This window comes from Phyllostomus discolor, chromosome X, assembly GCF_004126475.2.
Source record: "Phyllostomus discolor isolate MPI-MPIP mPhyDis1 chromosome X, mPhyDis1.pri.v3, whole genome shotgun sequence".
Classification (NCBI taxonomy): domain Eukaryota; kingdom Metazoa; phylum Chordata; class Mammalia; order Chiroptera; family Phyllostomidae; genus Phyllostomus; species Phyllostomus discolor.
Genome location: NC_050198.1, coordinates 99,300,606 through 99,444,784, shown reverse-complemented (window position 1 = coordinate 99,444,784; position 144,179 = coordinate 99,300,606). Strand labels below are relative to the sequence as shown.

The 144,179-nt window shown below is 44.1% G+C and overlaps 3 protein-coding genes and 1 non-coding gene across 7 annotated transcripts; 1 reads left to right on the top strand and 3 right to left on the bottom strand.

Moving 5' to 3' along the window:
- Positions 1-26,965: 26,965 nt before the first annotated feature.
- On the top strand, positions 26,966-27,102 carry LOC114505860. The gene has a single exon (XR_003685319.1). It is a non-coding gene; the product is annotated as a small nucleolar RNA SNORA2/SNORA34 family (small nucleolar RNA).
- Positions 27,103-41,441: 14,339 nt separating this feature from the next.
- On the bottom strand, positions 41,442-70,277 carry AMER1 (APC membrane recruitment protein 1). Of its 4 annotated transcripts, none has more exons than XM_036017064.1 (2): positions 70,178-70,277; positions 41,442-49,755 (listed from the first exon to the last, which is right to left on the bottom strand). In XM_036017064.1, the coding sequence occupies exon 2, from the start codon at positions 49,655-49,657 to the stop codon at positions 46,187-46,189; it is 3,471 nt and encodes a 1,156-aa protein (XP_035872957.1). In that variant the 5' UTR covers positions 49,658-49,755; positions 70,178-70,277; the 3' UTR covers positions 41,442-46,186. The 4 variants fall into 4 exon arrangements, with proteins under 4 accessions (XP_035872957.1, XP_035872956.1, XP_028378413.1 ...); XM_036017063.1 differs by lacking the exon at positions 70,178-70,277 and adding an exon at positions 62,539-62,917; XM_028522612.2 differs by lacking the exon at positions 70,178-70,277 and adding an exon at positions 61,674-61,989.
- Positions 70,278-72,050: 1,773 nt separating this feature from the next.
- Positions 72,051-78,369, bottom strand: ASB12 (ankyrin repeat and SOCS box containing 12). Its single transcript, XM_028523327.2, has 3 exons — positions 78,211-78,369; positions 72,760-73,609; positions 72,051-72,323 (listed from the first exon to the last, which is right to left on the bottom strand). The coding sequence occupies exons 2-3, from the start codon at positions 73,553-73,555 to the stop codon at positions 72,190-72,192; spliced, it is 930 nt and encodes a 309-aa protein (XP_028379128.2). The 5' UTR covers positions 73,556-73,609; positions 78,211-78,369; the 3' UTR covers positions 72,051-72,189.
- Positions 78,370-80,472: 2,103 nt separating this feature from the next.
- On the bottom strand, positions 80,473-142,036 carry MTMR8 (myotubularin related protein 8). Its single transcript, XM_028522983.2, has 14 exons — positions 141,941-142,036; positions 123,934-124,056; positions 120,304-120,466; positions 116,429-116,586; positions 113,788-113,916; positions 112,124-112,258; positions 109,014-109,146; positions 107,309-107,418; positions 101,426-101,551; positions 100,512-100,561; positions 96,621-96,821; positions 94,731-94,859; positions 84,342-84,441; positions 80,473-81,380 (listed from the first exon to the last, which is right to left on the bottom strand). Exons 1-14 carry the CDS (start codon positions 141,962-141,964, stop codon positions 81,027-81,029), a joined length of 1,935 nt encoding a protein of 644 aa, XP_028378784.1. The 5' UTR covers positions 141,965-142,036; the 3' UTR covers positions 80,473-81,026.
- Between the last annotated feature and the right edge of the window lie 2,143 nt (positions 142,037-144,179).

Sequence of the window (144,179 nt, the reverse complement as noted above, 5' to 3'; positions counted from 1 at the left end):
TGCAAATGCATACACTGGAAATAACTGCAACAAGTGACATAGAGCATTTACTCTCTCACAGGCATTGTTCCAAGTGCTGTAGCTCTATTAATTCATGCAACCATCATAACAACTCTATTATATAGGTATGTTATTATCTCTGTCCCCCCCCCATTGCATCCATGGGGAAACAGTGGCCCAGACAGGTTAGGTAATTTGTCCAAGTCTACAAGCTACAGCACTGAGATTTGAAGCCAGGCGGACTGGCCCGAGAGTCCATCTCTTAACCACTAGGGTTATACTGCTCCCTTACCTAGTTTACGTCATCTCCGGAAGTGACACAAATATCAGTCTTGTTACACAAAAATCCCAAACCCAGGAGTAATTCTTTTAAAAAATATTTGTATTGAATGTATTGGGGCAACATTGGGTACTAAAATTATACAGGTTTCAGGTGTACGGTTCTATAACACATCATCTGTCTGTTGCATTGTGTGCTTACCGTCCCAAGTCAAGTCTCCTCCCATCACCATTTGTCCCCATTTACCGTCTCCTACCTCTCCCACCCCCTTTCCTGCTGGTCATCACCATGTTGCTGTCCCTATGAGGCTTTTTTGGTTTGTTTCTTTGTTTAATCCCTTGTTTTATCTCTTTCTCTTAGCTCTTCCTCCACTTCTAAGCCATGAATGAATCCTGGGGATTCTACCTCCAGAGCACATCCCCAATCCAACCATGTGGCTCGTCTCCACTGATATGCCAATTACAGCTCACAGGGATTACTGCATGGATTACTGCAATAGCCTTATCACTGGTCTCGCGCTCAGTTACAAGCGTTTGCCACACTACAACCGGAGGAATTATGTTTAAAACCCTGCATCGGATTATGTCATGCTTTTACTTAAAATCCTCTAAGCTTTTTCCTATCTCATTTAGAATTAATCGAAATTCCTTTCTGTGGCTTACAAAGCCACATGTGGTCTGGCCCTTGTCCCCTGCCCCCTTTGAGTCCACTTTATAGTCACTTCCTACATACCTAGCTACATACCAGCCCCACTGGCCTTCTTCCTGTCCTTTATTTTTCATTTTTAAAAGATTTTATTTATTTTTAGAGAATGGGGAAGAGAGGGAGAAAGAGGGAGAGAAACATCCATGGGTGGTTGCCTCTCGCACACCCGCAACTGGAGACCTGGCCCACAACCCAGACATTGCCAGGACTGGGAATCAAACCAGTGACCCTTTGGTTTGCAGGCTGGCACTCAATCCACTGAGCTACACCAGCCAGGGCTCCCTCCTATCCTTTACACAGTCAAGACTAGGGCGTGTGCATTTGCTATGTTCACTGCCTGGGAAATCTCTTCCTTACTCTGTGCTAGTGGATTTTCTCATCTTTCAGGTCTTAGCTGAAAAATGCTACCTCTTCATAGAAGCCCTCCCTGATCATTCTACTAATAGTGCATCCTTTGCCCAGTTACTCTGTATTACATCACCCTATTTTGCTTTCTTTATGGTTCCCATCATCATCTAAGATCACCATTTCTTTATCGGCTCTCACCACTAGAATGTTAGCCCCATGACTGCAGGGATTTATTTAGCTCTCTTATTCACCATTATACCTACAGCACCCAGAACAGCCTGTAGGGCATAGTTGGTGCTCTGTAAATACTTCTTTAAAAAAATTATTTATCCTTAGAGGGGAAGGGAGGGAGACAGAGAGAAGATTGATGTGTGTGAGAGAGAAATGTCCATCTCTCGCAGGCCCCCAACTGGGGACTGGCTCTACAACCTAGGCATGTGCCCTGACTGGGAATCAAACCGGGGATCTTTAGGTTTGTAGGCCTGCGCTCCATCCATTCAGCCACACGAGCCAGGGTGGTAGACACTTCTTAAAAGAATGAATACCTCCTCTTTTAGGTCACAAGTGTGGGGGGTGAGGCCTGGAGAGTGAGGGTATGCGCCCAAGTGAGCGACAGAAGTGAGACTACAGAGCATGCTCTCTGACCCACAGGGGAGGCGTTCATGACAGCCAGGTGCTTGCACTCGAGCCTGGAGCAAGCACGGAGGTTTCAGCTGGACCAGGCAGGGGCCCCTCTATATCTGATCCCAGCATGATCTTGACCCTATCAGACTCTTTCACAGTGGATGCCCAGAGATAAGTGAAGTTTCTGTGTTTGCTGGTACTGGCCTTGGCCTGCACTTAAGGGTTGTGAATATACAGGAGGCTCCAAAATGGACCACATCTTGGCTTCTGCAATACCTAACTGCTGTGTGTTTCAGATGCGAGTCTGCAAAATGGAGCTAGTATTTCATTCTACCCACCTCATTGGGTACTTGTAGAGATTAAATGGGATAATAACAGATATATATATATATATAGATATATATAGATATAGATATAGATATAATAGCACGACTGCTGACATATAATAATTGCTCAATAAATACTTTATTATTATTATTATTATTATCCATTCATTTTCTTGCTTAAAACTTTCCTTCAGCCTCAAGTGCCCCAAACTAGATTTAAAATGTCTCCACATTCAAAAAATCCTCACCCAAGGATCTTTGTGATGTGGCCCTTATCGACTTCCACAGTCATGTCTTTTCTCAGTCCCTTGCGCAGGCTTTCATCAGAGAGCCTAACCACTCTGCATACCTCTAGTCTCCAAACACCTGTGTGCCTTCACATACGTAGGGCCCGCTTCATGCTGTCTTCTACCAATACACTCCTGGCCTGCCCCCATCTCTACTGTGTGTCCCGTCACATACTACTCATCTTTTAGGATTTCTCTCAAACAACCCCTCCTATGAGAAGCCACCTTACTAGGGATTTCTGGATCAATGTCTATTTTTTTTTTTCAGGGATATCAGAGCACTTGGCTCATCTTTTGTAGAACGACGCATCACTGTGTCTTATTATTTTACTGTTGAAGTGTATACTGAGTTGCTGAAGGGCAAAGACTGTGCCATCCACATTTCTGAAGCCCAAAGTTTGTCACAGAGCAGATGCTCGGAAAACATCTCTTTTTTTTTCACAGACAGAATTAGATCCTGCTTCTGTTCCCCAAAATTCCTCTGTTAAATGTAATCTCCAATGTGATGGCATTTAGAGGTGGGGCCTTTGGTAGGTGATTAGGGCTTGAGGGTGACACCCACATGAAAGGGATTGTTTCCCTTATAAAGGATACCCAGAGCCCTGGCTGGTGTGGCTCAATGGATTGAGCACTGGCCTGTGAACCAAAGTTTTGCTGGTTCAGTTCCCAGTCGGGGCGCATACCTGGGTAGCAGGCCAGGTCTCCAGTAAGAGGCATGCGAGAGGCAACCACACATTGATGTTTCTTTCCATCTCTTTCTCCCTCCCTTCCCCTCTCTTTAAATATATATGTGTATTTTTTTTTACAAAAAAGATATCCAGACGCTCCCTGTTCCCTTCTTCCATGTGAGGACAACCAGAGAAAATGGCAATATATGAACCACAAAGTGGGCAGAAGTGGGCTCTCACCAGACACCAAACCTGCCAGTGCCTTGATCTTGAACTTCCTGGCTCCAGAACTGTGAGAAATAAATATGTACTATTGATGGTCCACCAGTCTACGTATTCTGTTATAGCAGCCTAAACAGACTCAGCGGTCCGCATCCATAGGGTTAACACAGATATTCGCTACAGTAGCCTCAATCAACCCAGCTCCTGGAAGTCTTCCAGCCTGGGACGGAGATAGGACTGGAAGGATTGCATTCTTTAGACTTTACGTTTTTCTTAATCTATGATGTGGGGCACTGGCCTTCCCTAAGTATTTTCTTCCTTGTCTGGATTTTATGCCACCTTCAAGAGTAAAGGCAGACAAACTGAGGCTCATAAGTATATAGGAAATGGCCCCTGGAGAAAATGGTCATTGTTAGGCAGCCAAGGTAGCTAAGAAAGGGCCAGGAGCCAAAGAAGTCCAATGAACTGCAATCAGGTAGGTTGAGCCTGAGAAGACTACAGGCACAAGGGAAAGGACAGAGGGATTTTTTTTAAGATTTTATTTATCTATTTTTAGTGAGGGAAGGGGGGGAAGAGAGAGAGAGAGAGACAGACAGACAGACAGACAGAGATCACTGTGCGGTTGCTGCGGGTTATGGCCTGCAACCCAGGAATGTACCCTGGCTGGGAATCGAACCTGGGACACTTTGGTTCCCAGTCCGCGATCAATCCACTGAGCTACACCAGCCAGGGCAGGACAGAGGGATTTTTAAGGGCCGGTAGCAGACTCCAGGGGAAAGTGGGTCACTCTGCTGATCTTTCCCAGGTGTCCTGGGTACAGGTGTTTGCAACGCAATGTCCTCTGATCAGAGATGGCTGATTTGGGGGCAGAAAGTCCAGGGGATTTATGGGCCTTGCCTCTGGGAAAAGCTTGAGGGAGAGGGGAGCGACAGTGAGGATTCAACTGGTGTCCAGCAGGATGCCCACTGCTAAGTCTCAGTTGCTTCTGACAATAGGGAATCTCGAGGTCAGGTGTTTAGCCAGTGACACATACCTTGTTTTTTTCCAGCATAGGCGGTGGCTTAGGTCCTCCATGTCCCAGTACATTCTAACAGTCATATGTTCTTCAAAGCTAACAAGTTATAGCCATCATCCTCCTTCTGTGATTAAGGGCAAATACCAGAACATCAACATATGCATATCCCTCTTCCCCACTTTTTGCTCCCAGACCCCCGTGATTTCATACCTGGCTCCTCCACTGTAGGGGAAGACCGTGATGCAGTGTGATAGGTGAGAGCAACTACCTCGTGTCACACAATTCCCTCCCCCCCCAAGTCTTTTGTGGTTTACTGGACTCCTAAATGTAGAGAAGAGAGTTAGTTCTGCTTTGGGGCTGTTGGGACCTGAGGTAGACCCAAGCATAGTGACGAAAGAGGGTGGGGAGGGGGTGGAGGGGGGAGAGAGAGAGAGACAGAGAGAGAGAGAGACAGAGAGAGAGAGAGAGACAGAGAGAGAGAGGCTGACACTAAACAAAGCATGTGAAGAAAGGAGGCAGAGTCTCTCCCTGGGTCTTTTCTTTGTGAGCCTTCAATACAATTATTACGCTAGGATTTATGCCTTGCACAAGCTACAGTCCCTTGATTATTAACTTCTTTGTGCCTTAGTTTTTATATCTGTAAAATGGTGATGTTAATAATATTTGCGTCATAGACGCTTTATTACCAATCCTTATAAGCAAGGATTCAATGGATGGATAGACATATACTGAAAGCATTTGTAAGAGTGCTTAGCACAGAGTAAGTGCTTCATGAATGTTAGTTATTTGTATTGTTGCTGTTATTTTTCTCAGTGACTGACCTCTCCTAGGGAATGCAAAGTATGGTCTCCAAGACACCATCTGGCCCCATCCTTTCAGGTTTCAGATGGGGAAACTGAGGCCCAGAGAGGAGAAGGGGTACTACCTGAACTCACTCAGCCTAGTCGTGGGTAAACCAGCATATAACTCCCAGGCTTTCTGCTTCCTACCTGGTAAGAATGGAAGGAAATCATAGTCTTCACATTCTCTCACTCAGAGGGCTCAGGGCTCTTGATCTGACTCTTTTATGTGAAATGAAGACCTAGCCCCCTGATGAAGCATCTGCAGACCTTAGTTCACAAGCGAATGGACTCCTCCTCATGGGAGGAGTGGCATGAATTCGGCCCAATGGGGAAGGGGATGCATATGAGGGAGATGGACCTTTCAGAGCCAGCCGGGGCAGGCAGAAAGTCAAGAGCTCTTCCAGGTCTGGGCAAAGGAGATGCGGAGGACTGAAGCTCCCGGTATTAGTCTGGGGGGGACAATAGGTAGAAGGAGCCTGCAGGGTATGTCAGCGTATCCCAAGATGAAAGGCCTGCTGAGAGGCTCAGGGAGTGCCCCTGGGCTTTCGTCCCTTTCGTCCCCACCACAGGATGTCAGCTCACCTTCCTGGCCAGGCTAGGAAAACATTGCCTGGCAGGGCTCTGACTCACTTCCCCCGAACAACAATGCGTCTCCAAGAAGCCCAGACGGCACTTCACTCCGTCCACAACCCCATACCCTCCCAGGAGCTCCAAGCGACAGAGAGACTGGGAAAAACTGGAAAGAACTCATAGCCTGCCACTGAACCCGAGCCCCAGCTCTTTTGCAGACTTTGCAGACCGCTTGTCCCACTGCTGTATGCGGGGGGCCTGGGCCCTGGAGCCTTAGGCCCTTCCCCTTACTCTTAGAAAGCACCGGCCTCTTTAAGCTGCCTGATGCATCCGCATCCAGTTGAGAGCAAAAGCTGTTTGTCCTCCCATGGGAAGGATCACTGTGAATAAGGGACCTTGAGTGACTAAAAATCCTCATATTTCTGGCACCTTGACAAGTAGGCAAGGGAGATGTACTGGAATAAATTGGTGCGTGACTTTTGGAGTCAGACAACTATGAATTTGATTCTTGTAGCAACTGTGCTGCCTATTTGATCTTGGGTACATTACTTAAGATTTCTGTGCCTCATTTATAAAATGAGAGCAGTATTACTTAGCCCATAGTGATTAAGTGAGAGGCTAATGTAGATAGCCTTTCATGCAGTGCTAGGCAAATGACGGGTGATTAAATGAGAGATTGTGGCCCTGGCTGGTGTAGCTTAGTGGACTGAGTGCCAGCCTGCAAACCAAAGGGTCACTGGTTCAAATCCCAGTTGGGGCACATGCCTGGGTTGCAGGCCAGGTCCCCAGTGGGGGGTACACAAGAGGCAACCACACATGGATGTTTTTCTTCCTTTCTTTCTCCCTCCCTTCACCTCTCTAAAATAAATAGATAAAATCTTTTTTTAAAAAAGAGAAAGGGGGCCAGAAGACCTCTGTTTAAATGAGAGATTGTGTAACAGTGCGGTCAGGAACAAGGACTCTAGCATCAGACTACTTGGGTCAGAATCACGGCTCTGCTCTTGGATGAGGCACTGTTTATTTTCCCACAAGAGGGCTTCACCTTTATATGCTTTAGCTTCCTCCTGTATAAAGTGGAAGTGATAAAAATAGACATACCTCACAAGGTTTTCCTCAGATTTAAATGAGTTAGTCTTTGTAACGTGTTCAGAAAAACTTCTGACATGTGGCAAACTATGATTAAAAATTAGCTGCTGCTGCCCTGGCTGGCGTAGCTCAGTGGACTGAGCGCGGGCTGCGAACCAAAGTATCGCAGGTTCGATTCCCAGCCAGGGCACATGCCTGGGTTGCAGGCCATGGCCCCCAGCAACCGCACATTGATGTTTCTCTCTCTCTCCCTTTCTCCCTCCCTTCCCTCTCTAAAAATAAATATATAAAAATCCTTAAAAAATATTAGCTGCTATTATTATTTCCTCACTACTGTGGTGATTTTTATTCTCTGCGCCAAAGTGGGCAGAACTGCAGAAAGTCAGAAGCAAGTTTCAGCTTCTTTCTACTCAAAATACGATCCACGAATCAGCTAGTGCTGCATTTCTCATGAGCGCCCAAGTAATGTCCATTGCTGATCCGAAATTTTCCTTTAACAAGATTCCCCAGGGATTCTTCCACAAATAACAGCTTGAGAAGCACTGGACTCTAGATAAGAGAAGTCACTGGAGGAAAGGCCAATAATGGGAAAGTTGAGAGAGAAGAAAATGGCAGGTCTGGGCAGTCTGAGGTGAGAGCTGCCGGGCGAGGACAAGATGTGCTCCAGCCAGGGTGTCAAAGCAAGGAAGGACTTTGACAGAATGAGGCAGGCAAATAGGAGTGATATTTGGCCCTCGTATCTCAGATACTGTCCCAATGAGAATTCCAAAAAGGCATATCCTTTGGGTGAATGCGACTCTGCAAGTGTAAGACTTGGTAAGTGAAGCTCGGGCTTTATTTCAGCACCTTCTTTCCCACTTGGCCAGATGCCCCAGTTCAGCGCTCAACATGCACAACTATGTGTTATCACTCGGGATCAAAGGGCACACGGGCGGAACCAGGAAGACACAAATATTCATGAACTCATCAAGGTATGCGTGGTAGCCAGCATCCAAGGCAACCCCTGATGATTCTTACCACTCGGTATTTACGCTTCTGCAGTTCCCTACTTAACAAACAGAATATTGTGGAAAGTGTGACTTCTGAGGCTAGGTCATAAAATACACTGCAGTTTCTACCATAGCTATCTCCTGGGTCACTTGCTCTGTGAAAATCCAGGCATCGTGTCATGAGGACACTCAAGTAGCACAAACATAGGTTGGCAGGATGAAAATCTGCCATTAATTTGCAAGTAACATTAATTTGCTGGTTGTGTGAGGGGAACCATCTTGAACTCAGATCCTCCAGCTTTAGTCAAGATTCAGATGACTGCAGCCCTGGCCACCATCTCGACTGCATCCTCCGCACCATCCCCAAAACAGAACCACCCAGTTAAGTCACTGCGAAATTCCTGCCCCACAGAAATTGTGTGAGATAATAAGTGTATATATCACCTATTCTAGATGAGGGTGGTATAACCTTCCTTTCTTTCCTCTCTCTCTCTCTCTCTCTCTCTCTCTCTCTCTATCTGTCTCTCTCTCCTTTGCACACATACCACGCACATCCTGCCTTTAGTTCTTCAAGTCCCCACATGAGATGATGGTTTTCATCTGATGCAAAAATTATCAATAAAACATTAGCAAACCAAATCCAACAAGCCATTAATAAAAGGACCGTTCACCATGATCAAGTGCTATTCATAACTAGAATGTGAGGATGATTTCACATACACAAATCAATCAATGTGATACAATCATACTAATGGAATGAAAAAAAAATATGATCATCTTAATGCATGCCGGAGAAGCATGTAACGGAATTCAGCATTCATTCATGATAAAAACTCTCAACAAATTATGCAGAAAAAGCATACCTCAACATAAAAAGTCAATATTTTTTAAGCTCATACTTAATATCATATTTAATGGTGAAAGGTTAAAAGTGTTTCCCCTAAGATCAGGAACAACACAAGGGTGCCCCCTCTCATCACTGCTATTCAACATAATACTGGAAATCGTTGTCAAAGCAATCAGTCAAAAAAAGAATAAAAGGTATCAGACTTGGAAATAAAAATATACAATTGTCTCTATTTGCAGATGACATAATTTTATATATACAGTTGGAATAAATTTAACCAACGAGGTAAAAGGTCTCTACTCTGAAAACTATAAGACATTTATGAAAGAAAGAGAAGACACAAATAAATGGAGAGGTATTCATGTTCATGGATTGAAAGGACTAATATTGTTAAAATGTCCATACTTTCAAAAGCCATATATAGATTTAATTCAATTCCTACCAAGATTACAATGGCCCCTTTTAGAGATGTAGAAAAAAAAAACAATTCTAAAATTTGTGTGTAACTACAAAAGATCCCCAATAGTGAAAGCAATCCTGGGAAAGAATAACAAAGCAGGAGGTAATACACTTTCTGATTTCAAGCTATATACCATAAAGCTTTTGTAATCAAAACAGTATGATACTGGCACAAAAACAGACAAATACATCAATGGAATAAAATTGAGAGCACAGAAATAAACACAAGCATATATGGTCACTCAATACTTGACAAGAGAGTCAAAGAATATGCAATGGAGAAAAGACAGTCTGTTTAATAAATGGTTTGGGAGAAGTTGGATATTCACATGTAAAGAACAGAACTTGACCCTTATTTTACACCACTCATAAAAATTAACTCAAATTAACGAGTTAAATGTAAGACATGAAACCATAAAACTTTTAGAAGAAAACATAAAAAAAAAAAAAACTTCCTTGACATGGGTCTTGGCAATATGACAAATAAAGCACAAGCTATGAAATAAAAAATAAACAAGTGGAACTACATCAAACTAAAAATCTTCTGCACAGCAAAAGAAATAATCAACAAAGTGAAAAAATACCCTACAGAATGTGGAAAATATTTGTAAACCATAGACCTGAAAACAGGTTACCATGAAAAATATATAGAATTCATGTAACTCAATAATGAGACAAACTTCAAGTAATCCAACTAGAAATCAGCAGAATACCTGAATATATATTTATTTTTCCAAAGAAGATATATCAAAGGCCAACAGGTGCATGAAAACCACAATGAGTTGCCATCGTGTACCTCTTACAATGGCCACCATCAAAAAGACAAGATGACTAATGCTAGTAAGGATGTAGAGAAAAGGGAACCCAATTACACTTTTGGTGGGATGATAGACTGATGTAGCTTCTATTTTAAAAAAGTACAGAGGATACTCAAAAAGTAGAACTAGAACTACCATATGATTCAGCAATCCTACTTCTAAGAATATACTCAAAGGAAAGCCCTGACTCAAAAAGATATCTGCACCTCTATGTTCAGAGCAGCATTATTTATAATAACCAAGATGTGGAAGCAACCTAAGTGTCTTTCAAACAGACAAATTGATAAAAATGCTTTGCTACACCCTCCCAACGCCCCACACACCCACAGTGAAATATTATTCAGCCCTAAGAATAAGAAGATCCTGCCATTTGTGACACGAATGGGCCCTGTGGGCATTATGCGAAGTGAAATAAGTCAGACAGAAATTCAAATGCCATATGATCTCACTTATACGTGGAATATGAAAACAAACAAACAAAAAACTATGTCATAGAAAAAGCTATCAACATTATGGTTAACAGAGGCAGTAAAGAGGAGGAGAGGAAATACTAGAAAGCTGGTCAAAAGGTGCAAGCTTTAAGTTATAAGATAAATAAGTACTGGGCATACAATGGCCCAGTATGATGATATAGTTGACACTGCTGTATGATGTATACAGAAGTTGTTAGGAGTAAATCCTAACAGTCCTCATCATGATGAAAGAACAATTTTTCTTTCCTTTTTTTTTTTTTTTTGCTTTCTTCTTTTTGTAGCTACATGAGATGATGGATGCTAACTAAACTAAACATTTTACAATAGAAGTCCTTAAGTCAAATCACTGTGCTGTACAGCTTTTCTACAGTGCTGTATGTGAATTATATCTCAATAAAACTAAAAAAAAGATTTATACAAGGCGGCACAAAAGTAGGCTTAGAGTTGTTCGTATGGAAAATAACAATAAATAATTCATAATAATATAAGAGTAAACTCTGTGTTTCATGTACTCACAACTGTAAACCGACTTTTGCCCCACCCTGTATTTTTTGATTTGAAATTGTTAATGTGATGGGGAATAAATACATTAAACTTATATAAAGCTACTCATATTAATATGAGTAAATATTAAACACAGCTTGTTCATCTAACCTGATTTTTCTCTTGGAACTACAGCCTGCATGTTAAAAGTTTTCTTTAGTACACTTCACAGCTCAGCAGTTTCAGTTACTGCGTGAACCCAAGGAGCAGCCTGACCTCCAGCCCTGGCTAACGCTGGCTGCCCAGACACAGGAACGCAGCTGGGGAGAAACCAGATGGCTGATGCAAGGACGCTGCCCATGAAAATTCATATCAGCATCAGCAAGGACACCGCCGGCATGCCCACAGCCCTCCCCCCGATCTCTTTGTTCTGCTTTCCCTCTCCCTCCTTATAAAACTCTCTGCTCGCACTGAGATGTCCAGATGGGCTTCAGGATGAGAGTTCCCCATCTTCTCAGATGGCCAGCACCTGAATAAACCTCTTGCCTTTTCACCAGCTCCTGTCTTAACGAGTTTGGCTGTTGTTGTGACAGGCAGCCAGACCTGGGTTCAGTTACACTAGGAGGGGGAAAAGAGAGAGAAAGGAGGAATACAGAAAATGGGTGGAAAGTGGAGATAAGTGCATAAACAGATTTAGATATTATAAAGAGAAATAACTCTCTTCCATCCAGAATCAACACTAGACAATATCATAAACAGCAGGTGGCTGATTCCGCCTCACTGGCATACTTTTTCTTCAAATGTCTCATCAAATGTTTCTCCAGCTAAGGAATAAACAATTGAGAACAGATTACAGTACATTTGTCTAAAGTCTATTCTGGGTAAAATTCCTTCCATGGAATGCTATGATCCTTTTTAAAAAGTTGCGTAGTCAGATAAGTTTAGAAAAAGATGAGTGCACAAAGATGAGCACGTTGCTGCAGGACTTCTCAGGTTTTGTTTTCATTCTAATTTTTAATGATAATTAATTAATTTTTAAAATGATTTTTTAAATGCATTTTTAGAGAAAGGGGGAAGAAAGAGAGACAGAAACATCCATATGTGGTTACACTTGCACGCCCCTTACTGGGGACCTGGCCCACAACACTGGCATGTGTCCTGACTGGGAATAGAACCAGCTAGGGATAATTAATTGTTTTTTTAATTTTTATTATTCTATTACAGTTTACATTCAAAATTATTTGATTAGTTTTAGTGTACAGCATAGTTGTTAGACAAGGATATACTTCACAAACTATTCCCCCTGATATTTTCCAGTACCCGCTTACAGCTATTGCAATATTATTGACTATTCCCTATGCTGTACTTTACATCCTCATTACTATTTTGTAACTACCAATTTGTACTTGTTAATCCTTTTATCTTTTCCAACCAGTTCCCCAACTCTGGTCCCCTCTGGCAAGCATTCGTCTGTTCTCTTTGTCTGTGAGTCTGTTTCAAGTTTGTTTGTTTATCTTGTTCTTTGATTCCACGTATAAGTAAAATCATATGGTATTTGTCTTCCTCCGACTTAGTTCACTTAGCATAATATCCTGTAGGTCCATCCATGCTGTGGCAAATGGTAAGATTTCATTCTTTGTGAGGATGAGTAATAGTCTATTGTATGTATGCACCGTGACATTTTTATCCACTCGTCTATTGATGGGCACTTGGGCTGTGTCCCTATGTTGCCTATTGTAAATAATACTACAATGAACATATGTTCTTTTGAATTAGTGTTTGTTTTTTCAGATGTATACCCAGAAGTAGAATCACTGGGTCATAAGACAGTTCCATGTTTATTTTTTTGAGAAAACTTTATACTGTTTTCCACAGTGGCTGCCCCAGTCTGCATTCCCATGAACAGTGCACCAGGGTTCCTTTTTCTCCACATCCTCACCAGCACTTTTTGTTTGCTGATTTATTGATGGTAGCCACTCTGGCAGGAGGGAGGTGATATCTCACTGTGGTTTTAACTTGCTGCTTTCTGATGATTAGTGATGTTGAGCATCTTTTCATAAGTCTATTGGCCATCTGTATGTCCTCTTTGCAGAAGTGCCTATTCGGGTCCTCTGCCCATTCTTAAAAGTTATTATTTTTCAATTACAGTTGATGTACAATATTGTATTCATTTCAGGTGTACAACCCAGTGATTAGGCATTTTTGTCTAACTTACAAAGTGATTACCCCAATAAATCTAGCACCCATCTGGCAGCACATATAGTTACTACAGTATTATTGACTATATTCCATCTGCTATATTTTATGTCCACATGACTATTCTGTAAGTACTAATACATACTTTATTTCTTCACCATTTTCACCCATCTCCCCAATCCCCCATCTAACAACTATGAAAATGTTCTTTGTATAGCCCTGGCTGGTGTGGCTCAGTGGATTGAGCACCAGCCTGTGAACCAAACAGTCTCTGGTTCGATTCCTAGTCAGGGCACATGCCTGGGTTGTGGGCCAGGTCCCCAGTAGGGGTGTGTGAGTGGCAACCACACAATGATGTTTCTTTCCCTCTCTTTCTCCCTCCCTTCCTCTCTCTCTAAAAGTAAATAAATAAAATCTTTAAAAAATATTCTTTGTATATATGAGTCTATTTCTGTTCTGCTTATTTATTTTGTATTTTAGATTCCACACATTTGTCTTTCTCTGTCTGACTTATTTCACTCAACATAATACCCTGCAGGTCCATGTACGTTGTGCAGATGGTAAGATCTCATACTTTTTTCCAGCTGAGCCACATTCCATTGTATGTATTCAGTGCTTCTTCACCCATTCGTCTCTTGATGGACACTTAGGTTTCTTCCATGTTTTGGCTATTGGAAATAATACTGGAAAAAACAATGTATTTTTACTTAAGTGTTTTTGGTTTCTTCAGCAACATATATAGAAGTAGAATTGCTAAGTCCTTTTTTGTCTCTTGTTATAGCTTTGTTTTGAAGTCTATTTTGTCTGATGTTAAGTATTGCTCGCAGCTTTTTAATTTCCATTTTCATGAAATATCTTTTTTATCCCTTTACTTTCAGTCTATGTGTGTCTTTCAATGTGAAATAGGTGTCTTGTAGATAGCACAGATCTACAAGGGACCTACTTGTTTTATTTATTTAGTCACTGAATGTGTTTTGATAGCAGCTTTTATTTTATTTTTTTAAAGATTTTGTTTATTGACCTTTAGACAGCAGGGAAGGGAAGGAGAAAGAGAGGGAGAGAAACATCAGTGTGTGGTTGCCTCTCATGTGCCCCTATTGGATACCTGGCCTGCAACCCAGGCATGTGCCCTGACTGGGAATCGAACTGGCAACCCTTCAGTTCACAGGCTGGCACTCAATCCACTGAGCCACACCAGATAGCTTTTTTCTCCATTCATCTACTGATGGGCACTTAGGCTGTTTCCAGTACTTGGCTCTCTCAAATCAATAAACGTATCCTCAGGTGAGGATTTAAAAAAGAAGAATATGATGAATTTAGTGACTGATCATATGTGAGTTAGAAGATAGAGAAAAAAAAAAACCCAAAGAGACAAAAGATGAACCTAGGTTCAGGTGTCAGACTGCCTAGGTGACATTTGTGACTGCTACTTATTAGCTATGCAAACATGGTTAAATCACTTAATCTCTCTGTGCCTCAGGGAGCAATAATAGTACCTACCTCAGAGGATTTCTGTGAGGATTAAATAAGAAGCTACAGGTAGAGAACAATGCTCAGCATATATGGAGCACTCATATATGTGAGGTACTATTTCTAGTTTTACTGGTGAAAAGCATTGTTCCTATTTCCTGTACCGCTCACTCTGCCCAGTGCTTAGACAATTGGTTAAGCACAGTTGTCTGTGACAAGTCCACCAGGCTAGGACTTGTGGGGCCTGATTCAGTAACTATCTCTCAGGTCCCATCTATAAAATAATGAAACATTAGTTGATACACAAAGTCCCATCAAACTCCATATGTATACGCTCCGGAGATTCTGCACCCACTACTTTAAGGCTGGGACGAGATTAATTAAAATACCTGGGGAAAGCATGACCGCATGGAAAAACTATCATTTCTTATAAAGCCCTGCCCGGACGGGGGCTGTATTGGTGAAATGGCGTCGCTAGAGGGCGCTCAAAATACACAAAGAACATGAATAAAGGTTCTCAGAGCTGTGAGAGGAAGAATAAACAGAGTGGACAGTTGTTAAAAAGAAGGTCTCATTGGGGAATGCAGGTCTAGGTAGGTTGGAGCTCTCCCAGAATACAACTGGGGGTGGAGAGAGTCCTCATTGATCAGCCCGTGACTCACAGCTAGCTATAATCATACTCCCAATGGACACATGAGCTGGCACTGCGGTTGTGACATCATAGCTTCCCCATAGCTTTCCAGCTGTGCCCCAGGGTCATATGCTAGGATTTCAGGGACCCTGCTAGGGGTGATCCTTGGGGGAGGTACAGACAAAGGTGTTCACTTCCTAATGAGATTTGGAGGTGAGGGCACGAAGGGGAATGCCACTAGCTTAAGAGAGAGGACATACAGATATTCAAAAGATTACTAGCTCCTGAACTAGGCAAAGTGACTTCGGACCCTTCTGGAAGGAGACCCCAGCTAATAGGGTCAAAATGAGGCCAAATCACACAGAGGTCTTAAGCATTACTCAGACACATGCACATGGAGTGTTTGCAAAGTCTGGTTTCTTTTTAAAAAAGATTTATTAATTTTTAGAGAGTGGGGAAGGGAGGGAGAAAGAGAGGGAGAGAAACATCAATGTGTGGTTGCCTCTTGAGCACCCCCATTGGGGACCTGGCCCACAACCCAGGCATGTGCCCTGACTGGGAATTGAACCAGAGACCCTTTGGTTTGCAGGCTGGCACTCAGTCCCCTGAGCCACACCAGCCAGGGCTAGAGTCTGGTTTCTTTGTAGAAGGCCCTAGATTCCTTACTCACCCCAGGACAGAGCAGGCCCCTTTCCTGCTACAGACACCCCAGGCACTCAAATGAGCCAATTACTGATAAAAAGCCTTCTGCCTTCTGCCTCTTCCCAATTTCTGTGAAACATAAAACCTTAGCACCTCTGGGTTTAATTAGGAACTCGGCCCCATACAATAGCTGGCGTGGCTCCACCCCCAGTGCCCTCCTCCCCTTACAAAATAAAAGCTCTGAAAGGCATAGGGAAAAGGAGCTGTCTCTTTGGCATCCCTCTCCAGGCCTGGTGTCCTGTTTTATTTATTTTTCTCAGACCAGATTCCAGCTGAACATAAATCTCAGTAAAGAAGATCATTATCTCTCTGGGCCTGTTTTCCCACACTGAAAAGGAGAGAGTCTCAGTGGGTCCAGGCCTGTGTTAAACCTCTTCTGGAATGTGAAAGACTGCTAGCTGAGCTTTTCCTGAGAGCCGTTTGAGGGATGCAAAGGAAAGAAGAGAACTTGAGAAGGGCATACAACTTTTAAAGGGATATTACTACTGACAGATTCGGCATTCTGGGGCATTCTCTAGGCTGGAAAGTCAGACCTCCCTCCAGTTTATCCCCGCAACCCATTCCTGGTTCTGACAAGAACCCTCCCTAAGCACAGTAGTGCGCCGAGCTACAAGATTCTGGATCCTACTATATGAACCTAGGGTTGTTTGTGGTATGTTGCAAGGTCACTTGTAGGCCTGGGCTTCAGAAAGCTCTCAGCAAGAATCTGAGCTCATCCACTTCTGTTGAGTGACCCCCCAAGGAACTTACCTAATTACTCTAAGCTCCACTTTCATCATCTGTAAACCAAGGGTAATCGTACTCTGATTCTTGGTGAATCTAAACTATAATGTAGCCAATCAGAGTGTTCAGTTTACATGGATACTCAGAAAAGTGAAGGTTTCTTTCCTCGGGAGTCCCTACTCGTGGAATGGCTCCTGAGAAACTCCGTGCGAGCTTCTCAGGCCAGATTTTCTCCATCTGCAGAGCTGGGCTGGGATGAGGCAGAGACTGCCCCTCAGAGGAGGTGCGGTTCTAAGTAGGATGAAGTCATGGACTGCCAAAGGCATTTATTACATCTCAAGAGCGAATGTAGGAAAAACGTGTAGTTGGAGAAACCAAACACCTGATGATTTTACCAGCTGGTTTAGAGACCAATTTGAATTTCATCCCAGTCAGCTCCTGAGTTTGGTTTGTTCCGGGAAGTTAGGTTTGAAAGAACAGTAGAGCCCCGAACGGTAGAGCCCTAGGTCCTAATAGAGATGGGGGAATAAACGGTTCACTCTGAGTGACTTAACTATTACAAACCTAAATCGCAGGCTGGCGCATGGGCAGGAAGGCTTTGCTGCTTGCTGCCCCTGCTGCGGTTTTATAGAAGGGGATTCCAGTGCTAGCACAGAGCTCAGGACCATTTGAGAGTTTGTACCCAGTGCCGCAGGAATAAAGCAGGGGAAGGGGGCAAACACGCAGTCTCACTGATGGAGTCCAAACCGGCCACTGTAGCCTCATTTTGAGCCTCCCCCAACTCACGCACACATGTGCATACACACATCCACATTCAGGCTGTGGAAGCAGGACCATGGAGCCAGGAGGAAAGAAGACAAGGATTTTCCTGCCAGGACACATTTTCTGGTGGCGCCCTGTTGGAGACAGTGGGATAGGGGATTCAAAGATTTTCAGACTGAAAATGATTCAACTCCACTTACCTAAAATCACCAGGTCTTCACGGGCCGAGGGTGCATCCTCCAATGGCCAGGGCTCCGGCCACCTGAGGGCAGTTTCTCCTTGCTGGGACCGGGGAGCAAGGGCGGGGCAGGGAACATTCACGTATCCAGCTGCCTGAAAAACGTAAAGTACTGTATACATGTCAGAAACAACCATTTCTACTGTGCTGATTAGGTTCCGTTTGCTGGACATAAGGTCAGTCCTGAATTAAATTCTGTTCCAAGTCAAATAAGTGCACCAGTTAACCTTTGTTGGTTTTTTCCTTCTGACTTTATGAAGCTCGTAGGAGAAGGCACTGTTTGCTACAAGTTAGCTCGAGGTATTTTTTCACAGCTCCCAGACTGAACTGCAAATTCTCAGATTTTGTCACTAAAACTGCCCTAAGATATCCTTTAGAAATATGATCATGTTATGGCTAGGGAAACTGAGGCACAGGCAAGGGACACCTGAGGTTAGAAAATAAATCAGGTCTAAGGTCAAGGACTGAGATCCAGGTCTGACAGCAAAAGATTCCTTTCCATACAAGTCAGACCCTTCCCAGGGCTAATCCCGTCCCCAAGGATCTGGAAAGAGGAGAGGATGTTTGGAAAGACAAACCCTCAGGAATTTACTAGGCAAACCAGAAATAAATCTCCCAGCCTCAGGGGCACCATTCGAGGCAGATGGTGGAGAGAGAAAAATGAAAGTGCTGATAACAACAGTCCAAACTGTAACAGGCAATACGGATGCAGTGTAAGTTTTTACTCTGCTAAATGCCTGCCCCACAATCTCTCATTTTATCCTCACATTCACCCTGCAGGGTAGGTTGGGATATCCCCATTCTATAGATGAGGGAACTGAGGTTTCACATGGTTGAATAGCTTGTCTAAGGGCACCTAGCTAAGGAGTGTATGTGCCGGCTTTGGAGCCCAAGTTTGGCGGAAGCCAAGATCTGGGAGCTTCATCATTACAGGGTCCTGCACGGGAACTCAAGATGCAAATGCATCCTCCATTTGAGAGCTACCCGATCCTTCCAATGCGGACCTCTGTCTCCCTCTACTGAATTTCCTCGCCATGGCTTCCTGTCTTGCATTCTCATTACTTGTGCCTATGTCTTATTGACCTCCTAGGCTGTGAGCTTTTGACGAATATTGGATGTGCCTCCGCATGTGTGAGAGGGTGCGATCAGCATCTAGCCCAGGGCCCAGCACATAGAACATACTTGTACTTCATAAATGTTTGTTTTGACTTACCAACTGACTCAAGGATGTGGCTAAAGGTACTTGGGTTTGCAGAGCAGCTGCGAGAAAATGACAAGGCAGGTTCGCATTGCTCGCTTTCTACAGGTTTGGTGCACAAAGGCCATCTTTAGTTTCTACCTGAAGGCAGATCCCTAACATCAGGCCTTTTAGATGCCACCTTCCTCCTCCGTATCCATGGAAACCCCCATCCTACCCTTACCTCTTCCTGGAGGAATGGGGACCTTCATAGAATAGCTGTAGGGCTGGCAGGAGCAGAAGGGCTGGCCTAATTCTAAACAGGAGGATTTGAGTCACCAAACCCTGGTGACAGGTCGGTTACTTCTCTTGTCCTGTTCAAGCCAAGTCACTGCATGTGAGAGCTGAAAATCTCCGTAGAGAAATGAGGATTGGCTCCTCACATGATATAGACAGGGAAATCGAGGCCCAGAGTTGGGAAATGATTGCCCCAGTGTCACATGCTCTTTAAATGGCCAAGCCACAGCTGGATTCCTAGACAGCTTGTCACTCAGCATGGCATTGTTTCCACCCCACCATCAGCTTCCTTCATCAAAAACGCTTGCATCACTCTCATCCTAGAATTTTTGTTTTAGTTCTCCTTAACATCAATTTTTAAATTGATGCCTGGACAGTGACCTCTTTCCCATAACACTCATCTTCAATAAATAGGGCATTATTTTCTGAGGAGGAGGAGCGGGGAAAGGGTTCTATATAAACTTGCCACTCCTCCATGTTTCTTTGTCAGTCCTCCCCAGCCTGGACAAAGGTGGTAGTGGGTCCTTAATCAGTCTAACAAAACACACCTCAAGATTCTACAAATCTCCCTAGCTGATTGCTGCTACCACAGCCTGTATCCTTTATCAATGCTTTGGGGATCTAGGGCACAGGTAGCAAGCACAAGGCCCATGGGCCGCATCCAGCCCTCCACCTTGCTTTATCCGGCCCGGCACCTTGTGTCTACCTGGCAGCAGTGCTGAGCTCTCGCTTAACTGCTCAGGAGTACTTACATTTACACAGTCCTAAAGTTACATCGGCCCTTTGAAGGCAACTGTGAGGCTGATGTGGCCCCAGTGAAAATGAGTTTGACCCCCCTGCTCTACGGCTTGCCTCCAACTCTTCCACAAGGGGGCCATCATAGGATTATAAAAACATTTTTTTTTCTTACTCATCAGAAAAAATGTTGAGGACCTCTGTCGATAGTAGTAAGATCTAATTAGTGATTCTAGGCAGAACCTACATTAAACCATGTGGTGTGAACAGTTTATTTATCCTTTCTAAGCCTCAGTTAGTTACCTCAACTATCCCTTTGAGACTCTGTCTATCCACCCATTTACCTGTCCACTAATCCTCCTTCTGGTTACCTCCCCATCCGTGTATATCAATCTGTCTACCTGTATGCCTACCTGTTGCTCATCTAGGATAGGTTCATGGATTAAAAGTGAACTTTGGAACCGAACTTCTTGGGTTTGATTCCTAGCTTTCTTACTTTCTGGCTGTGGAATGTTAGGCCAGTTACTTAATCTGTCTATGCCTTGGTTTTCTCATCTGGAAATTAGAGCTAATAGTATTTACCTCATATGGCTGACTGGAAAAGTAAACATGTCAGGCTATTTAAACCATTTGGAATGGTGCCTGACGTATAATAAGCACTTGTAAGTAAATGTTGGCTCTTACAGTTGCATACCCACAAGGTTCCAGGCACTTTCTAGGCTTTGGGGATTCAAAGTGCATAAGGCAACTCCCCTGGACTTCCAGAGTTCTATGTACTGAAGAAGAAAGATATAGAAATAAGTAAATAAATTATAATTCAGTGTGAAAAGTATCCTAATATACATTTTTGCAAGGAATGATCCTGGCAAGATAAGTGAGAGACCAAGATTTCGGGGGCTAGGGTTGACAAATGCCTAACAGAGAAGACAACACTGCAGCTGGGTCTTTTTTGGAAAGATTTTATTGATTTCTAGAGAGGAGAAGGGAGAAAGAGAAGGAGAGAAACATCAATGTGTGGTTGCCTCTCACACGCCCCCTACTGGGGACCTGGCCCACAACCCAGCATGTGCTCTGACTGGGAATTGAACTGGCAACCCTTTGGTTCGCAGGCCAGCATTCAATGCACTGAGCCACACCAGCCAGGGCTGCAGCTGGGTCTTAAAGGGCAGAGAACAATGGCTGACTTTAGAGCACAGGGCTGAAAGAGTGTGCAGAAGCCCTAAAAGATGTGGACCATTTGGAAAATTACAGCTCAGTCAGTATGGCTGGGGAGCCAGGCCCAGGCCAGAGTGATAGGTCAGACCAGAAAGGGCCTCATAAGCCCCACTGGCTTTTACCCTGCCGAGGGGGGAGGAAGTATGGAATTGTGTTTTTAGCGAGGTAAGGATGAAGTCAGGCGGTTTCTTGAGGATGGGTGTTTGAGGCATGGGATCTAGAATGTGGAGTGGACGCAGGGGAAGAAGGGTCTAAAGATATAGTGAGGGTCTGAGTAGACGGAGAGCTGGTGGAGGCCCAGGCAAGTGTAGCCAGACTCAGAGCATAAACACATAAAGCAATCCAGAACAGACCTGCCCTGGATGAAGCAGGCATGGAGATCCTGCAGGGCCTCTGCATAAGCTCCAGCAAACTCAAAGAGTTCCAAAGCCCTAAGCCTGGGGATAAGATCTAGCGAAAAGGTGACCTTTCAGCTCAAGTACACATTCTTAGACTTGTCTATTGGGAGCAACATTTTGCATAAGACCATGCACATGGCTCATTCTTGCAGTTCATTTAAGCCTCTGTGCACGCATTCTCTCCTCAGAAAGGCCTTCCCTGGCCATGTTGTCTAAAAGAGTAGGGTTCCATTTATGGGTTAGCACTCAGTGCCCGGCTCAGATGGAGCCATATTCCAGGCAGAGGGCAAACACACAGCTTCTTGTCCTCAAGGTTCCCCTGGTTTGCTCTGTTTCTCTGTCTCTGTCTCTGTTTCTCACCACCCCCCAACTCTCACACACAAACATGCAATGCATTAACAAACACATCAAGCAAAACACAACAGCAGCTTGTTACTACTAGAAGCACTAGAGAAACCAGCCTAGGGGTGTTACAGGACTGACAGAAGAAACAAGAAAAGGGTGTTGGAGGTGGAGCTGGCTAGATTTCTTCAAAGAGACGGTAGACTCTCACAGGTGCACATGAAGATGAGATAGAATTTAAGAGGAGGGAGCAGGTCATACAACAGGGGTGACGAGCTTGGGCCCTGAAATCATTCAGTTTTGGGTTCTAATCTGGATTCTACAGCTCACTAGCTATTGCGTCCCTGGGCAGCTTGCTTTGCCTTCCTAAGCCTCCATTTTCATCCATAAAGTGGAAAGACTAAGATTCCTTACTTCATGGAAGTAAGGACATGGTGAAGCAGTCAGGGAGTCTTAGCTATTTTTGTTTCTGAGATTCAATGCTTTCTAACATGGTTTTTCTGTGACCTCTGCCCTTATCATGGCACCCCCCCCACCCCCGCAGCCACTCCTGGGTCCAAAAAACCCATGTCACTGTGGTATCCCACACAGGTCCGGCTTCTTGGGAAAACCCCCTGTGCTACCAGCGCCCTTATCTGTTCTCCACGCCTCTTCAAATCTGGCCTAGCCTGCGTTCCTTCCACACACGGCTCTGTTGCCTAGCTCTATGATTTGATAAATGAATTCCTAGTAAGAGAGAAATACTTCATAATGATCTTTTCCAGAGATCTTTATTATTTTATAGCACTCTCAGGCACATAATATTGATAGTCAGAGGCATCTAGAGAAACCGGAAGTTTCCTAGACAGGTTACGCCTTGTAGCATTGAGGGTGTGCCCCTGCTCAGGCCCTAGGGACCTAGAATGCTTTCCATTCCAATCACATTCTCTGAAACTAACTAACTTCCACTGCTCTTCTCAGACCTCAGCCTCTTGCCTTGCTTTTCCCCTTTGACCTGTTCTTACTTGATAACTCAGCTTGGAACCATTTACCTTAGCACTTCCGACTGGAAAACTTAGGAAACACTGTTGTTCAGTAAGCTTAAGGTGCCTGGCCCAGTCCCCAGCCCAGACCCACATTCCCCCTTGGCCTAGATTAAGCCCAGGGGATACTGTGCCCTTAAGACAGAGCAGAGGCCTGTGTAGTAACCTCCCACTCATCCCCATCAATTATTCCTTTCAGGCAGGCGCTGCAAGCCGTGGAACTCCCTGGCCAAGCTGTTCTTGCCAGACTCTGCGTCTAAGTGCAGAGGAGTGACAACATCAGGAAGGATGAAAGAGAAAAGGTAGCATAAGGACTGGAACCTGGAAAGGATCTGCAGTACATTTCATCCCATCAACTCAGAGGGTATCCAGTTCCTGCTTGTGCTAGGAGCTGGCATTTTCCAAGAACCATTTTACTGTTCCCTTCCTCCTGGAGTGACAATGACAAGCTACCTGTGGCCCTCCAACAGATGACACATCTATAGCAACCATATATAACAACAACAAAAACAACAACAACAACAACAAATATTTAAATAAATAAATAGTCCTGGCTGGTGTGGCTCAGTGGATTGAGCTCCGGCCTGTGAACCAAATGGTCACCGGTGCAATTCCCAGTCAGGGCACACGCCTGGGCTGTGGGCCAGGCCCCAGTAGGGGGCACATAAGAGGCAACCACACTGGTGTTTCTCTCTCTCTCTCCTTCCCTTTCCTTCTCTCTAAAAAATAAATGAATAAATAAAACCTTTAAAAACAAACAAAGAAACAAACTTACTTACCTGGAAATTATTCTGTGCCAGGCACTGCACTAAGTACTCCACATACATGAATTCATTCAATCCTCATAATAACCCAGGAAGTAGGTGCTATCATCATCACCGTCACTATCTTCCTGTGCCCATGAGGAAACTGAGACACAGAGAGGTTCAGTGACTTGTTCAAGGTTGCACACCTAGCAGTGTGGACAGCTCAGCCATCCTCTTAACCTGACTTGTGTAGTCTCTCCACACTGGGCTCATGTGTCGAGTGAGGCATCCTTAACTGAGTGTCAACATAAATGGACTTTCAGAGTGTGTGAGCAATGTGTTTGTTCAGCAGGTGAACTCTCAAGGCTGAATTGCAAGGAAACTGGTAACTCACAGAAGAAAAAACACAGCAGTGGCCTTGAGTTTTCTATCTATCAGATCTGCATCTATTTGCATGTACTTAATGTGCAAAAAAGAGTCCTTAATGATTAAGGCAAGTCCACACTGTGGTCAGAGATCATTTAGGCTGTTGCACTTACTAACATCACATAATATTGGTTCCCCCAAATTCCACAATTCATATTAGTTTTACTACAAGTTAATCTGAGTTCCTACAGTGTGATGTGTATTGGCTTTGTAAGGTCCCTTTACTTAGCAGGCTCATTAAACAATCACCGCACGCAAGGCAATACATGGGATCTGGAGCCAGAGATCAATGCAATACCCAGCCATGTATTGCATTGATACCCACCCAGTTCTGTGTGGCCACACCCTGTGCTAAGCACCATGGGCCTTAGAAGACACATGATTTGAAAACTCTGGGGGAGCAGGGACTTCTGTGTCTGTCATACTAAGAACATAGTGGGTGCCCAACAAGTATTTTGAATGCATGAGTGAGATTCAAATGAAATTTTTTTAAGTTGTGGTTTCTGCCCACAGAAAACTGATAGTGTAACTGAGGAAATATCGCATGTGAATAATACTTAACATTTACCAAAGGTGATTAACCAACTAACTGACAAGTATCACCCAAGTGAATCTAAGGAATTTTTTAGCTATCTGTTCTCATAGCAACTGTGAGCTGGGGAGGGACAGGAATTTGACTATTCAGGACAAAGGTGGAGATTTGAGACCTACAGCCCGGTAGAGTCAGAAGGGCTTTTGGAGGTTATCTTGTGCAGCCTCTAAACCTGTCTCAAACAATGCTCTTCCTCCACCTCACCCCACAGCTATTGACACATCCTGAGAGGGCAAAGGTGAGGAAATTGAGACCTGGAGACACGTAGAGTCAGAAGGGATTTTGGAGGTTATCTCATGCAACTTCTAACCCTGTCACAAACAATGCCTTTCCTTCACCTCACCCCGCAGCTATTGATACAACCTCTTGTTCCACAATACGGCATTCAGCATTCCCTCCACAGCATCTCTGACAAGTGATCATTCAGCTCCTCATGGGGTACAGACAAGGTTTTATTCACCCCAGCTTGACTGCTGGTCCTTTGTTAGACAGCTTGCCTTAGTACACAAATGCTCATTAGATGAAGCTGAAATTTTCCTCTGTATCACTTGCCCTGAGGTCTGCTCTCTGGAAGTGAGACAAACGTGTCTCCTCCCTCTTCCACATACCAGCCTTTCCTGGAAATAAAGGGACGTGTCCAAGGCCACCATTAATTTTCTCATACTGGGCACCCACCTTGCAATTTTAAGATAAAAGACATCTTCACAGAGGAATCAGTGAGGAGATTCACTCAATGAAACATTCCTTGAGCATTGGATTAAGCAGGGCTCTGCCCACAAAGAGCTGCCAATTTAGTGAGAGAAAAAGAAACATAAAGTGGCCCTGGCTGGTGTGGCTCAGTGGATTGAGTGCTGGCCTGCAAACCAAAGGGTTGCCGGTTCGATCCCCAGTCAAGGCACATGCCTGGGTTGCAGGCCTCATCCCTAGTTGAGGGGGCAAGTGAAAGGCAGCCACACATTGATGTTTCTTTCCATCTCTTCCTCCCTCCCTTCCCCTTTCAATAAATAAATAAATAAATAAAATCTTTTAAAAAAGAAACACAAAGTGGTTGCTGTAATGTAGGGAGATTAATGCAATACCTGAGCTGTGGTACAGAAGAAGGCAAGCTAGCTGTCACAGTTCTCAAGGAACACTTCACGAAAGCGGCACATGAGCTGGCCTTAACAACCGAGAAGGGGTTCCATAGATGGGGAATCTGAAGAGCTTCAGAGAAGAGAACAACGTGTGATAGTTACAACGAACACTGTTTTCCTAGAGACGTAGAAAAAAAAAAAAGGTTAGTGTGGCTGGGAGAATGTCTATAGAGAGAAAACGAAAATAAGGTCAAAGAAGCAGAAGTGGAGCGACCCTCCTTGGTCATGAAAATGTGAATAGACTTTATCTGCTGCTCAAGGCACACTGTAAGTTATACATAGTGTAAAAGCAGGAAAACAAAAGTCCAAGCATACCATAGATTCAATCTGAGAATGGATTTGGGTGACAGCAGCAGCAGAGATTAAGGTTTCACAATATACTACTAACCTACCGTTGTGAGTCCAGATGCCTGTGGGGGCCAGGCAGATGGCATACCTGAATGAAATGGGTCAGGTGCAAGAAAACAGACTGGTGAAGAACTGTGACAACCAAGATGTAAGTTCTGCCAAAAACAAAACAAAACAAAAAAAAAACAGTGGCTGCTGCTCAGTTCCGGTCAATACATGTCACATAGGAATGGGGGAAATCCGATTTGGACATGAAATCTCTCAATTGTGGATGAAAACCAAAGCAGTAATTCTGGGGTAATGGTGGTGCCACATAGGAGAGGAAGGGTTGGTCTACTTGGGATGTGGGGGTGCTGATGGGAAGAATAATGCATTCCATTTTAGACGTTAAGTTACAGGATCTGTGGGAAGCCAGGTGAATAGTCTTTTGGACACGTCATGAGCTTGAGGGAACTGGAGAAAGCAAGTTTAGGTTAGAGGTTTAGGAGACATGGATATCTAGGGAGAAGGCACACAGAAAAGAGTGATCTTGTTGGTGCTTCCCCAAGAGGGAGAGAAATCCAAATCACTGTTCCCGGACCCGCCATTGGATCATAGGCCCAGGGAGTTTTTTAGGTGCATAGGACTGTGCTGAAGGTGAGGCATTGGGCAAATAGGGGTTTGCTCAAAAGAAAGGAAGGGAGGAAGGGAAATTTTACCCCTGCATGGCCGGATTTCACATCAGCCAGCTGCATCTGATTATTTGCGGGACCTTTTAAAATACAGATATATTGGCCTTGAGTCAAGGTCAGCAATCTGCTGAAGCTGCTGGTTTCAAGCAGGAGCCTAAAGCAATGTCTCTCTATGGCCTGTTGGCCATTTCAGAACTTAGGAAATGTAATGGTCAATTCACAAGAAAGAAACATCTGGAAGAAGAAGAAAAAAATAGATATACAGCTCCGCCACATACACATGCCTGAATACTTCCCTTGATCATTCCCACTGCATGCCACCTCCTCACCCATTATTTTAAGGAGAAGCAGTCTCTGAGTCTCACAAGGGCCTTAGAAACCACCTTGTCTCAACCCTTCCATAATTCAGATGGGGATGCTTCCTCTCCTAAAAAAAAAAAAAATAAGAGAGAATTCCAGAAGTTAGTAAATTACAAAGCTAGGACCATAGTCTGTAATCTCATGAATTCGTCAGCCCTTTTTTCTGGGTGGGGGATGCTAGCATGTGCATGCATGTGCGTGTATATGTGTGTGTGTGTGCATATGGAGGTGGGCAGGGGGAGAGAGAGAGGGAGAGACAGAGAGTGTATGAATTTCGCTTGTCTTTCACCAAAACGCTGATCTCCTGCCCTTGGTGAGTGACGTGCAGCAATTCCATCTTCCCTGCTGAGCCAAGGAATGCCCGTGAACATTGCATCCTGACTGATATCTGGCACCTTACTATCATCAATGTAGCAGGGACATGTGCACATAAAAATATATACTGCAGCGGATGCATAGGCCTCGTGAGAAAAGCAACACTGGAAAATCCACAGCAACCAAACACCCAGGAATGCAAAACAGAAAGCCCTGCATCACATTAAGGAACAGCTGGAAAACTCTTTCCATACCTCTCAGAGCCCTAGAGTTTGCTGTCCAGCTGCTTGGCCACGGGAGCGGGGGGAAAGGGTTATCAGAAGCCTTTCCCCTCAGAATAAATGCAAATCATGCTGTGATTTTCAAATTCACCCATCCATCTTTTACCACCTTTCTGGACATCAGGGATTTGGGTCTGAAAACCCTGACTCCCAAACCCAAACCATGCACATGTGGCCGACAGCCAGGAGCTGAGGAGTGCAAGGGGGAGAGAGTGGGTCGCAGCTGACAACAGAAACATCTGCTTGTTTAAGGGTCTCCACGTAGTTCCCTGTACGTAGAGAATGCTGCTGTCTTTGGGGGAAAAGAGACCGGAAACAGAGTAGCCGATGTACAGTGGAGTTACAGACGTGAACACAGTTGCTGGGGAAGCACAAAGGAGGTGCAGTCAAGTAAACTAAAAGGAAGTGTTGGCTCAGCCAAGTGCTGAAGGATGAAACTTCACCAGGTGCGGGGGAATAGACGGGCGCTGCACATGGAAGGAGTAAAACTTCTATTTGATTGTTTTCCATATTGTGTATTGTCCTGCTGAAAATGTTTAATCTTTCCAGTGATTTTAGGAATGTTTGTCCTTATTTCTTATAGGCTAGTTGTACTAGTTGTTTCAAACTTAAAAAAATATATTTTATTTTTTACTAGAGAGAAGGGAAGGGAGGGAGAAAGAGGGGGAGAAACATCGATCAGTTGCCTCTCATACGTGTCCCAACTGGGTACTGAACATGCATGTGTTCATGGGTAGGCATGTGCCATGACTGGAAATTGAGCTAGTGACCTTTCACTTTGCGCAACAATGCCCAAGCACCGGAGCCACATTGGCAAGACCATTGTTTCAAATGTCTTGATAATTCCAACATCCATGTCATCTGAGTACTGGAATCTCTTGACTTTCTTTTTTTAGTGACTTGTGAGGTTTACTTGTTTCTTATGTCAGGTAATTTTGGATTATACCTGAACATTTTCAATATTATCATATGATAGTGTGTGTCTTGGTTAACTTGTATAGTAAATTCTAATTTTTTTCAAAGATTTTATTTATTTATTTTTAGAGAGGGAAGGGAGGGAGAAAGAGAGGGAGAGAGAAACATCAATGTGCTGTTGCTGGGGGTCATGGCCTGCAACCCAGGCATGTGCCCTGACTGGGAATTGAACCTGTGACACTTTGGTTCGCAGCCTGCGCTCAATCCACTGAGCTATGCCAGCCAGGGCTAGTAAATTCTAATTTTTAAAAATTGTATGAGGCAATCTACGACATTAGGTTAAGGCCATAAATTCTAACCTGCTTCTGTAGGCCATGACTCTAATGTTTTCAAAGTGTTTTGCAGGGTTAATCAGGTCAACGATCAAGGCTCAACTACAAGAGGAGGGTGCACACAGCCCACTTGAAGGGTATACCTGGAGTACCCAGCTCAGGTAGTAGGTAAGGCTGTGCCACTGGACCTTATAGGACACCTACTACATTAGGCCACACTACCAAGACATGGAGTCAAAGCAGCTCTACCTAATGCATAGAAACAAACACAGGGAGGCTGCCAAAAGGAGGAGACAAAGAAACATGGCCCAAATGAAAGAATAGAACAGCAGTCCAGAAAAAGAGCTAAATAAAATGGCCCTGTCTGGTGTGGCTCAGTGGATTGAGCACTGGCCTGCGAACCAAAGGGTCGCCGGTTCGATCCCCAGTCAGGGCACATGCCTGGGTTGCGGGCCAGGTCCCCAGTGGGGGCACATGAGAGACAACCACACATTGATGTTTCTCTCCCTCTCTTTCTCCTTCCCTTCCCCTCTCTCTAAAAATAAAATCTTTAAATATAAATATATATATTTATAAATATATATATATATGTAAACAAAATGGAGACAAGCAAGCTATTAGATGTAGAGTTCAAAACACTGGTTATAAGGATGCTCAATTAAGGTAAGAGAAGAGTACATGAACTCAGTGAGAACTTCAACAAAAAGAAAAACATAAAAATAGGGACAGAAAACATAAAAACGAACCAGTCAGAAATAAAGAACACAAGAACTGAAATAAGGACTACATTACATGGAACCAACAACAGAGTACATGAAGCAGAGACTCCAATCAGTGATTTTAAAGATACGGAAGCAGAGAACACCCAATCGGAACAGCGTAAAGATAAAAGAATCCAAAACGGTCAGGGTACTGTAAGGAGCCTCTGGGACAACTTCACGCATACCAACACTCGTCTCATTAGGGTGCCAGAAGGAGAAGAGAGAGAGAGTAAGGAATTGAAAACCTATTTGAGAAATAATGAAAGAAAATTCCCTTAACCTGGTGAAGGATACAGACATGCATGCACAGGAACTGCGGAGCATCCCAAACAAGATGAAACTGAGGAGGCCCACGCTAAGATACATCATGTTTAAAATGCCAACGGTTAAAGACATCTAGGAGCCTAGTTGGCTGCTAATGCCATTAAGTGAAATGTTGACTTCTTCTGGCTTCAGAAAATGGAAAGAACTACTATAGCATCATCTGTATGTACATCAGCCTTTTGAGACTTGAAGACTATTATTCTGTTGACAGGCAAATTTTTTTTTTCTCTCAAGGCAAAAATTCCTTTTACCTTTCCTCATAGATCCTATTTCCAACTGTTATAATCATTTTCTTTTGCTCCCCTCTGAATGTGCTTTAATTTCCGGCACTCTTAAAATGCAAGATGCAGGCAGAGTGGTGAGAGCAGGGTAGAGAGGAGGGGGAGAGGGAGGGAGACAGAAAGCGCGTGTTGGGCCAAAGAGGCTGTGGTGTAAGGATATGGCCTGAGTTCCAACTTTGAACTTAAAGGACACAATGACACAAAACACCTGTGGTTAGCTTACCCCATTAGTACCGAGGTTCTCCCATCGGAGACTCGTCCATGTTGACAAGGAATCAGAGGACGATAAAGAGATGATGGAGCCCTGGCTGGTGTGGCTCAGTGGATTGAGCACCAGCCTGCAGACTTAAGGGTCACTGGTATGATTCCCAGTCAGGGCACATGCCTGGGTTTCAGGTCATCCCTTGCACATTGATGCTTCTGTCCTTCTTCTTCTCCCCCACCCCTCTCTAAAAATAAATAAATAAAACAATAAAAAAATAAAGAGGTGATGAAGCCCTCAGGGTTAAGCAGCAAGGAACCCCAGTGGCTGCTCTGGGGCTGAACTCCAGCTCAGCCTCAGGTCACCTGAGGGGCTTTGGGAAAGCTTCTTTCATTCCTTGTACTCTCCTCTGCTATCGATGACTTTCTATTATATTGAACCGTAGGAGATTGCCAATACTCAGCTAATTTCAACTGGCACAAACAGCCATATCATGTGGTTCAGCTTAGTACTTTCATCTATTGTAGTTTTGTGCCTGTTCACCTGCCATACCACTTTCCCAGAGAATAAATGTGTATGTACGCATGCATACAACACAGTACTGCTAGACTGGCAGCTCCTTTCTGGCTGAAACAGAGCTGGATCTCTGAAAAACAAAGAGGCCTGGCTTTGCTGTGCTTGCTGATTTCCATGGCAGAAATGACTTTCACCATCGCCAGCTACCAATGTGATGTCACACTGACTGTGGAGCTGGGAAGACATGAGTACAGTTGGGTCTTATGAGCTGGTACAAGCTGGCTGTAGGACACCGCTACTGCGCATGCCCTATGGCACTTAGCACATGATCCCAGACTTAGCCTGATGGCAGGTAGCTGTTTGCCAACTTGAAGCTCGAGCCTCGTCATGAAGAATCCAAGCTGCACAGACAATGCCAGGAATAATGACAACTATTTTGGCACCCTGTTTTACAGTTTTCCAAATACTTTTTATATCCATCTCACAAGAGGGAGACGGAGTAGGAGTTCATATTCTTACCTTACGGACAAGGAAGCTGGGGCCCAGATAAATGAGGGGAGTGCTCAAGGTCACACGGTCATGGGCAAGCCACAACCAGGCAGGTCTCTGATATAATCATTCCCAGAGCAAGCAGACACTCTTCCTGCTGTTGAACTCTATGCACTGGAGCTCGGCTCCATCTTCGGTTATGGAGAAGATATTGCCCTGATTCATGGCACAGGAGCTGGGATGCCGGAGACTGTTTCTACCAGCTGCCCGCAATTACCCCAAATAGTGGCTGCCGTGAACATAACCAGCTGTGGAGGAGGCCACATGAGGCCAGATGTACTTTGTCTGTTCCTCTGCTCAAGCCAGGAACATGTTCAACTTTGGTATTAAAAATGAGAGAGAGAGAGAGAGACAGAGAGAGAGAGAGAGACAGAGAGAGAGAGAGACAGAGAGACAGAGAGAGAGAGAGAGAGAATAATTGAGAGACTGAGACAGAGAAATTCGGACTGAGGAATTGGGGTTATGACCAAAGGAGGGGGCCCTGGCTGGCGTGGCTCAGTAGATTGAGCACAGGCCTGCCAACCAAAGTGTTGCCAGTTCGATTCCCAGTCAGGGCATATGCCTGGGTTGCGGGCCAGGTCCCCAGTGCAGGGCAGGCGAGAGGCAACCACACTCTGATGTTTCTCTCCCTCTCTTCCCCTCTCTAAAAATAAATAAATAATTAGTTGACTAAAACAATAAAACTCTAAAGTCACTGTGTCTAATGACTGAACTGTCGCAGTGTAGGATCTGACTGCTGACAGTGAAACTAGAAAAGACACCGGTGTTCGGGCTGCGTGTCACTACCAAACCCAATAAGCAGAGACAGATTGAATCTTTATCGGCGCTTTATTCAGATAGCCGGTGATCTGATCAGAGAAGAAGGCAGGGTTCACACCCTAACAGACCATGTTACATTTTCTTTCCAAGCCAGGGGTTTTAGAACAGAGAACAAAGTGAAAGGTTTTGAAATTCAGGGAGAATTAGATAAAGAGACTGCAGCATTCTTATCCTGGGCAGTTAGCTATTCCCAGGGGCAGGTGGTCATCTGTCTCTCCCTGGAACACAATGGCCCAGATGTCTCCACTCCTCCCCAGGCGGTGATCTTTAGTGGTGCCCCAGGAGGTTGGCAGTTTCTCCTAGGAGCCAGGGTGGGGCTTATCTGTAGTTTCTGAAACAAAAGCTTTAACATATGCATTACTTACTGGGATTATAACTATTTACCTTCGAGTAAAATTTTCCAACTCTTGAGTCCCCTGTCAGCAGGAGCCAATGGCTTTTCACAGGGCCCTGGCCTTGTGACTGAGGGGAGCTCACACGGGCAGACATTCCTGAGGGGAAGCATTTGGCCTTGCATTTCTATAGGCTTTTAGTATTTTGAAAAAGTACTTTGACATCTCTCATATACTTCACTTAACGGTCTGATGGTCTGTGCTGGAGCATAGGATTGCTTTGAGGGAAGCTGAGTGGGCATCACTGGCTCCATTTAGCAGGGGACAGAGCATGCTTAGGCCTGGGACAGATCTATTAGGCTCTCAAGGACTTGCCTGGTTTACACTCGGGCAGCTGCCAGCACAGGCCTTCCCCTAGCTATTTAAAATGTTTACCTACAGCTCTTTTAAGATAATAACTTTGTCTTTGACATTGAAATTAAGAACAAACTGACAGTAAGCAGACAGGAGGGAGGAGGGAAATAACATGGGGGGGGAGGGGAAGGGTCATCAATGAACATGTATAAAGGACCCATGGACAAACACCAAAGGGGGGGTAGGATTGAGGGTGGGAGGTGGGGGTGAGTGGGGTGAGGAAAGTGGTGGTGGGAAAATGAAGACAACTGTATTCAAACATTAATAAGAACATACCTTTGCCTTTGATAGCAAAATATGCTATACATAAAAGTGCTCAAATAATAGATTTTTCAAAAAATATAGTCATAAAATGTATAATTGCATGAACTATGAGAACTATAGAAATTCCATTAATACCCAGAGAAACAGTTGTAGTCCTCGACCCAAGCCATTTTTTTTTAAACTTCCAGTTAAGTAGAGTCTCTCTTCAGACTGGCCTACCACTAAGCCCAGCCCCGGAGGTAGCATTATAAATACTCTTCAAATGCCTGGCTTTAAGGCTGGGCTGCTTTGAAAGTAGCCCTCAAGGTAGGGATGGAGAAGAAAGCATTTTGGTGAGTCCTTTGTTTGCACCCTGCATGCAGACCCAGCTCTCTCGCCAGCACAAAAAGCTGTTGTGAACTGATAAAAGCACCAAGTACCAGACACTGTTATTTCCTTCCCACTCTTCTCTTTGGTCTCACTGTTCCTCCTTTTCCTCCTCCCTTTGCACCTGGGCTTCTCCTGCCCACTGTAGACTATCTGGTTGATGGTTTTAATCTTGACAATGGAGCTCAGACCTTAGCCTGCTCTTCCAGGTACAGCTGGCTCAGGGTCTCCTGGTTCCAGGAACTTCCAATTTCTGGTAAAAGAAACCCATTATCCTTCAAGTATCCATCTCTGCCTTCCACTAGGATGGGACATCAGACCCTGAGCCTGGATGCTGACAGCACTTGCCTTTCTGGGACTCTCAGGTCCAGTCAGCGACAGACACTTGAAGTGCTCAGTGGAAGAGGCATGAGGGGCACATGTTTTTACTTGCCGAACTGCTGAGGCCTCCACAGAGGGTGAGTAGGCTGACTGGATTCTCTCCCATGACAGTGTCCACAGCTACCAAGGATCCAAAGCGAGGCTGCCTGTGTGCCAGCGAAGCAAGCCACAATAGCCGCTAAGATTGTGTAGTACCTGGGCAGGTCCTACCCAGGCCAGGCACTTGACAGAGAAACTTTATACACATCATTGCTAACCCCTACAAGTTGCAGATTATAGCTCCCATTTCACAGATGAAGATGTTGAGGCTTAAGAAAAGGTCTCATGTATTCAAGTTCACACAACTGGTAGGTTGTGAAGCCAAGAATAAGATCCAGGTCTGTTTGACTCTAAAACTCATAATCACTGCAGCATTATTTACAATCACCGAGATCTGGAAGCAGCCCAAGTGTCCTTCAGTAGATGAGTGGGTAAAACAACTATGGGACAGTTACACAATGGAATACTGCTCAGCTATATAAAAGAAGAAAATTTTACCCTTTGCCACAGCATGGCTGGACCTGGAGAACATTATGCTGAGTGAAATAAGCCAGTCAGAGAAAGACAAATACCATATGATTTCACTCATATGTGGAATCTAATGAACAAACTGAACTAACAAGCAAAACGGGGACAGATTCATACATGGAGAGCAGGCTGACAGCTGTGGGGGAGGTCGAGGGATGGAGAGCTGAAGCAAAAAGGAAAAAGGACTCATGGACATGGATGGCAGTGTGGTAATTGCTTGGGGGAGGGGTATAAGGGGTCAAAATGTTATTGGAAAAAGTACAATAAATATTCAATCAATCAATCAAAATAAATAAAAAATAAAACTCAGCCCTGGCTGGCATAGCTCAGTGGATTGAGCACAGGCTGCGAACCAAAGTGTCGCAGGTTCGATTCCCAGTCAGGGCACACGCCTGGGTTGCAGACCATGACCCCCAGCAACCGCACATTGATGTGTGTCTCTCTCTCCCTTCCCTCTCTAAAAAAAATAAATAAATAAAGTCTAAAAAATAAAAATAAAAATAAAACTCATAATATCAGTAAACCTCTTATAGGTTTCCAGGAGTAATGACAAAGGGCCTAGGTAAATTTGTCCAAAGTATTCTATCTAGCATATTCAAATGAATGGAACTACTTGCTCTGTGGTGCTGACGTTTTGAACTTTGTTCATTATTTTATCCCTAAACATTCTAATGTTAAAAGGATATTAGAAGACATCAAGCAAAGCAGTGGCCCCACACCCCTCTGCCTAGGTTCTGGGCCACAGACATGACAGTGTGTCCAGGAGGGAGTGAGAAGGCTGGGGAAAGGGATGAGATCAAGGACATATGAGGAAACATTGGGAGGGCCCGGAGCTGTTTATAGCCCAGAAAAGGGACACCTCCGGCTAATGGGAGCCAGGTCACATCATTCTCTGCTCTCATCTAACTCAGAAAAAGAGCCAAGGTCTTTACAATGGGCTACAAGGCCCCTTCCAATGTCCCCCACCTCAGCAATGCTTCTGTGACCTCATCTCCTATTACTGTCCCCTGTCCCCTTACTCAGCCCACTTTAGCCACACTGGACTCCTGGTTTTTCCTGGTACATGTCATCTGTCCTTGCCTCAAGGCTTGAGCTCCTCTCTCAGGTGGGACCTGCTCAGTGAGCCCTTTCCTGGCCACTCTGTTTTATTTTATTTTTTAAAGTTTTATTTATTTATTTTTAGAGAGAGGGGAAGGGAGGGAGAAAGAGGGGGAGAGAAACATCAATGTGTGGTTGCCTCTTGCGCGCCCCCCACTGGGGACCTGGCCTGCAACTCAGGCATGTGCCCTGACTGGTACTCGAACCAGCAGGCAGCCCTTTGGTTCACAGCTCAAGCTCAATCCACTGAGCTACGCCAGCCAGGGCTTGACCACTTTATTTTAAATTGCAGACTTCTGTCTCTCCTTCCCTACTTTATTTTTCCTCATTGTACTATCACTATCTGACATTCTATATCTTTTGTTTATTTATTTGGGTTATTATAAAAAGTAAGCCTAATGAGGACAGGGGTTTTTCCTCTCTCTGGTTCACTGTTGCCCCCTCAGCACCTAGAACAGAACCCAGAATACAAATGTATTTTGTATTTATTGAACCAAAGAACATCTCTGCCTTCCTAACTGTCTACACTCTTTGTGAAAGGACTGTTATAGGGCAAAGAGTGTAGACAGCCGACGAGATCTGTGTACAGGCTCCCAGGGACTAAGCTAGGCCAATTCCAGTTCAGTATAAGAAGGAACATCATAGGCATTACAACTGCTCCAAGAGCCCTGGCGGGTGTGGCTCAGTGGATTGAGTGCTGACCTGAGAACTAAGGGGTCGCTGGTTCCATTCCCAGTCAGGGCACATGCCTGGGTTGTGGGCCAGGTCCCTAGTGGGGGGCATGGGAGAGGCAACCACACATTGGTGTTTCTCTCCCTCTCTATCTCCCTCCCTTCTCCTCTCTAGAAATAAATAAAATCTTGAAAAAAAAACTGCTCCAAGAATCTGTGCCAGTGGAGGTGAGCAGGAACAGGATGGATGGCGTAGGAGTAAAGTAAGCATCAAAGGGGAAGAGTCTAGAAAGGACTTAAGCCTGACATTCTATGTTCTCCAATGCCTCACTTACAGGTGAAAACACTGAGGCTCTGACAAATTACCTGAGTTTCCATCAGTTGCAGGCAAAGCAGGGGCTAAGATCTTGGGATCCTGAAATCTAGAACAGGGAAATCACTTTCTATGCCAATTTTAAAGATTCTATTTATTTATTTTTAGAGAAGGGAGGGAGAGAAACATCAATGTGCAAGAGAAACATGGCTGCCTCTTGCACATTCACAACCAGGGACCTGGCCTGCAACCCAGGCACGTGCCCTGGCCAGGAATCGAACCAGAGACCTTTTGGTTCTCAGGCTAGTGCCCAATCCACTGAGCTATACCAGCCAGGGCTCATTATTTTCTAATAGGCAGTCTTTTTATGGAGGTGGGATTTCTGGACATATTTATGTGTGTTTGCATCTGTTGTCTGTCTATGCCATGCCCCCACCCCCATCCCTGCCATTCTCCGGCTCCATGGAAGTAGCCAGAGCCTTGACAGACCCCTTGCGAGAGGGATTTCACAGTATAGAAACCAGAAGCAGGCTGAAGCCACCGAATTTATCACTCTTTTACAAAAGCCTGAAATCTCCACTGAGAACATCTTGTCAGAAAGGAAAAGAATGAACCTTTGGAAAAGCCGGAGAGAAAAAAAGTAGGGAGATTCCCAACCCTCCCAGCACCCCCTGGAAAGGGAGAGCTCTTGAGTCTGGGGCAGAAGGAATTCAAATACCACTTACCGCTGTGCTTCCTGCTTGAGGTAGCCAGAGAGAGGCAGAACCTAAGTGCCCATGGACCTCCACTTCCCCTCCCATATTGCGGGCACAGAAAATGAGGAAGTCAGCGGTGACTGTAATAGATTAAGATTAGTTGTCCTTGCCATAATTTCTGCGGAGCACAAGCACCCCCTGGATTTCAGTGCCAGTCTTGGGGGGGCGCCAGTCATGCCTAACATGGATTTCTCTGCTTTCCTGTTAGGATGGGGAACTCGGAGTCAGAAGTCAGTCACTTGAAAGCAAACAAACAAGGACTACTTCTTGCACCCCCTCTATATCTGATGGCCCGTGCCATTTTCGGCCCCATGAAGGACGTGGCATTACTTATAATCACAGCTTGTGTGGCCAGTTGGGGATGGCTGCTGCACGGGATCCCTTAGGGAGCCTCACGAGGTGCTCCAGGGGTTGGGAGAACCACGTAGAAAATGCACTCCGGCATCCAAAGGGGGGAAGTGGGAAAGCAAGAGGGAAACTGAAGGACCAGAGGAGAGCAGCCTTCAAGAGCCCATCAGACAGCAATTATTCTCCAAGAGAATGAGACCGTTTCCCACTGTGGCCATTAAGTGATTTACAATTAAGTAACTCTTCATGAGGCGGTGCTCCAATTGACGGTGAAGGTCCGAGTGGCAGGAGACCCGTTCTCCAGGCATTTAAGTGCTCATGTCTATTGACTCACTCTGCTATTCATCATCTTTCCCAGGCCACTTATTAGCAGGTTTAAGTGGGAGAAGGGTAGGGCCCACCTGGCTGGGAACAATGCACCGAGATCCAAGGCTGGAAGTGCAAGTGGGTAACGGCAGTTCCTCCCTGCGCTCACAAAGGCCCTGGAGCTGGGAGGCTCGGCTGGGCGCAGTGGGAAAAGGAAGCAGAGCTTTAAGATGCTTGGCTTTGGGCCTGCTGCTGAGGGCATTGCTGGGATTCCGACCTGAGCACCACTAATTACGGCTAACCAGCAGCCTCACTCAAGTGCAACGGGAAAAGCAGAAGGTTTGGAGCCCAGTGATCCGGCTGTGAACTTTGGCAAGGGTCTTCATCTAACCGAGGCTCAGTTTTCATGTCTGCAAGTGCAGGTAACAGCTATGTGAGCCTCACAGAGTTAAGAATGACAGAAGCTAATGTAGATAAAGCATCTAGGGTCTGGCACATACCAATGGCATTATTCATTCTGCACTTGGAGAATTATTAGCAGTAAGCTTTCTCTCCCACCACATCTTCCACCCCAGCCTGTTCACCCTCTCTCTCACTCAGACTTGCAGCCAATGTTGTCCATTACCGCAAGCAGGTCATTTTACTGCCCCGTGCCTTGTTTCCTCCTTCCTACAGTGGGGATGAAACTATCAGCTTCGTTCCCCTGTTGCAGGGGCCTTTTAGATGACAGTGGAGACTGTCGACTTGAAAGTGACGCCCTCAGGTCACTTGCTTGTATTGACTAGGTCTTGGTTGCAGAAGCCATGCGGCTCTGCCTAAGTGTAGGAACGAAACCGGGAAACAACAAGGGCGCTCGGGCTGCCAGTTACTCCCAAACCCAGTAAGCAATGATAGCGATTGAATCTTTATGGGCGCTGTATTCAGACAGCCGGTGATCTGAGAAGATGGCAGGTTCGTACCCTAACAGACCATCTTGTCTTTTCTTTCCAGGCCAAGATTTTTACAGCAGGGAATAAACAAGGTGTGGGGAGGGGTTTTGAAATTCAGGGAGGGTCAGGTAGAAGAAACTGCAACATTCCTGTCCTGGGCGGTTAGCTGTTCCCAGGGGCAGGTGGTTTGCCCCTCCCTGGAACACAATGGACCGGATGCCTCCCCTTGTCCCCAGGCGGTAATCTCTAGCTGTGTCCCAGGAGGTCAGCTATTTTCCAAGGATCCAGGATGGGCCTTATCTATCTGTAGTCTTTGAATCAAAAGCTTTAACGTAGACATGACTTGCTAGGCTTATAACTTTTTACCTTAAACTAAAATTTTCCAACTCTTGAGTCCCCTATCAGGAATTCTTCAGGGAGAAGAGAACATAGTCAGTAGGGTCTTGGGCCCAGTCAGGATGTGGGCAATGGGAGCCAGCAGCTTGCCCACTGCACCTCCCAAAAGGCTTGCACAGAGGTCTCTTATCTGGCAGCTTTCCATCTGCTCTAACAGACATCGGGAGCCAAGGCAGCCCACTTGCTGGGCACAACCCCAGCCCCCAGGTGATCCAGCAGTGGGGCCTGCCTGCGACAGTTGTCTCTCAGATGGGGCAAGGTCTGAAGAGGTTCCCTCCACCAAGACCCCCTTCCAAGAGGCAGAGGATTCCCCAGGTGACCCCAGCAAGGGTAGCCATCAGTCACAGCACCACAGGAGGGGCTCTTACCCCTCACCTTGCCACGTGGCCCGGTTGTGTGAGGCACTGTAGGAAAGAGCTCCACCCCAGGCCAAGGGAGTTTGAATGAGAGTGGGGAGTGCTGGACTGAAGTAGCTGGAAAAGTTCCCTGGGTCCGAGGAAGCCCATTTCCTGACTTGCTTATGTAAATGGGTCTAGTGAATGCCACCCATATATTATGGATGGAGAAACTGAGACTAGGAAGAAGAATGGATGTGTCCAAGTCCCAACTGATTAATGAGGAGCAACAATTAGAACATTAACCCACACCTCCCAGACTCCACAACCCCTGTGAATTTCCAATGGATGTAATAATACCTCCCAGACGGTGTTGCTCCCAAACCTCCTGGAGAAAAGCTGACCCCCTTCTTCCTTCCTTGAGCCACAGACTGGGGCAGAGAATTCACTTCCCGTACAGTATCAACACCCCTCCGAGAGATTCCCTCATTCCTCTCTTGCTCATTTACTTTATTCTGGCTTTGCTTGACTCAGGAGGTCCTGGGGGCCACAGAGATCCTTTGCTAGTCTGGGAAGGGGGTCCAGGCAGCCCTCCCGTTTTGTCTGCAGTGGCACTGTCACTTTGTGGGGAGACCGCGCTTTCAAGTAGCTGTTCTTTCAGGTCTTCCAGCTTGGACATGGCAATTGGATAGAACTCAAGGAAGCCCCCCCATCTGGTGTCAGACCCCCTTGCTTGTCAGGGGCCGAGGATAAGAGTCTGCATTAGAGAAACCAAAGCCATTAGCACCATCACCTTTTTTAAAAAAAATTAAAGCATTGTTCAAGTATAGTTTTCTGCATTTTACTCCCATCCCGGCCCACCTACCCACCCCTCCCCACTTCCCTCCCATTACCACCCTCCCCCTAGTTTTTGTTCATGTGTCCTTTAAATTTGTTCCTGTAAACTCTTCCCACTCTCCCCTGAAATTCCCTCTCCTCTCCCCTCTGCACCATCACCTTTTCCTCCTCAGTGGCACAGGGAGGACTTTGTGTGGGCAACAGGAAGGGGAAGTGATTGCCGCCTAGGCTAGGTTAAAGGCTAGGATTAACCGGGAAATCAGGACACGCCCCCAAGGTGACTGGGTCATTACTGCGGTACACCTTCGGTGCCTAGCAGATGAGATGCACAATAAGGGGCGAAGCCACGTGCTCCCCACTCAGCCCCATGGCTGAATGGGTGATGCTGGCAGCTGCCTGGACAGCATGTCATCTCTTCCCACAGGCCTGGGAGGAGGATGCCATTCCTGCAGCTGGGCCCGAGAGTCCCACCATTAGACACATCCTTTTGATGGAGCAAGCCATCAGGATGGGGTCCACCTCCTTGCTATCTCCATTTCCCTTTAAGGGCAAACCCAGAAACTATGGCTCACAGGCACGCTGCCCTGGAACAAACCACAAGAATGCACTTTAGTGACTGGGGGTCCCTCTTGAACCCGGTTTATTAGCATTCAGCAAAAGAAACATAGGTTGTTACAAACAGGAAGTGCATCAAGATATCCAGATGTCAGTGAGAATTGGGATCAGAGAGGTCACGATCCGGGCGACTCCGTGATGTCTCAGGAACAGAGAAGGGGAAGTGAGGGTGCATCCAGGGGCCATGCTCCCCTCTCTGTACTGGGAGAGAAAGAACTTTTTATACCTGGGGTTGGGATGTATTGCAGTTCCTAATTTCTTCCCTCTGTCCCCCAGCCATTTTATTGAATAGGACCTAAATATACATTCCTGGTTTCTTCCCTCCCACCCCGAACCCCGTATACAGCAGGGAAAATAAGCACCAATAGTAAACAGGAATAATAATTAAAGTCCTGCCTCTCGGTAAGCCCAACCCTTATACATATACACGCCATGTGGATTTTCTTCTTTGGAGTGACTACAGGATGAAAGCGTGGGGATCAGGCCGGTAAGCCATCGCCCCAACAGTCACCATTTCCCAAAGTACCATCCATGTGTGAGCTGGAGCAGGGCCGGGGAGCGGGAATGGTGGTGGGGGGGAGAGATTCCCCCAAAGCAGCATGAGGGGGCAAGGAGGTCCCCAGTATCTCTTCTGGGTGAATGTCCCAGTCAACTGAGCTTCTGGTTAAGTCCCATGCAAGGGTTTCCTCGATAAGATGGCTAATTCCTGATGGTTCAAGCATCCCTGCCGTCTGTCTCCCCCAACTTCGTGGGGAGACAGGGCATGGTTGAAACCCTCTGCTGTCCCCAATGGGTGGAGAACGTCCCTGTCCCCACAATGTTCCTTTGGAGAAACTTGACACAACAAGTAGCACAATATGGGCACTCTGGTTTCAAAACAAAAGCACAGAACATAAAGGAGAGACAGAGAGAGAGGGAGAGAGAACTTCCAGAGGTCTACAAACAGGGAAGGGTCCAGAAGAAACAAAATAAAGCCATAACACGACACGCTGTCTACCAGGTTCCACATGCCTGAGTCACCTGGCATTTGTCTAAGTACCTGGGCACCTTCTGCTGTCCCTAGCATGGAGCGGGGGATGGACAGGGCGACACATCAGGGCTGGGGAGAGGGGCAAGAGTGAGGGCCCTGGGCAGCTGAGATGCCAGCCCTCTGCACAAGCAGCAGCAATTTTTGTGTCATCTTTGTTTTGTTTAAAACTGTAAACAGCACCGCTTAAAAATAAAATATATCAGAAAAGAACAATTGATAAACATTGTTTTCCATGAATATAAAATGCAAACAATACAAAAATAGATAATTGACTTTTGATATATATATATATATTAAAAACAACTTGGATGCAACATACACATGGGTAAACTTGAAGTCTCCCTGCTAACCCCCCATGCCTCCCTCTAGCAATTGGGCCCGGGGGCCAAGGGCAGGTAGGATGGTGGCCCTGGCAAGGGTGGGAAAGTCACTGGCAGCAGGATAAGGGAAATGCACCCTGGGTTTGAGAAGCTACTTCCCTCCTTGGTACAGCACAGAGGAGGGAGACTAGTGTCGACTGAGGCCTTTGGCCCAGGGGGCTCATGAACTCGTGCCCAGGCTGAGTCCAAATGGGCAGAGCAGGCCCTATCTGGGCCCCAAGGCGCGGCTTCCTCGGAGGCGCTAAAGCACCGAGAAACTGGCAACCCTGGGAGACAGGTCTCCTAGGTGGCCTGTTCTATCCAGTCACTGGGCCCCCAAGGACCAGTCTCATTTGGGAATTCTTGGGATCAGAGCTGTCTGGCACTAGATAAGCCTGCTGGGTAGAGAGATGAGGGCAGCCACCTCGTCTCAAGTCACATCTTGCCTTGAAGTCACGTCCAAAGGCAGTATCCCAAGACCTTGCAATGCAGACATAGTGTTCACCTGGTCACAGCCTCGGAGGTATGGACTTGACGTCAACACCTTTATCCGGGGCATACTTGGCATCAGCCACGCAAGCACTGGCCCACGTTTGGGAAGAGGCCCAGAACTTGGCTGGCTGTTCCAGTGTGACCCTGTATCACCACATGTCCCTAGGCAGGTCTTTCTTCCTCTTCCAGGCTGCAGCTGGGATTCGGCCAGCAGCTGCTTGGATCCCGAGAGAGACTCTAAAGGAGTCTCCTTTTGCAGCCATGCACCCTGACTGCCCCGCTTGTGGTGGTGAGGATCCTGTCCCTGGGCTGGCCAGGGACAGTGAAAGGATTTGCAGGCAGCAGCGTCGTCCAAACCATAAGCTGCTCATCGGTCCTAGGCCCTACGCTGTGGTGCGCAGCCTTCCCGAAGGCCAGCAAACTCCGTCAGGGCTATGACTTCTCCCTTCAGAGGCAGCGCCTCCTGCTGCCCTCCTGTCATGGAGGGCAGCTCTCAGCCCTTGGCCAAAGGCTGACCACCTACTTTTTTTTCTCTTCCCAGATAGGCCAGTGGCCCAGTGAGCTCTGGAGGCTGGTGATGGCTCTATGACCTGCTGTGGCTGCCACAGTCCACATCCAGACAGGAGCTTGAGCTGCCCTAAAGGACAAGCAGAGACAGAGGAGGCAAGTAGTGGGTTTTCCCGTGGTAAAGGCATTTGGTGAGTGTTTACTTCCTGCCAAACAGCCAGGCCAATGGTCAGCCCCACCCTCCCGGGGCAACTTTGGTGAGAGGACAGAAGGTTGGCATTAGGGCACTTCCCTCCTGGAATGCTGTGCTTGGTGTGAGGAGGGCCTTCCTCACCCTATTTCATTCTCCAGCGCCAGGGCTGATGCATCTCTTCATGATACACACAATGTCAGCCCAGGGAGCTGGTCTGGGTCCCTTGAGTGGTGGTGTCGGTGCCGTGCAAACTGATGTGATGTTCCCAGGGTTACAGCTTCTGCCAGCTGAGCCTGATGTTGCGGGGGAAGGGCCCTGGGCCAATCCCAATCTGAGAAAGGGTGACAAACACCAGTACAAACATATCCCCAGTCAAGGGGCACCTTGCCCACAAAGTCACCTCTGCGAACTTGGGAGGCCAACGGCATCCATTCCCAAGCCAATCCGCAGTATCTCAGGAATGGCAGGAGCCCTGTTGACCTCTTAACAGGCAAGAAGATGGGTGGGGCAGGCCAAGGACAGGAGCGGCTGTGGGGGGCGGGTGAGCAAGGGTCATCATTTGCCTGGGTCAACACATCCCGGTAAAAAATATCCCATTTGCTATTTCCAATCAAGAAATTTAAAAGAAACCCTCTCGTATTGCTGATTAATGAGAGGCCAAGCCTGGGGGGAAGATGAGCCTGTGGCAATGTCTTCCCGACAGCAAATTCTCCCCACCAGTATTTCCAAGCTAGTTTACCGTTAGAACTGTGCGGATACAGGACAAAGGAGGGTGCCGTTCATTCCATAAGGGCTACAGCTGCCATGTGAATCGGCATCCCGAAGCTTGGCAGCGTGAGGGCAGGTCACAGTCTTCCCTCTCAAGAAGCCTGGTCTTTTGATGATCCTAAGGGCTCAGCTAATTGCAAAATGAAAGTTCTTTAGAGTCCTGAACAGCAGCCTAGGTGCCTTTGGTATCCTGTCTCTTGGGAGTGCTGGCCTGGAGCTTCTTGCCAGCATCCAAATGAAGGGGTACACAAGGTATAAGGAATTACTTTTAAGGGGGGAAGCTATTTTCCCTTCTCAGAAGCTGGGTTGCCTCAGGCTTGGCAAACTCTGAAATCCTCTCTCCTGTTGCCTCAGACAAATGGCCCTCCGTTTCCCATCTTTCCCCCAAGGAACCTGCAAAAACCCCAACCCCTAGAGCCAAGCCTAATTTAGGCTGCTTCTCTTCTTGTATCTCAATGAAAAGAATGTATTCTTTGTGATGAGATTATGTCCATTTCCTTTGGAGGAAAAAAAAAAAAAAAGAACCGACATTCAAAAGCACCTGTAACTCCGGAAGTCACAAGCTTAAGAGAGGAAAAGGGAGAAACAAAAATCCTATCATTCCAGAGCTCAAGACTTATGGCAGTGTCTGTGAGAGAAGCCTATTTTGTCTTCTGTTTGCAACTGCAACTGGATTAATTTGATCACTCCATTAAGGGGATTAGCATTTTTGTCTTCAACCCAAGCTATGGCGGGCCAGGTTAAAAGGCCCCCATCTGGTTACGATGCCAAAGTCCACAGCAGTAGGCGGTGAGATACATGCTACTTGATCCTCTCTAAGGACAGCTAGCTGGGACAAATAGATTATAGTCATCTGATGTAATGGTGGCAGCTATGCCAAGACAGAATGGAGTGGGGGTGGGGAGCATCTGTACCATAATTTCACATTGCTAACAGCAAGCAGGCCCCCTGCCCCCACGGGGGAGGCAGTGCAGACCTGGCTGTTCATTGGGGGTTCATCATTCACTGGGTGGTGAGGTGGCAGGGGGTGCTAAGGGTTCAGCCTGTGTCAAGGATGCATGCTCTCTATATATTCACTAACTTGGCAACTGGAATAGGCACAAAATTACAGCATCCCGAACCCTGCACGGGTCACAAGAAGAAACCCCGAAAGCAAAAACTGGAGCACAGCAGCAGCAGCCTCCCGGGGCAGATATACTTGAGCTGAACGTGGCCACAGATGGCAGAAGACGGAAGTGGGAAAGCAAAGGCGAAAACTCATAGGAGCTTTCCTTGGCCCAAAAGATTTTCAAGTGAAACAGCAACCCCCACCCCCCAATCCCTCTGCCCAACCCCAGATCCCCATTCACATGCTCAGGCCCCATGCCCCCGCTCCAGCATTGGTGATGACTACTCAGCTAGATTCCCTTTCACGGCAGTGGAGGAGTAGCTGGTGGGGAGACAGGCACCTTGCCCAGCCCTCTCCTTCGCCAGGTCGAGGCTGGAAGCCCCGTAGTGAATGGGCTGAGGCTGTGGGAGCTCAGGCCGGACCCTGGGCAGCTGAGGGATGCCGTGGGTGATGCCCACAGGCTTGGCCTGGGGAAGAGGACTGGGGCTGAAGCCTCCAGAACTGGAGGAGCAACTGGGCTCATCGGTAGGCAGCAGCACATCTCGAGGCCTGGCCCTCGCACTCTGGGAGGCCTGTGGCTGAAGGCTATAACAAGGGCCTATGGGAAGGGGTAGGTGCGAAGGCCGAGCTAGCTGAGGCCCAGATTCCCCAGGTGCCCTTGACTCTGGCCCTGGTCCTGACAGCAATACTGACATAGCTGCAGGAGGTACGCAGCAGGCTGCCTGCCCATACGGAGACTGGCTAGAAGGCCCATCCGGCTGGTTGCTATTTATCCAGGCAGGGCCTGTCCCCACTGGGAAAGGACAGGGAGCCCAGGCAGGCCAGTCATAGGCCCCTGGAGGTTCAGTATAGAGGGACAAGGGACTGTCTCGGCCCCATTCTTCCTCTTCTTCTTCATCCGAATCTTCCTGCTGAGGCTGAAGCTCATCAGACTCCATGTAGCCCGGGGCCAGGTGGGAATCGGACATCTCCAGGTCCAGGGTCTCTGCCGTGTCAAGGGAGCGGCTCCTCCTGTTGAGGGCCATGGCGGCGGGTGGAGGCCGTGGGTGCATGCCAGGCAGCCCCAAGTATCGAGGAAGACTGCTCACCCCCCAGGGCAGGCCTTGGTAGAATCGGCTGCGGTAGTTGTTCAAGGCGTGTTTCTGGTAGTAGCCCAGCTCAAAAGCTTCCAAGGAGGCCGCGAGGTCCTCATCATTGTGGAATTCCGGATTCTCTTCACATTTGCCTTCCCCATCCCGTTCCACATCAGCAATGTCGAAGGTCACCATGGGAGGCAGCTCAGGGAGGTTTTGAGTGAAGGAGGAGTCGGAGTCGGAGCTACAGGACATGCTGGAGAAGAGGTTGCCATTGCTGGTGAACTCCACAAGGGCTTGCGAGAAGCTCACGGTGGCATTGCCTTCCTTCTCGACCTCCTCTTCCTCTGGCTCTTCAGGGGGTGAGTAAGTAGGGTAGGCCCTCCTGGGAGACCCTCCAAAATTTGCTTCTTGCATGTCTGGCTCAAACATAGCATCGCTCTGGAAGAGCTGCATCAAGCAGGTACTTTGATCTTTCTTGGAGCAGGTTCCCTCGAAACGCTTCTCCAGAGGACGGAAGTCCCTCCAGTCTGGCTCACTGCCCGCTGTGGCAGGGAAAGCCGACGTGGTTCCTCGGTGTGAAGTCTGAGAGCTCCCTGATTTTCCTGTCACCAGGCCCATCACCGATGGGCCTAAGGGTCTCCTCTGATACTCTATGATGGGCTTCTCCGGCCACACCTGGGCCTCTCGGATTTGAGCCTCTCGAGCACGAGCCTCTCTGGCCTGGGCCTCCCTGGCACAGGCCTCTCGGGTGCAGACCTCCCTGGCACAAGCCTCCCTGGCATAGGCCTCTCGGCCTCGGGCCTCTCTGACGTGAGCTTCCTGGGGGTGGGCCTCTCGGGCATGAGCTTCCCTGGCATGAGCTTCCCTGGCATGAGCTTCTTTTGTATAGGCCTCCCTGGTGTGAGCCTCTCGGGCACGTGCCTCCCGGGCCTCCCGGGCCTCCAGCTGCTCCCGCCGAAGTTCCCAATACAACAACTGCTTCTGGATGGTCACCAGGCGTTCTTCTTCTGTCTCCATGGCCCCAGGTGGCCGGGAGGAAGAAAAGGGCTGAAGGTTCAAGAAAGGGTCAAATATCTCAGAGCTTCGACCGTGGAGGTCATAAAGGCAGTCATCCCCGGGTGGGGACTCCTCAAGACTGTCATCTGGCTCATAGAATTCGTACAGGGCGTCGCCACTGTAGCTATCTCGGGGCAGGCAATCCCTGCGGACAAGCCCCAGGGCCTCCCCGGAGTCATCCTCAAATCCAGGTGTGGTTGAGTCATAATAGCCCTCATCGCTGTTGGGGGCAGACTCCTGCTGGTCACTCTGAGGAGTCAAAAGGTCTCCAGGAGCCAGGCCAGGGTAAGACCGGACTGGGTCAAAGAGTACATAGCCCTGGTGGCCTGGCGAAGTGGTGGGCTGGTAGCCCATGTTCACATTGGGTCTTGGGTACATCTGACCACTTGCCCACAGATATTCTAAGTCCTCATCTTCTTCCACCTTGGCTTCCTCTTCTTCCTCCTCTAATTCCACCTCCTCGTCCTCTTCTTCTTCCTCTTCCTCATCATCATCGTCTGGCAAGGCCATCTCCTCCCCACCTCCTTGGTAGGTGACCATGCAGGAACTTCGCTTGGTCCCATCTCGGTTGGCCCTCTGGCCTCCAGAGGCCATGCTGTCTGTCATACTGTCCATGTCCTGCTCGGCTATGATGTCACCACATCCTGTCAGTGAGTCAAAGCTTTTCAGGGAGGTGACATCTCCAAACAGGAGGCTCAGTTGGTCCCCCACAGGGCCATTGGGTGGATTCGCCTCTCCTGCCACCACCTTCTCCCCTGTTTCTGGGCTCTGGGGCTCTTCTGGGCCACCGGCTTCGGGGGCAGGACTGGGCTGCAGGAGTGCTGAGGCACAGCCGCCCACGGGTTTTTCTGGATCTTGACAGGCTGTCTTCTCAGCGGCTGCTCCAGAAGGCTCTGAGGCGGAAGAAACATTTGGCCCAGGGGCATCTTGGGGTTTGGCATTTTCCTTTCTCGGGTCTGGAAGGGTTTCCTCAGTGTGGGACGGGAGGACAGAGCTCACGTGCTCACGAGGCCTAGCTCTGGCCTCTTCAGGCCCCTTGGCTCCTGGCTCCCTTTGCTCAGCACCAGAAATCTTATTCTTCCGGTGACGGCGAATACTGCTGAAAAAACCTTTCAGGCCTTTCTTTGGCTTGGGCACAGAGGAAACCTTCTCGGCCCCAGCTTTGTCTACGGCTGCAACCACAGACGTCTTGTGCTTGGAGCCTGTCTCCAAAGCCCCGTGGGCGCTCTGGGAACTGGGAAGCTGGCAGGGTGACTCAGGCAAAGGTGAAGAGAGGCCGGGTCCTTCGCTGACAATGTCTTCGGGGCTACGGGCCGCTTCGCTCAGGCCATCGTGGGTCTTGCTCTTGCTAAGCCCCTTCTTGGAGCTGCCTTTCCCAGAACCTTTGCTCCGTCCCCCTCCAAAGAAACTAGGCAGGGTACAGATGCCCTTCTTGCCACCAAAGAGTTTCATGGCAGTTTTCTTCAGCCTACCTGGGCCAGACGAGGGTGGCTCTGATGCTGGGCCTTCTGTCGTCTCAGCGGCCTTGCTCTGGGCTCCTTTCTCTGCCCCTTGGTCCTGGGTATCCACAGACGCTGTTGCTCCCTTGGCCTGAGCAGCTTCATCTTTTTGGGTCTCCATGGTGATGGGGACAACTCAGGTGTGTTCAGCTGGAAATGCAGTGCTCAGGCTTCTGGGCACTATTATGACGTCATCAGTCAGGAAGCATCACAGTGGGTCTGGAGGAGATGAGAGAGAGAGAGAGGCAGAGAGAGAGCACTGGTGAGCGAGCAGCCAGGCAGGGTTTGTTTTCACAGGTGTCTGTGGTTTCAGGCTTCAGTGGAACCAGAGAGAAAGAGAAAATGTAGGGAAAACCTTAATGGAGTCCATATGCTTGGCTTGCTGGGCCGGCCTCCTCTGGGCCCCAAGACAGCGAAACCCTACACTGAGCAACAGGCGGCCATCACCCCTACCCCCGTGCACTGGGCAGGGTGAACTGCAGATGTGAGAAAGGCCCAATGGTGCTATTGGCTGTGGGAGGGGTTACCAGAGGAGGGGGAGGTTCGGGAGAGGCAGGAAAGGCAGAAGGGAGGTCAACTCTGATGACAGACAAGTTTTCAAAAGCATCGAGTGAAACAGCCCCTGGAGTCCTCACTCAGCTCTGCAGGATTCAGGCCTTGAGTTCACTTCAGCCTGGGCTCTCCCTGACACTTTGCCTGGGGAAGGAAAGAGCTCCCCAAAAGAGAGACCCAAAATTTGGCCTCCTCTCCACAGGCTCCCTAAGCTGCTGGCAGGCCCATGCTGCAGGACCTTCTGAAACCCAGAGTAGCGGCCTCACAGACCCACATTCCAGAGCTGCAATCCAGGATCTGCTGCGAGTGCGTGATGGCCTTGCAGCAAGGAATTCTCTGGGTTTCATATCCTCCGTCCAGGAGGCCTAGCAATGCCTCCCCCACAGTGGTTATGTCGGGGGGGGGACATCTAGATCAGACTCTTGAGTGTCCTGCTGGGAAGAGATCTGAAAGTGGCCCTTGGCCACTGGAACCCCCAAGTTCTACTTCAGAACTGTGGGGAAGACTGTTCCTTCGCCACTCCCCTCATTATTTTGGCCCCCATCTGGCTCCCCATCTATACAGGGAACTCCTCAAAGGCACATCTCCTCGTGATTCATGTTCTTGGCCTGGGAGTGAGGCTCTGGCCATGTATTCAAATCAATAAACCTGGTGTGAGGCACACCCTTCTGGTCCAGGCTCACAATCCTCCAAACATCCAAATGCCACAGACATGCAATAAAAAGCAACAAAAAAAAAGCTACCACTCACCCCTAGCTATAATGCAGGCCTCCCATCTCCCAGGGCTGATGTATTTATTCCAGTTAGTACAGCTGGGCTGTGGCTGGATCGGTGTACATCCTGCTAAAACCTAGTGACCTGCCCCTGGCAAGTCCCTACCTCTATGTCCTTTCCCTGTAGAGTAGCCACTAGCAGGCAGGGAGCTAGCATAAGGGAAGGGAGGCAGAGCAGCTGCTGGGGGCCAGAGACAGAGAGGTAGGATCGCTGTAGTCCCGGCAGCAGCTGGCCAGCACATCAGCCCTGGGATTGCTTGCCACCACAATAAAAGTCATGCATTCACCTCCAGTGACAGACAATGGAGCAGCGAGGGGGGTGGGGAGAGGCTGTAAGCGACACTCTGGCCTCTGACCTTATTAGAGGAACCCTCCTGGAGCCCTGGTGCTGTTTGGCAAACATTAATTTTGCGCATTGAGCCTTGCTTAGCTTGATATTGGAAGCATCAGTGTGGTGCAGGCTTCCATCAGGAGCACTCTGTGGAACAGAATATTCAACTTGGAGCAGATAATGGCTGGTTATCCAGAAAATAAAAGTGGGGGGAACAAACCTCATCTGATCCCTTGTCTGCAGAGATTTGTATTGCCATCTGCTCAGGTTAGGGTATTTTCCCCGTGTGACGTGTTTTTACGTGACCTTGTTCCAGCTTAGCCCTGCAAATGCTAGCCTCAATTAATAGTGCCTCCCACACCCCACAAATACACAATCGTACACACACACACACACACACCACTCTGAGTCCTGCCCCCGGGGTCTGATGGGAATAGAGGCCCTATCATGTATTTGAACATCCCCCCACCCCACTTTGCAAGGCACAGATGTCTCTGTCTCAGCCCTGAAATTACTGACAGTATTGTCATCACGGTGTGTGCATGACAGAGATGGGGTGGCAGCAGTGCCGTTCGTTGTTTGTGAAACTGCATTCCCCTCTGTGGAATTCCTGAGACAAACGTCTCCTAACGTTTAGTAAGTGACAGACACTGAGCACAGTGATGTGAGGGAGGGACAAGAAGGGAGAACCCCTAACAGCCCTTGCTTTTGGGAAGCTCCTAGGCTAAGTGGGAGAGATATGTAACAATCGGAAAGCACGTGATGCAGGCCTCAAAGAAGCCCCTCCCCCCATTACTGCTTTAGCTTTGGTGGAGGGTCGTCATTCTTCATACCTTGTTATCATATCCCGGGAAAAATCTAAAAGGCAAAAGACATCCCCTCGGGCTCAGAAAAGCCACCTTGACAAGGAAGCATTCAATCTGACTCTTGTCAGACAGCAGTGAGCAGCAATGGCAGTGATTTAGGGACAGGGACGGGTGACACTAGCAGCTATGCATTGGCATCAAGGAAGACGGAGGGCGAAGTGAAAAGTCCTATGGGCTTAGATTTCCTCGTGAATCGAAGGCTGCACCCCTGCTGGGCTTAGGGCTATGGGGTGGTCCCTTTGGGCCTTCTGGTGCCCTTACCTCTGTGGTCCCCTGGGATAGAAGCCTGCCCACTGTTCTCTCTATTGTCCCCTTCCCTGCCACAGGCATGTGCAGTCTGTTGTGGAAGGAGCCACAGGCCACACACAGGGGTCCAGGCCATGGCTGGGGACCCAGAACTGGCAAAGCACTCCTCTGTGGAGATCAAAACAGCTGTTTTATCTATCCCTGTCTACCCAGTCCACTGCAGCGGTGCGCAGTTTCAATGGGATAACGCATACCAAAGCACTTTGTAAACTGCAGAGCATGGTGCAAATGAGAAAGATTGGCCTTCCTGTTGTTATTACTGCCTTCCTGGGCAGGTCCCAGTTACTTGGGAAGTAGCAGACCGTGTGTACAAGGCCACTCGTTTGGAAGCGCCACTTCCTGTGGGGAGCCTGAGGGACCAGCTGTCTTGGCCCACACCGAGGAGGAGCCAGGTGCGAGGGGATTTTAAAGACACGTGTGTGCATTTATACAGAGTCCTCTCCCGAGGGCAGTTTAGATCGGCCTCTGATTGTGTGGGGGCAGTGGATGAATGAGGCAGGGTTGTGTCCTGGGACTGCAATTCTCCCCCTCTAGCTTCAGGCTTTCTTCCTAACGAGGTGCTGGGTCATCTTGGCTGGTCAGAACCACCCAGGAAATGGGTGCCAGTCCCACCTCCCTGCCTAGCTCTGCCCAGAACCATGTACGCCCCAGAGCAATTCACAGCATCTCTGTGGGCTTTCCCCCAAGATAACAGCATAGTAAAGGGTAGTGATGACATGTACCTGGTAGCCCCTAACCCAGCCAACCCCACCGAGCCACTGTTGGCCCAGGCCCCTTGTCTCCTTCCCTCGCTACCCCTCCCGGTCCCAGCGCTGCCCTTCTCCAATGGGCTATGCCACCTTTACTTGAGGCCACAGAGTTCACTGGCCAGGAGAGCCAAGTGTGGCAGAAGGCAAAGGGGACAAGAAGGGGGAGACTTTGAGGTCCCCCGGCTTGGGACTGCCTCCCATCACACTTCCTGCCAAGAAAGCGGTCCTGCCAAACACAGGACCCTGCAGCCCTTTGGAGTCTCAACCTGGGTGCTGTCCAAGCGTCAGGTGGACCTGATGCATTAAGCAGGGTCATCAAACTCATTTTCACCGGGCAGGGGGGGGCCGCATCAGCCTCGAGGTTGCCTTCAAAGGGCTGGATGTAACTTTAGGACTGGATAAATGTAACCACTCCTTAACTAGGGGGCAAGGAGTTCAGCCGTGCCTGGCCCATAAAACAGGGTGGAGGGTGGGGTTCCACCCGCAGGCCTGGTGTTTGTCACCTGTGCTCTAGGGCCAGTTTGTGGCCCCAGGCGAGGGCGGCTTGCAGCAGCCACCGCGGCAGGATGTGGGCTGTGGCCATCCCTGCCCCCAGGGCCAGCTTCAATACATTCTGGGACCAGTGGAACGCTGGCTACTAGGACATAGGACAGAGCTCGTTCCTTCCCCCTGCTCTCAAAACACAGGCAGGAGCCCAGCCACGAACCTGCCTCAGGGACCCTTCTTGGAGACAATGAAACAGCTACAGCCTGAGCCTTGCATGGCCCACCTTCCTGGGGCCAGCTCAGCCAACGCAGAGAAAGCTGAGTTGAGGGAAGGAGTGTGTGAATTTATGAGGTAGCTCCAGAGGCATGGCCTCCATCAGCCACGGCTCCTCAGAACTCCTCCAAGCAGTTTTCCTGAGGGCAGCTGACTCTGGGTCCATCCTGCCGTTGTGTATGGAGTGGGCTGAGGAAGGAATGGTAAAGATAGGGAGCCCCCTCACTGCCCCCCACCCCTGAGAGTCCGCCAGCTCTGCGCTGCAAACAGCTCTGCCCACCTGAGGGAAATCAGCAAGTTCTTTCAGTTTGCTCAACTGAAAAACGACGCTATTGAGATGCCTACCTCTTAAACCTATTGTAAAGAACAAAACCAATGCACATAAAGTACCAAATACAATGCATTAGATAGCAGAGCCTCAAAAACACAGCCAATGACTTTTTAAATATTTCATTCAAATTATAGTTGAACAATTTCTAGCAGTGCAACTACTTCAGTCAGGGTTGAGTAGGGTGCTTTCTGGAGCTCTGTGGATAAGTTATCAAAGCACTTTGGACCTCAGTTTCCCCAAATGGTGAAGGAGGGCAGCTGTGTAGGTATCTCACAGGAGGCCTTCGTTTCTGTTTTAGCTGAACTTGGATATTCAGGGACCAACAAGTTGCCTTGAGTCAGCTACTGGCTAACAGCAGCTGGATTATCTGGGAATTTCAACCATCCAGATTCTCTAGCCCAGGCCAGAAAGGTCAACAATTCAACCTCAACCAGAAGGACTAATATCAAAAGACAGTGAAAATGAACAGACATCCTTCACCCAACCCAGGGGACTTACTAGTTTATAAAGTGCTCCCCGCCCCCTCCCCCACCATTTGCCCTTCTCAGAAATTGCCCCAGGTGGGGGGATGGTCGCTCCCGGTCCCAGAGAAGGAAACTGCAGAGGCTTGGGAAAAGATCTGCGTAATGTCACACAGTGGGATAGTGACAGAGCCACAGCAGCCCCCAGGCTTCCTGAGTCCCAAGTCCATGGCATTCCGCTGCACTGCGCCAGCCCCCCAGTCACATGAGGAAAACTGAGAGCCAGGACCGTGCGGGTGCACGGCACACGCGGGCCTTCATCTCCGCCCCCCATCTCACCCCTGCCCTAGCCCAGCTGAACCTTCTCTGAAGTACTTCCAGTCGTCATCGGCTGCCACTGTTTTGGCCCCATCTAGCACATTCCAAAAAGCCTGCTGACCAGAATCCAAGGGCTGCCAACCTAGGCTGTGGCTGCTGTCCTCATCAGCAACGCCCGCCCCCACTCCCAAGGCATGGAACGTGTTGCTGCTCTCCTCTCATTTCCCTTGGGAGGTAAGTTGGAGGGGCCAAAAAAAAAAAAAAAAAAGAAAGAGAAGAAAAGGTTCAAACAGAAGCCTGCCAACTTGGGCAAAGATGCAAAATTGGAGCTATTGTTTCAAGAAAATGACCCATGACAATGCCAGAAACTGAACCAACCACTCCTGAAGCCCACAGCAAGGTCCGATCTCAAAGCCATTTGTTCAGGGCCTAAAGGGCTGCCCAGCTCGGTACCTTTTGGTGGTCACAAGTTATCCCTGCAACCACCCCTCACTAATTCTTATCCTTTCTGTTGAGGGCCACCTCCTCTCAAGAGGGCATCCTACCACCTCTAGAGGCAACAGAGACCCCCACGGGGCCCTCTCTCCCCTGCTCCCTGCCCCCGCCCCCCCACCCCGATGCATATCAACTGACTTAATGACATACTCAGCCTTCGGTAATACATTCTGACAAGGCTTAGTCTGTCCATTCGTCTCGTTGGGATGGACCCTCCTTTATCTTACACTCACTACACCTAGCACAGAACAGGAGCTCCAATGACGTTGGTTCCACTGAATTCCAAAGCAGCTGAAGCTCGTCAGGCCAGAACTAAAATGCCAGATTTATCCCTCACAGGCTGTGGGGTTTGACAAGGTGGCCTAACCTCTCTGACACTCAAAATGCCTTCTCTGTAAAATGAAGAAAATGGTACCTGCCATGTAGAGTTGCGGTATGGATTCTAGATGATAAATATGAAAGGAGCCCTGGCTGGTGTGGCTCAGTGGATTGAGCGCTGGCCTGTGAACCAAAGGGTTGTGGGTTTGATTCCCAGTCACGGCACATGCCTGGGTTGTGGGCCAGGTCCCCAGTAGGAGGTATGCAAGAGGCAACCACACATTGATGTTTCTCTTCCTCACTTTCTCCCTGCCTTGCCCTCTCTCTAAAAATACATAAATAAAATCTTTAAAAAAAAGGAAAGGGCAACTTGCTGACTGGGTCCAGAGCAGATGTTCAGGAAAGGACCCTTGTGATGGGCCTCTTGCAGCCACTTCTCCACCCCAGCTCCTCAGCTGCTACCCCGTGTCCTCTAAAGACGACACAAACCTCCTAGCTGAGCTCCCTCCAGTCCCCCCTTACCATGCTGCAAAGCTGACATCCCACCCCCCTGCCCAGCTCCTTCCATCTCAACCATCCTGCATACCCTTGCCAGATTTTTTCACGACCCTGATTTCAGCGCACCACTCTCCCGCTTACCAAAGTATTCCACGTTGGGAGGGCCAATCCCCTTTGCCTGACCTTCAGCACTTGCTCTCCCTGCAGGTCCCGCTCCAGGACTTGTAGCTTCACTCCTCCTCCTTAGCCCCGGCCCCCAGTACACAGGGGCTTCTCCAGTTTGCGAAAATGTGGTCATCCACAAGCCACCTCTCCCAAGAAATGGGCTTTCCCTGGGGACTCTTCTGGCTGCCCCAGCCTTCTCCTCAGGCTGCTGAGGTTCCCTGCCCAGCTGGCCTGGAACAACAGGGACTCTTAGGGCCACTGACTTGCCACTCCCCTCTCAGGCTCCGGAGCCTCCTTAGAGAGGAATGTATCTGAGATGGATGCCATGCCTGTATAGTAAGGCTTCCGGTATGTCTGTCGGTATTAACACAGCAAGGGCGAGATCGCCGCCAGGAGACAGGCGTTAACCCCCACCGCCCACCCCAGCTCAGATGAAGAACGAGAGGGCAGTTAACCTCAGGGAAACAGATGTGATGAGGCAGCCGAGGGAAGCCTGCAGAGGGAAAAATCCGCCGAGTGAACAACGCAGATCCCTGACTTTCCTATGTATCGGCTCCCATATACAAACCATAACCTATGGGAGGGGCCAGCGAAGGAAACCGAGGCTTAGGAGGGGATCAGGTCTGGTGTGCTTAGATGAAGAAGCCTTGAATTGGGGGCCAGGAGCTTTATGCTTTTCTGTAAATTGGGCAAATCCCTTCTTTGTTCTGGGCCTCAGTTTCCCTATCTACAAATGAGAGATTGTATCCGGGGGCCCACTTGTGGCACGTTTAGTGAGAAGCTGCAGGAAGGGTAGTCCTGTGCCCACATTTCTAGTGCCTGCTGAGTCATGAGGCATGGCGGGGGCATGTGATTTGGGAGGTTCTAGGCTTCTCTGGGAGGCCTGGATCCCTGGCTCATTGAGCCTGGTCCCCCACTGCAGGACCGACATGCACTGCGGCCCGACCTCACTCCTCATACCTGCACCCCACGACTCTGCCCAACATTTTACTCTTTGAAAATGTCCTAGGCATAGCCTGTGAGTATCTTTCCTTTGACCAGAGAGGAGGGGTACCACAACAGGCCCACTGCAGCCCTCTTTCCCGGGGAAAAGCTGCAGCCCCAGGAGTGCTAGCTGGAGACGGGGGTGAGTATCTGCTTGGAAGGCAAGCAGGGGGAAAAAACCCTGCAGGCGATGAAAGCAATAGAGACTCTACAACAAGAAATGCAGATCGAATGGTCGCAAAGACCCCCCACAGCACCAACATGTCTGCCTCTAACTCTCCCAAGACCCCTTGAGCCACTTTCTCCATTGTCCGTGTTGTCTCCTAACCCCAGATGGGAGGTGCGGGGAGCGGTAGCCCCTCGTTCAGCTGGCACCTGCACCTCTGCAGTGGTTCCGGTTTCCCTCCCTGCCTTACCCGAGACACACTTACACGTGCACAGGTTTGCAAAATAAGACCGAGGGCAGGAGAGGTAAGGCTCTGTGATTATTTAATGCAGAGGACAGAAGTTGGAGGTTGGAGAGGTCGTTTAACACCCAGGGAATCTCCAATGGGTTGTTAAGGAGAAGAGCAATGGCAGCCAGCTGCTCTCAACTCCACCCCAACACACACACACACACACACACACACACACACACACACACAGTTTAACTACAGCATGAGAGACTCGCATTAGCTCTGAGAAAGAACTTCCTGGCAGCGACGTGGGTGAAAGTGATACAGAAAGGCTAAGAAATGCCACCTTTGGGAGCTTTACCTTTATCACCTATTTCATCTGCGTGGACAGGATTCGAAGCAGAGGAACTTACGGAATAATGCTGGGAACGCCCTCTTCTAGCCTGGAGGAGCCTGTCTGCAGGTGAGGGGGTTGGAGGCCCCTTCCTCCTCTTTGGTTTCGTAAGAAAGTCAGTGACCTGCCAGGCTTGCCGCTACTCCTCTCATCCCCCTGGACGAGCGGAGCAGAACTGTGTTCCTGTCCACCCCCACCCCCACACTTTCCAAGAATGTAAATGAAATCGTTCTTGAGGAGTTTTTCACAGCTCCACTGTGCTAGGAGACAGTCAGTGGACTACCGGCATGTTCCAACTACCTCCCTTCCTCCTCAAACTCGCAGCCCCTGACAGGCTGCAGACCAAGATCAAGAAGCATGAAAGAGTCATATTAGGGGAGGAGGGGCTCCCGGATTGGGGGGAGGAAATTCACCCAGCACCCCTTCACTCTTGAGGAATGGGTGAGGTGACACGAAGGGTTGGTTAATGAGATGCATGTCGAATGAAGGCCATTGGACCCAGTGGGATACAGTGGAAAAAGCCACTGCACAGGAGGCAGCAGCCTGTCCCCCTATTCCTCAATGCTGTGCGACCTTAAGCAAGTCCCTGTTGCTTTCCAGGGCTCAGGATTCCTGTACCTAAGCACAGAAGTCCAAACTGGTGCTCCCTGCAGGTCTGTGCAGCTGGGAGGAAGGGGATCAGCAGAGGCCTGGAGGGCAGCTAGCTTCCACCATGGCGGTATGCAGGCTCCACGTTCTCCCTTCCCCCTCCCCAACCCTGACAAAGGCAGAAGGGAGGCTGACATGGTACAGCTTTCCTCTAGAGATAGCCTACACCCTGGTTCTACTTCCAGGTCCAAAGGTGGCTTCTTACCGGCCGGACTTACGGCGTGCTTCTAACCCTCTCCTAAGACTCCCCTCTAACACCCTTGTTTAAAAAGCCAAGTTCTTGTGGCTTATTTACGCACATGCACGTACACAAATCAAAACCTCCTCATTCCCATTCTTCAAAGGCCCCTTCCCTATGATCTTATCCCCATCCCGCAGCCTGGCATTTGGGGGCCCCCTCCACTGGGCACCCACCACCTCAGAGCCACACAATCTCAACCAGAAAATATTCACCTCACTCAACCAGCTTGCCTGCCACTCCCTCCCATTCCTAATTTCGCTTCCACCTTCGCCCTTTCTTTGCCTACCAAACCCCTCTACTTTCTGAAAGCTTCGCAGGATGAGCCCCCCCTGGCAGAGACAAATCTGCCATTTCTCTGGTTTGCCTCTAGGCTCACAAATCAGCAACCAAAGGTATGTGTATTCTGGGGTCCGGGCAGTTCAGGTACTGAACTTGCTTTTGAAGGGAGATACCATGATTGATTTTTTTTCTTCTAGTTTCAACACACCCCCCTCCCTCCATCCTCATTAGACATTGTCCATAAATACCTGGGGCCTTGAGTACCATTTCTCTAATCACTTTCGCATGGATCCGGACAAGTGCAAGTTGGAGAGGTAAAGGTCTTTTTGAAAGCTCTGCAAAGAAAGCCAGTCCTTCTGCAGCATTCCTTAACTGCTATGCATTGCTTTGAGGGGGTTGGGCCTGAGTTTCAGGGTTTGTTTACCCTTCTGAGGGGCTCTGAGAGAACTCAGACATCCGTGATGTCAGGGAGACAATGTGGCAGGGAAACTTAAGTACAGTTGGCCTCCTATTATACTATAAGCCCCCAAATACCCAAGGGACTCAGTCAGCCTGGAAGAGTTCTGAGAAACAAGAGGTCATCAGGGGTTGCAAGAGACAGGCAGGAAAGGCATTGAGAAGAGCCCAGGGCAGGGGGCCAGAGAGGAAAGAGAACCTGGACATGTAGGGTGAGTGGGTTTGGGTGTGGGGAGTTACATAGGGTAGGTATGTTAGATGGCTGTTGGTCTGAGGCAGGGCAGAGGGCTGGTCCAGCCCTGGGCTGGAGATGCCCAGCTGCCAAGTTAGGGGGTTTGCATTGGCACTGGTCAAGGTGGGAGGCAGTGAGTGTAGTATGAGACCTGCAGTACTTGCCGGTGTCACAAAAGTCCCCTGCTTGCCTTCCTGGCAAGTGAGGGATTTACTGGGTCTCACTGTCTCCTCTCAAATGGTTCTCCACCCTCAGAGGTTGGTCAAAGGTCCATGAAGGGCCTGCCAAGCTCCTGGGTTACTCCCTCTGTCCTGATCCTCAGAAAGGCCTAGAGTCCATTGCCAGAGGCACACCACCCTGCAGCCACTGAGCGGTGGGCGGGGCCGAATGAGGGGAGCCGCACTGGGGGAGGGGGCTCTGCTGGAATCCCCAGGTGTGGGGTGGGCATTCCAACGACGCAGTGCCCTTCACCCTGCCCATACCCACGCGGAGGTAGCAGGAGGGCAGAGCCGCAGAGGGAGGTATTTGTGTGCGGGACAAAGCTCGCTTTGACCTCGAGGCCCAGGCCAAGAAGAGCCTGGCCAAAAAGGAGGCCGCCGACTGTGCGGGGCCAGTCCAGGTGCCTAGCGGGCGCCTGGTCTGTGGCGTGGCTGGTGGGCACAGTCCCTCACAGCCAGGGAGGCTAGTCAAAGTCGGGCGGTCACCAGTGTCAGAAATGTCTGCAGCAGACAATGACAGTGGCCCGGCGGGCTGGGTATTTTAAGTAACTGCGAACTTGGAGGGTTTGTCTGCTTCTCTAGCTCTCTCACAATACTCAGACGGTGCTTCCCCTACTACAGTAATTGCTCCCTCGGCTTCTGACACAGAAACCCTCTCCTAGCGTCGTGCTTATCACTATTTTTAAACGCGAGGCTGGACAGAAAAACGCGGCCAGTGCACTACCAGGGGAGAGGCGCGGCCAGGGGGGGGGACGACAAAGCGGCCTTGCAGTTCAAACCCAAAGACTAGCTGGAGCTGCAGCTGTAAGCCCAAGGTCCAGCAAGAGAGACACCCCTGCCAGTCCGCGGGGGCGGGAGCCAGATGAGCCGGGAGGCCCAGGAATAGGGGGCGCGGCTGGTTGGAGCCATAAGGCCGAGGTTCTGAAGGGAAGTGGGCAGCTTACAGGCCCAAGTGTGCTCCCCCTGGAAGGGGGCAAACAGTGTAGATAGATACCCCAATCCCCCGGACCTAGGCCACTGCATTGGCTTCGTCCGCAGAGGAGAGAGGCAGGAGATGCGCAGAGGAGGGGAGGGGAGGGGCAGCTGCCGGGCCGCTGGGTGAGCGATACCCGCGTAACATAGCTGTTCCAGCTAATGTGCTACAACAAAGCTGCAGAGCTCCTGGCCTACAAATGCACCGCTGGGGCTGCTGGCTGGCGGCTCCCCTCTTGGGACCGCGCAGCAGCACGTGCGGGCCTCATCCCCGCCTCCCCGAGAGCCCGGAGGCATGGCCCAGGGTAGCCCGCCCGCCCGCCCGCCTGCCCGCCCTCTTCCCCCACCCCCCAGCCTCGGTGGCCCGCGACCAGAGGACTCTGCTCTGGCCCTCACCGGACAGTCCTCGAAGCAGGTTCCAAAGGGGAGCGGAGAGCGGCCTGGACCCCGACCGGCCCAGCCCTAGAGCTCCTCTCCAGGCGGCCAGAGCTGAGCACGCGGGGCTGCACCGGACCGCGGGCAGGCGGAGCCTCCAGGCTGCCCCCAAAGCTTACCCGGCCCGGTTCGTTTTCCAGCCCAGTTATTGTCTGCTGCGCCGCCCTGGCCGAGGCTGGAGCCTCGGCTGCCGCGGCTGAGGGAACCGCCACCGCTGCCTCTGCCGCCGCTGCGGCTCCAGTCACCTCCTGCACTGGCTCCCCTTCCCCAGGCTCTGGGCAGCTCCCCCATACCCCCGCAACCCCCCCCTCAAAACTCCACAACCACAGGGTGGGGCGTCCGCGCCCTGATTGGCAGGCGTGTGGCCCAATCGCCACGGCGGGAAGGCGTGCCCGAACCGCCCTCTGTTTTCCTCCGAGTGTATCTCTTTAAATGCAAATAAGCCTGAGAGTGGTGTTGGCAGGGGGCGGAGAGGGTGCCGAACCCCTCGCAGGAACTCCCTACTCCCGCCCCCAAGCCGGGCGGGCGGCTGTATGGGGACTCTGCGAGCTTTCGGGGCCAGACCCGCCCCGGTGGGACTCGCAGGAGCCCTGGTTTCGGTTTTGCATTCGTCCCATTTCCGTGGTCGCCTTGCAATCGCGCTGTGGCGCCCTGGCCGCCACCTGGCAGTTTATTCCAAAGCGCCAGACAGGCGGAGAGAGGCGGGGCGGAGTGGTTGGGGAGCGGGGGTGACTGCAGAGCCCTTTGGAACCTCGCCGGGCCCGATCTTAGGCGTAGGAAAGGCCCCGCAGCGCGCTCCCCCAGGCCTCTCAGAGGAAGGAGTCACCTGCCAGGAAAGCCCAATTGCAGCGCTCGCGCCCCAGCTTCGTCCTTCTCTTGGGCACACCAGGGCTTTTAGGGACCATCTAGGCCAACCGCCACCCGTTACCAAGGGGTCCGCTGCTGCCTAGAGAAGGGGAGGCGCATCCCCAAGGTCACCCAGCCTGCCAGCGACAGGGGGCAGATTTGGAATTCCAAACCCGGGGCTCCCGGTCCAGGGCTTTCACTTTTCTTCTCTGGAGAGACTTGTTTCCGTAGTTTGACCCACATCCAAATTTCCCAGCTTTCACGGAATTCGACGGATTCCGAAAGTCTGCAGAGGCCCCTTCAAACTTTTAATGGTGAGCCAGGCTTTGTGAAAAGTAGATACTGAGAAAAAATATCTTGTCTGAGGCCAGACTGGAGGTTTCAAGGCTGAGGGCGGGCTTAGGAGGCCTGTATTAGTCTTGCCAGCTGCAGTGTCTGGGATGGGGGCAGGGGCAGCCTGAACCTGGGTCTCTAACTAGGCTGAGGGCATTAAATGGCATTCGTGGCTGCCAGGGCCAGGTGAGCTGAGGCAACAAAGAATCTAGTTCTATCACTAACTAGTTCAAGAATATCCAGAAGGCCCAGCCATAAAACCCTGTGAATGTCTAAAAACAAAGATTGAGGGGAGATGCGGGGGAGGGGGGGCGGTGCAGGGGAGATTAGAGCACAATGCCTGCTATTTTTTGGTTGCAGGAGGAGTATTCCCTGCTCCTGCACTAGGTCCTTTCTGATTTGAAAAGATCCAGCTGCTAAACTGGCAAGAGGAAGACTGCTGTGTCTGCATGGAGGGAGCACAGGAACTGACATGGCTGCTAGGGCTGGGATCTGGCCCCAGTTCTGCCTTGGACTTGAAGTATGACCTTGACCAGTTCATTTTCCTCCCTGTGCCAGTCCCTCACTCCGTCTCTATAAGGACGGGGTAAGACTGGTCAAGCTCCTTGATCTCATCCAGCTCTGACAGTTCGACTCAATTCTTCCTATAACATCCATGATGTTCTATGACCTTCCATGACATTCTATACATCTCCAAAAATCAGCCATTTGAATGGCAGACCTCCTGTTCCAGTCCTTGTTCTATTCTACGTAAATGGCAGGGAGAAAGGAGCTGCCACCGGCTGGCTCATTGTAGGACTTTGTTGGGCAAGTACATTCTCCTTCCTTGCCTCAGTTTCCCCCATTTGATTGGCTGGGCTGTACTATTTCCCTGGAGCTGTGGTTTTGTGCTTTGCAAAGTCCTGATTCTCAATTGTTGCACCTGATTTGGAGGTGTCTTTGTTTTCCAGTGCCTGCTCTGTAGGCCTCCTCACTGCCTCGTGCCTCTGGTTGCTTCCCACCTATTCACATCCCCCCAGAACCGTTGATTCACTGAAGTAGACCCAACATTACAACTTGGAGAAGATGGTTTCCAAATCTGGAGCCCAGGGAAACACAGGTGCCGGACAGTGCCAGGAAGAGAGCAGGTGGGCAAGTAGTTAAGTGGTGGGCCTGAAATAACCCTGAGGTGAGGGGGCGCTGTTGCACACTCTTGTCACAGGAGCTACTAGACCTCTGTGTTCTCTGCTGAGCTGCCAAATAGTCGGTCACACCAGTCAGCTTTTGGACTAACAGATACTGGACATTGGGTTGGGTCCAAAAGCAATAGGGCTTTGGGGGAAATGAAAGTGGTCTTTGCCATACTAACAAGGTCTCCCAACTGGATGGATGTCTTCTTGGTCCCAATAGTTTTCAGTCTCAGAAAATTGTGTACGTGTGATAGGACGTAGGAGGGTGGGCAGGATGAGTGTAAGGGAAAGTGGTAGGAGAGGGAGGTCAGAGAGGACATGGGAGGCAGATGGTGTGTGGCTTTGTAACTAATTTTAAAGACTTTAGACTTTGCAGGATTTTAAGCTGAGAACTGACATGCTCTTAGTGAAATGTCACAGGGGTGTCCACCCTTTCGGTGTCTCTGAGACACACTGGAAGAAGAAGAGTTGTCTTGGGCCACACATGAAATACACAAACACTTACAAACACTGAGGAGCAAAAAAAGGTTTTAAGTAAATTCATAATTTTGTGCTGGGCTGCATTCACAGCCATCCTGGGCTGCATGCGGCCTACAGGTGGCGGGTTGGACATCCCTGGAGGGGGCTGTAGCAGCCAGGGAGGAAGAAGTGAGACCAGGAAGGAAGCTCCTATAGTTATCCAGGTAACAGATGATGGTAGCACAGCCCAGGGTGGAGGCAGTGGAGGTGGCGATAAGCAGTTGAATTCTGGATATATTTGGCAGATAGAACTGATTCATTGCTGATGACACCTGGTGCCCACAAAAGCATAAGAGTGAGGGATTAGCAAAGCGAGACTAGAGCCAGGGGAGCTGTCCCCCCAAAAGCTGTGGAAGACACGGGGTTTTCTGAAAGACGGTTTTAGCAAGAGCATATGTGAAAGATGTTGCCCAGAAGTCCAACAAGCTAGAAAAGCTTCCACTGGACATGGATCTGGGAAATCACTGGGGATGTGGCCAAGGCTAGTAGGAGGATGGCTCAGGGTGTCCATCAGATGGCAGTAGCGGGGTCAAGAGAATGGTCTGTGAGAAAAAAAGAGACTATAAGTAGCCTCCTTGTTCCAGAAGTTTGACTACAAAGAGATGGTAGTGAGAGGTGGCCCTGGCCCTGGGGTTTGGGTTTGTTTTTATTTCTTTATGAAAAGATTTTATTTATTTATTTATTTTGAGAGAGGGGAAGGGAAAGAGAAAGAAAGGGAGAGAAACATCAATGTGTGGTTGCCTCTTGCACACCCTCTACTGGGGACCCAGTCCACAACCCAGGAGTGTGCCCTGACTGGGAATCGAACCCGTGACCCTTTGGTTCGAAGCTGGAACTCAATCCACTGAGACACAACAGCCAGGGCTTGGGTTTGTTTTTAGAAGATGGAAGGATGTGAGCTTGTTTATGTGCCAAGGGGGAAAAAAATCCATCAAGTTGAAGATACAGGAAGCGAGATAACTAATGGGTGGGAGGCCCTGGATAGGTGTGGGGGACAGGATCCAGAGCCCCTAGAGATGAGTTAGCCTTGGCTGGTAGGAGGAACCAAGACGAGAGGGAAGGATGGATAGGTGCTCTGGAGTTTGTGGTTATGGGAAGTTAAAAGATGTTTTATCTGAAGAGCTCTGCCTGCTCTGGGAGGTCGACAGCAAAGTCCCCAAAGCAGAGGCAGAGAGGTAGTGGGGGAGGTTCGAGGAAGCTTGCTTATATTGGACACAATTTGAAATAGTTCCTGCACAGAATGTGCAAGCTGATAAAGGCCTGGCTGGGGTGCCTCCGCAGGAATGTACAGCATTCCTATTCGGTTACATGAGATCCTAACTCCTAGCTATGTGACCTTGAGCAAGTTACATAACCTCCGTGACTCCGTTTTCTTCATCTGAAAATCGTGCACGAGTAAAAGAAGGCTACTGAATGAAATGAGTTAGCCCCTGCTTGTTGATTACTGTGCACAATGCCTAGCCTGTAGTAAATGTTCAATGCACATTAACTCTTCAGATTTCTATCATAATTAGGTATTTCAATTTCTTCTATGGTGTTCATTAGCCCAGGTCTGGGAGAGGATGATAGCTTGGTGCAAAGTTACTGTGTTACCAGGTGAAAGATGGAAGTGACTGAATGAACAGGGAAGGAAGTGAAGACAGGGGAGGGGGGCAAACGGATAGAAAGCAGAGAATCACGGGGTACCTGAAACACAGAGCGTGGCACGGAGCAGGCCTGTGGACTGAAAGAATGGAAGAGCCTGCAGGGTCAAACTACAGGGTTCTAGGAATGGCACTTCTAGGCAGTAGGCAGTTCTGGCTGGGAAGGGGGATGGACCTGCATTTTTAGGCAGGGACAAGGGAGTGGTGATCAAATGGAAGGTAGATGGTGTTGTGAGAGTCAGGGATGTGAAGGAACTACTGGTGAAGGTACTGGGGGGGGGCGGGGCGGGGGGCCCGGCCTCTGCTTTTCTACTGGGAAGAGGCAGGCTGTGGTGCGAAGAGGCAGGCAAAGAAGGAGCCAGCAAGTAGACAAGTGTCTGGAAGCCAATGTCTTCTGTGGCTGTGGGCGAACAGAGGTCAGAAGGTAACAGGATGAAGCAGAGCGGTAGTGGGAGAGGTTGTTTACCTGCGTCTTGGTCAAGCAGATGGAAGAACAGAGCTGTCTGGGGCTAGAGAAACAACGAAGCCCTTGTAGATTCTGGAAATAACCAGAAAAGGTAGGGAAAGGGAGAGCTACCTCACATGCCCTGCCCCTCACTCTACACTTGCCCCAGCCTTTTTAGCCCAAGCCTGGGACTGCCGCCTCTACCTGACTTGCCATATCATTCAGTAGTGTCAGTTCTCCCACGGGGGCCAGAGCTATGGCCTCCGACAGCTGATGGGACACCACCTCTCTCAGCGAGAGACAGCCCTGCCCACGCACTGCTCAGGCCTGTGAAAAGAAGTCGGGGCTTGCCCCTCCCCCTTCCCCAGTGCTCCTACTCATACATGAGGCAGAACATGGCATGCTGGGAAAAGTCCAGGCCTGATGAACAAGGAGCCCTGTGTGTTCTAGTCCTGCCTCTACTATCGCCTTACTGTGTGATCTTGGATAAATTCCTTTCCTTCTCTGGACCCTCATTTCCACATCAGCACACAAACTGTTCCATTTACCTTATAAAGTTGTTCTATAAGTCAATGAAATGACGGATGCACAAATAATTCGTAAACAGTCAAATGCTCTCTGCTTGCAAGAGAGTGGTTAGATTAATGCTGCCAGAATAAACCTATGCATGTATGGCCTCTTAACCTCTGACAGAGGAGCTAAGATCCACAATGGAAGAAGGAAAATCTCTTTAATAAATAGTGTTGGGCCCTGGCTGGTTTAGCTCAGTGGATTGAGCTCGGGCTGTAAACCAAAGGGTCGCCAGTTTGATTCCCAGTCAGGGCACATGCCTGGGTTGCAGGCCAGGTCCCTAGTGGGGGGCCATGTGAGAAGCAACCACATATGATGTTTCTCTTCCTCTCTTTCTCCTTCCTCTCTTTCTAAAATTAAAAAAAAAATCCAAAATTAAAAATTAAAAATATTTTAATTTTAATATATTACAATTAAAACCACACATTGATGCTTCTCTCCCTTTCTCTCTCCTTTCCCCTCTCTCAAAATATATAAATAAAATCTTTTTTAAAAGTTTGTGAGTTCAGTCCCCTGTTGGGGCGCGTATGGGAGATAACTGATCAAAGTTTGTCTCTCACATTGGTGTTCCCTGCTCTCTCTCTCAATTCAATAAATAGATATCAATAAGTAAGTATCCTTGGGTGAAGATTAAAACAATGGGCAGAGGATCTGAATAGACATTTTTCCCCCAAAAAACCCCCACAGTTGGCTAACAGGTATATGAGAAGGTGTTCAATGTCATTAATCATCAGGGAAATGTAAGTCAAAAGCACAATGAGACATCACCTCACATCTGTTAAAATGGCTATTATCCAAAAGACAAGAAATAACACGTGCTGGTGAGGATTCCACATCCCCGTGGGGAAACCCCGTTCACTGCTGGTGGGAATGGACACTGGTGTGGCCAGCAGGGAAAATAGTATGCAGATGCCTTGAAAAATTAAAAATAGAACTGCCATCTGATACAGCAATTCCACTTCCAGGTACTCACCTGAAGAAAACGAAAACACCAACTCGAAAACATATATACACCCCCACTTTCAGTGAAGCAAGCATTCTTTATAGTAACCAAGACACGGAAGCAACCTAAGTGTCCATCTGTGGATGGATGAAGAAAACGTGCTGTCTATATACTGTATGTGTAGTCAGCCATAAAAAAAAAAATGAAATCTTGCCATTTGCAACAACATGGATGGACCTTGAGGGCATTGGGCTAAGTGAAGTAAGTCAGAGAAAGAAAAATGAGGTCTAATCTCACTAACGTGGAATCTACAATTTTACCAAACGACTGCATAGGTACAGAGAACAGACTGGTGGTTGCCAGAGGCATGGTGAGAGGGGTGGGTGAAACAGTGAAGAGGGTCAAAAGTTACAAACGTCCTTTTATCAAATGAGTAAGTGGTGGGGGTGCAATTTTCAGCACGGTGACTGTAATTAATACTGTACCGCCTATTTGAAAGTTGCTAAGAGTGTAGATATTAAAAGTTTTCATCCCAGAAAAAAGTTCATAACCATGTATGGTGACAGATGCTAACTAGACTTATTGTGATCATGTAACAATATGCACAAATATCAAATGGTTATGTTGTACACCTGAACCTAATAAAATGCTGTACGCCAAGTATATCTCATCAGAAAAAAATGTAATGCTGGCAGATTTGCCCCGGGAAATCAGAGGACATATTCTCCGTACATTCAGCAAGCCATTCTGATGACTGTGCATACTTCATTGCAAGAACTTAAATCTTCAAGTCCAAAAGACCACAGTATGTAGGGCCTTCCCCAGACTAGTCCCTGGCCTAGTTCTTGTTCAGATACATTGAACTCAAACCAAACTTAACTGGTAATCCAAACTGCCCTGCTTCCCCACCCCCACTTCTATGTCTTTGCTCTCCGAGTTCCCTCCACTAATACTTTTTCTTTCCTCTGTACTAATTAAAACCCTTTCCATCATTCCACGCCAGATCAAATACCACCTTTTCCATCATACTTTCCCTTCAAGATAGCAGCTGAAGGGGAGCCCTCTGGTTTCTGAAATGCAACAGACCATTTTGCACTTTCAATCTAGCCTTTGGGGGCCACCTTTCTGAGTAAAGGAACATAATTTTTCCTTTAAAGGAAAGAATGCAGACTGATCAGTGGCATGTGAAGAGCAGAGCTAGCTCCGGGCTGAAGGCAATGACAGGAAGGAAGGGATTAAGGGAAGGAGGGAGGGAGGGAGGGAAGTCAAGAGGAGGAATGGGAGGTGAGGAGGAGACAGAGAGAAGGAGGGACAGCAGGGGGGGCCTAGTTTACCTGCAAGGGTTAAGATTTGACTGTCTTGGAAGCTGGTGGCTGTATTTGGGGTTGGGGGGAGACTAGGTTATCATCTGGGACCAACGCCAAAAGGAGAGTAAAGACTGAGGGAGGGATTACACTCCAGGAACAGCGATGTTACCTCTGCCTCATCCTCACGCCTCCTAAGGGAAGGTTGCCTCAGAAGATTCATCATCAGAATTTGAGAGGATCCTTTCCAACCCCTGGCCTGTTGTCTGGATGGGAATGCTTAGGCCGGGGGAGTGGAAGGGACTAAGGCACAAGGCCTTGAAGTTGTCTCTGCCCACCAGCAACACAGGCGGAAACAGAATAGCCAATAACCTGGGCGCTTAATTTGGGGTTTTATTCCGCTCATCTGGGAAATGGAGTTAAGAGTTTCAGCCCTTCCTCTGTGTCTAGAATTTGGTATGTTCCTACATCCTCCTCAAGCACACGTCCTTTGAAATTCTCAGAGTAGCCACATGCTTTCATGGGTCACCCAGAGAATCTGTGTCCCAGATGCCACGGGGGGGGGGGCCACCCTGGCCAGGCCCCATTCAAAGGGTGCACTTTCCTGGGGGCCTATAGCAAATGGGGTTGAGTCCTAATCCTCAAGGGACTTCAATAAAGGGCTGGGGGTCGGGAGGAAGAGCCAGAACTCACCTGTAAGGAGACGTGGGGCTGCCTGCCCTGAAGCCCTCTGGCTGTGCTTCCAGCCCAGTCCTTCAGCTCTCTTTGCTCCCTGCAGATAAACAGTTGCACAGCTCTCCAAAATGCATCAGAATGAAAGTCTGGAAGCTGAGAGGGGCAGGCCACAGAGCTAGATGTCCAGTTCAGTCACTAGGAGCTAGGGCGAGTGGAGGAGGGAAGAGGTAGGAGAGGCAAATCAGCTCGTGACACCACTGCATGCCTCCCCTCCCTCGTGATAGATTATGCTGTAGGGGGGCTGTCAAGGCAGCTCCCAGAAAGATATAGTGCTTCCCAGGTACAGATGATCTGGGCTCTCCTCCCTCATTCCTTCACCTGGTGCCTCTTTTGCTGCACTTCCACATCCCCACACAGATGTCTTGCGGGAGAAATATGAGAAGGTATTGTGGAAAGTTAAAGAGTTAGCAAAATGAAAGTGCTTGGCTCCGAACTGGTGTAGTTACCTCTGCAGGTCCTGTTTTCTTCCTTCCCCCGCTTTCCTCCACAGCAGAGGACACTGACCGATCACTGCAAGTCGTGATTTCTAGGATCCCTCCTCAGTCCTCTTCTGGCTGGGTTCCACCAGGGAGAGGCACCGGTGGGAGGGCAGGAAACGTGGAGAAGCCAGAGTATTTCGCCTCCATCTTTTGTGCTTCTGGCGGTGTCTGCTGTGTATATTCATGGCTCCCACTGTTATTACACCTCCCATTCTGCTGTGTGATCCGTTTCTGACCCAGTTCACACAGCGTCCTCCCACTGTTCCTCCATTGCGCACCTCCCCATGATCTGCCTTATATTTCAAGGGGACTGACCCCCCCCTCTTACGCTGTGTGTCCCAGGCTCTCAAAATTAGTTCACTTCCAGTTTTCCCTAATGAGAGAGACATTGGAGGCAGATTGAAGGGCAAGAATGAGGGAAAGGAGCCCTGGCTGGTGTGGCTCAGTGGACTGAGCACCGACCTGCAAGCCAAAAGGTCGCTGGTTTGATTTTCAGTCAGGGCACATGCCTGGGTTGCGGGCCAGGTCCCCAGGAGGGGGTGTGTGAGAAGCAATCAACTGATATTTCCTCACATATCAATGTTTCTCTCCATCTCTTCCCCTCTCTCCGAAAATACATAAATATAATCTTTAAAAAAAAGAACGAGGGAAAGGTAAGGGTATTTTTTTTTTCATTTCCTCTGGTTTGGGCAGGATTTCTCTTCTATGGTTCCCGCACCTGTGGACAGACCTGTGATCCCATTTTCCATCAGGTGACCCCTGTCCCTGCACTCTGGACATTCTTTCTCCCTCACTCCTTTAGCCAGGGGTAGTCTAGGACTCCCACTACAACTCACATCTTGGTTACTTTCCTGTCTGGCTCAGAATCTCTGCCTATCACCCATGTAACCAATTTCTTTTCTGCATTAAGTTCGGTCATAAATATTTGGTAGTTTGTTTTCCCAGTTTGGTCTTTGATCACTAAAAGGAATGCAGCCTGTGATTGAAGGTGAGTGAATGGGAGGCTTGCTGGTCACTCAACTCAGAATAATAGGGGGCTGGGTGACAGGCCCTGAAAAGGTGCGTGGAGGCAGCCAGAGAAATGGAGGGAGGGACAGGGCTGAGCCGGCTGTTGCTATCCTTCCCTGCACTTGAATTCTTTAAGGCCTTGCTTCTAGAACAACCCAGCTCCAAATGCTCTCGAGGATTTGGGTAAGCAGGTGTGGACCCTTGAGTTAGTTTTCCTATTTTCTCTTTCAATGGCCAGAACTCCCATATCTGTCAAATGCCAGGCCATCACCATCCTTCCTCACGGCCAACCACACCACTACCCAGCCCCCGCGCCACACCAGACACAGCAGCCACCAGGGTTCATTTTGTTGATGATTTTATTGTAGAGGATAATACAAGAAAGCAGCTCCGAGTGAGTGGGAGGAGCTCTAGTACCCTCTACCTACCTGGGTCCCCAAGAGGTTTTTGGGCATGTTGTGGATGTCAGGGTACACTGCAAGATTACAATTTGTGTTGGAGGTAGCTAATCAAAGCAGGGGGGATATCCAGGTGGTCAATGGCTTGTAGCTTTCTGGCCTGGTGCAGAGCTCTGCGGATAACTAAGCGGGCCTGTGACAGTAGTGTTCGTGGAGTGGCTACGGCAAGGAGAAACAGGTTATGAGAAGCGATCGTCAGGGCAATTCTCCCACCCAAGGCCACATTCACCCCCCCCTCACTGCTGCAGCCCTAAATGTCCTCTTCCTTCTAAGAAATGCCCTCCCCCACATTTCAATGTATGGTACCAATAGGGACACACTGGGGCCTAGAGAGCGCATGCTCAAGGCCACAAGGCAGTCACTGGCAGAGCCAGAACAAGATATCGGGCTACTGCTACCCCTCTACCTCGTATTAGTGACCTTGTCCCTAATAAGGAATGTGTAACCTCTTCTCCACGGGGCCTCCAGTAGTGGGAGGATGACGGTGCTTTCTGCAATTCATCCCAGAAGGACTGGCTTGGGGGATGATCTGGGGACCGGGGACCTGAGGCTTTCACACCGGGAAGTGTATAGGACTGGCCCACTTGACACTCACCTCGGGCTCGAAGCAACAACAGGGCGCCTTTATTATTTTTCCAGTTCAGGTCCAGGAGAACAGATGGAAGGTAGATGTTAGCACCAAAATCAATTAAGAGCTGGATGTACTCTGGATCGCAATGGTGGTGGAGGCAGGTTTCGAGGACGGTGCGGGGCTGTGGAACACGAGCTAGTAGGTACTGGTCAGTGCAGTTGTAGTCAGGGTCTGCCCCATAGATCAAAAGCAGGCGGAAACAGTCAAGGTGCCCGTAGACTGCAGCCAAAAACAGGGGGCCAGAAAGTGAACTCATGTTCAACACCCAGACTGGTAGTTTAGCCTTGACATTTGGATCTGCACCATGACCTAGGAGCTCCTGCAGGATGGCAACAGCACCATCACGTGCGGCTGTGAGCACGGGAGAGCAGTTGTTGTAGATGCTTCCACTGGGACAGGCGCCAGCTGCCAAAAGCGTGCCCACACAATCCAGATGGCCATGGCTGACGGCGGTAAAAAGCGGTGTCTGTGCCTTGATGTCCAAGCTGTCGACGTCAGCGCCGTGTGCCAGGAGGACCTGCAAACAACTCAGGTGGCCAGAAGAAGCAGCCAAGTGCAAGGGCGTCCCAGGAACGCCCCAGCCACTCTTCCTGTTGATGGAACGTTTATAGTGCTCCTGGCGCAAAAGCTGGTCCAAGGTGTGGGAGTCGTTTCTGTGCACTGCTTCACTGAGAGCCTGCTTCTGCTCCATGTCGGTGTCATCCTCCTCCTTGTTGGGCTGCAGGAGGGAGAACATTTTGCTGATGTCCATGAAGTTCATGTTGCCTTATGGGAGCAGAACTATCCTCATCATGAGGAGGAGAAGATGTCAGGTCTGTGGATGACAAAAGAAGGGGAGAGAGACTGAGGGTCCTACATCAAAAGCCTGGATACCAGCCCTTGCCCTTCCCCGCCCCCATCCTTCACCATCAGGCTCTTCACTCATGGGTCCCCAGCTTGTAACTCCTACTCCATGTTATTTTAAGCCACAGAGACCGCTGCCAAAACAGATCAGGCCTTTTCACAGCTTGGTGCCTTTGAATATGCTGTTCTGTCTGCCCTGCAAACTGCTACATCTGGGAAGCCCTGCCTAATCTCCTCTTCCCCCTGCTCAGGGATTCCCGAAGATCACAAGTCGACTTTAGCTATGAACTTTCACACCACAATTCCACTTGTCTGTGCTTCATTACTGTGTAAAAGCCATAATGAGGACCCCCGCGTTCATCTTGTATTCCTCCACTCCCCGCAGGACTTATATCATGGCTGGGGATTTGGTAGATGCATCTTCCTTAGTTCAGAATGTGTAAGCTAATGAGAGGGCCCTGGCCTGGCAGTTTCTAGGCCAACAGAATGGTGCTTTGTGATGTTAAGCTCCCATCCCTGAGCATTCTGACCCCACCTCTTAGCCTTTGAGATGAAGTGCAACCTCTTCACAGCCCCTCATACGTGACCTCCCCTCAGACTCATGCCTCATGCTTCAGGCAACAGAATGGATGGGAGTGACGTTTACTGATTAAATAAAGAGGTGGCATTACAGAGAACCCACTTCAAGTAAAATGGAGTCAAAGAGAAGGCAGGAAATAGTGAAGGTGTCCGGGGCAAGTCCTCTTCTCTGGTGACAACTACATTCTGCCCCAAGACCGTTTCAATCCAGGACTCCGTTTGATTAGTGGCACGTCCTTGAAACCCGTGGCTTCCCCATCCCTCTGGGTCAAGCCTTTTCGCATCCTCTCTGCCCCACCTGGCCTATAACCTTGCCTGAACCCTCACCTCACCTCTTCCCACCATCCCCAGACCCTGTGAAATCACCCATGACACAATGACTGACTCAAGATAACTCTGACCTTAACAGTCCTATTTCTAGTGTTTGAAGTCAGTCACTCACCTCAGTTTGTAGTGTCAGCAGGGTAAGCTGGTAGATTTTCCAGAGCCCGACTCTCCCCACTCTCCCATTACCTGCAACTGTGCTCTCAGGGCCACACACCGCCTTTTATTTACTGTCCACCCCCCTCTTTGTTAGCCTGGTACCTCAAGCACACACCTCAAAAACTTTCTGAGTCTCCCTCACCATTAGACCCCTCCCCACCCGCAAGCATCAACTTCATATATGGTCTTAATATTTACCATAGTTTGGACTATAAGACGCATCCTCCCACCCCCACCCAATTTGGGAGGAATAATGGTTGTTAATGCTGCTGCTGAGTTCTGTTTATATTTTATTATGTTATTTATGTTATTAAATATTTTACCACATTTTTAGCTTCAAAATTTTTTTCCTACTCTAAAACCTAGGTGCGTCTTATGGTCCAAAAAATATGTTACTTATTTTGGGGTGCAATTATAAGAAGAGGATTTTAGAAATAAGGCAGACCTAAGGTGGCAACTTAGCAACCCCAGAGCCTAGCTGAGTAACCTTGGGCAGGACTCTTCCCTTCTTTGGACTCAGTTTCCTTATCTACAAGATGGAAATAATAGCCCCTTACCTCACGAGCCTGTTAAGGGGAAGAGAGCCACCATATATTAGATCTGTTGCCTGAAGGTGAGCTTCCTCTCTTTGCACCTTCAATCTCCTCACTGGATACTCCCCCTCAACCATCTTAGGAAAGAAAACAAAACACTTCTATGGTCCTTTGTCCCACCTCTCGATACCTTTTCCTTCCTCTCTTTCTTCTCTATAAAACATACCCAAAGGGTTGCCTACTGCCTACTTTCCCACCTCTCATTCCTTCCTCCCCCCGACGTTACTTACTCTCAATCACACACTGACATACCTCTTTTAAAGAGTCATCCTTGTGGCTGAATCTACTGGCTGCTTCTCAGAACTTTCCTTCTCAGACTTTCCTGGGACTTCTGTTCTCATTGATCGCTTCCTCTGATATGGTCCTTCCTTGGATTCCTGGTCAGCATGCTCCCCTGATTTTTCTCCCCTCTGTTCTCCCTTGAAAGTTATTTCCCTAGTTCTCTCCTTGATCCTCTTCTTTCCAGTCCCATGGCTGTAGCTCTCATATTTATCAATGCTCTCTTTAGCAAAAAAGTATATATTCACGGAGTTTCTTCAGGCACTTCAAAGTCAGCCGATCACACCGCCAACAGCAGCAGTATCACAAAACTTGATCCGTATCTCCGTTTCTTACCTTCCACCTGGTCAACCAAACCGAAAGCTCAAGACTTATTTCTCAGTCCTTTTATCTCATCATCATACTCCCATCCAATTGGTCAAGTTCTGTGGATTTTACTCCCCAGAGATCTCTGTAATAGGCTGCTGTCCTCAAGCCCATCCAATTGCCAGTGCTATATCTAGGCCCCCATCATCTTCTGCCTCAATTGCTATAGTGGTCTCCTAGCTAGTTTCTCATTTCAATATTTTGTCCACATTGTGCTTGAAATGATTCTTTAAAAATACAAACCTTATCCGTGCCAATCGCATCTTAAATCCCATAATGGCTTCTCTTTCTTTCAGAGTATAGCCCCGATGCCTTAGCCTGGCTCAGAGGTCTTTCATAAGCAAATCTTGGCCAACATCTCCAACCTTACTTTCTACTAATCCTGTGCTTACACCCCAACATTCAGCGTAAGAGAAATGATGATCCTCCTTGAATATACCTTCTTCCGTCACATGCATTTTCTTCTGAGGGGTTACTTCCTTCAGGGTCTGTGCTTTTCTAGCACTATAGGAGTCATCACACTGTATTAAGTGCTTCTATATGGGTCTGTTTTGCTCCAGCGAAGACAAAAGGCCATATGAGGTAGTGGCCAAACATGCTCTGGCGTTCTGCTTCAATCCCAGATCCACCACTTAGTAGCTGTGTGACCTAGGGCAGATCGCTTAATCTCCCTGTGCCCATTTTTTCATCTGTACAGAGAAGATGATAGTAGTACCTGCCTCAGAGGGTGATTGTTAGGATTAAGTGAGTTAATACACATTAAGTGTTTAGAATGGCACCTGAATGGAGTACTCAGTAACTATTTTTAATGTGATGTTATCCACATTTACTCCCCATCCCGTTTTTCTATTGTGACCTGAACAAATGAACACATAACCCTCCCGCCCCTTGTCTCTAGATTTACATTGCAGCTCCCAGAAGCCTCAGCTGTGAGGGCCATGCTGAATTCCATGGGCTTCATTCATGGAAGGTTTCTTTACAAATCATTTCTTCGGACAGAAAGCAAGGACTCCCTATTTAATATTTGTGTGTGTGTGGGGGGGGGCAGAAGTTGTGTCCAGGGAGATAAAAGCAGGGGGTGTGCAGGGAAATGCCAGAGGTCTCACCAAGATCATACCGGGAACCCACAGCAGGGTCCATCTAATGAGCCTCCAGAGGGAAATCAAGCCCTGGTCCCCAGTTGGCTTGGGCACTTTAGTGGATTATGCCTTATTAGATAAGAAAATCTACTCTACTTGTCTAACTTCACCTCGTTGTGGTTTACTAATCAATAGTTATTATGTGACCATGGTATATACAAGGATCCCCTTCCTGATTCTCAAACTGCTGGGGTTTTAAGTGTGTGTGTGTGTGTGTGTGTGTGTGTGTGTGTGTAAAAGAGAGACATTGGCCCCTGTGGCAATCTTTGGTCCCAGTTGAGAATTGTTTTTAACACATAAAATAAAATTAAATTAAATAAGGTAAATACATAGGTTTAAAGCAAATAAGTTATATTGAGAGACAGCTATTAAATACTTAAAAGATTATATGATATAGTAACAAATGCTCCTCATTAACACATTACGTAACAAGATCTAGTAATTTCCACATTGATGATGAGCATAAATGGCAATTCCAGAAATCTGTCATGACCGTAATATGATATGAAATGTCTGTTACTTCTTCTGGTGACCAAGTTACATAAACTAGTAATACTGTCATCACTTGCTGCCTGCATTCATCCTTGCAAGAAATGGTGAATTTCTACTTACAAATTAGGGGGATAAAAGGTCCCATCTATATTTTTGTATCCTTGGAAGTCTATCTAAAGCCCTCTCGAGGGTCTATGAATCTAGGTTAAGAGCTCCTAGTGGAGAGTGGCTAGTTTCTGTGGGCCCCAGGAGAGTCCCCAGGCATTAGTAGACAATTTCTTAGACTTGCCTTTCCCAAATCCTGAGGACCTCTGTCTGCCCTTCTGCCCTGAGACCACCCTGTTTCACCTCCACACACACACACACACACACACACACCCCACAAGGACATAAAGACAAATCTCAACACTCTGTGAATTGTATAAGGTTCATTTATATCAAGAAGTAGGTCCATTTGGACCCCAAAGCCTAGGCAGACACAGCAGGAAGCTGTCATTGTATTCCTCTTTCCCCCTGTGGGTAGACTTACCTACAAACCTCCCAAGTGCCCCCAGAAATCTGATGCAATGGGAACAACCCATGGGCCTGAAGGCTCACTACTCCATGGCAGTGTTGTGGGGTCCTAGGCTGCAGGTACTCACCAGGCTTCTGCCTTAGGCTGCACTGCCCAGGGTTGCCACTGTTCCCACCTCTCTGTGAAGCACTGGGCCCTGCTGGTTTGTCCTTGGGGAGCCCCTGCTGCCCCAAGGCAGGATCAGGAGAGACTCTCAGTTCCCACTGTTAGCACTGCCTGAAGGCTAGGCGTCAGCCCCTGGGCTGAATAGGTCCATAGGGCTAATTTTAGGTTGCCCTCCACCCCCCTCCCAGGGCCGTGTTATCTTACTAGTGCCATTCTGGGAGTGATCTCAGCCAGAGGAGGGGGGCCATCTATGGGGAAGTTCTGGAAGGACTGACTGACAAATAGACAGGTGCCTGGTGAGGTCAGGGCTCATGCTCCCAATGGGTCCCTATGTACCCCTGTCCACCATTCCAATGGACTACACAGCTAGACCTCTGAGCTTCCTTCTTCTAGACCACAGCTTCCTTTGGTCAGGGGCCTCTTTTTTCCTCCCTAACGTAGCCTCTCTGGATTTCCTTTTCCTTTCTTGAAGGTCCATCAAGACATCGCCCCCTCTCCTTTCCCTGCCTCCACTCCCAAGACTGAGGAGGGTAGTGGGAAGCAGAGACCTCCATACTGGAATGTGTACCACCAAGGTTTTCTGAAGTTTAGTAAGGTCCTGATCATGTATAAAGGCCTCCTGAGTCCACTCGCCCACCAGGCTCAGCCTTGAGAAAATGCCCATAGCCTCCCCACTCTTCTTACACCTAAGGCATCAAACCAGATCAAAATGATTTGTGCAAATGACACTTTTTTTCCAGAAGTAAGAAGTCAAATTATAACGAAAAACATCCAATGATATAAGCTATATAAGCCAAGGACCAAATCGTGGAAAGAGAAGGATCAGAGAAGATACAGTGGAAAATCACTTTACTGCTTTAAAATGAAAAGAATAAGGCAACTATAAAAAAAAAAGGTAAATTAAGAAATGGTTCCTGCCTGGATGGTGTAGCTCAGTGGATTGAGCATGGGCTGTGAACCAAAGTGTCGCAGGTTCGATTCCCAGTCAGGGCACATGCCTGGGTTGCAGGCCATGGCCCCCAGCAACCACACATTGATGTTTCTCTCTCTCTCTCTCTCTCCCTCCCTTCCCTCTCTAAAAATAAATAAAATCTTAAAAAAAAAAGAAAAAAGAAATGGTTCTGACTTATAAATGGGAAAAACTCAAAATAAGCTAGTTCTTTAAAAATACAGAATTTAATAAGTTACTAACAAGAGATAAGTAAAAAGGACATATTTACATATAAAAAAAGGAAAGGACAGCCAAAATGATTTACTGTTTTTCCTCTAAAGAGGAAGACTGTTTTGTATCCATAGTTTAGCTATGTCTGGGTAAGAAATCAAGGAGCTATACTGGCTCTTCTGCACTACTTCTGACCGTTAAGTTAAAAGGCACCTCTTTTGCACAGAGAAAAGTAACTAATGAGGCGAGCCTTTAGAAGGGTGTTTACAACTGGATGTGGAAGTACAGAGATGGCTCTTTCACTAAGACATCTCATTTTTTTAATGTAAACCAGACACAGAGTATTTGAATAGACACCTTGGGCGAGAACCCGGATTCTGTTGGTAACGGGATTCTGAAAATGCTGACGATATATACTGCATGACCCAAACTGCCGGAGGCCTACCCTCCTTCAGCATGTGAAAGTGGATAAACCATGACTGAATATCCACTAGGAAAATGTACAGCGAGTGTCTTCAATCCCAAGGGGAAAATCTGGAGTTTAAACAAAAAGAAACTCATTCCGTACCCAAGGAGTACTTAGGTTTGCTAGAAGAATGGACTTCATTTTGAAAAGTGCACATTGGCACAAAGTGATATACCAGCCAAATTATAAAAGTTGTGCCAACTGTATCTAAAAATCCACAAACTTGATGTGATGTCTAGAGAAGCAAAACCACTGGTTTTCATGAAAAACCTAAGAGCAGGCCTGTTTCAGGACAACTCGCATGGGCGCACAGGCCATGTGTAAGCCAGGATCTAAAGCACTGACATTTTCAATTGTCTCCTGAACTGATGTTGAGAATGCTAATGATCTGTGTTACTCGTTCAGACCCCACAAATTTGGAATCGATCATTTTAGAATGTAGCGGATTCAAGTTTACCTATGGACTATATGAAAAGAGGAGTTGGCTAAGTGAATATTACAAAACCCAGCTGGAGTGTGGGTTGGACAAAGCAAGTGTAATTTAAGACAACTATTTCCTTGTATGTTCTAAACCATCAAGGACTCATGCACCCATGTTAACAGTTAAGGAACATTCTGATTTATTTCTCAGACAAATGTCAGGGTCTTTATTGGCAATAACAATAGCTTACATCCTATGAGTAAACATACACAAAAGTGAAATTTTCTTTTAAACCACTCTGTAATTCAGTTATCTGTTACACACCATCTCTCCAGCCCCTCCCTCAGCAGGATCTTAATTCGCCACCTATGACAACATTCCCACTTCATTCTAATGTTACAGCAGTGAGGAGGGGGGGAAGTAGGGAAGGAAAATGGAATAATGGAACCAGTCTAATATCTCAGTTCAAAGGCAACATCTCTAAAGTTAAATCCCATTCTAGAACAATAAGATATTCTCTCTTGCCTACATTCCAGGCCAGCTTGACACGCATATATACTGGTTGCTGAATTAGTAAACGCCCTAAATCCCCTTCCAGATTCTTAAGTGGGAGGAGGGGTGCCCAGGCCCTGCCCATGTAAACCAATTATAAAAGCAGCATAACGTTCTTTGGCACAAGGATTATCGTGGGTGCTACAGGTGCACCCAGCACAGAAGCAGATAAGTAGCTTACTGTTGCTGGGAGCAGCTTGCCTCCTCACTGCTAGCCTTGGAGATGCCTATGGCCTCAGAGGCACCCATGGCCTCAGAAATGCCTGGATCTCCAGAGAAGCCCACATTCTCAGAAATGCTTATGGCCCTAAAGCTGCCTATAATCTCAAATCGTTCATACGGGCAGTCGCCACACTGGCATTTTGCTTGGTCCTTCTGAGCTTGGAGGCCTCCTTCCCTGGACAAAGCATGCAGGTCTCCCATAAAATCAAGAGGATTGGTCAAAGGACTTTCCGGATGCTGAGATAATAAATCCCCAAAGTGACAGCTGGTAAAGAGTTCTTCTGGTGGCTCATCGAGAGCTTTCAATTTCTGTTATGGGAGCAAGGAATGGTTGAAAAGAATTATAAACAGGAGAAAAACTAGGAAAATATCACATAGACCTGCAGGGATCCTGCCTACTGTTACTTATATGTTATCAAATGACCTTTTGTCCCCCCACATTACCCTTAATCATTTTTCTTCATCATTTGACATAGTGCTTTAAAAGCTCAACCATTAAAAGATCCTCAAGGGTCTTATATCTTTATAAAAGTACTTTTTTCTAATAAGTGCGATTTTATTACCGGGAGCAAGAGGGCAAGGGGGAGGCTCCTTAACATTTGTTGAATGATTTTATGTGCCGGAAACTTTACATAAAGTATTTCCTTTTATACTCATAAGAATCCTACTAATTAGGTATTAGCTGTATGTTACAGATGAGAAAACTGAAGCTCAGAAAATACAAGTTAGTCACCCAAAGTCACACATTTAAGAAGTGGTAGGGCTGGGATATCACTATTATTTCTTTTTTAATGCCAAAATCTATAATCTGTCTATAACCTGTCAACTATTTCATGCTACCTCCCATGGATATTTTCACTTTCAAGGACAACACAATGATTCAATGATACTTAACTTTCTGGCGGTCATAGACCCTTTTGAAAATCTGAAGAAAATAATGGACCTACCTTCTTCTCAGAAAACTGCATGCACGCACATATGTGAGCATGAGACAGCAATATATACAGATACATACACAGATTTTAGATATAATTTCAGGGGTGTCACAGATGCCCCAAAGGCGTCTGTGGACACTTGTGGGTTCATGGACTCCAGTTAAGAGCTCCTGCCTTAGAGAACAGGCATTTTCATTTTTTTCCAGATAGCATGAAATCAGTCAATCGATCAATATGTCTCTGTCTCTGTCTTCTGTCTTGTACATGCACACACACACACACACACACACACACACACAGTGGTAACCACTGGAGGGTAGATAGCTGGGGAAGTTTTTAAAATATTTCTTCATCTTGTATACTTTTGTATTCTGCATATTCTAACTTTGCACATTAATTACCTTTAAAAATTTCCCACAGGGAAAATTGCCCTGACCAGTGTGGCTCACTTGGCTGGGTGTTGTCCTACAAAATGAAAGGTCACTGGTTTAATTCCCGGTTGGGTTACATGCCTGGGTTTCAGGTTCAATCCCAGGTCAGGGTGCCTTCAAAAGGCAACCGACTGATGTCTCTCTCTTATGTTGATGTTTCTCTCCCTCTGTTTCTCCCTCCCTCCGTCTCTCTAAAAATGAATAAATAAAATTTTTCAAAAACTAAAAAATAAAATTTGGACAGGTTTATTTGGGTAATAATATTAGAGGCCACTTTTTTCTTCTGTAAATTAAAACATGATGTTTACAATTATGTGTATATTTTTTAAAGCCTTACTTAATTTTTTACTTTATAATCAGAGAATGATCTGATTCTATCTAGAATGAATAATCTGATTCTCTCAGAAATCAGGTAGCAATAAGTTACATGGCTGAGTCTAGAAATTACCTACCTGCTCTGGAGGCCTTGTTGCTAACAGCTAAATGACAAGGCAGGAGACCCTAGAAAAGTTTTCCTACTTCTCAGTTCTGCCTAGGACTTGGTATTCCCAGCACTTGCTTGCTTCCCTTGTTTCCTATAATTTTAAGGCATGTTTCAATTTTCCTTATCTTTTTTTTATTTTTATAGTTTATTTAGTGATTTTAGACAAAGGGGGGGAGAGAGAGACAGAGATAGAGATAGATAGATATCTGTTGTTCCACGTAGTTATGCATTCATTTGTTGACTCTTATATGTGCCCTGACTGGGAATTGAACCTGCAACCTTGGCATAGCAGGACAATGCTCTAATTAACCGAGCTAACTGACCAGGGCCTCCTCTTCTCATTTTAAAAATCCTCACCCAAGGACATATATATTGATTTTAGTGAGAAAGGAAGGGAGAGAGAGAGGGAGAAATAGACACACACACAGAAAGAGAAACATTGATCAGTTTCCTCCTATACATGTCCTGACTGGAGACTGAACCCACAACCTAGGTATGAACCCTGACCAGGGATTGAACCTGCAACCATTTGGTATACAGGATGATGTTCCAACCAATTGAGCCACCCAGCCAGGGTATCTCTATTTAAAAAAAAATGGAAAAAAGTAACTAACTATTGCTTCCCAAGAGGACATTCAAAAGTTTGAGATCTGATGTAATCACAATACATTTATTTTCCAATATAAGGTATTTGTTTACTTAAGGGAGAGGAAAAGCTATGCCTTAATCTGGCTTAAAGTGGGTTCACTCCCAGTTCCTAAATAGCACACCCTTTCTAAGAATTCTTTTCTAAGAAGTACTCCTCCCCCTCCTTCAAACACACTGTTAAGGACCACTAGATTCTAGAAGCAGCTCAACATTTTTCATATTTTGAAAGAAAATCTTAACTTGTTTAATCCATAATTAAAAACAAGTGTCTGATTTTGGTTTTGCTGGTATTATAGTGCAAAATGAACACACATAGCATGAGCACTCAATGAACAATTTGCAATCTATGTGGGGAGAAAATGAGAATTTTTACAAGGTTTTCCTAATTTAAAATAGAACAATTCCATTGTTCTTACCAGGATATTCAAGATGTTATACTTATTCTCTTGATAGATAATAAACAACAGTATGACTTCCCTGTTGTTCCTTCTTGTTTCTCCTAGTAATTACATCCAAATTAAAAAGGGAACCAATCCATTGTTTAACTAGCTAAGTGTGATATCTACCACATTGGATGGGAAGTAAGAAAAAGAGTTGTGCCTCAGACTCTGTATACCCAGGACATCTGGAAGCCAGAAAGTATAACAAGCCAGCCAGGCACCTTCTCACAAGTACCAATTCAACTCCAAGTGGCCTGGGCCTACATAGAATGGGAAAGAGGGGCTCATTTTAAGGCTTTTTCCAGAACCATTTCTAGCTTGTGGACATCTACCTGCAGCATTTTCTGCTTCTCAATTTCCAGGAGGCTCTCTATCATACTTTGCTGGGGATGTAGCGCTTTGTCAAAGCGATTATACATTCCACACCAGAACCTTGAATAAATAAAAAGAAAAAAGTGCATTAGTTTAGCTGGAGGAATAGATTACTATTTTTCCTTATGTCAAGAAAATATAACCCTGGTAGGTGGGCAGGTCTCAAAAATAAGGTAAATTTAATAACATTGAAAAGACTGGACATGCTCATAACTGAAGAGTAAAGTTCAAAGCAGAAAGAACTCTGCTGAAAGAGACACTTTGGATGTGAACAACTTTGAGCTTCTTTTTAAAAATTAAGTGGAACTTTAAAAAATATTTTACTTATGCTATTTTTAGAGAGGGGAAGGGCGGGAGAAAGAGAAGGAGAGAAACATCAGTGTGTGGTTGCCTCTCGTGCACCACCTACTGGGGACCTGGCCTGCAACGCAGGCATGTGTCCTGACTGGAAATAGAACTGGCGACTCTTTGGTTTGCAGGCAGGCACTCAATCCACTGAGCCACACCAGCTAGGGCAGGTGAAACTTTTTATTTTGAAAAAAATATAGATTCATATGCAGTTTTAATAGTTACTAGGGAATGACATGAGTAAGATGACAAATTTGGAAGTTACAGGTCCTAGTCCTCCCCTGGAAACAATAAGTAAATAAAATAAAATAGATGGACCAAAGTAACTTTGTGAGAACTCTAGAAAAAATGTAAGAAGCTAGAGCAATCAAGTGAACGCCTAACCAAAAAAACTGTATTGAGAATTTTATTTTATTTTTTGAAGATTTTATTTATTTATTTTTAGAGAGAGGGGCGGGAGGGAGAAAGAGAGGGAGAGAAACATCAATGTGTGGTTGCCTCTCATGTGTCCCCAACCACCAGGGACCCGGCTTGCAACCCAGGCATGAGCCCTGACTGGGAATCGAACCAGTGACCCTTTGGTCTACAGGCACTCAATCCACTGAGCCACACCAGCCAGGGCTGTACCTAGAATTTTAGAAAAATTCATAGTGCTTTTGCTCATCCTTGCCTGCCATCTCCTCAGTGTAGCACAGTGTAAATGGGAGGACTGGGCTCAGTTCCCACTTCTTCCATCAGGATGGAAGGAAAAGACTGAAAGTTGCTTGCAATGTTCTGGCTTGTCTACGGGCTGCCCAAAGGATTAATTTCTGCCTCACCTGCCATGAAACACTAACTGGAATGGTCAAAGCAGTGGCAGGTGAGAGGTGCAGGGGTTCTGCAGACACTTGGTGCCTTGGGGCAAGAGATTATGGACAGAGGAATATAAGAGAACTCCCAAGGCTTATGAGAAGCAGTAGTGAAGCTCTTCAGAAAACTAGTGCATGTAAAAGTACTTGAGTATATGGGGAATGGGAATAAAAGCATATGCACAAGCCCAGGGAAGATACATGTCCAGAAAAGGTTTGGATGGATCCTGAACTTTTAAACTGGGTTGATTAGTATAGACCTTCCCTTGGATGGAGACAAGTTCTCAAAGACTGGGAGAAGTATCTAATTTTTAAATGCCCCAATTTCAAGAAAAGATGATGAATCATATAGAGAAACAGAGACACATAGTCCATTCAAAGGAATGAAATAAATATCCAGAAACCTTAAAAAGTAGCAGGCCTTTGGTTTACTTGACAAAACATTTAAAACTGCTTTAAATAGGTTTATTGAGCTCAAAGAGGATGAAGATGAATAAACAAAATAAGGAAAATGATTTGGAATCAAAATAAGAATATCATTAAAGAAGTAAATACATTAAAAAAAGAACCAAACAGGAATTCGAGAGTTGAAAAACAAAAACACTAAATTGAAATATTCACTAGCTAGGCCCAACACAAATTTAATTAGACAGAGGAAAGAATCGGCAAATGTGAATACAGGTCACTTGAAATTAATGAGTCTGAGGACCCAAAAGAAAAAAAAATGAAGAAAAGTAAACAGAACCTAAGGGAATCATGGAACAACATTAATTATACTAATACAGGCATAATAGGAGTCTCAGAAGGGGAAGAGAAATGGGAAAGGGTGTAGGGGTTATCTGAAGAAATAATGGCTGAAAACTTCCCAAATTTGAGGACAAAAATTAATATAGACTATAGGAAGCTCAGCAATTTTCAAGTAAGATAAATCCAAATAGATTCACACTAAAACACATTAAAATAAAACAGAGTTTCTCAAAGACAAAGAGAGAATCTTGACAGTAGCAAAAGAAAAGTGACTCCTTAAATATAAGAGAGCCATTAAAAGATTAACAGTGAGACTTCCAGAAAGATGGCAGCATAGGTAAACATGGCTTGCCTCCTCGCACAACCACATCAAAATTACAACTAAAGTATGGAACAACCATCACTCAGAACTAGCAGAAAACGAGTTGAATGGGAGTCCAACAACTATGGAAATAAACAAACCATATCCATCCAGACTGGTGAGAGGGGCAGAATGCAAAACTGGCTGGTCCCACACCCATATGCACTGGATAAAAATTCAGGAGGGATACCTTGGGAGCAAGGAGTCCAAGCCCCATACCAGGCCCCACAGCCCAGGGTTCCAGTGCCAGGAAGGTGAGTCCCCACAACTTTTGTCTGTCAAAACCAGCAGGGATTGAGTCAGTGGAAAAACTTCTTGAGTCCCAAGCAGCTCCTCTTAAAGAACCCACACATGAACTTACTCAGACTTACTCCCTCTGAGCCCCATCACTGGGGAAGCAACTTGAAAGATACCAGTGGCATACATGGAGAAACTGAACTGAAATGTCTGGCAACAAGATGCAAGCTAGGGACAGCTTTCTCCCTACAGAAAAGTGGGCAGAGGCCATTGTTCCTTTTCTAAACCCTTTCCCCACAAAGCCACAGAGCTGGCAGGTGGGCGCCATATCTGAGGCTCCATCAACCTGGCTAATACTGTTTGCCCACCCAAATTATGGGTCCATCCAAGCTGTGAACAGTTGCTTTTCCATATGAATGGCTGGTCTTGGCTCATACTTCACAACTTCCTAAATTGTCTCAAATAAGGTACAGCCGGCCTCAATGAACCCCCAGCCCCCATCCCTCTTGCTAAATGGCCCCAGCCCCGGTACTAGCAGCAGCCAGCCTAGGTTCACAGCTTGATATCGCCTGGGAACCTCCAAGCCCAGAAAAAGTAGCAGTCATCTGTAGATTGCTTTGTAACTCAAGCAGGATGCACCCACAAAGAGCACAGGTGGAACTCCACCACCTTGCCCCTGCACAGCTGATTCTCCATGGTGGTTGGAGGTTGGTGGTCAGTGGTCACAGCCAAATCTTGCCTCTGACTGGCCTGGGTAAATCCCTCCCGTTGATCTACCAATAGCAACCAAGGATCAACTATAAGAGGGAGATGTACTCAGTCCACACAAAGGGCACGTCTCAAGTACCCAGCTTGGGTGATAGGGGAGGCTGTGCCACTGGGCCCTGCAAGACACACCTACTATATTAGGACATACTACCAAGACATGGAGTCATAGCAGTTCCACCTAATACACAGAAAAAACACAGGGAGGCCACCAAAACGAGGAGACAAAGAAACATGACCCAAATGAAAGAACAGATCAAAACTCCAGAAAAAGAGCTAAATAAGATGGAGATAAGTAATCTATCAGGCGTGAAGCACAAAACACTGGTTATAAGGATGCTCAGGGAACTTAGTGAGGATATCAACAGCATAAAAAAGATCCAGTCAGAAATGAAGGATACAATATTTGGAATACAAAACAATTTACGGGGAAACAACAGTACAGTGGATGAAGCTAAGAATCAAATCAATGATTTGAAATGTAAGGAAGCAAAAAACAGCCAATTAGAACAACAAAAAGAAAAAAGAATCCCCCAAAATGAGGGTCCTGGCTGTTGTGGCTCAGTGGATTGAATGCTGGCCTGCAAACCAAAAGGTCACAGGTTTGATTCCCAATCTAGGGCACATGCTGGGGTTGCAGGCCAGGTCCCCAGTGTGGAGTGTGTGAGAGGCAACCACACATTGACGTTTCTCTCTCTCTCTTTTCCCCTCTCTAAAAATAAAGAAACAAAATCTAAAAAAACCTGAAAAAACTACAATAGTATTAAGCAGCCTCTGGGACAACTTCAAGAGTTCCAACATTTGCCTTGGCTGGTGTGGCTCAGTGTTTGAGTGCTGGCCTGCAAATCAAAGGGCCACCAGTTTGATTTCCAGGCTATAGCACATGCCTGGATTGCCGGCCAGGTCCCCAGTTTGGGGCGCACGAGAGGCAACCACACATTGATCTTTCTCTCCCTCTCTTTCCCTCTCCCTTCCCCTCTCTAAAAAATAAATAAAATAGCTAAAATTTTTAAAGTTGAAAGAGTCCCAACATTTACATCATAGGGGTGCCAGAATGAGAGAGAAACAGCAAGAAATTAGAAATCTATTTGAAAAAATAATGAAAGAAAACTTCTCTGTTTTGATGAAGGAAATAGACGTGCACATGCAGGAAACACAGAGAGTCCCAGACAAGATGAATGCAAAGAGACCCACTCTAAGACACACCATAATTAAAATGCCAAAGTTTAAAGATAAAGAGAGAATCTTAAAAGCAGTAAGAGAAAAGCCATTAGCTACCTACAAACTGTCAGCTGATTTCTCAAAAGAAACTTTGCAGTCTAGAAAGGATTGGCAAGAAATATTCAAAGTCATGAAAAGCAGGGACCTACAGCCAAGATTGCTCTACCTAGAAAAGCTATCCTTTAGAATTGAAGGGCAGATAAAGATCTCCCCAGACAAGAAAAAAACTAAAGGAATTCATCATCACCAAACCATTATTATATGAAATGTTAAAGGGACTTATTTAAGAAAATGAAGATTAAAACTATGAACAATAAAATGGCAATAAATACATGCCTATCAACAATTGAATCTAAACAAACAAACTAAGCAAACAAGAAGAACAGAGACAGAATCATGGATACAGAGTGTTTTGATGGTTGCCAGATGGGAGGACTATATGGAGGAACAGGTGAAGAGGTGGGGAAGAGGGTTAAGAAGTATAAATTGGTAGCTACAGAATAGCCATGGGAATGTAAAGCACAGTATAGGAAATGGAGGAGCCAAAGAACTTATACACATGACCCATGGACAAGAACAAAGGTGGGGAATTGCCTGAGGAAGTTAGGCATGCTGGCTGGAGGGGGCCCAAGAAGGAAAAATTAGGAGAAGTGTAACAGCATAAATCAATAAATATAATTTTAAAAAATAAATAAAAAGAAAAGAAAAATAAAGAATATAAACTATACCCAAGTGGGATTTATTTCCTAGAATGCAGGTATGATTTAACATATGCAAAACCAATCAATGTAATATACTGCATTAACAATGACTGGGGAAAAATACATGATAATCAGAAAAAACATGACAAAATTCAACACCCTTTCATGATAAAAAAATACTCAATGTATATACTAGAATAGAGGGAGAGTATATCAATGTAATAAAGGTCATTTATGAAAGATAAAAGACTGAAAGCATTTCTTTTAAGATAAAGGACAAGACAAGGGTACTTATTCTTGCCACTTTGTTTTATACAGGACTGGCGGTCCTATCCAAAACAATTAGGCAAATAAATAAATAAATAAATAAATAAATAAAGGCTTCCAAATTGGAAAGGGATAAGTAAAATCATCTTTGCCTGCATATAACATAATCTTTCTTTAAAGAGTATGTATTTTTTTTCAAAGATTTTATTTATTTATTTTTAGAGAGGGAAGGGAGGGAGATAGGGAGAGAGAAAGAGAGAAACATCAATGTGCAGTTGCGGGGGGTCATGGCCTGAAACCCAGGCACGTACCCTGACTGGGAATCGAACCTGCGACACTTTGGTTCGCAGCCCACGCTCAATCCACTGAGCTACGCCAGCCAGGTGCATATAACATAATTTTATGTGTGGAAAACCCTGAGTCCAAACACAAAAAAGTTTAAATTCAGCAAAGTTTCAGTATTCAAAACAACACAAAAATCTGTGTTTCTATGTATTAACAATTATCTATCTAAAATGAATTTAAGAAAATGCTTCTATTTATAATCCCATCAAAAAGAATAAAATACTTACCACAATAATCAAAATAGTGTAGATGCTAACATAAAGAGAGACTAACTGACCAATGAGATAGAAATAGGAAGCTTAGAAGTAAACAATCACATATATGGTTAAATAATTGTTGATAAGTATACCAAGATCATTCAGAGGGGCAAGGACAGTCTTTTTAACAAATGGTACTGAAAAATGAGATATCCATATGCAAAAGAATGAAGTTGGACACTTACAGCACACTATATACAAATATTGAGTCTGAATGCATCAAATACCTAGAAGTAAAAGCTAAAACAGTATAATCCAAACTTGTTTGAAAGTTCAGAATCTAATTAAAACTTTGTAACAACCAGGAGAATGTGTAATGCAAACTAAAGCTGACACATTTCGGTAAGAATGTGTTACAACATTTTGACTCACCTGCCCGCTGGCTTTCACTCCCTAACCCAATAGTGGCTTTGTGGATGGCAGTTTACATTAACAATGTGGCTTTCTGGTGCCAGAGGGGACAATACAGACCTTTTAATCAAAATATTGTGGTTGTGTATTTTGACTTCTGTAGTATCCCCTCAATGCACGGGCTCAGGAGCTTGTTTTCCCCTACTCAGAACTTTATCAGGACTGGGGTGGCCTTCCAGACAAGGTCAAAAGAATTTAAAGGCAAATGTACTGAAAAAAGTCAGCTGAGGCAAGGGATAATAGATGGGGCAAGCAGCAGACATATTGAAAAGTCCTGGAAGAAAGAGGTTTAGGAAGACAATACCTGTACATGGGAAAATAAGGGCACTGAAATACTCCTGTATATAACAAGGTATGCAGAAAGCCAGGTATATGACTAGGGCTGCACACATGCTCAGAAAAGACCAGAAAAGACTCTAAGGTTTCACCTGTTGCTGACTTTTAGGCTCTCCACCACAGGAAGTGAAGCCTATGGGAGAGTTATAAATGGCCTGGCTAAGCACTGAAGGTGCACACCAACACAGAGCCAATCTGCAAAGACTGAAAATTACTTTTATTTTATTACTTTTAAGGATATGTCTGTCAAATCACTAGCTGACCACTTAGGTCATGGAAGGAAAATTCAGTCACTACACGTCAAAGAATACAGTCTTGACGAAAATAGTTTTGAAAAGTCACTAATCAAATAACTATTATACAACCCATGACAGATAGCAACAAACCTTAAAGGGAGGGGTCTGGTTTCCAGAATATCATATTATAATATTCTAACTGTCCAGTTTTGAACAGAAAAGAATAAGAGGCATGGAGGAAAACAAGAAAATATGACCCATTCACGGGAAAAAAATTAACAGAAATTGTTCGTAAGCCCAGACATTAGTCTTATTAGGCAAATTCTTTAAACCAATTGTCTTAAATATGCTCACAGAACTAAAGAAAACCAGGAAAATGATATTTTACCAAGTGACAAGTATCAATAAAGAAATAAATTATTAAAAGAAACCAAATAGAAAATGTGGAGATAAAAAGTACAATAAGTGAAATAAAAAAGTTAACTAGAGGGATTCAACAACCTATTTGAGCAGGCAGAAGAATGAATTAAGTGGAAGAGAGGTCTATTCAGATTGCCTACTCTAAGGGGTAGAAAGAAAAAAAACAATGATGAAAAGTGAACAGTCTGAGGGCCTTGTGGGAAACTATCAAGCACACCAACACACACATAATGGTAGCCCCATAAGGATAGAAGAGATAGAAAGGGGTGGAAAGAATATTCAAAGATATAATGGTCTGTGAATATTTGATGAAAGATATGCACCTAAGCATCTAAAAACCTTAAGAAATTCTAAGTAGGGTGAATCAAACATCAAAAGACAGGATCTTGAAAGCAACAAGAGAGAATCTACCCATCACACATGAGGGATCCTCAATCAGATTAACAGCTGATTTCTCACTGGAAATCACTGTAGCCAGAAGGCAGTGGGATGACATATTTAAAGGACTAAAAGAAAAAGCAACCTGTCAACCAAGAATTATGTCTGGCAGAACTATCCTTCAATAATAAAGGAGAAATTAAGATATTGCCAAATAAACAGGGACCAAAGGAGCTAATCATTAGTACACGTGCTCTGCAAGAAAAAATGAAAAAATGATCTTTAGGCTGAAATTAAAAGACACTATACAGTAATTGTAAGCCATACAAAGAAATAAAGAATACCAATAGAAATGACTAATTACATAAATATACAAGCCAGAAATATTTTATTTTTGATTTGTAATTCCTCTTTAAAAAATTTTGAAAACAGTAATTATAGGTATATGTTAATAGGCATACAATGTATAAGATGTAATTTGTGAAAACAATAGTATAAATAGGGGAATGGAGCTGTATGGGAATATAAGATTTTGCATACAATTGAAGCAAAGTTGGTATTAATAGATAGTTATGAATGTAAGATGTTAATTATAATTACTGGGATGACAAATAATAACTAATAAATATACAGAAAAGGAAAGAGAAGGGAATTATAATGATATACTTAAATATTAATTTAATACATTTTCCAATAGTAATGGAAAAATTAAGGAACAGAAAAGATATGATACATTCCCTGGCTGGTGTGGCTCAGCTGGTAGGGTATTGTCCCACAAAGCAAAAGGTTGCTGGTTTGATTCCCGGTCAGCACACATGCCTGGGTTGCATTCCGTCCCAGGTCAGGGTGTGTGCAAGAAGCCAGCACGCATGTGAGGTGCTACCGATTGATATTTCTCCCTCACGTTGATGTTTCTCTCCCTTTCTCCCTCCCTTCCCCTCTCTCTAAAAATAAATAGATAAACTCTTTTTTAAAAAGATATAAAATACATAGAAAATAAGAAACTAAGTGGCAGAAGTTGTTTCTTCTCAGGAATTATTTTAAATATAAATACACTAAATTGTCTAATTAAAAGGCAAAGCTTGCAAAATGGGTTAACAAAAACATGATCTAAAGCATGATCTAACTCCATGCTACCTTCAAGAAACTCACTTTCAATTCAAAGTGAAAAAGGTTAATGGACAGAAAAAGATAGTCCATGCAACAGTAACCAAAAGAGAGCTGGTGTGGCTATGTTAATGAAGATAAAGTAGACTTTAAGTCAAATTGTTACAAGAGAAAAATAAAGATATTACATATTCATAAAAGGGCCAATGCATCAAGAATATATCATTATAAACACATATGCACCTAACAATAAATCCCAAAATATATATGAAGCAAAAATTGATGGAATCAAAGGGAGAAATAGACAGCTGATGGAACTGAAGGGAAAAATATAGTTTTATAGTAATAGCTGGAGACTTCAATATTCCACTTTCCATAATGAACAGAAAAAAGAGGTGGAAGATCAGTAAGAAAATAGAGGACTTGAACAACATTTATATATCAATTTGAACTAACAGACATAATAAAACAGTATACCTAACAACAAAAGAATACACATTCTTTTCAAATACTACACATCATTTAAAAAATAGGTTTTATTTATATTCTCCAGGATATAACTTGTGTTAGGTCTTAAAACAAGACTTAATAAATTTAAAACGATTGAAATCATGCAAAGTATGTTTTCTGACAACAGTAGAATAAAATTAGAAATAAATTAGAATTACAAAAGGAAATTAGGAGAACTCACAAATATGTGGAAATTAAGTAACACACTCTTAAATAACCAATTGATCAAAGAAACCATAGTAGGAATCTTTAAAAAAAACACTCTGAGAAGATATAATGAAGGCAATTTGGCAATTAAAAGCATCCATATTGGAAAGGACTAAGTAAAACAATATTTATTCAGAAATGACAAAATCTTATATATACAAAATCCTAAGGAATACACAGAATAAACTATTAGAGTTAGTAATAAACATATTCAGCTCTGTCTTATACTCCATTCGGTTGTGGTCAGTGAACACAACAGCCTGTATTTATACTCTTGGATAAGTATCGGAAACAATACCAACCCTTTTTATTTCTCTATTTTTCCTTCTTTATGTTGGGGGAAAGGATGGGAAAAAAGAGGAAGATAACAAGGAAAGACTAAGGATTGAAGCAACATCTTGACTGGTTGTATTACTACAAATGAACTATTATTTCTTATTTATTTCCCTACATGAGTAACAGTAAAACCCTGAAAACCAAAAGGAGGGTGACTTTGTTTTATGGCAGGAAGGAATGGGTGTTGTGGAGAGAGTGTCTACTCCACACCCAGACTTGTGGAGATGATGGCAGCTACACGAGGAGAGTCAAAGAATCGCTGAGACTCTGAGGTCCGCTGTTAAAAAGGAGGGGACAGCTCAGGAACTTACTGAATGTTGCAGGGCAAAGTGCTAGGATCAAGCACCTCATACATATTTAAGCCTTTGTAGAGAGGGTTCTTGAAGTCTGGTTTCTTCTGAGCCAAGAAAGGCCACACACAATGTGTTTTCTCATAGACTCTGTAAAAAAAAAAAAAAAAGCCCCACAATTAAAAGCAGCAAGTCAGTAGACTCAATAGTCCTGTCGAACAAGATAATCAGCCAAGTGTTACTAATAAGTAACCCAACTCAAGGGAGAGGGATAGGATATGACAGAAGGAAAATGGTAGTAAGGGGCTAATGAGCATTGATTGAATAATAAACTTTCTGGACTTCAATTTACCCATTTTTAAATGAGCAAGAAGTTAGAGTTCCATATTGGAGAGTCTCTGCTGTGGAGTAGCTATGCGATCTTAGAAATGACCCTGGCTTTCTCTGGGCCTGTCTTCTCATTCACATAATGTGACCTCTCAGGTCTCCTCTAAATCCAGGACTCTATGAACTGGTCACTTTTCCAGTTTTAAAAAACTTGGAATAATTTTTAAAATTCTGGTAAGTTAACAGATAGCTTAGAGGGTGCATTTCTGGTTCTTCTATATTTTATTTCATTTCAAGCCAGCTTCTCTTCCTCTCTGAAGGTATAAAATGGTGAAAGACAGTTGGTAATTTATATTAGCAAATAGTTGTAAGTTATCCTATGCGAGCACCTAAAGACTGTGATATTTATACTGTAAGACTAACTCTTACACCTTAGTTGAGATCATGGGACCTTGCTTTTCAAGCAAGGAAGCCCCTTAGTTAACACCTGAGAAAGCATGGGATCCACTGGTCCCCCATGAGAGCTGCTGCATGACCATGCATGCAAAGGTCATTTGCACACATCATCTCAAGGAAGAGAACAAAGAGGAGTGGTAGGGGTGGTAGGACCTAAAATTGTAGTCTTGTAACTTTTACAGACCATTCCAGGGAGGCCAAAGGCCCTGTATATCTTTCTCATTTGTTATTGGGTAAAAACAGAACAAAATCTTGCAGAGGTAAGGCAGCTAATATTTATTATTTACCATGTGTCAAATACTGTTTCAGACTGTATGTAAAATCCCTCATTAATTTTTTGTGGTATTTTATCTCCAAATTGGTAATGAGAAAATGAGACCAAAAATTAATTTGTTAAAGTTAACATAGCAGAGGCTAACAGAGCCAAAATATGAACCCAGGTCTCTCTGATTCTAGAGCCCTTGCTTTTCCTTTTATGAATGAATGATACTTCTGTCTGTTTTAAGTAATCACTATTTTAATATGTGTTAAAATGTTCAACTTCTATACTTTTACATGGAGATTCACATTTGTGTGGGGAATGGGTCTAGGATATATTAGCTTCATTTTAAGAGGGTGGAAAAAGAATATGGAATAGATCTTGAGTTTTAATGCCTAGACAGAACTAATGTGTCTAAAAGCATCTTGGGAGAGGGTTTAAGAAAGGTCTGGTTGCAGAAGAATATCTTGGCAAAATGGCTTTTCTAGTTAGGACAAAATCCTAAACTACCTGGATTTTCATGTGAAATATCCTGATATTTAAATGTTGGCAACTAATTCACAGTTTAACAAATACTCCACACACTAAACAAAACACACCTATTGAGCTAGAATTGGCTAATGGGCTGCCATTACATGATCTCTGACACAAGTGATTTCTCTGAAAGGTAGGTATTATCTCTAACAGACAAGGAATCTGAGGTTCTGAGGAATCCCCATGCAAACACTGAGTGCTTTATGCTTCAAAAGTTCTTTTTATCATGCTATCTCCCCTTTCCTGAACTTCTGTCTCAAATTTAGGGTGTTGGCATATTCCTTTTGTACTCACCCCAGCTCCCTATTCAGTGTTTTCTCACAAGCTGAATTTACCTCATATCTTCCCGATCCTTCTGGCAGTTTCCAAGGAAGTTCCCAAACTGGCAGGAAAAAACATGGTCATGGATCTCCAGCAGGAAGATTTCATTAAACTCAAAGGCACAAGGAAATTGTTCCATTAATTGCCAGATACAGTCTAGGAACTGGGTGAAGACAGGGGAGACTTCTTTAGAGTCCCCATGCAGATGGCCACACCTGAGAGATGCAAATAAAGGTAAAAAAAAAACAGTGGTTAACATCAGGTATTAGACTATTGGAATAGGCTACAACGAGGGCACCTTTTGTCTCTGTTGCCATTGGGAAAGAAACATCTCAGGCCAAATGTTATGTGGAATCTCAAAGCTTGTTAAACCCAACAGACCTCTTAACTACTGGCATTCCTTTACTGTCATAGACTGTAAGCCCTTTGGTCATCTATTCAATTTCCTCTTACACCATCTTTAAAACTGAACTTTTCTGCAATGATAGAAATATCCCATATCTGGGTTGTCCAAGATGGTAGTCACTAACTCATTAAACACTTGAAATGTGGCTGGTGTGATTGAGGAACAGAATTTTTAAAAATATTTTGTTTATTTATTTTTAGAAAGAGGAGGGAGAAGGAAAGGGAGAGAAACATTAATGTGTGGCTGCCTCTTGTGCACTCCCTACTTGGGGATCTGGTCTGCAACCCAGGCATGTGCCCTGACTGGGAATTGAACCAGTGGCTCTCTGGTTCACAGGCCAGCGCTCAATCCACTGAGCTATGCCAGCCATGGCAGGAACTGAAATTTTTATTGTAGTATTTAATTTTAATTAATTTGATGTTAAACAGCCACATTTAGCTCCATGTGAACAACGACCATAACTATGTTGTTTCTAGCACAGTTCTTGGCATGAAATAGATATTTAAAAAACACTTATATGAATGAACAAACCCCACCCTAGAACTGTTTAATATTTCCTCTCCCATGATGCCCTCTTTACCAACTCTACTATCCACTGAAAGCAAATATGGCATCCTCATATTTTACACTGTATGTTCCACCTTCTTATTTAACTTAAATGTGTCTCACCAAGGACACCATCTCTTCCTGGGGCCCAAATCAAATGGAGAATGTTCATCATTCCCCTTTCAGAAAGCATAATCCAGAAACAGGGCAGAAGTGGGATCACCTTTCTCCTTGCTTCTACCATTGCTTTCTACTATTGTTTTCACTCTCTAAAAAATACTTCCATTATGGGTCATGCTATTGAGTTTACACTACCTTCCCCTTCCTTACTATTGTCTTATACCAATCTCTGGGTCACTTTCCCATATTTTCTAAAGAATCTGACTCCTGTCTTAAGTCTTATCTTTGGAGTCCATGCAGATGACCATGCACTGACTTAACAGGTTCCTTAACTAACTCAAATCCAATTATCTTCACCAAAGTCTTCCTCTACCCCACTATCAACCTTCCATATCCATGGCCATAGGCTGGTTCTTGAAGTTATCTAGAGGTTTGCATTCCACTTTGCAATTTTAATCTCAATATCCTACTCTGACCGCCATATTTCCAATATGGTATATATATGTATACTATATGGAAATATAGTATATTTCTAAAGGTAGAAATGAGTATATTTCTACTCATATTACCTCCTCCAGTCCTCATCTCTGGACCTCTCAACTTGCCAGATTCCTGCTGGCTTCCCTGTCTTCCTTATCCAGCCTATGCTCTACATTCTGCTCCATCAACTATTCTCTCCCCATTTTCTTCAACTTTCTGGTCTTTCTTGGCATTATTCTCATTCAAAATCAAACTATAGATGAACCTAAAAAACTATGTTCTCTGCTCCCAAACCCTGACTGATGAATGCTGCTTGAGAATATTATAAAACCATGCAAACTGATGCCATTTAAAATAAAGTCTCCATACTCAGCTACAATGTAATTGCTCCCCAATAATCTTTATGTATGTTCTTAAAACACTCTTTTACCATCAACCTTACAGCTCTTGGAAATTTTAAGCTCTCTTATCAAACACCTAACCTATTTCACATTGGTGTCTACAGTGTCACTGAAAAAAATCAAGGCCATCAAGAAAAAATATTCAACTTTTGTTTCTGACACTCACACAGTTAGTTCCTTCACTGACTGTCCTTCCATCCAATCTCCATAGAAGAGGTGTTCTTAGTTATAGCTTTAACTAATCTTTTCTTTTTTTTATCCTCACCAGAGGACATGCTTATTGATTTTCGAGAGAGAAGGGAAAGGAATGAGAAAGAAAGGGAGAGAAACATCGATGTGAGAGAGAAACATCAACTGAATGCCTTTCATACATGCCCTGACCAGGGACCAAACCTGCAGCCTAGGCATGTGCCCTGACCAAGAATCGAACCCACAATCTTTTGGTTGTGAGATGATGCCCAACCAACAGAGCCACACTGGCCAGGGCTCACTAAACTTTTCATGTGAAGGGAAGTGTTCACTCTGTCTTGTTTCTTTAGGAATCTTACTCTACAAAACACCCACTGTCTCTTTCAAATCCTCAACCTTATATTCTTGAATGTTCTAAAATGACACCAATTTTAGGAAAATTTCTTTGCCCCAGAATGGGTTAGGTTCTTTTATTCATTTAGTTTTATGTTTTTTCATAGCATTTATCAAACTATAAAGTCATCACTGATTTTCTTTTGTGTAAAAGAAGAGACAAACACCATATTTGATTCAACATAGTCTCCTCAAAACCTGGCATATTTCCTGCCCCAACGTTTGCTGATGAAGGAAGAGTGAATGGGTGGGTTTAAATGACTAGGAATGGTAATCAAATGAAATTATTTAAAAATTATTTTAAAAAATTATTTTATTGTTGTTCAAGTACAGTTGTCTGCATTTATCCCCTCACCCTCCCCCAACCCCAGCCATCCCCACCTCCCTCCCGGGCTTCCACCCCACCTTGGTTTTGTCCATGTGTCCTTTATAGGTGTTCCTGAAAATACTTCCCCTGGTAATCAAATAAAATTATATGGATACACACCAATGGAGGACCTGAATTTTAACTCCCTTGAGGGTAAAACATTTTATATGCATTTGAAACCAGCTCAGTGTCTAATACAGTTTACAGCACATTGTTAGGTATTTGGTAAATATTTGTTGACTGTTCTGGTAACATAGGTAAATTTTCAGTGAGGCTATCTTCCTTCTAGTGACACTAGACACATGTAAGCCCTTACACCACTTCTTACTAGAGAATGGAAATCTGCACCTTTCTTTGTTCTATAAATGTTAAAAGGTGCATTGTCTTACACATTATTCCCTCTGTCTGGATGCCCTCCTCAGCTCACTGTTCTGTCTAGCAAACTCTTATTCATCCCCCAAAATTCATCTTCAAATACTGCCTATTCCTGGATGCCTATCCCGGCTTCTTCAGGCACAGTGAAGCACTTTTTTCCTCTGCGGTCTGTGATGCCTTGTTCTTCCCTAACATATTTAAAAATTTGATAAAATTATTTGCACGCTTTTAAGGAACAGATAATATTCTAGTCACCTTTGTAGCCCTAGTCCCCTAGCATAGTGCCTGAAATACTTCTTGATGAAAAGAGATTTCCGCCATGTTTAACTTATTGCTCCTTCATACAAGAACATATTGGGTTTTGATAAACCTTACCCTAATGATATCTCCTTAGCCTCCTCCTTTATTTTTTAAAGATTTACTTATTTATTTTTAGAGAGGGAAGGGAGGGAGAAAGAGAAAGAGAGAGAACATCAATGTGTGGTTGCTGGGGGCTGTGGCTTGTAACCGAAGCATGTGCCCTGGCTGGGAATCGAACCTGCGATACTTTGGTTCACAGCCCACACTCAATCCACTGAGCTACTCCAGCCAGGGGAAGCCTCCTCCTTTAAAATGAGGATCTTTTTACCTTTGGGAGAACTTGTGGCCCATGGATATCCATTCCTTCTCAATCAGGATCTTCATTGTTATACAAAAAAAAAAAGTTTGCGTTAGGAAAAATAATAAAATGAATTAACCATATATATAAAATATCCAAACACTTTGCTGAAATGGACTTTGTACAAGTTTGGGTTGAACTGATAGTAAAAAAGTTAATTTCCCAAATGATTACTAAGTAAGTAACTTGTATTTCCTTTAAGGACCTATATAGGCTTCCTTCAAATTTCAAATGCTCTCAGGAGAAATTATTCTGGATATGTACCCAGTGTCATACTTCTTTTGGCCTTTATAAGATGTGTGGCAAGGCACTGAGACATAACTAAATGCAATCCTGATCAACATAATCTTAAATTCAACCTATGAAAAAACATGACTCCAAAGTTAGTACCTGGGCTTGTACCAAGCACAAATCTTGGTACAACCCTATTTGCACCTGTTTGATTTTTTTAAAAGCATTTCTAAAAAATGAGGATAAACTCCTTTGTGAGTTCTGTTTCTTAGGCCAACTAAGAAACTTTGGATTCACTGCCAGAGAATAATCATAAGTGTGATACCCAAACAGCTGACATGTTGAAGGTGAAACCATCTGATAGCCTATTGAATAGTCATCCACTTCAGTTTTGCACACTTTTGAGTCTCTCCTACCCCTTACAGCAGTCTATTACATTCCACTTATCTTCTGATAGGTAAACTATGCTCAGTGTGCAATACAAATTGTATAGACTATGAATGCCTAATTTAGTAGAAAGAAGCTAAATTGAAAAACAGAAGTATTTTTATAGATTTGGAACTCCTTGTAGAAAAGAAATTGGTTGAAAGTTCTTTTTGATTTATCCAGTCTTTCACTCATGCAAAGTAAAATACAATTGTTTGCTATCTTACCATGAGACCATTGAATGTCCTATAAAATGGATCTAGGAGGATGCTGGCCAAAGAGCAGACTTGTGCTGTGCGGTCCCACCCATCAGAACAGTGGACTAAGACACTGGCTTTTTCTACCTTTACAGCCTGTGAAGATAAGAGACAAAAAGCAGCATCAACAACTTTTACATAGTATGCTTGGTGAATAAATAGGATTGCCAAACACCATCTCTACAGCACAGAAAACCTGCACTTACTGGACTACATTCATTTCTTATCATAATATTGGTATACTTTATGGAGAATGAAAAAAATGGAGTGCAAAAAAAAAAAAGAGGAGAACTTACCTAACAGGAAAAGAAAATGAAAACCAATACATGATTCAGCATTAAAAAAATAAGGGAGTTCTAAATTCACAAAACTTCTGAAGAATCAACTATCTGAGAGAGGAGCAGGCGAGAGGAAGAAGTCATGCCCCCAAAATACAGAACAGTTCTGCATTCCAGTCCTAGATCTGACAATAATTTTCTCTGGAATCTTCAGACATTTAGTCTCACTAACAAATTCTTCCAACTTAACATGGAGAGGTTTACCTGTCTTAGGTCAGTTTCTGTACAATCAGAATGATGTAAAGATCTGGGTAGTGACCCAGCTTGGGCAGTTTTGACAATGATGGATATTGAGCATTCACTTTTTCATTCAAATAGTTAATTATGTATCTTTCTATGCCAGTCACGTGCTAGATATTAGAGATACAAAGAGGAGACTCAGTTCTACTTTCAAGGAGCTCACAAGCTAGGGGGACTGAAGGTAAATATCTCATAAATAATTACAATACAGTGAAAAATATCACTGCTATCTAGTAATGTGTAGTAACTATGTCCTTTTGTAGGAGCCCAGGAAGCTTGAGCCTTGAAGAAAGAGTAGGATTTCCTCAAGGGAGAAAAGAGAAGGAAATTAATGTATTCACGCATTCATTCATCCACCCACCTTGCCAATAATTACTGAGTGACTATTCAAGAAACATTACAGTGTGTAATGGGGATACAAAGCAGACAAACAAATGAATGAGTACAAACCAATGATAACTAAAATAATAAAAGTCCATACAGGTACAACAAAGGCACAGAATAACCAAAGAACAGGAGGCAGTTTAAATGGCCTTTTCAGATGAGTAGGCATTTGTCAGATTGATGAGAAAAGGACATTCTAGGCAGGGGGCACAACATGACAGCATGTAGAAAGGCAAGGAGGTATGACATAGGTGAACTCTTAAGTACCTTGATTGAAGCTAAGCTTGGAATGAGGGAATGAGGGAATGAGAGAAAGGCCTGCCTGGAAGGGCAAGGGCTAGCCTGACAAATGTGCATTTCATCTGGTAACAAGAGAGAGCCGCTGAAGTGTTAAAAGCAGAGGAGTACTATGATAAGAGGTGCTCACTGTGGTGGCAATGAGGAGAACAGATTGGGTGGACATGAGTTTGGATTTAGGAAGACCAGTTACAGAGCCACTAAAATTGTGAAAGGCAAAGAAGGCCTGAACTAAGGTAGTAGTATCAGGGCTGAAAATGAGAAGATGGATGGTAAGAATGAAAATGGATATGGGACGAAGGAGAAGAGTCAAGGAGGATTCTGAAATGTATAAACAGTGAACACAGAAGAAGAGACGAGTTTTACTTGGTGTGGAGAGTAAATAAGGAGGTATCAGTTTGGGGGCTTCTGGCCAAGATGGAGGCATAGGTAGATACCCTGTGCCTCCTTGCACAACCAAAAGAAGGATAACAACAGACTTGAAAACAAAAAACAACCAGAACTGCCAGAAAATTGAACTGTATGAAGTCCGACAACCAAGGAGTTCAAGAAGAAACCTTCATCCAGACCAGTAGGAGAGGTGGAGGCAGGAAGCAGAGTGGTGGCTGGAGGACCAGGCAAGGTGGCGACTGGCAGAGTGGGCAGTCCCACATTCGCATAAGGATGAAACGAGAGGGACAACCGGGGTGTGAGACAGACTGCACATCCCAAAGTTCCAGAGCAGGAAAATAAAGCCTCAAAACCTCTGACTGAAAAAAACCTGTGGGTGTTGGGCAGCAGAAGAAGAAACTCCCAGCCTCACAGGAGAATTCATTAGAGAGACCCACAGGGTCCTAGAGCATACACAAACCCACCCACCTGGGAATCAGCACCAGAAAGGCCCAATTTGCTTGTGGGTAGCAAGGGAAGTTACTGAAACCCTGCAGAGAGCAGAGCAGGCAGCACTGTTCCCTCCCAGACCCCTTCCCGACCCCTCCCCAACATACAGCACCACAACACAGCAATGTGGGTTGCCCTGCCCTGGCGAATACCTAAGGCTCCACCCCTTACTATATAACAGGCACACTGAGACCCCCCCCCAAAAAAAAAGGCCTAAACGAGAGAACAGATCAAAGCTCCAGAAAAAATACAACTAAGCAATGAAGAGATAGCCAACCTATCAGATGCACAGTTCAAAACACTGGTAATCAGGCTGCTCACAGAAATGGTTGAGTAAGGTTGCAAAACAGAGGAAAAAGTGAAGGCTGTGAAAAGTGAAAATAAGGAAAATGTACAGGGAACCAACACTGACGGGAAGGAAACTGGGATTCAAATCAACAGTTTGGACCAGAAGGAAGAAAGAAACATTCAACCAGAACAGAATGAAGAAACAAGAATTCAAAAAGATGCAGAGAGGCTTAGGAACCTCCAGGACAACTTTGAACGTCCCAACATCCAAATCATAGGGGTTCCAGAAGGAGAAAAGGAGGAGCAAGAAATTAAAAACTTATTTGAAAACATAATGAAGGAGAACTTTCCCAACCTGGCAAAGGAAACAGACTTCCAGGAAGTCCAGCAAGCTCAGAGAGTCCCAAAGAAGTTGGACCCAAGGAAGCACACACCAAGGCACATCATAAGTACATTACCCAAGATTAAAGATAAGGAGAGAATCTTAAAAGCAGCAAGAGAAAAGGAGACAGTTACCTACAAAGGAGTTCCCACAAGACTATCAACTGATTTCTCCAAAGAAACCTTACAGGAAAGAAGGGGCTGGAAAGAAGTATTCCAAGTCATGAAAGGCAAGGACCTACATCCAAGATGACTCTATTCAGAACAGCTATCATTTAGAATGGAAGGGCAGATAAAGTGATTCCCAGATAAGGTCAAGTTAAAGGAGTCCATCATCACCAAGCCCTTATTATATGGAATATTAAAGGGACTTAGATAAGAAAAAGAAGGTAAAAAATATGAACAGTAAAATGACAACAAACTCACAACTACAGACAACTAAACCTAGAAGCAAAAACAAACTAAGCGAACAACTAGAACAGGAACAGGGTCACAGAAATGGAGATTACATGGAGGGTTATCAGTGGAGAGGGGGGGAATGGGAGAAAAGGTACAGGGAATAAGAAGCATAAATGGTAGGTACAAAATAGACAGGGGGAGGTTAAGAATAGTATAGGAAATGGAGAAGCCGAAGAACTTATATGTATGACGCATGGACATGAACTAAGGGGGCTGGGAATGTGGGTGGGAGTCGGTGTACAGGGCAGAGGGGAATAAAGGAGGGAAAATGGGACAGCTATAATAGCAGAGTTAATAAAATATATTTTAAAAAGCAAAAAAAAAAAAAAGAAGATTTCAGTTTGGGCTGTGGTAAGTCTGAAGTAGTTAAGGGACATCCAATGGTGAGCCCAGTGGATAATTGAATATATGTGTCTAAAGTCCAAGAGAGGGCTGGAAACTCTAAAGTCCAGAGTGCAGATCTGCCCACTCACTATGTAAATAGAGATGGTAGTGGAAACTGTGGGCATGGCTGCTGCTGTTCAGGCAGAGACCAAAGTAAAAAAAGGAAAGACCTGGAAAAGCAGTGACTTTTAAAGGGAAAGTAGAGGAAGGGGGATATTATGAGAGTTAGCCTGTGAAAAAGCAGCCTAAAGGTAGAAAGAAAACCATGAAAGAGTAGTTGGATTAAAACCAGAACTACAAAAATAGTTCAAAGAGAAAGGGATTAATAGTACCAAATGCAGCAAAGAGGCGAAAATACAACAAAGATCAGCCTAGGCTGGTGTGGCTCAGTGGAGTGCTGGCCTGCAAACCAAAGAGTCGCTGGTTTGATTCCCAGTCACGGTGCATGCCTGGGTTGCAGACCAGGTCCCAGTAGGGGGGTATGTGTGAGGCAACCACACATTGATGTTTCTCTCCCTCTCTTTCTCCCTCCCTCCCCCTCTCTCTAAAAATAAATACATAAAATATTTTTTAAAAAAGAAAAATTAAAAATGTGACAAATAATAAAAAAGTAAGTAAGTTGTGTAGTTATTACTGTAAGCAAGGGATGAGCAGTGTCTTAACTAGGAAAATAGCATTCGAGGCTGGGAAGAATGAATAGATTTGAGAAATACTTGTGAAGTAGCAGTGATAGAAGTAGGCAATTGCAAGATGGATGGGAAGGGAGAGAATTCAAGGCTGACCGAGTTTTCAAACTTGTGATAAGGTATGCGTGGTGCTGGAGATGGGGAGCACAATATAACCGTGCAATCCCAAGCTTATCATTTCCACCCACTCAAGGTCATCAAGGAACATGTATAAAGGACCCATGGACAAAGCCAAAGGGGGTAAGGATTGAGGGTAGGAGGTGGGGGTGGGTGGGGCAGGGCAAAGAGGGGGCGAGAAAATGGAGACAACTGTGCTTGAACAACAATAAAAAAGAATAAAAAACATTCAACCAATATTTATAAGGTTGTACTGTCTACCAAATTGATCCCTCTTTTCTACCCTCACTCTCTTTGGCCTAATCAAGTCAGCTTCAGAAAGGGAATACAGATGTATGGGTATAGGGCATGTGAAAAAGGAACAGTATGAAGAAAAGTTAGAACAGTTCTTCTAACCGTGGACTTCACATAATGAAGTGGGTCACATAGTAAACATTAGTAGCACATTATAATAAAAAGTGTAGACAACAGGATTAGGAAGCAAAAAGCATTAGGGCTAGATATTTAAGGCAATTAATGACATATACTCTTCAAACATTTTAAGCCAGAGGCTATATATCTCATTAGTTTCAACTGAGAAAATGACAGCAGAGTGGTGAAAAGTCATTCTCTCCTTTTACTTCTACAAATAACACGTGGGAGGGGGGAGGTACGGCCAAGAGGGAGAGTTCTCATGTAGGAACACATATAGACAAAACTTCAAAATGAGAAAATGTACACTCCCATTTTCTTCTTCTTCTTCTTCTTTTTTTTTTTTTTTTACATCACTTAACCAGTGATACCAAAGGCTAAGGTTCTAGGGGTCAGAAAATAAATGTCAGCATGAATGAGTGATGAAGCCTGTATGGACTCCATTCAGAGGCAGACCTACAGAAAGAAGTCATAAAAGGTCTGCTTTATACTCAAAGGTCTGACTAGCATAGATATACAAGCTCTACATTTATTTTACACCCACTCTTACTTATACTTGATACCTTAAAATCAACACCAAAATACAACAAAGAGTATCTGAGCTGGAAGGACCAATAGACATCATCTAGGAGTTCTTAACCTGAGGCCAGGGGTCTGTGAAGCCTCTGAAATTAAGGCCCATTTTCTGTATGCATAGCTATATGTATACTTTTCCAGAAGGAGAGGGTCAATACTATTCCCAAATAGTTCTCTGGACCCCACAAACTTTATCTCATTAGATTCTAACCCAGCCACTTTGTTCCACAGATGAAGAAACGGACACCCAGAAAAGGGATAAGATTTGCCAAGGGCACACAGTGAATTAGTAGCCAAGGGGAATCTAGAAACTAAGATGTTTTTTCAATATTTTTTTCCACCATGATACACTGTTACCTCAAGAGATCCCATAATTAAGGTCAGTGCAAGTTCTTAAAAGTCCTAATTATTACCTTTGCAATGAAAGTTCCAACATCCATAATAGCTTTAATGTGTGTCAACCACCCTGAGCTGTCCAGGCCGCTAAGAAATTCAGTCACTGTTGGAGTTTTCGATTCACAAACTAAGGTAGAAAGGAAAGCAGATATTGAAATTCACAATAACCTCAGTTTATTCACCAAGAAAGAGGAAAAAGTGGATTGTAATTTTGTAAACATGAAAGCTGAGGCACAGAAAGGTTAAATAATTAGATAGAAACCACACAGTGAGTCAGGGACAGGATTAGGGCTTAGAGAATACCATATCTTCCACCGCTGGTCTCTTCTTTCTTGAGCTGTAGAACCCACCCCAAGCCCACAGAAATCTCTTAAGAGCCAGAAGAATGGGTCAGTAACCACAGGAAAACACTCACATGCCCTCTGATTAGAAAACACATTTGCCCTGGCTAGTGTGGCTCAGTGGACTAAGTGCCAGCCTGTGAATTGAAAGGTTGCTAGTTTGATTCCCATTCAGGGTGCATGCCTGGGTTGTGGGTCAGGTTCCCAGTAGGGGGATGTGAGAGGCAACTGATTAATGTTTCTCTCACACATCAATGTTTTTCTCTTTCTCCCTCCTTTCCTCTCTCTCTTTAAAAATACATACAATCTTTTAAAGAATTCTTTAAAAAACACATTTAATCCTAATTGTACCCACTCATCCTAACTCTTCAGGCCCTTAATATCTGGCTGTATTCCCACATCCTCACCTATTCCCTGCATTCCTGTGCAGTCTCAATGGGTTAGGGGAAAAAAAGTTAATTTTCATGTACTTTGCACTGGTTATCCAGCAGAGGGCAATCTTTTGCCTCAAAAATCTGTAAAAAGTCCTGTTCTCCTCTACACCTGTAGAATATTCTGGGACAAAAAAGAAAGGAAGAAGAAATCCAAGGAAGAGGAACACTAATTAATACTCTAAAAAGGATGCAGACTGCGGAAACAGGATTTAATAAGGACCATGTAAGGGAGAGGTCTTGGCCTATAACCTGAGAACAAAATTGAAGAAAAGAGGGGAGGAACAGGGAGTTCACTAAAGAAGGCAGGTTTTCACCGTCTCTTCCTGAGTTGTCATACCGCATCATGGAATCCTGGGTCGTGGCTTTGAGAGAAATGTTTGAGAATCAAGGGTCCTGTCAAGCCCCAATCTCACTTTGCCCCTACTCTGACCCCAATTATTTTGCAGTGATGACAGATGACCCATATTGTCTGACATCAGCTTCATTCCTCTGAAGTCTAAATTTACCCCCTTCATCAGCACAGTGATAAAATCCTACTGACTCCTTACAGTAGATTAAATGAGGTGATTTCTTACCTTGAGGATGATGCAATGAATCCCAAATTCATTTATACTTATGTTGACATGTCCACCCCTAAACACCTGCCTCTGTAATTCTATAGGGAGAAATGATTTCCACAGCAACTAAACCCAAATGGACTTAACTGGGTTGTGAAACTGAACATCTTAGTCCCTATGCCGGACTAAGACTGCTATAATTCAGTACTATGCAAGCTGGGTTCATACTATAGTTTAAAAACCTTATCACCTATTGATCCTGCTCACCTAGTTGTTTTTATGGTCTACACCAAACCAAGCATGTTGTGTGTGTGTGTGTGTGTGTACATATATATGTATATGTATGCAAAGCTAGGGGCTCTGGCCTATCCAAGGTGAAATCCTTCTAACCTTCCACGAGTTTCTGCAGGCTGCTCCGCATCACATGGATGTTCTCAATGCCCATGAACCTGAAGCGAGTGTTGGCATAGTAGTCTTCGTTTTCATACCCCTTCCCAGCTATTCGGTTGGCCAAGGCATTCAACTGCAATATTTGAGGAATAATAGAGCAGATTGGGCAGGTGATAAAATAACAGGATTCACCAATCTCAATGCCTTATTCTATACAGTTTTAAATCTTATCCATTGAAAAAGAAGTTAAATCAGGGCACATTCTGGAATGCAGAGAATTTCACTGGTTTTTATGTAAGGTTATCTTAAGTAACAGAGTAGTATAGAGGAAGATTTAGTGTTTTTGTTTTATTACTAAAACTCTGCTTAAGAGATTCAAGGATATGGCAACTATGAGGATAGCTGGTCTGAAGAACTGAAATAATTTTGAGCTTTATCACAAACAAATGTTTTCTCAGCTGAAATGGCTTTACTCTGGGAAACATGTGAAAGTTCAAAAATCTTTTCAACTGAGAAGTTCTAGAAAGAAGTCTAAGAACTTCAGGGACAAATAATTTTAAATAGCTATTCTAGAAAAGTATCTAAAACATGCAAAAGCTAAATGACTTTCACTCACTGATAAAATGAAATGGAGATACCCAGACCTGTTTTTAATGCTATGTTTAGCTTGTGGTAATCGGAATATTTCTAGGTCGTAAGAAGAATATTGGGCAGGATAGAGAGTAAATGAGATGTAGTCAGGAGATATTAATACAATACTAGGAAAAAAAGGCCAAAATAACTTCTATGATGATAACCATCTTACTAATCAAATGGTTTTGTTGTCTGGGCCTGTTTTCTCATCTCCCAGTATTATGCATTTTAAAAGACAGGAGGAGCATATATGTGGACAGGGTATCGTTTTTGTATTAATAGAAAAGAATGCCATTAAACCCTTGGAAGCAGAAACCTTTCATGTTAACACATTCAGGGAATAGTCTTTGTGTCAACATACTCTGTTTAGAATGCCAGATACTTTTAGAGGGAGAAATGTAATGGTAATTTTGATTACTTATCACACAGACAATGCCACTGAGATTCCATGATATTAATGACAAATGTCAAAGGTACACCTGTGGAGGTACAAGCAACAGCCACCTCATAGCAAGGAAGTTTGCTATGACTGATGAATGTTTAAGCAAACAAAGCAAGAATTAAAGCAGCCCCTCTCCAGGTCAGGGCAGCACTAAAAGGCCAGCTACTGCAGATAGCTAGCTACATGGTATTACTATACAATCTTTGGGAATATGTCTGGCAGATTTGAGTACCAGCTCCATGTTAGCAGGCTGATGTTCAAGTAGGTAAGAAATATATTATTTATTGAGCTCCTAGCATGTACCAGACCCTGTACTAGGTCCTTTACCTATATTATTTCATTTAATCTACAACCCTTCAAGATAGGTATTTTTATTATTCCCATAAGAAAACAATCTCAGAGAGCTGAACCAACTTCAACCAGAATTATATGGATACGGGCTGAGGGGAAGATCTGACCCCAGGTTTGTCTGACCCCTAAAATGTAGTATTTTACAACTACAGTACAGTTTCTACTAAAAGTATAGATCTAGCCATCCTGAAGGGGAAGGCTGCTATATATTTCTAAGCCTTCTGAGAGGAAAAGGAGACCTCTTAAAGGGGCTTTTTGGTCTTGGGTTTGGACAAAAAGCACCAATCCTTCAGTTTTTCAAAAGCATGGTATGTTTCCCTTTACCATGTTAAGATGATTTAATCTTGACAGATACACATTTGATTAAACTTTTTCCAATCTGGAATGGCAGATGCAGTTATGACTGAGGCAAAACAGCAAACTCAGGAGAAATTCAAAGATAGTGCCTGAGCAGAAAGGGAAAAGATTTCCTCTCTTGAGCCCAGTCAGCCCTAGGTAGTAGCCCTGGAGAATGGCCAGTGAGTGATCCCCAAAATGGGGCAGGTAGCTGTCTAAGGCCACAATCTGATTTCATGCACAGCCAGTTGCTTAACTATGATGCCACAACCACCTGGCTTAGGCTTATATCTGAATCACTGACTTAGCAATCACTAGTGAACAATGAAACCTCCTAGTCAGCCACACTCCGCACATCAAATCACAAACATATTTCTTTCTGGAGCTGTCTCTATAAAGGACATCCTTTAAGAAAAGGGAGTCTGTCCTTTACTTGCCTCATGGGACACAATTAATTCTTCGACAATCCCTTACAGAGCTAGACAAAATGAGGAAGGTCAACGAATTAATGAAGACGAGTTTGGGCTGATACTTAGGTTGATCTAAGGACCCTCCTTTCTGTCACACTCACATTTGAAAGGGACAGAGCCTGGAAAAACACACTGTAACAGACCACACAGTATCTGGCCCTTGACATGATCAAACAATTTCACTAGGGCCATGTCCACTGCCAAAATCCATGGCAACCTTATGTTCTTGCTCTTTTCTTTTTTTTTTTTTTCTGGGACCAAGATTTAAACTTCACTTCATTGAGTTGGGAAATGCTTAATCAGTGAATAGTGCTGGGTGCTAAAATAATTACCACCACATAAACTAAAGAATTTCTGTTAATCATATAGTAGTGACATTTGTGAACCCGATTCCTTGAGGAGATGTCAAAATAATCATTCACCCACTGTGGTTTAGTACATTACTTACAAAAAGATATGTTGGTATTAAGGTTGCCAGTGTTAAGTTGAAGTGCTTTATCTGATAGTAAATTTATACCACAGAAGGAAAATACTGAAAATTCTAACTGATGAATAGATTTAGTGATAAAGAGGAGGGAATATCAAAGAGCCTCTGGGCGTTCAATTCAGATGTGACAAATTCAGGAGGTGGTAAGGCCAGGTTGTTCAAAGTACCCTTGAAAGCATCAAGGATCTCTCCCAGTCTTGCTTGACCGTGAGTGACAGGCGACAAAAATGGGCTCCCAATGGCTTGCGAAAATGATTTTACACAATGTATGACACAATAAGCCCACATACACAAACATAACTTTCCCAATAACACCGCAAAGCTCAACATGTAGGAATGGGGATTACAAAATGAGTGAAGTAAGAATATCAAAGAGGTCACTGATAAATACCCTCGGTCTTGTGTCTATAATATACATAAACTGGCTCCCTGGGTTTGTTTGTCCAATAGCCTCTAGCAAGCGCTCGTCATCTTCGCAGCGAGTGTAAAACCCACACAGAGGCTGGCTACAGCGGCAAATGGAAGCCTGTAAGGAAAAAATGTGTCATTTGAGGGATCATATGCACAGGTGGTCAAAAAGCCTCCTTGATCCCAGGTTTGGTGAGCAGAGAAAGAAGATGAACCAACTCAGGACAGTGAAGCAGAGAAAGAAGATGAACCAACTCAGGACAGTGAAGCAAAGAAAGATGTAGCTTTGAAGCCCAGCTGTTCCATTGACATTGAGCTCAGTCTCCTGCCTTCCCCAGGCATGTGAGCTGTGTTACCACAAACTGATGCTCAGAATAGCGATCCCTCACCTATCGCGGGAGTTACATTCCAGAGACCCCTGCGATAGGTGAAAATCAGCAAAGTAGCAGCGTTCTATTTATTTTATTATTTATATCTATTTTAAGGCTTTATAAACTCTTCCCACACTCCTATAAACCCTTCCCACTCTCTTATTAACCTTTCCCACACTCTTATAAACACTTCATATACTCTTAAACACTTTCTACACTCTTAAACCTACATAATTTTAACAACATATAATATTCTATATGGTTACTCACCAGTGAGGGCTTTAAAAACCGTGATACAGTGAAGCTGCAATAAATGAACCATGATATAGCAAGGGACGACTGTAGTCTTTTTTCCCCTTATACACGGTGAGGATTCTCAACCTAGTCTTAGCAAATCCAGACTATAGGAAAACCACATCTTGAGTGCTTCCTCAATAAAATTGTATTCTCAATATGTATTAGGTTAGTATTTTTCTGCAACTGCCCTGCTCTTTTAGAGTCCCAGTCATATCACTCATATAAACCAGAGGCTTGAAATGGCAGCAGATTTCAAGATAGGGCAGGGATTTAGTCTTAAGAGAGCAGGGTTCACGCATTAATGTCAAATCAGAGGGGCTAGTTTGCTTAAAGCCGTGTCAATATAAAACAGCTATTTAGCAAGTATGCTTGGTAATGAGTAGTTAATGGACTGCACTGCACTATAGTGTGGTTTTTAAGGGGCTACTCACTTTGATAGTTTGACACAAAAACACCCACTCATTTCACTATACTCTTTTAGTACCTGAATAGTTTACCTACTTGAGAAAATGACTATTTCCCTAACTCTAGATCTCAGAACGACCACAAGAGGCAAGAACTATTATCCCTTCCTATGGAAGGGGACTCAAATGAAGGAGTTAAGTGCTTTTTCCCACTACCTTAAATCATATTAAAAGTAGTGAGAAAGAATCAAGGACATCTGTGTTCCAGTAAAAGGCCAGAGTCCTCAAACATCCTTTCATTCAACAACTTCCCCTCAAGCTGGAGACCACAGAGGAGGAAAGAAACAAGTGAGCACACTAAAAATGCCACTTAACATTTGCACAACACTTTACAATTTACAAAGTACACATATATTTTTCCCTCTTGTGAGCCACTTAAAAACCCTCAGAGTACTAAAAGTTCAGGGAAGTAGCCTGCTTGAGGTCACACAGCCATGAAGTGGCAGTGGTGGGACTGAAACCCAGGTCTTCTAGAGCCAAGTTTAGTTCTCATGAGAGAAGTTTGCTCAACTCACATTATTCTCTTTGTAGAGGTAGCAGAGCACAGGTAACCGTTCTTTACTTCTGAACTTCGAACTTCCAACCAACGTTCCCAAGGTTACAGACTTAGGAACCACTATTTCAGGAGGGTAAGTACTGCATATCTAAAAGAAAACTCAAATTTTTTTAACTCAAGATATTTATTTTTTACATTTTTCATTTGCTATCAGCAGGTTGGAATAGCAATTACTCAAACACTAGCTGTCTGCTATTTATCACCCAGAATCATCCATTCCTTAGAAATAGGAATATAAATATCCTTGGTGTAATAGCTTTGCCAAGTATGCCATTATTTTCTAGAAAGGAAGGTATTAAGTCACATGAGAACAAAACATACCAACAATATAGGTAGAAATGCACATTATGGGTAGAAACACACATATAACCCTATCCTGGAACTTGTACACTTGTTTATCAAAGCAACCAATGTCTATTGTAAGTAAGTATATTAAAACAAATATACTCAAATATAAAGCAGACAGGTATAAAAGAAGAGAACATGATTAACTCTTTCTTAAAATGCATACTGGGCTCCTAGTATAAACATCTTGAGGGCCTTTAACACACTAATCTGGGGGTGGAAGTGTTGATGTTTTAGGTGTGACATTTGCTCTACAAAAAGACTGATAAATATTCTCAAATTCACCAGCTTTTAGTGGTTACCAAATATATCTTTCTAAAGAGACAGTGATAAAATATTATAATAGCACAGACTTGACATTGCCAAGTTAGCTCTAATCACTACTCTAAGTAAAGAACACCCATAAACATTTGACAATGGATCAAATAAAAATATAAACATGTGGAAAGTTTGAGGTAGATCAGATTCAATGTTCTATGTAACTAATTAAAGTTAATGTCCTCACAATGCAGAACTCTGACAGAGAAAAAGTTCTATAACCATCCTCTTACCTGGACTTAAATTTTGGAGGAGTGAGTCATATAAAGAGAAATAAATGGAGCTTCCCTTTCAACTCAGAGAGCCACATGCATCCAAGGTGCCAACACAGACATTTCAGAGCTCATCTGGGAGACTTAGACACATATTGGAACCAAAAAGAATTCACCCTACCTCTACTCATTTCTGTCAAGTATGACCTTAACAAGCCACCTCGCAAATGGCCCTGCTAGCAGATATTCAAAATGGTTATCAGAAAGCCATTATGATTTTTCTTTCAATGACAGTAAAAAAACTGTAAGTAAAGATCCAACAATTCAGAGATACCACTTAAACACCAATTACTCCCTGTGCAGGAAAGTTTTCACAGCAAGCAGTCAAGGACTGCTATCCTTAGAACGGCCTGCTTGCAAGTCTGGCCTTCAGCTGGTGCCCAAGAACTTGAATTTGGAAGGGTCCCCACCATCCCTTGACTGATAACAGTGACTAATTGTGCCTAAACTGTTTGTACAATGTGGTTTGTGCCAAGCACTTTTTTTTCCTCCTGGGCATCTGAAACTTTGGTATATACTAGGCAGAGAGTGCCTATGTGACCAGCTGCCCCACCCACCCAAAATTCTGGGCACTGATTATCCAATAAGCTTCCCTATAGGCAACATTTTCCACATGTTGTCACAGTTTGTACTAGAGGAATTAAGGGTGTCCTATGTGACTCCACTGGGAGAGAACTCTGAAACTTGTGCCTGGTTTTCTCTGGATTTTGCCCCTTTTCCTTTTGCTAACTTTGTCTTATATCTTTTCACTTTAATAAATCACAACCACAACTATGACTATATGCTTAGTGCCGTGAGTCCTCCTAATGAATTGCTCAACTTGAGGGTTGGTCCCGCTAACTACCAACAAATTCCCAGACCTCTCTCTTAAGATCCAGACTTAAATATATACTTGACATCTTTTGAATCACTTGGAACTCAGTCTAAAACTGAAGACACTGCCCTCTTCTCATGCTCCTTATCTTGGTTAACATATCCATCACCTACCTGGTCACCTAAGCCAGAAACCAGGAAACCTGGGATGCATACTAAAATTCTCTCTCCTTCCAGCCACATGACTCTGTCACCAGGTTCTTTTGATTGTACCAATTGAATATCTCTTCAAACCATCTCCTCCTTTCCGTCCATACTCATTGCCCTAGTTCATGTTCTCATATCATTCTTCCGCATTCTTAACAAACCAACTCTCCACATTACTACTGAAGTTATCTTTCTAAAATACAAATATATTCACATTACCTTCCAGCTTAAAATACTCTACTGACTCCTAACTGCCTGCAGGATGATAATGTTCAAATTCCTTAATTTGGCTATGAAGCCCTTCATGATCTCACTTCACTTCCTGACCTCTTTCCTTCTCTCCCTGTATAAATGAAGACAGATTTCCTCCTCTGTGCTTTTCCCCAAATCATCAGACTGTTTCTGGCTTCCCAGTCTGAACTCCATATCCTTCATCTATGCTCTCACAGCACTCTCTGCTTTAGACTATGAGAACTCTTACTTAGTGTCTTGAGTGCAATAGATACTTAAGAAATGTTTGTTGCATGACTACATGCTAAATGAAAAGGAGAGATTATGATTTTTTCTTTTTTCAAAACCTTGTTTGCTAACATTCTTCTGTTTTAATTAAATGGACCTAAAAGAAAAAAACAATGACAAAATTACCTCATAGTTTCTGTTGGCATCTGTTATGGTCCAGTACCTGTTGGGTATTCCCATACGCCCAAAATCTGATATTGGGTCAATCAGCTTCCATCCATTTTCCCTCATCTCTTTTGTAGATTTGGGATTATAAAAAAAAGCATACAGATCTTCAAATAATACTGGATAATGGAGATAAACACAAAAACAAGAAATAATGATTGAAATTTTACACCAAATAATGCTTACAAAGGATAGACTTCCTTTCTTCCAAAGGAAATGTTTGTCAAACAGCCCCAGAAAAGGACAATGGCTTGTATACAAGGTTGCCTTGATGTAAGGAATAAGAACTGGAACATTGTTTTTGAGTTTTCTTTTAAAAATGACTTGAATTTTTCTGATATCAACACAAAGCAGGAACATTCTATCTGGCTTGCTGTGAATTGTTGGATAATATACTGAGATGAAGCTTCAGGGATTCACATGTTGGGGAAGTGGTCCTTACAAAAGTTGTTGGGTTTTTTTTTTTTTTTAACTGAGCTCCAATATCCTGAGAGTACTATTTGTTGTAACATGTTGCAAAACATTAACACTGTTTTCCAATCTGTTTATCAAGCCAATTCCTACTTCTGGCTGATAAATGGTCATTTCTTCTCTTCCAGTCAACCCCACTTCTCCCTTCACAGGATGCAACATGCAACCAATAACTCATCTGCCTAATTTATGTGGCAACAACTTTTCCAGAGATGGATGGAATCTGCCAAGGCCTTATAAAGTGTTGGGCCAGCTGACAGGTAACCTCTGTCAAAAAAAAAATACCAGCAAATTCTTGTAAATTATTCTGGGTAAAGGGTGAGAGAAAATTGGAGAGAAAATTAAGAGCATAAAAATCCCACAGATTAAAATCAGATGAAGCTGATGGATCGGCCTTAGAGGTGGGGCTGCAGGATGAGAGGGTAAACTGGAGGAAACAGAGATAACTGCATTATCAAGGACTCTAATAAAAAGCCCTAGTCTTCTAGCTGGAACTGAAGATCGGGGTGGGAAGAGTGGGCCAAACAGAAAGCTTCTGAGACAACAGGAAACAGATTTTACTCCAAAGCAGAATTCCTTCCTGAACTAATGAAAAACATTCACAAGTTAAAACTTTTCAAAAAAGATTTCATTTATTTATTTTTAGAGAGGAAAGGGAGGGAGAAAGAGAGAGAGGGAGGGAGAGAGAGAGAGAGAGAGAGAGAGAGAGAGAGAGAGAGAGAGGGAGAGAGAGAGAGAGAGAGACATCAATGTGCGGTTGCTGGGGGTCATGGCCTGCAACCCAGGCATGTGCCCTGACTGGAAACTGAACCTGCAACACTTTGGTTCGCAGCCCACCCTCAATCCACTGAGCTACGCCAGCCAGGGCTTACAAGTTAAAACTTTTTAAAAATTCATTTCCTATTTATTGAATTTACTGGGATGACACTGGTTAAGAAAATTATGCAGGTTTCAGCCCTGGCTGGTGTTGCAAAATTTCCTTGTGAAGGCATCCAGTCCAGGAGGTTTGTTTGCTGGGAGTTTTTCTTTTTTATTACTGTTTCAATTTCATTAGCTGTATTCAGCCGATTCCATTTTTTTAATTCTTCCTGGTTCAGTTTTGGAAGATTATTGATAGGTACATATTTACTGCCATTTTATTATTTTAACTATGTTCCTCTCCTCCTCCTATTTCTTCTTCTTCAGGTAGGCCCCTTAACATTTCTTGTAATATTGGTTTCATGGTAACAACCCCCCTTAGCTTTTTCTTATTTGGAAAGCTCTTTATTTCTCCTTCAATTTTAAATGATAGCCTTGATAGAAAAAGTAGTCTTCATTGTCAGTCCTTGCTTTTCATCACTTTGAATATTTCATGCCAGTCCCTTCTGGCCTGAAATGTTTTATTGAGAAATCAGATGATGGTCTTATGGGAGCTCCACTGTAGGTAACTGTCTTTCATTTGCTGCATTTAGGATTCTGTTTTTATCTTTAACCTTTCCATTTTCATTATAATGTGTCTTGGTTTGGGCCTCTTTGGTTTCATCTTGTTTGGGACTCTCTTTTTCTTCACCAGGTTAGGAAAAGTTTTTGGTCATTATTTCTCCAAATAGTTTCTTGATCCCTTGTTCTCTTTCAGGTACCCCTACAATGTGAACATTGTTATGGTTGATACTGTCCCATAAGTCCCTTAAACTATCCTAATTTTTTAAATTCGTTTTTTCTTTTTTCTGATCCGGTGTTTTTCTACCTTGTCTTCCAAATCACTAGTTCAACTCTCTGCTTCATTCAACCTACTGTTTATTCCTTCCAGTGCATTCTTTGTTTTAGATATTGTATTCTTCATTTCTGACTGGTCCTTTTATGGTTTCCATGTCCTTTTTCATGCTGTTGTTCATTCTTATAACCATTACTTTGAATTCAATATCTGATAAATTGATAGCCTCTATTTCATTTAGCTCTTTTTCTGGAGATTTCTCCTATTCTTTTATTTTGGGCTGTTTATTTTTCTCCCCATGTTGGCTCCTTGTTTGTGTTTGTTTCTATGTCTTATGTACATCTGCTATGACTCCCAGTCTCCCTGGGGTGGCCTCATGCATTATGTACTAGGGGTCCTGTGGGGTGCAGTGGTACAGTCTCCTAACCGCTTGAGCTGGGTGCTCCAGGAACACCCCTTGTGTAGGTAATGTGGGCCCTCCTGTTGTAAATGAGTATTGATTGCTATTGGCCCATTTGTGTATGGGATCAACCCACAGGCTGGCTGACTGCGAGGCTCAACCCAGACCATGGCATGTGAGCTGCTGTGCTGTTGCTGACCACACTAAGCGGAGTTTGCCTCAGCAGGATTTGGTGCCTGCCAAGATCTCCCTTTGGATATGCTGCCTATGAAGCTTATTAAATCCTGCTCTGATGTTGTCTGAAGCTGGCTACTTGGTGTGTTGTTTCTGGGTCTCTTGTGAGGTACTCTGGTGTTTCCTGTGACTGTCCCTCAGCAACCTGTTTGGACTAGTTTCAATGTGGCTTCTTCTGTAAATCCCTGGTTATAAGACTTCTCTTCAGCTAGCCTTCAGTTGGTTATTCAGGATGATTGTTCTATACTTTAGTTGTAATTTCAGTTTGGTCCTGGGAGGAGGCGAGTGTAGCATCCACCTAGTCTGTCGTCATTTTGCATATCAAGACCTTATAGCTGGGCCTGCTAACTTCTCCCAGGCCAAGACTTACCACCTTTAGAATGGGAACCACCTTTCTTCAGAGGGTTGCTCAACTGACTTGTCTACCTCAAGAGAGCCCTTCCCTCATAAGTGGCTCTAAGAGTCAGAGGAGATTCATAAACAAAAATGTTCAGACCTATAGGAAGTTAGAGCATCATAAATGGAACTGGAACTGGTGATTTATAGGAGGGCTGACTTTGTCATGGAGCCCACCTACATGGAACTGTGTGAAGATCTCTCTTTTTAGATAGCCCAGATGGTGTGCCCACAGGACAGATGATGGATACCAGGTGATCCAGGTGGGGGTGGCAAAGCCTAAGGTGACAGTGTCTGAGGAGACTGAGGTGACTGAGGCCCACAAGTAAATATTATACTTAAAAAGTGGGAGGGAAAGAGAAGGGGATAACATCTATCACATATCTACTCTATATAGCAAGTACAGAGTAAAATGCACAAATGCATTTAAACCTCAAAACAACCCCTGAGGGGAGCTTATACTGTTGCTTTTACAGACAAGGAAGCTGTAATCAGGGGCTATATAACTTGTCCAAATACCATGGAGCAGAACCCAGATGCAAACTCTGCCCTGTTTAACTTCATAGCCCATGATCTTTCTAGTATGCAGTTTTTGGGGAAAAAATCTAAAATGATTTTAGATAAAAATACTATCATAACTACCTGTCTGAGAAAGCTTGAGCAGTGAAATATAAACCTCCTGGCAAATTGTGTCAGAGTCTAAAATAAAGTGGGCCACCAGGAAGTTCTTGCAGCGCACAATCAGGGGACAGCCTTCGCTAGTTAAAGGTAACTTCTCCACAGTGGCAATGTGATGCACTGCAATCTGCAAAACAGAAAAGAACCAAAATAAATTCACAGTCATGCATAAGTTCTATCATTATCAGTGGCCTTGACTCTCAGTAACGGTAACAGAAAACCAGAGTTGTGATCACATATATAGCCATCAACCATCCTTTGTAAGGCACAGCTGGGTTTCTCTCAAATAGAAGTAAATAGTGCTAAAGTAATGAGAAGAAAATTGCAGTGTTATAAAACTTCTCCCTCCTTTGGAATATAAAGTTACCAGGTTTGGGGCAATTGTAAATTGGCTCAGTACAGATGGCTTCTGGCATGCTATGGTAAAGTTTACAATCATGGTAGAATAATTGTCACAGAGAAAAACAGGACTTTCTTTTGTTCTACTAAATTACTAATTAAAATTAATAGCTATATTGTGCTTTATTTCTCATGAGGTTATCCATGACCACTAACTATTTAATCCCCATAATAACCCTTTGAGGTATAATGATCTCATTTCAGGAATGAAGAAACCAAAGATCTGAGAAGTGAATTCCTCATCAGAGGTCACACAACCAAGAAGTGCACAAACAGAACTTGAATCATGGCAATCTAACTCCAAGTCCAGGGTTCTTTCTCTAAGAATTCTAAAAACTCTAGTCCTGGAATTAGGATTTAACTAGAAGTATTGGGGAGAAAATGTCTCTCTCATATTTTACACTCTAGTGACAGTAAAGCAAAAATTAAATGGGGGAAAAGCTGACCTATGTAACTTAGGAAATGAGTAGAGCCTATAAGACTAATTACTAAAGGAACTATACATAAGCACTATACTGTAGTTAATAAAGTTGTGTCCCATGGGAGTACAGGTTAAGGAATATGGTTTTTTAAAGGATGATTAAATCTTTAGTTGCATCATTCTTGTCCATGCTGATGCCAGCAAAAGGAAATGTGTGGAAAGTAAACTGGTAAAAAGGAATTGTGTCCAGATAATACAATTTTTTTCTTTATAGATTCAAAAAACTGTGGAATCATAGTTTTACATTTTAGCCTTTAATGTTCTCCTCCTATCTGTGCCTGTAATGTTTCCTGCAACTAGGACTTGAATGTAATCTTTTCATTCTTTGGATTCCCTGCCCTGTACCTGGAATGGCCTTCTGATCATCACTGTCTTTTCTTTTCCTTCATTCTGCACATGCCATGCCCCAGCCCTAATTTTTTTGGAAAAGCTATCTCTCCCTGGATCTCTTTCAATTGCACCCACCATCTATGAATGGGGTAGGTATGGGGACCACTCATATATTCCTAGCAGGGATTTTCCATTTTAATTTCTGTCTTAATTGCTTTGTCAAACTCAGTTCCTGCCATGGCAGTTCTAGAGGGGTCAAAAAAACTACTGATAATGTAATAGGGATTAATACATCAAATTTCAGGAAAATCAAAAGCCCTGTTGATCAACACATGAATGTGTGTTTGAGTAGTAAAATATTAATCGTCAAGGTCGGGTAACAGGCAAAAAAGTGGTGAATTGGGAAGAGGAGGAAAGTGAAGCTGATGAAGGCTGAGAAGAACTTCAGTAATAATACTAATTGGGTAAATAAGCCTCCTTTGATATATAGAAATGATTAATATAAGTTTTGCCATCTAGATCTAGCCCCCTGGGTTTCAAATAATACCCAATAGGAACATAATTAGGGAAATGAGTGCTGTCTATAAATGCAGGTAGAAAGGGGAAAAGGCTCATGGCACAGTACTAAGGAATGTCTCAAGCCCTGGCTGGCGTAGCTCAGTGGATTGAGTGTGGGCTGTGAACCAAAGCATTCACAGGTTCAATTCCCAGTCAGGGCACATGCCTGGGTTGCAGGCCATGGCCCCCAGAAACCGCACATTGATGTTTCTCTTTCTCTCTCCCTTCCCTCTCTGGAAATAAATAAATTAAATCTTTAAAAAAAAGAAATGTCTCCTGAACTGTTAGAAATGGAAGAACCCCTGATAATTATATAATCTAACCACCTCATTTTAGGGATGAGAAAATGGGAGCCCAGAGAGCAAGAGTCACTTACCTGAGGCCATATAGCCAGGTAGTGCATAGCTGAGTCTAGCTAGAACCAGGTCTCCTGATTCCTCTTTTGGCATTCTTTTCATCACACCAAAGGGAGCACGTACAATATCAAATGGGGAAAGCTCATGTTGTTTTAAAAAAGGAGGTATTAAAATACAGTTGAGTCTTGAACAATGGATTTGAACTGGGTAGGGTCCCTTTATGTGTGGATTTTTTTCAACAAACAGTTGGCCCTGTGTTTCCATAGGTTTTGCATCCACAGATTCAATCACAACAATATTTTTAATCCATTGTTGGAAATCCATGAGTGTAAACAGCAAACTGTATGCTTAAGTCCTTTATATAAAATGGCATGCATTGACAGATTTTGGTATCTGTAGAGGATTCTGGAGCCAATCATCCTCTGATATGAAGGGATGACTGTAGTTAAGTTTTGGGGGAGTCAAAAGTTGTACGAATATTTTCAATTGCATAGGGGTTGGTACCCCCTAACACTGTTCAAGCATCAACTGTACTTATTTCATATGTATATTCGGTTTAACTTATACTTATTCAATAGTATTTATCATGAGCCAGACACTGTTTCAAGCCATTAAAACATTAAAATTTTTATTCCCATAACAAGGTTATTATCAGTATCCTTATTTTATAAATGAGGGAAGTGAAACACAGAAAACTTAAATAAATTTGCCCAAGATTATAAAGGTAGTAAATGTTAATTCTGGGATTGCACCCTGAACAGACTGCCTCTACAGCCTGTGGTCTTAATCACTATACCATGCTATACACCTGAAGCATATTGTACTTCTTATAAAGACTTCTAAGCATCAATCTGGCTAATGAGTAAGTTATGATTAAATGATGCTACTTTAGGATGGGGAAGGCATAAAGCAATGTTAGGGGTACTAAGCTAATTAGGAAACATTGTTGAAAAGTGTAACAGGAAACATACACATGACACACACCCTGTCTTAGGTCAGAGAGATGGTCTAAACCATTGATACCCAAGGTATAAACCATGGGCCACCAGTATCACCTGAGAGCTTTCTAGAAATTTCAAAATCTTAGGCCTGAGATTCTGCATTGTTATAAGCTCCCAGGTGAAACAGATACTGCTAGTTATTGGACCACATTTTATGGGTAGCAGGGCTTTAAATTACTTCTGGTTCATAGGGATGCTTATTGACAAGACTCAGAAAAGGAGCAGAGGCTTCTCTGGCTAAAAGTATTGAGGAAAACTCCCAAGCCATTGAAAATGACTAAGATGACTATAGTTAATAACTTGAGGGGTGAAAAGTCATATAATTCAAACTATGAAAAGACCCCTAGAATAGGTCCTTTGAAGAAAAGGTTTTACAGCAATTTATTGCTTGAAATTTTAAGAAAGTACTGTATTAGAAAGCATATACACCCAACTCTTCAAGACCCTTTGAAACTTCTTATGAACTTACCCATGTTTCTTGCCGTGCTGCATCAGAAGCCTCCACATAGATCAGGTGAGTTGCAGTAAGGTAAAGAATCCCATTAGATAGTGTCTTACCCGCAAAATGATCCAATAATGTCACATTTTCTACCTGTTATGGGGGGGAGGAAACTGATTAATTACATGTGTCGAGTTGATGGCTTAAAGTGAGATAATTCAAAGTCAGACAAATGCTGTTAATGTGCCACAGAACTTCTTTGAGGCCTTCTAGTTCCTGCCAAGGTGTCAAACTAATATGATCTATGTTTCTTTTTCCAAAATCAGCCCTGGAGAAACTATAAAAGAAAGGAGGAAACATGGCTTCTACGAAGGATTAACCTTCTACATCATGTTACCATGATGGGGTAGGTGTGGGTGGAAGATAAGAAACAGAGCCTGTTGAGATACTTATCTCATTGGAGAGAAGTTGCAGTTACTGTATGTGTTTATCAATAGGGGCAAATAACATCAGTTTAGATCTTAAGTTAAAGGGCAAGAAAATATAATATATAACTTTGTATAAAGCAGGAGAAAACTTGATCTATCCAATGGAAAGTGGGAAAGGAAAACACAAACAAAAAAGAGTGCCATAAATGAAAAGTATAAAATGAAATGCCAGAAATAAGTCCCAATGTAAGAGTAATTACAACAAATGTACATGAATTAACTTATCAGTTAAAAGACAGACTTATAGACTGGACTGAAACAAAAGACTCAGCAATATTCAGTCTAGAAGAGATACATTTAAAATTAAGAGACATATGCCCTGGCTGGTGTAGCTCAGTGGATTGAGTACTGGCCTACGAACCAAAGGGTCGCTAGTTCAATTCCCAGTCAGGGCACATGCCTGGGTTGCAGGCCAGGTCTCTAGGAGGAGGCCTACAAGGGGCAACCACACATTGATGTTTCCCTCTCTTTCTCCCTCCCCCTCTGTCTATAAATAAATAAAATCTTTTAAAAAATCACTCTAAATGTCAATGGTCTAAATACACCAAAGAAAAAAGATTGTCAGTGTGTGTCAAAAAAAAAGGACCCAACCTGACATTGTCTATAAGAACCCACTGTATTCTTGTATATGGTGTAAACTGTGGTCTAGTTTCATTTTTTGCATGTACCTGTTTAATGCCCCCCACAGCATTTATTGAAGAGATTGTTTTTACTCCACTGCATGTGCTTGCATCCTCTGTCAAATATTTACCGTAGAGGTGTGGGTTTATTTCTGGGCTCTCTGTTCTGTTCCACTGATCTATATTCCTGTTCCCATGCCAGTAGCAGGCTGTTTTGATTACACCATATACAAGAATGAATTCAAAATAGATAAAAGACTTAAATGTAAGCTGTGAAACCATAAAAATCCTAGAAGAAAACAGAAGCAGTAAAATCTCAGACATCTCTTAAAGCAATATTTTTGCCAATATATTTCCTAGGGCAGGGGAAACAAAGGGAAAAACAAACAAATGGGACTATATCAAATTAAAAAGCTACTGCACAGCAAAAGAAACCATCAATGAAATGAAAAGGGAACCCACTGTATGGGAGAATATATTTGCCAATGATGCATCTGATAAAGGGGTAATATCCAAAATTTATAAAGAACTTAAATAACACTAGGAAGACAAATAATCCAATTAAAATATGTGCAAAGGATCTGAATAGACATTTCTCTAAAGAGGACATACAGATGGTCCATAGACATATGAAAATTTGCTCAGCATTACCAGCCATCAGAGAGATGCAAATTAAACCACAATGAGATACCACTTCACACCAGTCAGAATGGCCATCATAACCAAATCAACAAACAAGTGCTGGCAAGGTTGTGGAGAAAAGGGAACCCTAGTACACTGTTGGTGGGAATGCAGATTAGTGAAGTGTCTGTGGAAAACAGTATGCAGATGCCCCCAAAATTAAAAAATGGAATTGACTTTTGATCCAGATATCCCACTTCTGGGAATATATCCTAAGAACCCTGAAACACCAACTCAAAAGAACCTGCACACCCCCGTGTTCATAGCAGTGTTATTTGCAATAGGCAAGATTTGGAAGCAACCTAAGTGTCCATCAGTAGATGCATGGATAAAAAAGCTGTAGTACATTTACACAATAGAATACTATGCAGCTATATAAAAAAGAAAATCTTACCCTTTGCAACAGTATGGGCGCACCTGGAGATTAGTATGCTAAGTGAAATAAACCAGTCTGTGAAAGACAAATACCATATGATCTCACTTATTTATGTAATCTAATAAACAAAAACTGAAAAACAAAACAGAAACAGGCTCAGATACATGGAACAGATTGACTGCTGTTCCAGAAGGATGGGGGGAAAGGCAGACTGGATGAAAGAAGGTGAAGGGATTAGCCAAAGAACAGATATGCATAACCAACCCATAGACAGATAACAGGTACAGATAACAGTGTGGTGATGGCTGGGAGGGGGAGAAGGAGAGGGGTGGGAGGGGTGGGTAAAGCAGGGGATAAGGGGACATCTGTAACAGTGTAAATATAAAAATAAAGTTAAAAAATTACTTTAAACTTCAAGACACGTATGCATTAAAAGTAAAGGGATGGAGCTCTGGGTGCTCTGGCTCAGTGGATTAAGCACCAGCCTGCAAACTGAAAGGTTGCCAGATCAATTTCCATCAGGGCACATACCTGTGTTGTGAGCTAGGTCCTCAGTTGGGGGTGTGAGAGAGGCGACCGGTCAATGTTTCTCTCACACATCGATGTTTCTCTCCCTCTCTTTCTCCCTCCCTTCCCCTCTCTCTGAAAATAAATAAATAAAATCTTCTAAAAAACAGTAAAGGGATGGAGACAGATATGCCATGCTAACACTAAAAGTTGTAGCTATATTAAGTAAGATTATCAGGGAGAAAGAGAAGTATCACATAAAATTCTCCAAGATGATACAACAAGCTTTAATGAGGTAAAAATGGATAGAAGTGCAAAGAGAAATAAATGAATCCCCTGTTATAGCTGGAGACTTCAACACCCCTCTATTGACAGATCCAGCAGGCAGGAAATCGTTAAGAACATAGTTGAACTGAACAATACCATCAATCAACTGCATCTAATTGATGTCTATGGAATACTTCATCCTATAACAGCCTAAATACATTTTTCTCAAGTTCTCATATGGAACACTCACCAAGACACACCATATTTTGTGCCATATAATACATCTTAACATATTTAAAAGAATAGAAATCATACAAAGTATGCTCTCAGAATACAATAGACAAACTAGAAATCAACTACAGAAAGACAGCTGGGAAATCTCAAAACACATGAAAACTAAACAACACACTTTTTAGTAACACATGGGTCAAAAAAAAAAAGCTTTCAAAAGAAATTTTAGCCCTGGCTGATGTGGCTCAGTTGATTGAGCACCAGCCTGTGAACCAAAGTCTCACTGGTTCGATTCCAAGTCAGGGCACATGCCTGGGTTGCAGGCTGGGTACCCGGTGGGCAGCGCATGAGAGGCAACCACACAATGTTTCTTTCCCCTTCTCCGTTCCTCTCTCTAAAAATAATAAAACCTTTTAAAAAAAGAAAATTTAATAAAACATTTGAATAAAACCTTTAAAAAAAGAAAATTTAAAAATATTGTGAAATAAGTGAAGATACAAATTTTTGTGAAAACAATGCTTAGAGGGAAATTTACAACATTGAATGCATAAGAAATATCTAAATATCAATAATCTAAGCTTCTACCTTAGGAAACTAGAAAAAGAAGAGCAAATTAAATTCAAATTAAGAAGAAGAAAAGAAATAATAATTAGGGCATAAATCAATCAAATAAAAAATAGGAAAACAACAGAGAAAAATTAATGAAACCAAAAGCTAGTTAGTTTGGTGAAAATCAGTAAAAATTGTTAAATATCTAGCCATGTCAACTAACAACACAAAAAAAGAGAGAAAGAAAACACAAATTACTAATATCAGAAATGAAAGAGGAGCCATCACTATCAGACATTAAAACGATAATAAATATTATAAATAATTGTACACCTACAAATTTGATAACCTAGATAAAATGGACCAATACCTCTATAAAAACTCACACAGGACAAATAGATAACCTGAATAGGGTTATATTTATTAAAGAAATTGAATCAATAATTAATAATATTCCAAAAAAGATAGTACCAGGTCCAGATGAGTTCACTGGTGAATTCTACTGAACACTTAAAAAAGAAACAATCCCAATTATCTACTATCTCCTCTAGAAAACAAGCAAAGGCAATACTTCCTAACTCATTCTGTAAGGCCAGGATTACCTTACTAGAGAAACCAGAAAAGATTTCTGCTGCATGACATTGTACCCATAATTATCAGTACTGTATTGTATACTTTAAAAATTATTAAGAGAATAGGCACTGTGATAAATATTCATAACATAATAATAATAAAAAGGGGGAAACATACAGACCAATATCTCTCATGAAGACAGAGGCAAAATCATCAACAAAAAATTAGTCTATTAGTTTGCTAGGGCTGCTGTAACAAAGTATCACAAACTAGGTAGCTTAAACAACAGCAATGTATTGCCTTACAGTCCGGGAGGATAAACTACTAAATCAAGGTGTCAACAGGGTTGGTTCCTTCTGGGGCTGTGAGGGAAGAATCTGTCCCAGGCTCTCTCCTTCACTTGTGGATGGCCATCTTTCTATGTCTCTTCACCTTGTCTTCCCTCTACTGCATGCATATGTGCAAATTTCACACTAGGGGGCGCACGAGAGACAACCACATATTGATGTTTCTCTCCCTCTCTTTCTCCCTCCCCCTATAATCTTGAAGAAAATTGAGGAAGAAAATAGTCTAACAATAAAATGGCACTACATACACATCTATCAATAATCACCTTAAATATAAATGGCTTAAATGATCCAACCAAAAGACATAGGGGTAGCTGAATGGATAAGAAAAAAAGGCCCATATATATGCTGCCACCAAGAGGCCCATTTCAGATCAAAGATACACACGGACTAAAAGCAAGGGGATGGAAAATGATATTTCATGCAAATGGAAAGGGGGAAAAAGCTGGGGTAGCAGTACTTATGTCTGACACAATAGACTTTAAAACCAATGCTATAGTAAGAGACAAAGAAGGGCACTATCTAATGATAATGGGAACAATCCAACAAGAGGATATAACCCTAGTCAACATTTACATACCCAACATAGGGGTACCTAAATATGTGAAGCAAATCATGACGGACATGAAGAGAGAAATCGACAGAAACATAGTCACAGCCGGGGATTTTAACACCCCTTTACTTCATTGGATAGATCTTCCAGACAAAAAATCAATAAGGAGACAGCAGCCTTAAATGACACACTAGATCAAATGGATTTAATTGATATTTTCAGATAACATTTCATCCCAAAGCAGCAGAATATACATACTTTTTTCTTTTTTTAAAAGATTTTATTTATTTATTTTTAGAGAGGGAAGGGGGGGGGGGGGGGAGAGAGAGAGAGAGAGAGAGAGAGAGAGAGACATCAATGTGCGGTTTCTGGGGGCCGTGGCCTGCAACCCAGGCATGTGCCCTGGCTGGGAATTGAACCTGCAAGGCTTTGGTTCTCAGCCCTCGCTCAATCCACTGAGCTATGCCAGCCACGGCAGAATATACATACTTTTCAAGTGCACATGGAACATTTTCTAGGAGAAACCACATGTTATGGCACAAAACAAGCCTCAATAAATTTAGGAAGACTGAAATCATATCAAGCATCCTCTCAGACCACAATGCTATGAAACTAGAAATCAATCACAAGAAGAACACAGAAAAACATACAAAAGACATGGAAGCTAAATAACATGTTATTAAACAATGAATGGATCAACAAGGAGATCAAGGAAGAAATCAAAAGATACCTTAAAACAAATTAAAATGAGGATACAACAATCCAAAGTTTGTGGGACACAGGAAAAGCAATCTTAGAAGGAAATTCATAACATTACAGGCCTATCTCAAAAAATAAGAAAAAGATAAAAAAAAAATCTAACTTCACACTTAAAGGAACTTGAAAGAGAACAAAGCCCAAATTGAGTAAAAGGAAGGAAATAATAAAGATCAGAGCAGAAATAAAAAATAGTCTAAAAAAAGATACAAAAGATCAATGATTCCAAGAGCTAGTTCTCTGAGAAGATAAACAAGATTGACAAACATTTAACCAGACTCATCAAGAAAAAAAGAGAAAAGACCCAAATAAATACAATCAGAAATGAAAGAGGAGAAATAACAATGGACACCAAAGAAATACAATGGGTTAAAAAAAATTACAAACAATTATATGCTGACAAACTGGATGAAATGGATAAATTCCTAGAAATAGGCAATCTTCCAAAATTTAATTTGGGAAGAATCAGAGAATCTGAACAGACAGATCACACCTAGTTAAATTGAAGCAGCAATCAAAAAAACTCCCAACAAACAAAAGTCCTGGACCAGATGGCTTCCCAGGGGAATTTTACCAAACATTCTGAGAACATCGAACACCTCCCCTTCTCAAACTATTTCATAAAATTCAACAGGAGGGAAGGCTCCCAAACTCATTTTATGAGGCCAGCATAATCCTAATTCCAAAATCAGATGAAGACACTACAAGGAAAGAAAATTATAGGCCAATATCCCTGATGAACATAAGTTAGCAAACCAAATACAGGAATGCATCAAAAAGATCATATGCCATTATCAAGTGGGATTTATTCTGGGAATACAAGGTTGGTACAACATTTACAAATCAATAAATGTGATTCACCACATAAACAAAATGAAGGATTATAACCATATGATCACATCAACAGATGCATAAAAAGCATTTGATAAAATCCAGCACCGATTTATGATAAAAACTCTCAGCAAAGTGGGATTAGAGGGAACATACTTAAACATAATAAAGACCAAATATAACAAACCTACTGCCAGTGTCATACTCAACAGGCAGAAACTACAAACATTCCTCTTAATATTGGGAACAAGACAGGGATGTCTGCTTTCACCTCTCTTATTCAGCATAGTACTGGAAGTCATAGCCAAAGCAATCAGACAAGAAGAAATAAAAAGCATCCATATTCGAAAGGAAGAGTAAACTTGTCTTTATTTGCAGATGACATGATACTGTACACAGAAAATCTCAAAGATTCCACCAAGAAACTATTAGAACTGATAAATGAATTCAGCAAAGTAGCAGGATAAAAAATTAATATCCAGAAATCAGTTGCATTTTTATATGCCAATAATGAACCAACAGAAAGGGAAATTAAGAAAACAATTCCATTCACAATTGCTACAAAAGGAATAAAATGCCTAGGAATAAACCTAACAAGGTTGTAAAAACCCGTACTGGAGTTGGACCCTTACCTGATATAATGTACAAAAATTAACTCAAAATGGATTAAAGGCCTAAAAGTAATTCCAAAAGTTATATAATTCCTGCAATAAATGTCAGGAGAAGAGAGTCAAGACAGTGGATCTGGTAATTATTTCTTAAAAGTGAATGACACAAAAAGCACAGGCAATAAAAGTAAATGAAACTAAAGCAAAGGTGGAAAATTTTTTAAAGAATTACCAAATATACCAAGCATTCCACTTATGAATATATATCTAAATAATTTAAAGCAAGATCTTAAAAAAGATGTTCACACACCCTTGTTCACTGCATCATTATTCACAATAGCCAAAAGGTGGAAGCAACCCAAATGTCCCTACACATATGAATGGATAAAAAAATGTGGTATTTATACACAATGGAATACTTTTCAGCCTTTAAAAAGGACATCCTGCCACATGGATATTATGCTAAGTGAAATAAGCCAGTCACAAGAGGACAAATACTTTATCATTCCACTCATATGAAGTATCTAAAGTGGTCAAAATTATACAAACAGAAAGTAGAAAGATGGTTGCTAAGGAGAGGGGTGCTGGAAGAGGAAATTAGTGTTTAGTAAGTAGAGAGTTTCAGTGTTGTAAGATGAAAATGTTCTAGAGATATGTTGCACAATAATGTGAATATATTTAACACTACTGAACAGTACACTTAAAAATGAATAAGAGGGTAAATCTAATGTTATTTTTAACTGCAATAAAAAACACTCATTTCCAATCTCCTCCCCCGCAAAACTAACATATTCCTGTACAGGCTAGGAAGGCATGTACTTCCAGCACAGAGTAACCCTTGCTAGAAGGACAGATACAGAAGGCTACACAGTGGCTGGAGAAAACGGAGGAAGGGAGCAAGAAGTATGCAATTGCAGAAGGGATGGAGGTAAGGTGGAAGGATAAGGCCAGAGCAGGAGTAGAGTGAATAAATGAAAAGCCAGACTCAGCAGGTCCAATGTAAGATAAAAGAAAAAAAAAAACTACTAAAACCCAGGAGACATTTTAAGGTCAAAACCCCAAATGGAGAAGAAAGTTGCTATGCTCTGAATGTTTGTGTCCCCCCAAAAGTCGTATGTTAAAACCCTAATGCCCAATATTACTGTATTTGGAGGTAGGACCTTTGGGAGGAGATTATAACCTAAATAGGATTAGTAGAATCAGTGCCCTTAAAAAAGAGGCTCCAGAGAGATTCCTTGTCTCCTTCCACAATGTGAGGACAGTGAGTAGCTGACAGTTTGCAACCTTGAAAGGGACTTTACCAGAACCCAGCCATGCTACCACCCTAATCTTGGACTTCCAGCTTCTAGAACTATAAGAAATACATTTGTTGTTTATCAGCCACCCAGTCTGTGGTATTTTATTATAGCATCCCAAATGGATTAAGAAAGAGGAGGGGAAAAAAGAATCCTCAGTAATGTTTAGCCACAGAATAAGTAGAAGAGTAGGAGTAGGGGTGGGGCATAGAAATGTATGTGGGAAAAGCTACAAGTAATGCTGCAAGAGAAACACGAATGCATACAATTTCCTTTCCTGATGGGGCAGTTGCAGGTAGGCCTTTGCTAATCTGAATGCAGAAGACTATATAAACTTGATAAAAATAGTTTGGTAAAAGCACGTGATCTCATTAGCCAATCGACAGTTAAAGGAAAGTACGCTTGCTACTGCCAGAGGAACTGTGATTAAGTTAATAGGAGAAATCAGTGCCAGTTGGAATAGAGGCTTACTCTCTCACGGTCAGGAAAAGTCACAATTCAGGAAAAGAATGGGCAAGAGGTTGAGGAGTAGAAATTTAAACTATAAAACATCCTTAGCTCTCTTGAATGGCAGGAGATGCTCAATGAGAAACACTGGCCACTTGGAAGGAGCTCTACTAAGGCCCAGGGAACTGCCTAACAAAAGGCTGCAATGTCCATGTATGAAGAGTGTTGTGTTCATGTTGGAGGATAGTACTGGAGGAAGTCTTGGAGTGAGGACTGTTGATACTGAAACTGTTGATATGTACTTCCTTAGGGCTCCACACTGCAGGGAATATGTGTCCATTTACAGGTGAGACCTTGTAGGAGACCTGCTTTTATCTCACAGAAACCTGGGTCCCATAGAATATGTATGTGTGTGTATGTGTGTAGAGCAGGGGTGGGATGAGAGAAAGAAAAAGAGGGAGAGATGAGGGTAGAGACATAAGAGGCATGAAGGGAGGAAAGGAAAGGGGAGGTAGGAGAGAAAGGGAGAAAAAGAGGGAAGGAGATGGTGGGGGTGGAGAAAAGGGAAGGAGGGAAGAGAAAGAACATGAGGAAAAAAGGAGAGAGATGATGGAGAAAAGGAGGGAAGATAGAAAGGAGGAAAGGAAGAAGAGGAGAAGGAAGGGGAGTGGAAGAAAGGAAGGAAAGAAGGGAGGGAGAGAGGGGAGATTGACTCCTGCTAGGTACTATACAGACTCTAATTCCCAGGCAGGATACCCAACTGCTTTGTTAGTTTTGCACTCCCTGGCTATAGACAGAGCACTGACATTTACAAAATCTTTGCTCTAGGACAGTGATTTTCAACCTTTTTCATCTCATGGCACACATAAACTAATAACTAAAATTCTGCAGCACATTAAAAATATATATTTTTTGCCATTCTGATAAAAATAGGTATAATTTTGATTCATTCACACTGGGCAGCTATTGTTGTGTTAGGCTGTTGTCATTTTGTATTTGACAATTTAAGGGAAAAGAGGTCAGTGCCCCTGACCTAATAGTTTGGTGTCGGATGTTTTAAAGACTCTTGGTGGGGGGTAAACGCAGACAACTGTAATTGAACAACAATCAAATAATTAAAAAACAAAAACAAAACACCTCTTGCAGTGCACCACTGTGCCATGGCACACTGGTTGAAAATTACTGCTCTAGGGATAACTGGGCTGTTTTTTTTTTGTTTTTTTTTGTTTGTTTGTTTGTTTTCATTTCTCTTCCAGGAAGAGAAGAAAGGAAAGGAAGAGATCAGGTACACTTCAGAGCTCTCAGAATCCATTTACTATCCTGATTTTCCACAGTTATTGGTAATAACTTGGATACACTACAAAAACAAATACAAATGAGACATCTGGCTCCAGGAAAAACAACAGTGTAATGAAATCCATCAGCAGTACACATGTCTAACATAACCGCTATCCCATGTGGCCTCACCTCGGACAGCAGAGAGAGTTCATCATGAAAACAACAGCTGCCCTGCACATATTAAAAAGGCTTTCACCTATTTTCACAACAAGCATCTCTGATTTAGGTCTCTTCTTTAAAGTAATAACCAAGAAAATATGTGAGGGGGCAGGAGGGAGGAAAGGAAAAGGTAGAGGGTAAATGAAGTCTTCTGTGTATGTACAAAGTCATTTGAAGCAAGTGTTAAAAATGCAACCTAGACTTGCCTTGAATTTATGCCTTCTCATGCTCTATTTTTCAGCACTCCTCCAATCAAAGCAAATTTGAAACTAGGTTCTATGAACCCTAGTTCCACAGGATGTTAACTGGTGCGCACACACACACACACACACACACACACAGTGTGGTCCGGTTAGGGAAACACTGGGTTAAACAAACATAAGCAGGGTTCTTTATTACAGGGTTTCTCAGAGATTTTAATGGTGAAAATTCACTACAGATCTCCACAGTGTTTATGGTATCAACATATTTTACCTTGAAATCCTTTTTATTTTTTTCAAACAACGTATCTTGCGGGATTAGTAATCATCAGGAACAAAGTTTAGGAAATGATAGTATAATCCAACCTGCTCACTTTATTGAAGCAGTACAGTGCAGGCTTTTGAATCACAGGCTGTCTGCTTCATATTCTGGCTCTCAGCAACCTGCTCAAGCTTTCTGGGTCTTGATTTCTACATATTTAAAATGAAGATAATAATGGCATTGTTGTGTTACGTGAGTATATATAGATATGTAATGCTGACATAAAGCATTTAGAATAGTGCCTGGCACAGTGTAATTGCTCAATAAAGGGTAGATATTGTTTTACTCGTGAGGAAAATGAAACCTAAGGTCACACAGCATGTCAGTATCAGAGCTGGGACTAGAACCCAGGTCTCCTGATTTCCTGTCCAGAATAGATTTCTCAAATAAAGAAAATGTCTTTGGAGCTCATCAAAAAATCTTTCTGTAATTGAACAACAGTAAAAAAAAAATTTAGGAGTAGCCCTGGCTGGCGTAGCTCACTGGATTGAGCGCAGGCTGCGAACCAAAGCATCGCAGGTTCCATTCCCAGTCAGGGTACATGCCTGGGTTGCAGGCCATGGCCCCCAGCAACTGTACATTGATGTTTCTCTCTCTCTCTCTCTCTTTCTCCCTCCATTCCCTCTCTAAAAAAAAGAAATAAAATCTTTTTAAAAAGTTAGGAGTAACCAAACTAAATATTTAACACAAAAAAGACATAGGGTGAAATATAGTAATCCATCAAGAAAAGTTTTTATTTATTTTTATTTTTTATTGTCTTCTTTTTTTTTAAAAGATTTTATTTATTTATTTTTAGAGAGGGAAGGGAGGGAGAAAGAGAGAGAGAGAAACATCAATGTGCGGTTGCTGAGGGCCGTGGCCTGCAACCCAGGCATGTGCCCTGGCTGGGAATCGAAGCTGCGATACTTTGGTTCGCAGCCTGCGCTCAATCCACTGAGCTTCGCCAGCCAGGGCAAAAAGGTTTTATTTATAATAAACCTTACCAAATGCTAAAAAATTGAACTTCCAAAATAGACATTTTCTGAACAATGCTAGCCAGAGCAAAGGTATTTAATTCTATTTGTTTGGTTATATATATTCCTACATTTGTTTACCTTTCCTTCTCTAACTCTTACAGCCAAGAGATCTAGACATCTAGCAGTGATCAAAAAAATATTTGGAAGTGTTACAAAACCTTTAAAAATTCTATGTCTATACTTATAATTATTAAAATTAATCTATTAACTCTTAAAAATCCTTCTAAAGTGTTTAAGTATTGTACCACAAAACCACAAAACAATATCTAAAAACACACAACCCTACAACAAATCCCAGTGGTTTCTAGAAATAACAGCAAAATACAAAGTGAGGTCCAAAGAGGTTTTGGTGGTGAGAAATATGATTTCAAAGCTTATAAAATAGTGGCCAAAATGCCAGACCACTGCCATCAGGGCTTCCTGAGTAACCTCTGTCTTTGCACTGTAGTACCAAGAGCCACTCTGGATGCTCAGGAAAATCTCCCTCTTTGAGACAGGCAGATCTTTGAGACCTGCCAGGACTAGTGTATACTATAGCCTCTACCACTATTTGGATCAGATGAAAACAGAAAACAACACACAATTATGGAACACTTAGTGTGTGCCAGGCCCTCATCATACCTTATCTTAATCTTTGTCATAGTCCCAAGAGGTAAATATTATCCCCATTTCACGAATGAGGAAAATGATATTCAGAGCATTTGTGTGATCTGGCAAAGAACTCAGAGCTAAGAAATAATACATCTAGAATTCAAACCCAGCTCTGTCTGTTCATATTTTCCCCACACTATATTACACTGTTTTCTTGACTGAAAGAATCAAAGGAGAGCCAAGTGAATTTGGACTTTGAGAACTAGAAGGGGATTACTATCCTCAACTCTGGAAATCACATTTTCTTGACAATAAAAAACACTTTACCCAGTTTTATCTTGATTTATTCTGAGCCTGCCTCTTCCCTAAATTAATTTGAGGTGGTTTATAATAAAAGACAGATTTATAATTAGGTTATAAGAACAGACAATCAAAGCCATGAAAAGGTAGAGGAAGCAATTATACTAAGTACAAGGGCTAATGTAGTTAATATGATTGAACGCTAAATTTGTTTCTTAGTTTCCTAGAAATCAAGCCAAAAATTGCCTGCTTTTAGGAAAGCTTCACATAAATAGTAATCTTGAGAGCAGGTAGGGTGGATTGAAAAGCACTTTGTAAAGTACTATAAAGTATTATTACTTATTACTACTATTATCCAGAATAGCATTCTATACCCACCTGGCCCTTCCAACTATCTTGGCTCTTGTTTCAATGCTAATTCCACACATTTATCAGTCTGAACCAATCATGCATACTAAACAACAAAAAGACAACGCTGGCTCTGCCACTTGCTAAACATTTGACTTAGCAAGAAACTTGAGCCCGCTGGGCCTCAGCTTTCACATCCGTGAAATGAGAGGTTTGGGCTATGACCAAATGATCTTATTTACTTACTCATTCATTCATTCATTCATTTGCAGATTTACGTAACTCACAAGACCATAAAACACACTTGTTTTGAGCACCCAGTCCAATGATTTTTAAAGTAAATTTACAGAGTTGTACAGCCATCACCACAATATAATTTTAGAACATTTCCATCATGCCAAAAGAAACTGCATTTCCAATCTTCATTTAGATAATCTTTTAAAATGTTCTAACTTTTATATTCTACATTTGTAGACTTACAAAGCTTTAGCAGCTCTGCTACCTATAGAACCAAATTCAAACAAGGTCTTCTACAATCTACAAAATGTATCTCTCCAACTTACTTCCTTGAGACATCCCTCTCACTGCCTTGCTCCAATGAGTTACCTGCCCCTGAGCTTATGCTCTTGGCAGGGAATCCCTCTCACCTCCCCAATCTCTGAAGAGTAAAATCTTATTTATCATTCAGACTCAGCTTAAATGCCACTTCTTCCACAAAGCTTTCTTCATTTCATACTCTTTACACTTCATCTAGAACTGGACCTTTTTTGCCTTTAAACTCCAACAGTATTTCACTTGTCCCTCTCATGAAAGTTCTCACTTTCATTCTTGGATCTTATGCTTGCTCTTATCACTTTACTTGATTGAGAGATCCTAGAGGGCAGTTGCTATAAGACAGCTATATACCCTAACAGCTCCCTATGTGGGGTTTTGTAACTAATAACTAATAATGATGATAGTAATTTATAGCTAAATTAAGTACCTATGATGTACCAGGCAATTGTCTAAGCACTTTTACAAATATTAACTCATTTAATCCTTATAACAACCCTGTGCAATGGGTACTATTATTACCACCACCTTTTTACAGATGAAGAAACTCAGGCATAGAGAAGGTACATATTTGCCAAGATCGCAAATGTAGTGAAATAGAAGAGTTGAGGTTTGAATGCAGACAGTCTGGCTCCAAGCATACACTCTTAATCACTACAGTACATTTCTAAGCCAGCTGAAACTCAATGTAAACTGAAAATCCTAATTAATAAAGTTCCATTCTGGAACAGAAAGGTAATTAATTCTCAGTGCCAACTGACACCTAGAAGAATTGTAGGAGCTAACTGACACACAGAAGTGACAGGGTGGGGGGAAGTACAAAGAACAAATTCTGGTTCAGACAGGACAGTCACTGAACTTTTGGGTAGCTCTGATGTGACACAAAAATTGTTGTTAAATCCCAAGGTTATAACTTAAAAAGACAACTCCTCTTTCACACATAGGGGGTGAGAGTGAAAAATTGGTAGTATCTACTCTATCTGAATATATGCATATCTTATGATCCAGAAATTCTATACCTGTGTATATTCCAACAAAAAATGTATATGTATACTCATCAAGAAAACATTCTATTTGTAACAGCCAGAACTAGAAATTCCCCATCAACAGAAGACTGGATAAATCAGTATAAACCACAGGTGGCATGTTAACAAAATGGAATGCTATATAGCAATGAGAATTATCTATGACTCTCAGGAATAATATGGATGAAACTTTCAAATACAATGTCAAGCAAAATAAGCCAGACACAAAAAAGTATATATGAATCCATTTATACTAAGTACAAAAAAGGGCAAACTAATCTATTCTGCTAGAAGTGAGGATAGTGGTTACCCTTGAGAGAGGTATTGACTAGAAGAGGAATGAGAAGACTCCTGGTAAGGTTCTATTTCTTGATCTGGGTGTTGGTTACATGGGTATGTGCAGTTAGTGAACATTCATTCACAGAGTATAAACTTATAATCTATAAACTTCTCTATACATATGTTACATTTCAATAGTTTTATTAAAAGTGTTCACAAGAAGTAAATACAAGCAAAAAAACAAAAATAAAAGTCACTTTTGTATTTGACAGGCAGAGCTAATAACTGACAAGCTCATGGTTATCTCTTTGATCTCAGATGGAGAAAACTGAAGTCTCTCCCTTTTGTGGAAATAGTAATTTAACAAAAGAGAGGCCATTTTCATCCCTAGCTATTACTGCAAGCTTAATCCTTCCCAGCAACTTAAAATAATAATAAAAGAAAAAATAGAGCTGTGGAAGCATACCACCTGTGGGCACTCAAAACCCTTCCAGGCACCAAAAATAATATCAATTTTATTTAAAGAACTAAGTTTTCATTTGGAGTTTTAATTTGCATTCCAAGATTTATAATACCATCCATGCAGTAAATGTGAAGTCTGGTCATGATGCATATTAAAATTTTCTTGAACACTAACTCTGTCTCCCCACCAGTCTGAAACTGAGCACTTTTATCTTTATTAGGCAAGTCATTTCACCTCCATGGATCTCAGCTTCCTCATGTATAACATAGGAATAATAATAGTACCTCCCTTATAGGTTGCTTTAAGGATCAATACCCATTTCACGTAAAGCAACTAACACAGTGCCTACCACATAGTTGAACACTCAATATGTTAGGTGCTATTATTATTTTGATATGGTGAGAATAATGGTATCTTTTCTCATATAATACAGCTAGCCCAGTTTATAGCTTTTAATCCCCCATCAGGGAGATTTTAATATTTTAACATTCAAGCACAAGGAAAGTTTTGCCTCCCCTTCTCCAGGTTGGAAGAAAAACAAAGGCAGCATTTCAAATGAGGTAATTTTGAATTGGGCAGTGTGGCCCAAGGTTAGGTGGGTGGGGAGGAGAGGATGGAGAGCAGAAGCCCCTTTTCTTTGATGGTGCCACCTTCCTATACCATGCCAGGGAAATGGGTACAGATGACATAACCTGGAAAGGAAAGGACCAAGAAAAAGTTAAGGATAGAAGCTACAGGGGATGTGGTTATCTTCATCAGAGAATGGGCTTAAAGAAGGAGAAGTCAGGAAAGAGGAGGTCTCAAAGTTGGAGTTTCTGCTTTGCCCATCAGACAGCGTCTTGATCTTGAGTCAACAAGTGGAAATAACACTTTTCTAGTTAAAAAAAAAAAAAAGCTTACATACACATCATTTTCTCTAGTCTTCCCAACCAGTATCTGAAGTGAGCAAAGCAAATTTCACATTTGGTAAAGGAGAAAAGATTCAAATAGGTTAAATACCATAGTTTGCCATGTATAATTCCCACTTTTTTGCCCAAATTTTTGAGGAAAAAATAAGGGTGTGCATTGTACATGGGTAGTACTAATTCTGTATCTATATAAATGGTTTTAATTCTTTCATTTATATTTACGTGTAAAAAGTGTAATTCCAGAAAGCAACAATGATATCTGTATGCCAAACAATTTCCTGGAATACGATAATCTGTTTAGTTTCTAAATATTAATTAATCAATTAATTAATTAATTAAACGGAAAAAAATTTTTCCTGAAAGTTTGGGCCAAAAACGTGGGTGGGCATTATACATGGCAAAATTTGGATAATTTGTTCAAAGTCACTAGCTGGTAGTTGGGGGGTCCAGCATTCGTGGCTTCAAAACCCGTGCCCTTTCAATGACAACATACTGACTTGGACGCGGACTTCAGTTATAGCCTCGGTAACGTTCCTTAAGATGGACAGAAAACAACACTTAAGCAGAGGCTAGTTGGGACCTCTTCTCTGATCCTCAGCTTCGGATGGTACAAAGAAAACTCATAGGAAGGAGGTGGATTTGGGAAGTGGCTGATGTTGGGGAGGGCAAGAGTAGGGTTCGGAGAGGAGAAAAAAAGGCGTCGAAGTGGCTCTAACAGGGAGTCGGCCGCCAATGGGCGCCCACCAGCCTGGCAGTGAATGCTACTTTTGGGGGGTTTTGCTCCTGGCTGAGCAGTTCTGCTAGAACTCATCTTCCCACCGCTCGAGTGGGGCTGAAGAGATGCTGTCGCCCCCCCACCCCGTCCCCCCAAAACCCAGCCACACGCTCCGGGGAGCTGGGACGGGGGGCCGTGGCGGTGGTCCGGACAAGCCTCCAGGCAGGTTTAGGGGCTCAGGAGGTCAAGAGAGGGCTCGGGAAACGCGGGGTAAAAGAAGTAACTCTCCGGAGGCGATGCCATGTGGGATATTGGAGAAAGGAGGTTGCGAGTATGGCGACTGGGTGTGAAAGGGGGTGTGCGAGGTCATGGCTGGGGTGTGTCGCTAGCGAGGGTCGCGGCGCGCGAGGGGACGGTTGGCGCAAAGCCCCTGAGCTCCGCGCTGCCATCGCCCGCAGAAGGGTTCTGAGGGGAAAACTGGAGGGGAGAACTCAGTTTCTAAATATTACGTAATTAATATTAAATATTCAAAGGGGGTGTGAAGTAAGAAGAGGGAACGCGGGCCCGGGACCGGCCAGGGGACGGGACGTCAAAGAGCATCCTGAGGAGGCTTGACCGGGTGTGCCCGCGCTCGGGGCTAAGTGCCGACAAGTAACTATGGGCTCCCGGCCTCGCCCAACTCTTCTCCTTACCTTCGTCACCGTGATGTGGTCCATGACCGCTGTCCCAGCTCGAAGTCCTCAGCGCTCCTCGAGCTGTCTCGGCAGCCGGTTTGCCTTTGCCGCCTCGCCGGCTCGCCCAACCAGCGCTCCTGCCCCCGCCCTCCGATTGCGGCTAACGCTCTCCAGGCTCAAGTTCTCGTCACTTGATCCTCGCGGACTTTCCTATCGCGACAGTTCCCTGGTGGTCGCTCCCGCCATCTTGGTGTCTGGCAAATGCCCTTTTCTTTGCGAGAGCTGAGTTCTGATTCATTCAAATTCCAGGTTGGGTCCAGGAGCTCTTAAGTCTCAAGCCCGAGTACAGCCACCCTTCTCACACCTTTTGATGCTGTGGGGATTCTGAACACCAATATCATTTTACTAGTCTCTAATGTTAACAGTGATGACACCCTGCGGAGATACCAGATTGTACTTTTGTGGCAACCGGCTTTCCAAAGAGCTTCTTAGCTGTCATATCATGGGGAAGTCATCATACCATATTTTTTTTGAAATGGTTTATAAGCATACCTTCCTCTTACTCCTTTCCTTTACAAGTCTACTGCCACTAACCTAGTTACGGACCGGACAACTGCACTATCGTCATAATTTTTTTCATTACATATGTGGTAAAAGAGTTACTGGGGAGATGGCGGGTGGGGTGGGGTCAGTGGGGACTTCTCCACTTCCTCAGTTCTTGCCTCCAGTGCAAGTGCAAGAGAAGAATTCAATCCAGAGATAACATGTATAGTGGAAATGAAATCGTAAGTTTATTTATACACATACAGTGCAAATGAAATAGCAAATTTATTTGTACACTTGAGCAAAAAAGCTACAGGTGAACACTCAGATAATCTCCCCATTTCTCTGTTGCATTTTAGAGCAAAAGCCCTCCAAAGATTTTTTCTAAATTCGCTCCTTCCCCCCATTTCTTTTCCTCTCCTCCATTCTCTTGAAACAACTGTAGTTACATTTTGCCCCCACCACCCTACCAAACTGCCCTTGTCAAAGTTTGAAGTAATTTCCACATTGCAAAATCTATTACCCAATTCTCCCCTCTTCTTGTCCTCTCAGCAGTCTCAGATCACTGTCTTCCTCTTGATACAATTTTTTTTTTTTGCACTTGACTTCAGGGACACTACTGTCCTTCTCTTGACTTCTCTTTCCCAATCTCCTTTGCTGTTTATCCCTCATTTTACCTGTCTCTACATATTGCAGTGCTGCCAGGACTTAGACCTTTGTTCTCTTCTCCACTTACTGTTATTTCCTGAGTGCTGTCATCCAGTCCTATGCCTTTAAATACTATTTATTTCTATGCAACTTTCAAGATGTTCACTCTATTCCTGATCTGTCCTCTGAGTGCTTTGGCTTACATAATATCCAACAGCCTACTGTACATGTCTATTTGAATGTCTTATAGGCATCTCAAACTTATCATATCCAAAACCAAACTTTTGATTTCTACCTACATCCTCAAATGTGTTCTTCTGTAGTATTTATCTCAGGAAATGGCAACTCTATCCTCCCAGTGACTCCAGCCAAAAGCCTCAGAGGCATCCTCTTTCTCTCCCATCCCAGGCCTGACACATAATCAAATCCTATTGGCTCATCTTTCAACACAGTCTCCAAATCCAACCTCTTCTCACCCTTGTGCCCTCATCCAAGCCTTTATTTATCTTGCCTGGATCAGTTCAGTTTCCATGTTTTGTCCCTGTCCTCCCTAGAATTTATTCTCCACATAGCATCTTCCAGACTCTATAGTGATGTCATTTGTTTGCTTAAAACATTCCAGTCGCACCCTGTCTCAGGACAAAAGTCAAACTGTTAATCACAGCCTATGAAGCCTTACATATGATCTAAGCCCAGTACCACTGTGACTACATCTTCTATCAGCCAATTGTCTCTCTACTTATGTGATATTAATCTCCTTGCTGTTCTCAAATATTCCAGACATGCTCTTGCCTCAGGACCTTTACACTTGCCGTTCTCTCTGCCTAGAATGCCCTTCCTCTAGATATCCTCTAGATGCTCACTCCCTCATCTCTGTCAGGTCTCTGATCAAATGTCACCATATCAAAGAATCTTTACTTGAGTACCTTATATAATATAAAACCACCACCACTCCTTCTCCAGCATTCTCTACCCTCCTAACCCTTTTCTTCATACTTATTAATACCACTTGATATACTATAAATGTTTTTGCCATTTGTCTCCCCCTCTAGGTTGTCAGCTTCAT

Excerpts from the sequence above, each read along its gene's own strand:
- AMER1 (XM_036017064.1), bottom strand. The coding sequence starts at position 49,657 with ATGGAGACCCAAAAAGATGAAGCTGCTCAGGCCAAGGGAGCAACAGCG.
- ASB12 (XM_028523327.2), bottom strand. The coding sequence starts at position 73,555 with ATGAACTTCATGGACATCAGCAAAATGTTCTCCCTCCTGCAGCCCAAC. Across the intron at positions 72,324-72,759 it reads GTTGTTGCTTCGAGCCCGAG|CCACTCCACGAACACTACTG; the intron begins GTGAGTGTCAAG and ends TCCTTGCCGTAG.
- MTMR8 (XM_028522983.2), bottom strand. The coding sequence starts at position 141,964 with ATGGACCACATCACGGTGACGAAG. Across the intron at positions 124,057-141,940 it reads ACCACATCACGGTGACGAAG|GTAGAAAATGTGACATTATT; the intron begins GTAAGGAGAAGA and ends CCCCCATAACAG. Across the intron at positions 116,587-120,303 it reads GCTCAAGCTTTCTCAGACAG|TATTATTTGAAGATCTGTAT; the intron begins GTAGTTATGATA and ends TCCATTATCCAG.